Genomic DNA, 144179 nt, shown 5'->3' with positions numbered 1-144179 from the left:
GGGTGAAGCCATTTATTGTCAAACTACTGTGTTTTCTCTTTTTAAATCATAATGACCACCCAAAACATCCAAATGACCCTGATCAAAAGTTCTCATACCCTGGTGATTTTGGCCTGATAACATGCACAGAAGTTGACACAAATGGGTTTGAATGGCTATTAAAGGTAACTACCTGACCTTTTTGCTTGTAATCAGTGTGTGCATAAAAGCTGAGTGAGTTTCTGGGATCCAGACAGACTCTTGTATCTTTCATCCAGCCACTGACATTTCTGGATTGAGAGTCATGGGGAAAGCAAAAGAATTGTCAATGGATCTATGGGAAAAGGTAGTTGAACTGTATAAAACAGGAAAGGGATACAAAAAGATTCCAGGAATTGATAATGCCAGTCAGCAGCATTCAAACTGTGATTAACAAATGGACTCTCTGAAAACTAGTGGTGTGGCTGTTTCAAGTTGCACAATAAGGAGGCACTTGAAGAAAAATGGGCTGCATGGTCAAATCACCAGAAGAAAGCCATTACTGCACAAATGCCACAAAGTATCTCACCTACAATACACAAAACAGCACAGAGACAAGCCTCAAAACTTCTGGAACAAAGTATTTTGGAGTGATGAGACCAAAATTTAACTTTTTGGCCACATCCATAAATGCTACATTTGGAGAGAGGTCAACAAGGCCTATGATGAAAGGAACACCATTCCTACTGTAAAGCACAGAGGTGGATCGCTAATGTTTTGGGGATGTGTGCACTACAAAGGCACAGGAAATTTGGTCAAAGTTGAAGGAAAGATGAATGCAGCACGTTATCAGCAAATACTGAAGGCAAATTTGCAGTCACCAGCCTGGAAGCTGAGCATGGGACATACTTGGACGTACCAACATGACAACGATCCAAAACACAAGGCCAAGTTGACCTGTCATTGGCTACAGCAGAACAAAGTGAAGGTTCTGGAGTGGCCATCTCAGTCTCCTGAACTCAATATAATTGAGCCACTCTGGGGAGATCTCAAGCACGCAGTTCATGCTAGACAGCCCAGGAATTTACATGCACTGGAGGTTTTTTGCCAAGAAGAGTTGGCAGCTTTACCATCTGAGAAAATAAAGAACCTCATCCGCAACTACCGCAAAAGACTTCAAACTGTCATTAATGTTAGAGGGGGACAATTAAGAAATGGGGTATGTGATCTTTTGATCAGGGTCATTTGGATGTTTTGTGTTGTTATTATGATTTAACCCCTTAACAACAAATGACCGATTTATCCATCATTTGACGCCTCCCCTGTTTGGTGCAGGCTCTGGCGGTGAGCCCCCACCTTTTTCGGCACATGTCAGCTACATGTCATCGCCTGCATAACCGATCAGGTTATGGCAGCTTCTAGTCTCCCATGGAGACTATTGAAGCATGCCAAATGTAATAAAAAAAGTTTTTAAAAATATTTTAAAAAGTATAAAAGTTCAAATCACCCCCCTTTCACCCCATTCAAAATAAAACAATTAAAAAAACCGAACATACGCATATTTGGTATCGCCGCATTCAGAATCACCTTATCCATCAATAAAAAAAGGATTAACCTGATCACTAAATGGCGTAGCGAGTAAAAAAGTCAAAACACCAGAATTACGATTTTTTTTTGGTCGCCGCAACAATACATTAAAATGCAATAACGGGTGATCAAAAGATCGTATCTGCACCAAGATTGTACCATTAAAAGTGTCAGCTCGGCGCGCAAAAATTAAGCCATCGCCCCACCCAAGATCTGGAAAAATGGAGATGCTACGGGTATCGGAAAATGGCACAATTTGTTTTTTTTTTTTTTTAACAAAGTTTGAATTTTTTTTCACCACTTAGATAAAAAGGAACCTAGAAATGTTTGGTGTCTATGAACTTATAATGACCTGGAAAATCAGTTTTAGCATTTAATGAACCTAGAAAAAAAGCTAAATTTTTTTTGCAATTTCACAGCGCTTTGAATTTTTTTCCTGTTTTCCAGGACAAGGTATGTTAAAATCAATGATGTTGTTCAAAAGTACAACTCGTCCCGCAAAAAACAAGCCCTCACATAGCCATATTGACGGAAAAATAAAGTTATGGTTCTGGGAAGAAGGGGAGCAAAAAATGAAAACAAAAAAACAAAAATACCTCCGGTCATGAAGGGGCCAAAAAGAGAAAACATAGTAGTTTGACAATAAATGGCTTCACTCAACCACTATCCATGAGTGGAGAAAAAGCTTTGGTGTTATCGCACATCAGAGGAGAGAGAAATAGGGTCCCTCGGTCCCCCGATGCTTCTGTTGTCTGTGCAGCTCCCCGTGATGCCCACGGGCCACTGGCATCTTCTTCCGGGAGAAAATGGCGGGTGCATGCGCAGTACGCCTGCCAAGATCTGCCAGCCGGCATCCGGCAACAGAAGGAAATTTTTCTTATTGGTTCATTTTTATCACAATCAAAATAAAAAAATAGTAAATAAAACCCCTTTTTATCACCACCTTAGGTAAAAATAATGAAAAGCTAGGGTTAGGGTTGGGCTAAAGCTAGGGTTAGGGTTGGGCTTGGGTTAGGGTTGTGGTTAGGGTTGGGATTAGGGTGAGGGATGTGTTGGGGTTAGGGTTGGGCTTGGGTTAGGGTTGGGATTAGGGTGAGGGGTGTGTTGTTAGGGTTGGAGTTAGAAATGGGGGTTTCCACTGTTAAGGTATATCAGGGGGTCTACAAACGCGACATGGCGCCACCACTGATTCCAGCCAATTTTGCGTTCAAAAAGTCAAACGGTGCTCCCTTCCTTCTGAGTCCTGCCTTGCGCCCACACAGTGGCTTTCCCCTACATATGGGGTATTGGCATTCTGAGGAGAAATTGCTCAACAAATTTTGGGGTCCATTTTCTCCCGATACCCTTGTGAAACTAAAAAAAAAATTGGTTCCAAAGTAATTTTTTTGTGAAAAAAGTAAAATGTTCATTTTTTCCTTCCACATTTCTTTAGTTCTCATGAAGCACCTGAAGGGTTAATAAGCTTCTTGAATGTCGTTTTGCGCACATTGAGGGGTGCAGTTTTTAGAATGCTGTCACTTTTGGGTATTTTCTGTTATATTGACCCCCAAACTCACTTCAAATGTGAGGTGGTCCATAAAAAAAAGGTTTTGTAAATTTTGTTGGAAAAATGGGAAATCCCTGGTCAATTTTTAACCCTTATAACGTCCTAACAAAAAAAAAATAGTTTTCAAAGATGTGCTGATGTAAAGTAGACATGTGGGAAATGTTATTTATTAACTATTTTGTGTGAAATAAAAGTACCCCCCATAAAAATTAAACATTTTCGCCATTTCCATTTTTTTCATAAATAAACTCAAATCATATCAAAGAAATTTTACCACTAGCATGAAGTACACAATGTCACAAAAAACATTCTCAGAATCAGTGGGATTCATTAGGCTATGGCACACGTTTGCGGATTTTGCTGTGGATTTGACGCTGCATATCTGCAGCAGTTTTCCATGCATTGTACAGTACCAGGTAAACGTATGGAAAACAAAATCTGCACTACACATGCTGCGGAAAAAAATGCGCGGAAACGCAGCTGTGTTTTTTTCCGCAGCATGTCAATTCTTTGTGCGGATTCCGCAGCGGTTTACATCTGCTCCTCAATAGGAATCCACAGGCGTAAAACCGCAGGTGGAATCCGCACAAAAACCACAGTAAATCTGCAGGTAATCCACAGTAATTTTACCAAAAAGTCCAACGCATATATGAGATTAAGGCACTTCATAACTCACATTTTTAACCTTTTTCGATACCAATAAGGATCGAAACACAGAAGAGATCCTATTAAAAATTGATTTTATTTAGATTAAATTTAAAAATAGTACAAACAAAGCAGAGTATATCACAATAAGGGATATCACCAAGATTAGGATAATCACAGAACAAATGTAACCCAAACAATGGATATGAGCACTAAAATATATATAAATATACAACCAGTATAACAATATTCAAAGGAATTCAAACAAGTAATAATCAATTAATTAATTTGTTGGAGCAAGTATTATCTCATCATGCTCTACCTAAAAAAACTGGTCTAGCACATGCTAACAAAACCAATGATCATTTCTACAGGTTGGCACAAGATGTAATTCAATATTATCCAGTTTTATTGCACTTAATGTCCACGGCATCAGTCAAACCACACTGAAATTTGGTGATGTGCACAAAAGGGGATTGCTATGGTAATCACTACACCTGATAATCTATATGCAGCCACATGCCAAGTCTACCTCTGAATCGGGTTGTGCATAAGGCTAAAGAAAAGAGGTGAAACAATCAAGGAAGAGCTAATACTCTATACACTATCCTGATAATATGCCCCATACCGACATTTTGCCATGTTGATTCTCTCAACCAAAATAACTAAGGGGGCCCCCGGAAGAAGCTGGCGGCGAAACGCGCGTCGGGGTGAAGGGATATCGCCACGACAGGACCAGAGACGGGAAACACTAAGCCCACAGGTATTGGCATCCAACACAAGCACTTTATTTTTGCACGGCACCTTATATTATGACTGAGGGTACCGGACCTTAGTTATTTTGGTTGAGAGAATCAACAACCATTCCGCAATGTGTGCACATAGCCTTAAAGCGTTCCAGAGTTATAACCACATAAATTGGCTCTGTCACTAAGGGGTTAAACCTGTTTAACGGATAGACAGAACACAGCAAAACCTGTCACTTGTACAGTAGAGATAGTAAACTGATTTCTGTCTGCTGAAGAAGCTTGACAAAGAAGTTTACATTTCACAGACCGATTGTATTCAACCATGGTACAATATTTTCCACATCTCTACACTGGGATTTTTCCTGAAGAAATAGAAGTAATGATTATCTGTAGTTGAAAACATTTTCCACTGTAATAAGTTTCATAATCACTAGTAAATACGGTGAAAAAAAACAGTAATAACGTACTAACTTTATCAGTCCACAAGATGGAGCTATGCGCTCACACAGAGAGGCGATGGGTCTTCTAGGCCTGATCCTCGGCCCCCTGGCCGTCTAGTGCACTTCACCAACAGACAGCTATTTGTATCAAGCTAGTATGAACATGACATCACTCAGTTACATGATTAGCATTTTGTCACTGGACATACAATTGCAATAAAAAATATTTCACCCCTATTACAAATTAGGGCAGGTTTCTAAGCAAAATTTACAATTTTTCTTCTGTTTGTAATAAACTAGTGATACAAGAACAATTTAAATCTCTGAACACAACTAATATAACAAGTGGTTTCTCCTAATTCATCACAAAATTCCACTTACTGACTACTTCAGTCTCAGAATTCTTCACCGCTTCATGCAGTAGCCTGACTACCAGGAGGCAGTAGCCCAAGGCCCACTCACTCAGTGGGGCTCACACGAGGTGACCACCACTCTGAACTAATAGTTAAACTGTGTGATAGAGCAATAAGCCATGTTCTCCCTGCTCTGTTACTGTCAGTTCTGCGGGCCAAAAGTAGCTTTAAGCCTGTGGCCTACAGAACGGCAGGAGCATGTACAGCACATCAGAGTACCAGTGTATGCAGCACGATGACATAACACCCCGTCTGCACTGGGGCGCTGATTGTGCTAGGGGACATCATACTATGTAGGGGATGTGTGTATATGTATTTTTATTTTTTATTATTATTATTATTATTTTCTGAAGCACTATTGCTTTTTGTGGAGAACTCGGGGCATTATTTGTTTATGTGGAGGGGCTCATGGGTATGAGACATTTCAATGGAACAAATGGAGGAGAAAATCCAGCTTCCAAAAATATCAAAATTTATTGAAGATAAAATCCAAGATCCAAAAACATGGTTCACAGGAGAAGAAGTGGCAGCATGCTACATGTTTCGAACACTAAGTTCTTTTTCAAAGCTGCTCACCATGCACCAGAATGAGGTTTAAATAACAGCTGTGACTCATCACAGTGAATCAATCCACCACCTGATGCAACAGTGAATATATACAATAAAAACGCAATAATATCACAAAAAACAAAACACAGAAAAAATGTATAATGTACACATATAAAAAACATAATATGATTGAGCAATGTAAATCTCTCAGTAATGAAACATAATTTCCTTGCGAGCATTTAAACCCATGGGATAGCAAGTGTTAAGGCAAAACATCCAATAAGCTTCACGCGTCATTAGCCGTCTTTTCAGATCTCCTCCTCTGGGTGTCATTCCAAGCTTCTCAATACCAACAACCCGAAGGAATGCAGTGTTTCTTTGGTGACTGGTGATAAAATGCTTAGAGGCATAAGAAACAGAGCGATTATTATTAGTGAGAACAATAATATCAGTAATATGTTCAGAGATACGTGTCTTTAACATGCGAGTAGTGCAGCCTATGTAGCTTAATTTACATTTAATGCATGTTATCATATAAACTACATTCTTGCTATTACAATTAATAAATTGCTGGATTTTATGTTCTTGTTTATCACTGCTATCAGAAAAAGAATGCGTAACAGCAGAGTGGGCACATGTGCGACATATGGAAGCGCCGCAATGATAAAAACCTCTATGATGTAGCCATGTGTGGGAGATTTTACTAGATTTAAATAGGCTGGGTGAGAGAATGTCAGACAAAGTAGTGGCTTTTTTTGCAATCACCTGACAGCCAGAAGACAAAATTTCGGAGAGGATCTCATCCTCGTATAAAATGGGAATGTTTTTCAAAATAAGAGACTTTATGTCGTTGTACTGAGGGCTATATTTAATAGAGCAAAAAGTTTTTTGATTTTGATATAATTTATTCTCCTTATTTTTTGGTAACAGCATATCGCTGCGTTTTTTTTGTTGTACTATGTTTTTAGCTCTATCAAGAGACCACTTAGAATAGCCTCTTTTATCCAATTTTCTACAACACAGGTCGGTCTCTTGCTTTAAGATACTAGTATCATTACAATTCCTAGTTATTCTGGTGAGCTCTCCCACTGGTATGGACTTTATTGTATGTCCAGGGTGGCTACTGGACGCATGTAAGATGCTGTTGCCAGATAATGGTTTATGAAATGTAGAGGTAGTAATAACATGGCCCACAGTGCTACACAATGTCAAGTCCAAAAAAGAAATCACATGTGGATTATGACTGCATGTAAAGCGAAGATTGAAATCATTAGAATTAAGATGGATGAGAAGCTCTGGTATGGCAGATACATCGCCACTCCATATGATGGACACATGGCTACATCATAGAGGTTTTTATCATTGCGGCGCTTCCATATGTCGCACATGTGCCCACTCTGCTGTTACGCATTCTTTTTCTGATAGCAGTGATAAACAAGAACATAAAATCCAGCAATTTATTAATTGTAATAGCAAGAATGTAGTTTATATGATAACATGCATTAAATGTAAATTAAGCTACATAGGCTGCACTACTCGCATGTTAAAGACACGTATCTCTGAACATATTACTGATATTATTGTTCTCACTAATAATAATCGCTCTGTGTCTTATGCCTCTAAGCATTTTATCACCAGTCACCAAAGAAACACTGCATTCCTTCGGGTTGTTGGTATTGAGAAGCTTGGAATGACACCCAGAGGAGGAGATCTGAAAAGACGGCTAATGACGCGTGAAGCTTATTGGATGTTTTGCCTTAACACTTGCTATCCCATGGGTTTAAATGCTCGCAAGGAAATTATGTTTCATTACTGAGAGATTTACATTGCTCAATCATATTATATGTTTTTTATATGTGTACATTATACATTTTTTCTGTGTTTTGTTTTTTGTGATATTATTGCGTTTTTATTGTATATATTCACTGTTGCATCAGGTGGTGGATTGATTCACTGTGATGAGTCACAGCTGTTATTTAAACCTCATTCTGGTGCATGGTGAGCAGCTTTGAAAAAGAACTTAGTGTTCGAAACATGTAGCATGCTGCCATTTCTTCTCCTGTGAACCATGTTTTTGGATCTTGGATTTTATCTTCAATAAATTTTGATATTTTTGGAAGCTGGATTTTCTCCTCCATTTGTTCCATTGCCTTACATGAAGACTGCACGTTATCCGGGCTTCCCCACAACAAATGCCTAGTAGGTGAGCTGGTTTTGTCACTTTTTTTTTTTTTCACTTTTGTATGAGACATTTCCTTTGTATTTTAGGAAAGAAGGTAGACACGGGAACACTGTCTCTTTAAGAACTTCCTTTGGTTTATTACAGGCAGCATAAACCAATGTGTAGTAAAACAAACAGGGCACTCTGGGCAAAACAGGAAAGCAAAACAAAATGGTAGCACAAAGCACAGCCCTTCTGAGAGCGGGGTTCCTCCCATTCACCGTTAGCAGAACACACATGGTTCAGGTTGGTTCCAGCACAACCACGTCTCTGGAGTGTTCCTCTCTAGACACTGAACACCGACTGCCTCTGGAGGCCAGTTACTTAAGCCCCACACCCTGGGGTGGAAAAAAAAGGTGGACAACCTCCCACTCGCTCTATGGATGTCCACTAAAACCCAGCCCATTAAACAAATTAGGTGTTAACCCCTTGCAGCACTTAGTGGGCTGGAGGAAAATCTCTGTGTCTTACATCACTGACGCCATTAAGTGCAATGAAACATATCTCCTCTCCAGCACTTTACCGGTGACTTTGTCATATCTGCTTTTTTACAATCTTACCACAGATTTTCAATGATGATTAGACTGTGAGGGCCATTGTAAAACCTTCATTGTAGAAGCCATCCTCTTTTCAACTTCAGCTTTTTTACAAATGATGTTATGTTTGCATCAAATTTGTTGAAATTTCATTGAATCCATTTTTCACTCTGCCTGTGAAATGTTCCCGTGCCATTGGCTGCAACACTGCCCAAAGCATGATTGATCCACCCCCATACTTAGTGTTGATGAGATGTTCTTTCCCTGAAATTCTGTGTCCTTTTTTCTCCACAAATACCTTTGATCATTGTGGCCAAAGAGTTCTGTTTTAACAACATCGGTCCACAAGACTTGTTTCCAAAACAAATGTTCTTTGGCTTATTTCTGATGCTAAATTTTATGGTGAAGACACAGGAGAGGCTTTCCGATGACTCCTCCATGAAGGCCATATTTGTGTAAGTGTCTCTGAACAGTAGAACACTGTACCACAACTCCAGAGTCTACTAAATCTTTGTGAAGGTCTTTTGCAGTCAAGCAGGGGTTCAGATTTGCCAATCCTACTAGCATCTCTCACTGAATTTTGCTTGGTCTTCCAGACCTTATCTTGATCTCCACTGTTTCAGTTAACTGCCATTTCTTAATTACATTTCGAACTGAAGAAATGGCAATTTGAAAACACTTTGCTCTCTTCTTATAGCCCTTTTCTCCTTTATGGGACTCCACAATTTTCATTTTCAGAGTGCTAGGCAGCTGCTCCGAAGAACCCATGGCTGCTGCTTTTGGCACAAGGTTAGAGGAGGCTGGGTTTTAATAAAGCTGGGAAATTTGCATTACCTGGCCTTACCAAACAGTGATAGTGAACAAACCATAACCCTAACAGGCTAATTAAGGTCTGAAACCTTGGTGAAAGATAACTGAGCACACAAATCTCCAAGGGTGCACAACCTTTTGCATTGGCCCATTTTCCTTTTTTTGTAATTTTTAAAATGTAAAATATGACAATATATGTGAGTGAAAGCTCTCACACCTTGAGCCAGCTAAGCTCACAACAAAAGGCTTGCTTGCAAAAAAGATACCATGATGTTAAACTGCTTTGTTGAGTCAGCTATGATTTCACAATGAATATATGGACTTATCGTACATCCTGGTCACACACCGCTTGCATTTTAGAGATCTCTGGAACAGACCGAACACCTTCCAGGGTCTTGATCCATTCTAGCACCACAGGGTACTCACCAGGATATGTGTTGTGACACTGGTGTATATCCTATTGATATAGCATCTTTGCATTTTTGAGGTGTGTATGTCCTAGCAATAATGCATTTGCTGATTATAGGGAAGCATGTATTGCCTAATAGGAGATATGGTAATAGATATAGATATATGCTTCATTAATATGGCAGCTATTCACCACACCATTGGTATGCCCTACTACCACTGACATATCACAAGGCCTTCTATATTGGTTATTAGAACTTGGAATAGTTCTCAGTACCTGCATCCTATTACCAATGCTGGTTAATAACCAGAAAGATGTGGGATCTATATATTATATCTATATTATATCTATGTCCAAAGATATACTGATAGGGAATTTAGATTGTGAGCCCCATCGGGGACAGCGATGATAATGTCTGCAAAGCACTGCGGAATATGTTGGCGCTATATAAATAAATAGACTTATTATTATTACATGTCTGCGACACTATGAGGGAAACTAAGATATTCCATTAATGATATATGACATACCAAAGTACATTTTTATTGTCAGTGTCTGTAATTGTTGCACTTTGCACTTTTTTGTTGTTGGGTTCACAAATCTTGTATTTTAAACAATGTATGTAAAATTACATGTTATTTCGCTATATTGTACACATTATATTCTAAATACCATACCTTTGTGCTATAACCCTTTCCACGTCTCCCCCCAAACAGCCCCTTTCCAAGTCCCCCACCTTGCTGCCCTTCATATTCTGTGCCCCCTTTCACAATCCCCCCCTATTTGTCCCATAATGTCCTCCTTGATGTCCAAAATTGCCCAATATTGTCCCAACTTGTCCCATGATGTCCCAAATTCCCCATAATGTCCCAAATTGCAGCAGAATGTCCTCCATAATATCTCCATAATGTGCAACAATGCCCATATTGTTTCCCATAATGTCCCAAATTGCCCAATAATGTCTCAAATTGCTCCATGTCCTTATATAATGTCCCAATTTGGCCCATAATGTCCCAAATTGCTCCATAATGTCACCAATAATGTCCCAAATTGCCCCATGTCCCCCACAATGTTAGAAATTGCCCCATAATTTCCTGAATTGCTCTATAATGTTACCCATAATCACCCAAATTGCCCCATAATGTGTCAAATTGCTCCATAATGTCCCCAAACTGCCCTTAATATCTCAAATTTCCCAATAACATCCCCATAATGTCCTAACTTGACCCATAATTTCCCAAAATGCCACACTATGTGTCCTCGTAGTCACACCACCCTTCCCTCCCCCAACTCCTCATCTAAATTAACCAGACATGTAATCTTCAGCGTATCCATGGGGGCGCTTACCAGTGCCCGATGTCTCCTCTGCCTATGAGGCCCTGGCGTATGATGATGTGAGGTGTATGTTGAACTCATCACGCTACTGCACGTCGTGGCGGGGGCTGACGAGCACTTTCTCTGCCCCAGTCCCGGCGCTGCAGTGTTCAAATGTATTCGCTTCTGAAAGACGCGAATACACTTGAATATGGGAAGAAGGAGCGGCGTCTTCCGGACAGCCATGCGGGACCCACAACATCGGAAGAAGCTAACCATAAAAGGCAGCTCCCTGCAATTGCATAGCTCCTAAAGCACCCAAACAGCAGAAAACCCCCCACAGGTGACTTCATTTTGGGAACTATACCCCTCTAGGATTTTATTCAGGGGTATAGTGAGCATTTTGAACTCACAGGTACTACACAGAGTTTGATAACATTGAGTCGTCATGTTTTTTTTCACGAAAATGTTACTTTAGACCCAAATTTTTTACTTTTTCAAGAGGCAATATAAAAATCGGACAGCACAGTTTGCTATCCACTTTCTCCTGAGCATGGCAATGCCCCACATGTGGTCAAAAAGTTTTGTTTGGACACAGGGCAGGGGCAGGGCTTGGATGGGAAAAAGCATCAATTGGCATATGGAATGTAAATTTAATTGGAATAGAGTATGTCTCATTTGTAGAGCCCCTGTGGTACCAAAACAGCAGAAACCCTCACAAGTGACCCCATTTTGGAAACTAGACGTGACAAGGAATTCATCTAGGGGTATACTGAGCATTTTCAACCTACAGGTGGTTCATAAATCCTTATAACATTTAGATTTGACTTTTTTAATTTTTTTTAAAAAAAATAGTGTTTTAGCACCAAATTTATAATTTACACAAGGTTTAGTAGAATAAAATGGACTTTATAGTTTATGAGAATTTTACTGAACGTGGCAGTTCCCCATGTGTGGTTGTACACTTCTATTTGAGTACAAGGAAGGGATCAGATTGGAAGGAGCGCTACTTGTCTTTTGGAACGCAGATTCCATTTCAATAGATTGTAGGCTCCATTAGCCAAGCCCCTGAGGTGCCAAAACGGTAGAACCTCCTAACAAGTGACCCCATTTTGTAAACTAGACCCCTCAGGGAATTAATCTAGGGTGTAATGTAAACTTCACTGCATAAGGATTTTATCTGGGGGTGTAGTGGGTGTTTTGAACCCACAGGTGCCTGACAGAATCTTATAACATTGGGAAGTGAAAGTATAATATTTTAGTGGTAAAAATGTACATTTTGTATTTACTGCAAATTTGTCAGTTACACAAGGGTATCGGTAAAACTGGACCTCATAATTTATTTTGCGATTTCTCCAGAAAGCAGTTGTTAGGGGTCGAGTTCCCACGTCTGCACAGGGGGAATCTCGGGCCATCTCCGCTGCGGTCTCCCATTCTTCTCCTGCCGCAGTGGAGCCTGCTCAGCGGAGGCGTCAGTCCCAGCGTCTCGCTCAGTCTGACTCTGTACAGAGAGTTACTGCTGCTTTTCCTGCTTCTGCCATTGGAGTCAGTGCTGGGCAGCGGCGAGCAGACGCTTCTGGGACTAAGCCCTGCTTTTCTCATTCCGAGCATGCCCAGAGTAAGATCTCTCAGTGGAGATCGAGGGTCACATGATCAGATACTGCAGCTAAGGCCATTGGTCCTTCAGGAAGGCCCTGTAGGTGCTCATGCTCTGTGGCAGCCTCTCATTGGTCCTTCTAGGAAGGTCCTATACGTGCTGCAACTATTTAAGGCTCGCATGGCCGCACGGCCATGCGCTAGTATTGTTCTAAGTTATGTACTTTGCGCCAGTGTGGTCATGTATGATTGTGTTCAGGGACCCGGCTGAAATAAGCCCCTAGAATGCTGGCACCTCCGGCGAGGAGTTTGTGTGTGTGTGTATTCAGGGACCTGGCTGAGAAAAGCCCCTAGAACGCTGGCACCTCCGGCTAGGAGTTTTGTGTGCGTGCATGACCACTGACTGCTCTCGTTTGGGTAGTTAGCCTGTGCCACTGTGAAGTCTAACAGGGTGCAGTGCTTTGAGTTCACGGCTACTCTGTGAAGTAACAGAGTTAGCTCATACCACCATATTGTTCCGCCGTTTGCTAGCAGCAGGTTCGCCTGCACGGTGCACCCCGGGCTGCGAATGCATCTATTATATATAAAATCTCTATATTCATTTGGTGCGTTCCGCTAGCCCTAACATAATACTAGCGCCAGGGTCTGGCTAGTAAATGGCGGACATTCAGCAATCTTTGCGGTATTTCCAGCAGCTGGAGGGTAGGTTGGCGGCTCTCGAGAGCTCAACCTCAGCTGTGGATGTTACCGCAGTTGCTGTACAGGCTGCTAGCGTGGCTGCAGCAACCCTGTCCACTGCCACCCCTGTTCCGACATTATCTCGCCTTCCGCTGCCAGAGAAATTTTCTGGAGACAGCAAGTCCTCTAGGGGATTCGTGAGTCATTGCTCTATTCACCTCGAGCTCCTGGCTGCACGTTTTCCCACAGAGCGAGAAAAGGTGGGATTTATTGTTTCCCTCTTGTAGGACAGGGCGTTGGAGTGGGCTACACCGCTGTGGGAGCGTGGTGATCATGTGGTGCAGAGTGCTCCGCTGTTCCTGAGCGCTTTGAAACAGGTCTTTTTAGGACCTCGAGTCACCCATGACACGGCGCTCCAACTGCTGGCATTAACTCAGGGTGAGTCCTTGGTCAGCCAATTTGCCGTCCACTTCCGTACTTTAGCTTCTGAGCTGGAGTGGCTGGATAAAGCCCTTATCCCCATATTTTGGAAGGGGCTGGTTGGTCACGTTAAGGACGCTCTGGCCACTAGGGAGATTCCTGCCACACTGGAGGAGTTAATATCTGTCTCCACTCGTATTGACCTCCGTTTTAACGAGCGGAGGTTAGAGCGAGCTCAGTGTAGGCAGAGGTTTCGGCTGGCTCCCACCTTTGCCAAACCTCTGGAATCTCAGGTCCTGGTTCCTGAGTCACATGTGGCCATGGAAGTGTCACATGAGGGATCTAAGTCCCGGACCGCTTGTGCACACAAGGTCTGTCATGTTTGCCAGCAGTCAGGACATCTTGCCACCAGATGTCCCCAGCGGCTGAGGAAACGTCAGCGTCTAGTGGTAGTAGATGGAGGTACACTAGACACGGCGACGTTTGCCTCCAAATTGTCCTTTAAGGGGACAATAATTATTGGCTCATCCACCCACTCGGTAGAGCTCTGCGTGGATTCTGGGGCGGAGGGCAATTTTATGTCTTCAGCCTTCGCCCAACGTCATGCAATACCCCTGGTTATGCTAGCTCAACCAGTAACGGTACGAGTGGTGAATGGGTCGACACTGCCCTCACAGATAACACACCAAACCATCCCTCTTACTCTGTCCATGTCGCCATCCCATCAGGAGATTATATCTCTGCTCATCATTCCTGAAGGAACTGATGAGGTCCTGTTGGGGATACCATGGCTACGGTACCACTCTCCTCATATCGAGTGGTCCTCAGGCAGAATTTTGGGTTGGGGTGAATCTTGTGGGGGTAGGTGTCAGAGGGAGTGCGTTCAGGTTGATACAACAGAGATACCCGCAGATCTATCCTCTCTCCCCAAGCAATATTGGTCTTATGCAGACGTGTTCTCCAAAAAGGCGGCAGAGACCCTTCCGCCCCATCGCCCCTATGACTGTCCTATTGATCTCTTGCCTGGTGCTGAGCCTCCCTGGGGTCGAGTTTATCCGTTATCTCTCCCGGAGACGGAGGCCATGTCTCAGTACATTCAAGAGAATCTGGCAAGAGGGTTCATTAGGAAGTCAGTGTCACCTGCTGGGCTGGGTTCTTCTTCATGCAGAAGAAGAGTGGGGAACTGCGTCCATGCATAGACTATAGGGGTCTTAACGCCATCACCATTAAAAATAAGTATCCTTTGCCCTTGATATCTGAGCTCTTCGATAGGCTTCGGGGAGCAAGGGTGTTAACTAAACTAGATCTGTGGGGTGCTTACAACCTGATTCGCATCCGTGAGGGGGACGAATGGAAGACGGCTTTTAACACCAGGGATGGGCACTATGAATATCTAGTGATGCCCTTCGGGCTCTGTAATGCCCCAGCCGTTTTCCAAGACTTTGTGAACGAAATCTTCCGGGATATGCTCACCACCTCGGTCGTAGTCTATCTGGATGATATTCTCTTCTACTCTCCAGATATTGACTCTCACCGGAGACATGTTTGCAAAGTCTTCGACCTCCTTCGGGCAAACTCCCTCTATGCCAAGTTGGAGAAGTGTATGTTCAAGCAGGAGTCCTTACCTTTCCTGGGCTATATCATCCCTGCCCAGGGATTGGCTATGGATCCTGCCAAACTACAGGCTGTGATGGACTGGCAGGAAACCCATTCTCTTAAAGCGGTGCAGCGCTTTATGGGGTTCATTAATTATTATCGTCAGTTCATTCCGCACTTCTCAACTTTGGTAGCTCCCTTGGTTGCCCTCACCAAGAAGGGGGCAAATCCCAAATTGTGGTCTGAGGAGGTCTCCAAGGCCTTTAACTCCATAAAGACACACTTCGCTAGCGCTCCTATCCTACATCGCCCCGATGTAAATAAGCCATTTATCATGGAGGTGGATGCCTCATCTGTTGATGCTGGAGCAGTCCTCTTCCAAAAGGATGCTCAAGGTCGGAAGCATCCTTGCTTCTTCTTTTCAAAGACCTTCTCACCAGCAGAGAGGAACTATTCCATCGGGGACAGTGAGTTGCTAGCCATGAAGTTGGCCTTCTCAGAGTGTAGTTGTAGCGCCCCCACTGCCGCAGGGCCGAGGGGTACCCGGTACCGGGCCTCTGAGTCTCTGCTCTGGGGTTGTCACGGTGGCTAGACCCGGTCCGTGACCCTGCTGAGGGGCGTACAATAATAGATGTGGATGGTGGTGGAGGTGCGGTGCAGTAAATAACGAAGACACCAGGTTGCAGTCTCTTTACCTCTTTACTGAAGGCTTCTGAGTCCTCATTCCGGAATACGGTTAACAGGGCTGCGCAAGTCCGGCCGGTCCGATGGCACCTCCAGAGTTCCCTTTGCAGGTGGAAATCTGTGCCTACCTTCCTGCGCTTGTGTTGTGGTCCTCCCCTGCTGTGCTTACGGGATAGTACCCCACAACTGTTGTGTCTGTTTCTCATGTTCCCTCACAACTCGATTCTGATGTTCTCCCTCTACGTCCCCCTGATCTTACGGTTAAGACGCACCCGTGTGACGGGAGGCTCGGAGCTCTTCCAGGACTCTTGCGTCGCCCCACTCCTGTTGTTACCCCCCTGTGTCTTCCTGGGTCTGGGTGAGACAGCCCGCCTGTAACTGACTGTCCTGCCGTGGGTTTAAAGTTTGGCTTGGAGCACTATACTTCCTCGGCATTCCGGCCACCGGTTATGCGCCTCAATAGGATGTTGCCTCGTCTTACAGCACGACTCCTACTGGTATTCTCCTTGTTGCGTTGATCTCGTTTCTCACTCAGCACAATAAATCTCGCTTCTTATCCTTTCTTGGGGTACCGCCGCTATATCGTGCAGGCGCGGTCCCGTAACGTTCTCTCTGTTCGCTAGGCCTCTGTCAGGATCCCACCCCTGACAGGGACCCCTCTGAATCTTCCCCTACAACACCCTCTGCCACAAGGTGTTGCCTGGTTCCAACCCAGTCAGCTTTCTGTCTAACTTCCTGCCTAACCCCCAGTTTTACCAGACTGTGAGGAGTGGCCTAATAAATAGAACCCTTAGCTCCCCCTGGAGGCCAGACTGTGAAATGTACTGGTGTCTGTGATACCTGGTCAGATGAACTCCTTCAGTGCCATCAGACTTACCATAGCCCCCCTTAGCGGCGGAGCCACAGTACTGCAACGACCAGGACTCTGGGGCGCTGCAGAGACATCTCTTGGAGGGAGCTCGTTTTCCATTCCAAGTCTTCACAGACCATAAAAATTTGGTGTACCTGCAGACAGCCCAACGGTTAAATTCTCGCCAAGCCAGATGGTCCTTGTTCTTCTCCCGGTTTCATTTCACTCTCCATTTTCTTTCTGGGGAGAAGAACATTCGTGCCGATGCTCTCTCTCGCTCCGTTGTGTCATCTGTGGAGGAGGAAGAGGAGCCTCGGCTTATTGTCCCCACTGAGAGCCTGAGAACCGTGGCCCCGGTATCGCTAGAGTCTGTGCCTCCGGGCAAGACTTTTGTACCATCCAGTTTGCGACCGGAGGTTCTCTCTTGGGCACACTCGTCCAGGGTGGGTGGACATTTTGGTTCCAAAAGGACATCTGAGTTACTGGCGAGGACATACTGGTGGCCGCATATGGCTCGTGATGTCGCAGACTATGTTCGGGCGTGTGTCTCTTGCGCCAAGAACAAGTCCCCTCAGCAATGGCCAGCTGGGTTGCTTTATCCTCTGCCGGTGGTGGACAGGCCCGGGGAGATGGTCGGGATGGACTTTGTGGTGAGCTTACCCAAGTCTCGTAACTGCACCATTATCTGGGTGATCACCGATCATTTTTCCAAAATGGTTCATTTGGTGCCTCTTCCACGGCTGCCGTCTGCACGGGCTCTGGCAGCCTTGTTCATCAAGCATATCTTTCGTTTACACAGTATGCCAGACAAGATTGTCAGTGACCGGGGTCCCCAGTTTGCGTCTCGATTCTGGAGGGAGCTTTGTCGTCTACTCTGTATTGAGTTAAATCTCTCCTCGGCTTATCATCCCGAGACGAATGGGTTGGTTGAGAGGGTCAATCAGACTCTGGTCACTTATTTACGACAATTTGTTTCTGCCAGGCAGGATGACTGGGCATCCTTGTTACCGTGGGCTGAGTTTGCCCTTAACAACGCTGTAGCCGACTCCACCGGTCAGACTCCTTTCCTCCTTAATTACGGCCAACATCCGCGGGTTCCTGTGCCTATGCCCGTGTCCTCTGCTGATTCCAGGGTGGCAGACTGGGCAGTGGAGGCGCGAGACATTTGGGACCGCACTCAGGATGCTATCCAGGCCTCGAAGGAGAGAATGAGGTCCTCCGCCGATGCACATCGGCGCCCTGCCCCGACCTTTGCTCCTGGCGACTTAGTGTGGCTCTCCGCCCGTAACATCAGGCTGCATGTTGAGTCCACTAAGTTTGCACCTCGCTACTTAGGTCCCTTCAAGGTCCTCGAACAGGTTAACCCTGTGGTCTACCGTCTAGCCCTTCCTCCACGCCTAGGTATCACCGACACCTTTCATGTGTCCCTCCTTAAGCCCATATACATGTCCCGGTTTCCTGAGTCATCTGCCGGGACATCGGGTTCGTCTATGGACGATTATGAGGTGAACGCTATTTTGGGGTGCAAGGTGGTTCGTGGCAAAAAAATTTATTTGGTGGACTGGAAGGGTTACGCTCCTGAGGATAGGTCCTGGGAGCCTGCTGAGCACATTCATGCTCCACAGCTCATTGCTGCCTTCGAATGTAGCGAGGCCCAAGGAGGGGAGGGGCAATGTTAGGGGTCGAGTTCCCTCCTCTGCACAGTGGGAATCTCGGGCCATCTCCGCTGCGGTCTCCCATTCTTCTCCTGCCGCAGTGGAGCCTGCTCAGCGGAGACGTCGGTCCCAGCGTCTCGCTCAGTCTGACTCTGTACAGAGAGTTGCTGCTGCTTCTCCTGCTTCTGCCATTGGAGTCAGTGCTGGGCAGCGGCGAGCAGACGCTTCTGGGACTAAGTCCTGCTTTTCTCGTTCTGAGCATGCCCAGAGTAAGATCTCTCAGTGGAGATCGAGGGTCACATGATCAGACACTGCAGCTAAGGCCATTGGTCCTTCAGGAAGGCCCTGTAGGTGCTCATGCTCTGTGGCAGCCTCTCATTGGTCCTTCTAACTTAAGGTCCTGTACGTGCTGCAACTATTTAAGGCTCGCATGGCCGCACGGCCATGCGCTAGTATTGTTCTAAGTTATGTACTTTCCGCCAGTGTGGTCATGTATGATTGTGTTCAGGGACCCGGCTGAAATAAGCCCCTAGAATGCTGGCACCTCCGGCGAGGAGTTTGTGTGTGTGTGTGTATTCAGGGACCTGGCTGAGAAAAGCCCCTAGAACGCTGGCACCTCCGGCTAGGAGTTTTGTGTGCGTGCATGACCACTGACTGCTCTCGTTTGGGTAGTTAGCCTGTGCCACTGTGAAGTCTAACAGGGCGCAGTGCTTTGAGTTCACGGCTACTCTGTGAAGTAACAGAGTTAGCTCATACCGCCATATTGTTCCGCCGTTTGCTAGCAGCAGGTTCGCCTGCACGGTGCACCCCGGGCTGCGAACGCATCTATTATAATAAAATCTCTATATTCATTTGGTGCGTTCTGCTAGCCCTAACAGCAGTGATTCCCCATATGTCATCAGAAATTACTTTTATGCCGCATATTAGGGCTGTGAACGCAGGAGCGCTATTTGGAATTTGGAACACAGATTTTGCTATAATAGTTTGTAATCGACATTTGTGGATCCTCTAAGGTTCCAGAACAGCAGAAAAATCCCAAAAGTGACCCCATTGTAGAAATTGAACCTCTCAATGTATTCATCTACATCTGTAGTTACTATTTTGTAACATCATGCCAGGCTTTATTCTGTGAATTGTAAATTTACGAGTTTAGGGCCCATAGATTGTGCACCGTACAGTGTACAGCCCCCATACATTGCGCCCAGCTTTTGCTTCTGGCGACATGCACCCCGTAAATTGTTAATTGGGCTCTCCTTGCTACAATAATGCCAAACATGTGGCCACTTACTGTGGTTTGGGAACAGTGGGGCTCAGAGGGATAAGGATAAGGGAACCCAGATTTCATTGGGTTTTATTTGAGAGGGCGGGAGCCATGTCACTTTTCCAGAGCCTTTGTTCTCCCAGTAATGTGGAAACCGTATATATATTTTCAATGACAGATGATGGATCTGAATGGGGGCTGGTTTTATGGTTATTGGTAATGTTTTGGGGTACATAACATTTTTCGATCGCTTCCAGAATAAGGCTGGAATCACAATCTTGTGTTCTACACTGAAAACTTATGTTGGGGTTTCCATGTATAGCCCACAAAAATGTAATTCCGAACCCTGACAAACCCACTCACTACTCTGGAGTCATCAGATGACCTCAGGGTACCATAGCAATGATTGGCACCCGTGATTAAGATCCCTGGGATTCGATCCTGCCATAGGGTTTTTAAACTCCTTTTAAACCACTTAGATACCATTGTCAATCGCGACAGTGGTATTTAAGGGGCTAATTTTCCCCTATTGGCTCCAAAACTGGTAGGGGCCCATGTACAGCTGTCACCTGTGGGAATTTTGGCTGTAGGGCGACGCTATTCCCTTATTCATGATCGCCGTTGAGGGATTAAGGCCCATTAACGGTCGCCGTTTTAAGAGAAGAAAAGTGGACCCTATTTGTTTTTATTTACATAATGCCAGATATGTGTAAGATTGTTTGGAAGGTTTCAGACACAAACTGTTTTTACTCATTTGTAGGTTTAAAGGGGTATTCCCATCTCGAAGGTCCTATCCTAATATGTAGTAGGTGTAATAATAATAATAATAATAATAATAATAGCAAATACCTTCAATTAGAAATGTAATGTTTTACTTCTTATTTGCTATGTAGCTTTCCCCATGCAGGGCACTGCAATAGCTAAGGTATCCATGGTCCTAAAGTCATTTGCATTTTGTAGAACTGTTAAATAATTACAATTGTATAGTAAACTAGCTGTACTACCCGGCTTCGCCCGGGTTAATGACTGCTGTTAGCAAAATAGAATGTGATAACAAAAATTTATTCTGCACACAAAAACCACAAAACAAATAGATAGAAATGTAATTATTAAAAGGCAAAAACTAAGCTAATAGAAGCATTTCACAACATATATTAGCTTTGTTATACTGAGAATGTCGAATCAGAGCTCAGATTAATTAACTGTAGCAAAATAGAAGCTGAGCTGTGATTGGTTGCTATTGGCAGCCTGATAAATCCCCAGCCAACAGGAAGCCCACCCCCTGGCAGTATATATTAGCTCACACATACACATAATAGACTGGTCATGTGACTGACAGCTGCCGGATTCCTATATGGTACATTTGTTGCTCTTGTAGTTTGTCTGCTTATTAATCAGATTTTTATTTTTGAAGGACAATACCAGACTTGTGTGTGTTTTAGGGCGAGTTTCATGTGTCAAGTTGTGTGTGTTGAGTTGCGTGTGGCGACATGCATGTAGCGACTTTTGTGAGATGAGTTTTGTGTGGCGACATGCGTGTAGCAACATTTTGTGTGTCGAGTTGCATGTGACAGGTTAGTGTAGCAAGTTGTGTGCAGCAAGATTTGTGCATGGCGAGTTTTGCGCGTGGCGAGTTTTATGTGTGGTGCGTTTTGAGTATGTGCAAGTTTTGTGTGAGGCAACTTTTGCATGTGGTGCAACTTTTGTACATGTGGCAATTTTTCTGTGTGTGCAAGTTTTGCATGAGGTGAGTTTTGCACGTGTGGCGAGTTTTGCGTGAGCCTAGTTTTGCATATGGCGAGTTTTGCATGTAGCGAGTTTTGCGCGTGGCGAGTTTTGAGTGGTGACTTTTGTGTTTCGACTTTTATGTGGCGAGGTTGGTGTGTGTGTGTGGTGAAATGTGCGCTGAGGGTGGTATATGTGTTCAAGCACGTGGTAGTGTGTGGCGCATTTTGTGTTTGTGTTCATATCCCCGTGTGTGGTGAGTATCCCATGTCGGGGCCCCACCTTAGCAACTGTACGGTATATACTCTTTGGCGCCATCACTCTCATTCTTTAAGTCCCCATTGTTCACATCTGGCAGCTGTCAATTTTCCTCCAACACTTTTCCCTTCACTTTTTCCCCATTATGTAGATAGGTGCAAAATTGTTTGGTGAATTGGAACACGCGGGGTTAAAATTTCACCTCACAACATAGCCTATGACGCTCTCGGGGTCCAGACGTGTGACTGTGCAAAATTTTGTGGCTGTAGCTGCGGCGCTGCAGATGCCAATCCCGGACATACACACACACACACACACACACACATTCAGCTTTATATATTAGATTGGAGGGGTGAGAGATTTTGTTGGATTATAATCAGGGGTATGCATAAACAATTATACCAAACAGGCAATAATGACCATCATTTTCATATGTAAGATGAAACATAATAATGAAACAGAAACAGATGAGAAGGAAGTTTAAAACTGGGTGAGGAACTGTCAAACTCTGCTACAAAGGTGAGGTTGTGAAAGACAGTTTCATGTCACAGATCATACAGCATGGCAAAACTGAGCAAAGCAACAATACACAGTATAAACTGCATCAGAAAGGTCTCTCCCAGGCAAAGATTTCAAGGGGGGACTGTGGTTTCAAGATGTCTTGTTTAAAATCTTTTGAGCAAGCACCAAGATGTGTGTCATACGTTTGATATGGAAGTGTGGCACTCCTGCGTTCCGGCTGCCACAATGATATCGTCTCCCTAACCAGTGGTGGTATCATGTCTGAAGGTAAATGGAGCGCCCTACAAGGAGTAAACCACACATCCACACACAAGTCTGATCCCTGACCAGAAGGGGTAGCACAAGCCCCTAGTTTCTGGCTGGGGGAAGGAGTTCGAACAGAGTAGTGCAGTGTAGTGTGAGGAAGGGGGAAGAGAGAGCACATGTAGTTTCCAGGGGTTGGAGCTATGGAAAGCTCACCCTAGGATTACAAAGCGAACAGGGCAGCAGAGCCCTAGGCTACCTGGGATTACAAATCCTGGGAGAAGAATCTGGAGACCGAGGAAGTGCAGGTCCTCTGGCCACCTCTGCAGCACCAGAAGCACCACATTATATAGAGTTCAGAGCTGGAACCGAGAGTACTGCTTCCAAAGGGGTTCGCAGTGTATGCTGGCTGTAGCTGCTACAGGATACAAGCAGGGAGTACAAATCGGCTCATAAGCTGCTGAATCTCTAAACCTACAGGCACAGAACAGAAGGCTTATCCTACCCACTTAGTGGAGTGGACTCCATCTGCTTCCAGACCGGCCGGAGCTTGTACTTAGTGACCAGTACCCCTGGATTCAACCTGCATCCATCATCAGTAAAGGTAAAGACTGAATTCCTTTGCCTCCTTGCTTCTTTCTGCTGCACTGCTCACTACAACTCCCATTATTGCCCCAGAGACATGCTCCTGCTGAGGGAAGTGATCCATCTTGCTGCATTACCATCTATCCCCTGAGGACTCCACTTGCAGCGCTGGCCATCCCTGACCAGACACCTCAGCTGGCGTCACAATACAACCATAAACTGTTATCCCCTATAAATATTCCCTTTTCATTTGTCCGGTCAGGGCCACGGTGCTAGGCAATCGCCACTGTGACATCCCTGATAGACTGTCTGCCTGGCTACCGAGTACCCCGGCCGCGCGACCTCAGCAGAAGCAAGGCCAAGTGACTCATAAATGCATGAAAATATAGGAACTGGGGTGCTGAAAAATGGCAGCAGGTGCTCTGGACTAATGAGCCAAAATCTGAAATATTTGGCTGTAACTGAAGGCAGTTTGTCTCTGAAGGGCTGGAGACTGGTACAATAATGAATGTCGGCAGGTATCAGTGAAGCATGGTGGAGGTTCCTTGCAGGTTTCAGGCTGCATTTCAGCAAATGGAGTTGGGATTTGGCCAGGATATTTTGTGTCCTCAGTGCTGAGAAATTCAGACAGATACTTATACATTATGCAACACCATCAGGGAGGTGTCTGGCTCCAAATTTATTCTGTAACAAGACAAAAGCCCCAAACGTACATTCATGTCATTAAAAACTATACTGCATCCACAGAATATCCATAGTTAGTTCTCCAACATGTTTGGAACAACCTCCCTGCTGTGTTACTTCAAAAACTGTGTGCAAGTGTAAATAGAAAACTTGATGCCGTTTTGAAGGCAAAGGATGATCACACCAAATATTGATTTAATTTCAATTTCTCTTTTGTTCACTTAGTTTCATTTGTATTCATTAATAAAAAAAATAAACTATTAATACTTCTATTTTTTTAAAGCAGTCTTACTTTGCAGCATTCATTCCACAATTACCTAAACATTTGCACAGTACTGTCAGTCCATTCACGCTAAACTACTTTCATCAGATGTTACATTCAGCAAACTGAAAGGGGTTACGGTAGATGAGAGAAAAAGAGCTATGTCACCATCTAGTGGCTAATTAATAAAATGAACACCACTGAGGCTACCGCTTTTCTTGATACAGTAACAGAGGGTGGGATAGATAGATGGATGATAGATAAATGCAGCACAACAACTGTAAAGTAGAAAATACTTGTTGTTTTAATAGCCCATAATGGTGCCAATTTGGGCTTTTAAAACCATAACTTAAGTTTCTTCTACTTTGCAATTGTTTTCCCTCCATTATCTTTTTTGTATATTGGAGGAACCCTTTTTCGCCTGGGAGGCTTGGCACATCCAATTTTGCTGGTGCTGCTTTTCTGTTTCTTTTTCTAGATACATAGATGGATAGGTAGATAATTAGTGATTCAAGTGATATAAAGAGGGAAAATATTGTCTAACATCATTTTATTCTTTAGGAAATTCCTCACAACGCCATGTTATTATTAAATCGAATAATAAGGATAAAATCGGGAAGTGACTAGAAGCTGATCTGTAGCTCCAAGCAGCAGAACACTGTTTTCGTCTGGCCACCACCTAAGTGATATAGTGCCTTAAAAAAGTATTCATACCCTGTGAACTATTCTATATTTTTTTCACTTTTCACCCACAAACATAAATGTATTTTATTGGGGTTATATGTGATATACCAACGCAAAGTAGCAATTTTTTTTTGAAATGTGTAAAGGAAACGATACATGGGTTTCGAATTAATTTAAAAATAAAAATGTGAAAATTGTGACTTGCAATTGTATTAAGCCCCTTGAGTCAGTATGTTGGAGGACCACCTTTCGTTTCAATTACAGTGGGAAGTCTTTTGGGGTCTGTCTCTACCGGCTTTGCACATTTGACATTTTTATCCATTCTTCCTTGCAAACTAGCTGTAGCTCAGCGAGATTCGATGGAGACGTCTGTGAACAGAAATGTCGATGACATTTCGGTCTGCACTGTGACTGGCCCATTCACACACATGAATATGCTTTGATCTAAACCATCGATTGTAGCTCTTGCAGTATGTTCAGGGTCGTCGTTCTGCTGGAACGTGCACCTGTGACCCCAGTCTCAAGTCTTTTGCAGCCTCTAACAGTTTTTTCCCAGGATTTCCCTTTATTTAGCTCCATCCATCTTCCCATCCACTCTGACCATCATCCCTGTCCTTGCTGAAGAAAAGCCTCCCCAAAATGTGGGCAGAGGGGGGAATTTGCCCACTCACCTTTGGGGATACTGGCACGCTATGGGGCCTGTGAATCAGGGGGAGTCCGGTGCTTGCACCGCTCCTCATTCCACACTGCTCCGGTCTCTTCTGCGTCTTCTGACTCTGTGACGTCTCAGGACAGAGGGCATGATGATGTCACTGCAGCTCACCCGGAGCAGTGCAGAGTCAGAAGACGCTGAGGAGACCGGAGCAGCGTGGAATGAGGAGCGGTGACTATTTGATTCTTTATTTTTTTATGTATGGAGTACTGTATGGGACCATTACATACTGTATGGAGCATTATATGGGGCCATTATACTGTATGGAGCATTATATGGGGCCCATTATTCTTTATAGCACACTATATGGGGTCCAATATACTGTATGAAGTATTATATGAGGCGCATTATAATGTATGGATCAATATATGGGGCCATTATTCCATATGGAGCAATATATGGGGCTCATTATTCTTTACAGAGCACTATATGGGGTCTAATATACTGTATGAAGTATTACATTTTGCCGTAGGATGTAAGTCCGCAAGGACAGGGTCCTCTCTAGTGATGAGCGAGTGTACTCGTTGGTCGGGTTTTCCCGAACACGCTCGGGTGACCTCCGAGTATTTATGACTGCTCGGAGATTTAGTTTTCATCGGGGCAGCTGAATGATTTACAGCTATTAGCCAGGCTGAGTACATGTGGGGGTTGCCTGGTTGCTAGGGAATCCCCACATGTAATCAAGCTGGCTATTTAATAGCTGTAAATCATTCCGCTGCCAGGATGAAAATTAAATCTCCGAGCAGTCATAAATACTCGGAGGTCACCTCATCATGCTCGGGAAAATCCAACCAACGAGTACACTCGCTCATCACTAGTCCTCTCCCCTCTGTACCAGTCTGTCATTGTAAATTCGTTTGCTGTAAACGATATCTATAACTCTGTATGTAACCCGTTTCTCATGTACAGCACCATGAAATGAATGGTGATATATAACTAAATAATATATGGGGCAATTAGATAATGTATGGAGCATTACATGGGGCCTTTATATACTGTATGGAGCATTATGTAGGGCCCATTTTATACTGTATGGAGCATCATATGGGGCCAATGTATTGCATGGAGCAATATATGGGGCCCATAAGAGTGTACGCAACAACATGTGTTGCCCAGAATACTGTATGGAGGACTATGTGTCATATGCTTCCCGTTGTTTACCACTACCATTTCCCCTGATGAACCCCATTTGAACTGACAATAGGGGGGAATTGCATGAGGATGGGGTACCTGTTCCCTTGAGAAAAGTGTAGCTCTTTATTATGGGCATGGTTTTACGTATGCACCTATGCTTAATATAGATCCACTGTGCCTCTAGGGTCATGCATATACACTGCTCAAAAAATAAAGGGAACACTTAAACAACAGAATATAACTCCAAGTAAATCAAACTTCTGTGAAATCAAACTGTCCACTTAGGAAGCAACAGTTTGACAATCAATTTCACATGCTGTTGTGCAAATGGAATAGACAACAGATGGAAATTATTGGCAATTATCAAGACACACTCAATAAAGGAGTGGTTCTGTAGGTGGGGACCACAGACCACATCTCAGTACCAATGCTTTCTGGCTGATGTTTTGGTCACTTTTGCATATTGGTTGTGCTTTCACACTCGTGGTAGCATGAGATGAACTCTACAACCCACACAAGTGGCTCAGGTAGTGCAGCTCATCCAGGATGGCACATCAATGCGAGCTGTGGCAAGGTTTGCTGTGTCTGTCAGCGTAGTGTCGAGGCTGGAGGCGCTACCAGGAGACAGGCCAGTACACCAGAAATGGAGGTGGCTGTAGGAGGGCAACAACCCAGCAGCAGGACCGTTAACTCAGCCTTTGTGCAAGGAGGAACAGGAGGAGCACTGCCAGAGCCCTGCATAATGACCTCCAGCAGGCCACAAATGTGCATGTGTCTGCACAAGCGGTTAGAAACCGACTCCATGAGGATGGTCTGAGTGCCCGCCGTCCACAGATGGGGGTTGTGCTCACAGCCCAACACCATGCGGGACACTTGGCATTTGCCACAGAACACCAGGATTGGCAAATTCACCACTGGCGCCATGTGCTCTTCACAGATGAAAGCAGGTTCACACTGAGCACATGTGACAGACGTGACAGAGTCTGGAGACGCCGTGGAGAGCGATCTGCTGCCTGCAACATCCTTCAGCATGACCGGTTTGGCAGTAGATCAGTAATGGTGTGGGTGGCATTTCCTTAGAGGGCCGCACAGCCCTCCATGTGCTCACCAGAGGCAGCCTGACTGCCATTAGGTACCGAGATGAGATCCTCAGACTCCTTTGGAGACCATATGCTGGTGTGGTTGGTCCTGGGTTCCTCCTAATGCAGGACAATGCCAGACCTCATGTGGCTGGAGTGTGTCAGCAGTTCTTGCAAGATGAAGGCATTGAAGCTATGGACTGGCCCACCCGGTTCCCCAGACCTGAATCCAATTGAACCCATCTGGGACATCATGTCTTGCACCATCCAGCAACGTCACGTTGCACCACAGACTGTCCAGGAGTTGGCGGATGCTTTAGTCCAGGTCTGGGAGGAGATCCCTCAGGAGACCATTCGTTGCCTCATCAGCAGCCTGCCCAGGTGTTGTAGGGAGATCATACAGGCACGTGGAGGCCATACACACTAATGAGCATCATGTCCTTGTTTTGAGGCATTTCCACTGAAGTTGGATCAGCCTGTAACTTCATTTTCCACTTTGATTTTGAGCATCATTCCAACTCCAGACCTCCATGGGATATTAGTTGTGATTTACGTTGATCATTTTTAGGTTTTATTGTTCTCAACACATTCCACTATGTAATGAATAAAGATTTACAACTGGAATATTTCATTCAGTGATATCTAGGATGTGGGATTTTAGTGTTCCCTTTATTTTTTTGAGCAGTGTATATACTATGCCATTTATGTTGTTTTTTGCATGACCATAACTGCCTCTAAAACCTTTCTCCATTTGATAGATAGGTTTTGTGCTGTCTCCATATACAACCTTTTTTATCTTTGGCTTGGGACATTACTCTAGCCATCACTTCTCTACATCACATTGAGATAGCTATCATTTTATGTAAAGGCGTATGAAACATATCTCTATGAGAGTTTATCTTCCTCTTGAAACATTGAGCCATATCCCTGCACGGCTCTTGCTGACTGGGCACACAGCATTACATATCTATAACATGCACTTTAAGTAGGTATTGGTGGTGGCTTTTTTAGGGAGTCCTTTGTGAGGGTCAGGGTGAGTCAGTTGACGGGGCGGGGGCGCCGTTTTGCTATTAAGGTGCCAACCTCCGCTGATAGGAAGGAATATATAGGGTAACACACAATCTATCTTCCCTGACCCTTCCTAGCGCCAAACCCTACGTGCTATTTTTGTCTTTTGTATACCAGTGTATATTCCCTCTGGGATAACCCGTATCAGGCCCTTTATAACTCCTTTTTATTGGTTAAGAGTAATTTTATGGTAGTTTTTTTTATATACATACTAATAAAAGTTATTTTTTTAAGGGGTTGCTTTTCCATTCTGTTTTCTTCCTTAGGACTATATAGTGCCATTATACTGTATGGAGGACTATGTGGTGTCCATAATACGGTATTGAGGACTATGTGGAGCCCATAATACTGCATGGAGGACTATACTGTCCGGTCTGTGTGACTGCAGACTTTTGAATCCCCCAGGAGACACACTGTACGCTGTGAAGATTCTCTGGTTTTTGAGCGATTGTAGAATTTTCAATAGGTATCACTCATGTAATGTAAGAAGTGAAATCTTTGGCATTGTATTATACCTAAATTACTTATCTGCGCATCATGAATCATGGTATGTGTTAAGAGGCCCACTGAGACTCTTTCGCCCGGGGCCTATGAAAACCTGGAGCTGGCCCTGCTTGGGCTATTTTGTTTTTATAACCTAACCTTGTTTTAAGGAAATTGGAAAAAATCTGCCACTTTTATGGGAATAGAAAATATAAAACCAATTATATATATATATATATATATATATATATATATATATATATAAAAAAACACCTTGTAAAATCATCCAGCACCATGGAGAGGAAAGCAATTCTGACACATTTTGAGCACAATATGTGCTTAGTCATAGCATAGCTGGCATTTCCTAGATCACACATATAAGAGACCAATTAAAAACAACCATGATACCTCTCCTGGTAATGTGATTTTATAAGTTTTTTGATTTTTTTTAATAAAAGGTGGTTTTATTTTTAATCCACATAAGATAGATAGGTTTTCACCTAGTTCCTTACTGTGAGCGATGTCGTACCAGATCTGTTCACCTGCACCCTGGATGAGCTGGCTGATCCTCCTGCTTTGCTACTAGTCTTCGGTTACCTTGCTCCAGAGTGGAAAACAATGATGGACACCAGACACAATAATCTACGTATTACAAATCCATGCACTTTATAATTAAATGTAGATTAAGTATGTGAAGGAGCAGAATCTGATTCTAGAGATCGCCTCACATGAGTGGCCTTCATTTTTGATGACGGGTCAGATACTACACATGACATCCTAAATGTCAAAATGACCATGGCTGAATTAGAGAAATTGAGGGTACAGGAGCTCGAGACAAGCTGGGATTTAATAATGTTAATAAATACATGGAGCGCAACATGATCCCAGAAGTCGGAGAATTTGCAATTTCCCATCTATTTATTCTGATGGATTAAAAATAAAGTGGGAAGAATTCCTGTCTGAATGCGCACTTAAACTAATATAGCTAATTATTACACATGAGGAACTCTAACTGGTGGAGTGGTAATCTAAAATCAAAAGATATCCATGCCACCATCAGATAACAATACTGTTCTTAAAGATTTGGACTCAAAGATCTGAAATAATTTAACTAAGATGGAAGCATCCATCACATAAGTTAAACTATCTGAATTTATGTGGGACCTGCGAGACTTTAAGACGGACATGGTATATACTTGTTCCAAATCTACCAACCACAGACCCAAACCTATTTTGAAAAAAGCACGTAAACAGCATAAACGCAATGTACCATGAGTCAGTTTTCTCAGAATTAGATTCTTTGGATACTGCTATTTCTACATCTGTAGGCAGTGATGTCTCAAAAGTTTTTTTTAGATCAATCCAAGGCAGCCAAAACAAACAAAGAAAAAAATCAACGAACATCAGCACTGCAAGACGACAAGGAAGGAAACACAAAAAGCGCACATCGATATCCGAACCGAACTTACAAATAGATAATTAACAAGTGTGCAATTTATCAACAAAAATATTATCCCACCCATAACTGGATGTTTTAAGTAAAGGATTGTCATTTTCTCCTTCTCGCAAATTTGATTTATTTTGTACCATTTTATAGGTCAATAAATTTGCAAGGACTTTGTGAAAAAAACATTTTCACGTTGATGACATAACATGTAATCAAATAAAAGACACCAGGATCAAGGTTTCTAACACGCAAGGTAATCAGAATTTTTTTGTTTCTTGAACAGATCATTTTGCCATCTTTCCAGAATAATTATACGAACAAACATGACAGGGGGAAAATTTATCGCTCTAACTTTTGCACCTACAAACTCTGACTTCGATCTTGTTAGTTCTCATCCAACGTGTTTGGATCAGTTCCAGGAACATCTGGTGGCTCTTGTTTCTCATAATCAAACACATAGGAAAGGCATACAGAATCTTAGTATAAGTGAAACTAAGGGCTTTAAAGGCAAATGGCTGACATCGCATTCCGACAAGCGGATAAAGGAGTTCAGTGATTATATTAAAGAAATTTACAGACAACAGAATATTAAGATGTTAGAGGATAATTCTACCTATGCCACTGTAAAATCTGACCCTACATCTTTATATAAAAATGATTTATCCAGGCTAATTCAAGATGGTTGCTCTTTGGAAAACATGAATCAAATAGAAATGGAATCTGCTATATAATCATCTATTTCTGTCTATTTGTCTGTAACGGAAATTCCACGTCGCTGATTGGTCGCCACATAGTTCACTCACGTTTACTGAACAAGTTCTGTCAGTCACAGTGCCACGTAGTTCAGTCACGTTTACTGAACAAGTTCTGTCAGTCACAGTGCCACGTAGCTCAGTCACGTTTACTGAACAAGTTCTGTCAGTCACAGTGCCACGTAGTTCAGTCACGTTTACTGAACAAGTTCTGTCAGTCACAGTGCCACGTAGCTCAGTCACGTTTACTGAACACGTTCAGTCAGTCAGTGTGGTTTACAAAAATATTTTGGGTTGATATTGCTAACAAATAGTGTCGCTGTACTTTCGTCCGATGATGTATTTAAATACAGTTAGATATTCTTGTAATGATTTATATAATTTGATGATCTGTTTAATAATTTCATTCAGTTGTATTAAGTTCTATGAGCAATAAAATTTAACAACAATGTATATATTTTACCCTGAAAATCCTGTGTACACTATGTTCCAAATTATTATGCAAATGACGTTTTTCTCAGATTTTCCTAAATGGTCGGTGTAAATGACAGTCTAATAAAAGTCATCACCCGTTAGAGTATACATTGAATTTTATTGAAGAAACCTCCCAATTATAACAGTATAATCTCCAAAATGAATAAAAACTCAAAATGCACTGTTCCAAATTATTAGGCACAGTAGAATTTCTAAACATTTGATATGTTTTAAAGAAATTAAAATGCTCATTTGTTGAATTTGCAGCATAAGGCGGTCACATTCACTGAACAAAAAGCTATTTAACTCCAAAACATCCTAACAGGCCAAGTTACATGTTAACATAGGAACCTTCTTTGATATCACCTTCACAATTCTTGCATCCATTGAACTTGTGAGTTTTTGGAGAGCTTCTGCTTGTATTTCTTTGCATGAAGTCAGAATAGCCTCTCTGAGCTGCTGTTTTGATGTGAACTGCCTCCCACCCTCATAGATCTTTTGCTTGATGATACTCCAAAGGTTCTCTATAGGGTTGAGGTCAGGGGAAGATGGTAGCCACACCATGAGTTTATCTCCTTTTATACCCATAGCAGCCAATGACTCAGAGGTATTCTTCGCCGCATGAGATGGTGAATTGTCATGCATGAAGATGATGTAGCTCCTGAAGGCACATTTCTGCTTTTTATACCATGGAAGAAAGTTGTCAGTCAGAAACTCTATATACTTTGCAGAGGTCATTTTCACACTTTTAGGAACCTTAAAGGGCCCTACTAGCTGTTTCCCCATGATTCTGGCCCAAAACATGACTCCTCCACCTCCTTGCTGACGTTGCAGCCTTGTTAGGACATGGCCATCCACTACTCCATCCATCTGGACCATCCAGGGTTGCTCGACACTCATCAGTAAACAAGACTGTTTGAAAATTAGTCTTCATGTATGTCTGGGCCCATTGCAACCATTTCTGCTTGTAAACACTCTTTAGGGGTGGTCGAATAGTAGGTTTATGCACCACAGCAAGCCTTTGAAGGATCCTACACCTTGAGATTTGAGGGACTCCAGAGGCACCAGCAGCTTCAAATAACTGTTTGCTGCGTTGTAATGGTATTTTGGCAGCTGCTCTCTTAATCCAATGAATTTGTCTAGAAGAAACCTTCCTCATTATGCCTTTATCTGCATGAACTGTCTGCGCTCTGTTTCAGTCACAAATCTCTTCACAGTATGATGATCACTCTTAAGTTTTCGTGAAATAGCTAATATTTTCATGCCTTGTCCAAGGCCTTGCACTATTTAACACTTTTCAGCAGCAGATTCTTTTTATTCTCCATATTGTTTGAAACCTGTGGCCTGCTTAATAATGTGGAACATCATTTTTAAGTAGTTTTCCTTTAATTTGAATCAACTGGAAAAATAATTACCACGTGTTTAAGATTGATTTCAGTGATCTATTGAGCCCTGAGACACAATACCATCCACAAGTTTATTTGAAAAGCGAAACAATTAAATCTTTATGACACTTAAATGCAATTTGCATAATAAATTGGAACACAGTGTATTCATTGAATTTTTCTTAAATCTTCATAAATAAACTACATACATATTCTAGAATACCCGATGCGTTAGAATCGGGCCACTATCTAGTATATTATAAATGAACATCCAAAAATGGCCATATTTTATTCCTTCCCCAAAGCGGGTCCCGCCCTCATTTTGCCCACTGTTGCTGTGATTGGGTCATTAAATGAAAACCTTTTGGAATGGGCCTGCAGCAACCTTTAATTGGTCTTGTAGCACGCCATCTAAAGGATACAAAAGGATACCGCACATGTTGTTTTAGCCTTTTTATGACTTACAGTGGGAAAATAATAATTGTTAGATTACAGCAGAGGTAGTATCACTGTATACCTCTATACCCCATGACTTGGCTTTGGTACTACTAAAGTGGTTCTTAAACATGTACAGTGATTATGCTCAAGATTTACAAGAGTCTCTTATATCAGTACTGCATTATCTATTAACGCATAGTTTTTTCTCATTTGACTAGGTTATGTTCTTGCAAAAGACCAGTGTTTCTATGGGGGCCAAGTTCTCCCCTTCTATCTCCAATATTTATATGGCTTGGTATATGGGAATTTCAATATCTCCATAATGCTGATTTGGAGTTCATGTCCCAGATTGTCTGGTATGGTCATTATATCGATGATCTGTTCATCATTTGGAGCGGAGGTATGGTGGCCATACCAGACCTGATAGATCAGTTTAATTCTGTTTTAACTTGTCATTCACATATACCTGTTATGGGTCCACAGTCGATTTCTTAGATCTTAATCTGAGAAGTGATTTGTCATTAAATAAAATTGTTACCAATCCTTATCGAGAGTCCACAGACAGGAGCAGATTTTATCTAGCAACATCCTGTCACCCAAAACATTTAATAAAAAAACATACCTGTAGGGGAATTTAATCAAATTAAGCAAAATTGTTCTAATAATACCGAGTATAAAAAATTAGAGACACATCTAACTCAAAAGAGGCTACCCAAGATGGTTCATTAGTTGTGCTAAAAACAGTTTTTCATAAAACCGCAATTCATTGTTAGAACACCGCAACAAAGAAAATATTATTGATCAGGAAGTTTTTTTTCCAATATCATATAGTAACAAGTTTTCCTCTACATGTACTATAATATGTAAATTTTTGCCTGTTTTATACCAAGATCCTCACATGTAAAGTGCCATGGAATAAATTGTGCTATAATAATAAATACCGTAATAATAATTTACAAATTTTACAACATGCTTTCAGATGTATTTCTTGCAAGGCCATAACCACGCGCAATGTTCTAACACCCAGCATATTTTCAGAAAATTCCTTGAGAATTTCTACATGGCTACAGAAGGATTCCTAGAAATGTGCGCGCAAGATCTGCACCTGTTGTTCAGTAATGCAGAATTCCACATCATTGTTTTCCAATAATAAAAACTGTAATAAGTCAATACAATAACACTTTCACTATATATTTGGCATCCTGCAACATTTGCAGGTTTCAATATATAGGGTAAACTACTGGACCTCTTAAAATCAGAACTAGATGTGATTTATCAGATATTGGCAGTAAGGCACAGAACATATCTGCAATTTCTTTTTATTCATTTTACAATGGTTCATAATTCTCATCCCTCCATGTTGGGGATTGAAAGAGTAACTCTCTCCCCCCCCCAATTTGAGGCGGTGACCATTGTCACAAATTGTTTAGTAGGGAGGCATACTGGATTTTTACAATGAACACCAGAGTTACTGTAGGGTTAAGGCTGTGTGCACACATCGTGTTTTTTTTCGCTATAAAACCGCAAAAAAAACGCTCACATTAAGCATCCTATTTAATAGAATGCAATCCGCATTTTTTGTGCACATGCTGCATTGTTTTCCTGAGCGGAAACACATTTCAGAAAAAAACGCAGCATGTTCATTAATTTGCAGAATCGCGGGGATTCCGCACACATAGGAATGCATTGATTCGCTTACTTCCCGCATGGGGCTATGCCCACCATGCGGGAAGTAAGCGGATCATGTGCAGTTGGTACCCAGGAGGGAGGAGAGGAGACTTTCCTCCACGGACTGGGCACCATATACTTGTTAAAAAAAAAAAAAAAAAAAGAATTAAAATAAAAAATAGTGATATACTCACCTTCTGATGGCCCCTGGAGTCCTCCCGCCTCTCAGTGGTGCACGCGGCGGCTTCCGTTCCCAGGGATGCTTTGTGTGAAGGACCTGCGATGACGTCGCGGTCACGTGACGTCATCGCAGGTCCTGCACACAAAGCATCTATAGGAACAGAAGCCGTCGCATTCATCGCTGAGGAGATCGGGGGCCTTCGGAAGGTGAGAATAGCCATTTTTTTTTTTTTTTTTTAAATTATTTTTAACATTAGATCTTTTTACTATTGATGCTGTATAGGCAGCATCAATAGTAAAAAGTTGGTCACACTTGTCAAACACTTTATTTGACAAGTGTGACCAACCTATCAATCAGTTTTCCAAGCGATGCTACAGATCGCTTGGAAAACGCTAGCATTCTGCAAGCTAATTATGCTTGCAAAACGTTAGTGTTTAGCAGGAATATGCATGCCAATTCCGCATGCGATATACCCATGGCAGGAGTTGCAGAATTGCCGCAGAAATTTCCGCGGCAATTCTGCGATGTGTGCACTTAGCCTAAACAAGATGTATTCTTGAATTATTAGATAGGATGTTTTTCCATTGTTGTATTTTTTGCTTTTGATGTTATGTTTATATATCCCAATTGATTCTCTGATTCTATAAGGGTATGTTTCCACGTTCAGGAAACGCTGCGTGTTTGACGCTGCACAGAGCCGCAGCGTCCAGATGTTACAGCACGTAACACGCACCCGGCGGCCCTGCGATTCCGGACATGCAGCGCATCTTTTAAGATCGCAGCATGTCCGTTTACCTTGCGGCGACGCTGCGCTGCTGCAAGATAAAACACAGGGCCCTATGTGTGGGTTGCGATGATGCCGGATGTGTGCAATGAACACATCCGGCATCATCGCGTCACAGAAGGGGGCGGAGCGGGTTTGCCGCTCCATCCAAACCGTCGGCCATCCTGAAGGTGGACACGTACCTTCAATGTTCTTACTGCGTTGTTAAAAATACATATGTCTATGGGTGCGTGTCCACAGTTCGGATTGTCGGCGCTTTGGACGGAGCGGAAAACCCGCACCGCCCCCTTCTATACGCACAGTGATTCCAGATGTGTTCATTGCACACATCCGGAATTGCCGCACCCCATACATAGGACCGTTATTTACCTTGCGGCGATGGAGCGTCGCTGCAAGGTAAACAAACATGCTGCGATCTAAAAAGACGCGCCACATGTCCGTAAACGCAGGGCCGCCGGATGCGTGTTGGCACGCATAGTGGAGAGGGAATTTCATAAAATCCCCTCCACTATGCAGTAACATCTAGACGCTGCGGGTTGTATGCAGCGTTCAATCCACAGCTAATCCGGCCAGTGGACACATACCCTTAATTTGCTCTGTGCTTCTAAGTATTCTCACCTGCGTCTCTTTTCCCCATTTCTCTTACTGAGGTATCATGGTAGTTTTTAATTGGTCTGTTACATGTATAGATGTGTGATCTAGGAAATGATAGCTAGGCTATGATGAGATGCATATATTGCGCTCAAAACACCTCAGAATTGCTTTATTCTCCATGGGCAGGAAATTTGTGTTTTGTTTTGTTTGTTTTTTAACGAATAGGTGCTTTTATTTTCTATCCACATCAGAGTCCCATGTTTTCCCCATTTCATTAAATTAGGATTAAGTTATAAAAAATATAGCCCACGCTCTGAGCATCTCACAGAGCAATGTTGAATCCTTCATCCCCAAAAATGGAAGGTACAAAATCAGGCTTATGTCCAATTTTACTAAGGTGGAACATAAGTAAAAATCTTCCGAATAAGATCCAGCCCCACAAGGGGGTGGACAGGTGGCTTCTCAACTGATAGAAACCATTGTATGTGTCTCATACATGGGGATATGGGATGTTCTGTTGCTGCCACCGCCCAGTGTTTGGGTACAGGATCCTTCGTCCAAGACATACATTCAATAGTAGAATCTATGGTATTGTGGTATGCAGGAGATATGCAAAAGACGCTCGATCAACAAGCGAGATTCCAAAATTGTAGAACAGATGGATAAAAATTCTTTAAGTTGCTGAAATTACCTTTATTTAAAAATGTTAGTTACCGTATATACTCGAGTATAAGCCGACCCCCCTAATTTTGCAACAAAAAAACTGGAAAACGTATTGACTCGAGTATAAGCCTAGGGTGGAAAATGCAGCAGCTACCGGTAAATGTCAAAAATAAAAATAGATACCAATAAAAGTAAAATTAATTGAGTCATCAGTAGGTTTTTTGTGTTTTTGAATATCCATATTGAGTCAGGAGCCCCATATAATGCTCCATACAGTTCATGATGGGCCCCATAAGATGCTCCATACAAAATACGCCCTATATAAAATGCTCCATAAAATTTAGGATGGGCCCTATAAGATGCTCCATATTAAAATATGCCCCATATAATGCTGCATAAATGCTGATTATGGCCCCATAAGATGCTCCATACGGATATTTGGCCCATATAGTGCTGCACAAATGCTGATTATGGCCCCATAAGATGCTCCATATAACAATGTGCCACATATAATGCTCCATACAGTGCATTATGGCCCCATAAGATGCTCCATATAACAATGTGCCCCATATAATGCTCCATACAGTTCATTATGGCCCAATAGATGCTCCATACAACAATGTGCCACATATATTGCTGCTGCAATTAAAAAAAAATAAATAAAAAAAAATGACATACTCACCTCTCGTCGCAGCCCGCTGCTCCTCAGCATCTCATCTCTCCGCACTGACTGTTCAGGCAGAGGGCGGCGCGCACACTAATACGTCATCGCGCCCTCTGACCTGAACAGTCTCTGCAGAGGATGCGGAAGACGGAGCAGCAGTGGAACGAGGAAAGGTGAATATGAAATACTCACCAGCTCCCGGCGTGGTCCCTGGCAGCTTCTCCCGGACAGATGGTCTCCGGGCGCGACAGCTTCTTCCTCTGTTCAGCGGTTACTGGTACCGCTCATTACAGGAATGAATATGCGGCTCCACCCCTATGGGAGTGGAGTCCATATTCATTACTTTAATGAGCGGTACCACGTGCTGGAGACCATGGGACACGCAGGGACAGCACCAGGAGCAGGTGAGTATGTGACAGTCGTCGCTCCCCCACACCCACCGACCATGACTCGAATATAAGCCGAGAGGGGCACTTTCAGCCCATTTTTTGGGGCTGAAAATCTCGGCTTACACGGTAGGTGTTTCGGGGAGCAGGTCCTCTTCATCAGACTGAACATAGAGTGTACGAGCCATGTATAAAGTCCTGTGCAGCCAGAAAAGTAGCCTATATTACTACAGAAATGTAATCCAGAGCCCAACTGGATCAGATTATTAGCGGTGGAAAAGGGCAACTAAAAGATGTGCCAAATTCATTGAGTCTTGATAAATTGGGCCTCAGTCTTAAAAGGCAGCATGTATCAGACACTAGCTGCTTGATCTCTGCCAGGAATGTTTAACTCTTGAAATGCTGCAGCTGGAGTTGAATGGAAGACTAGTTGGACAGGCAAGTCTTCAGCGGCTTCTCCCCACCTGCTTACCTGGAGTGACAAGTCTCTTCCTGTACGTGGATAAGGAGACCTGTGAATCAACGACAGTGGGCGGGGAGAAGGAGGCTTTTAAATTATGTTTTTCTTTGAAACAAGCAGAATTTCAAAAGTTGAACATATGTGGCTGAAATCATACAGCCAATGTCTGATACATGCTGCTTGCTCCACAGACTGCATCTATCTGCTTACTACAGGTTCCCTACAAGGAAAGTATTTAGACACAATGGGAAAGATTTACAATTTAAGACAAAACTAACCAAAAGAAGACAAAACAAATCAGTTGAGCACCTTAGCTACTTCGCTCTTTTATTGCCACTACCACCAACACACCATTTACAGATCACCCAATATTTTCTAGACACTTTTCAAGGGAAAAGCAAAAAAAAAAAAAAAAGTCTAAAATACAGATAGAATTGAACCAGGCAATGTACCCTACTTTTCTAATGTAATTTGTGCTACAAATCAGTAGTAAACAGGCTCATGCATACAGACAGTCCATGTGCAAGGATGCAGTCCCCATGGGTTTTTATGTAAAGGGCAGGATCAGTCTTTCTTTTCCATTGGAATGCCTCAGACATCCAGGCGTCCAATTCAACCTTAGTGAATGTCTTTAAAGAGCAGGCAAACGGATTCTACACAAGCAGGAAAAATGATTGGGCCATCGGTAAGCAGCATTTCCTTTTGTTCATATTATAGTCCCATTTATTCCATGGTGCTTTACATGTGAAAAGAGGTATACATAACTGAAAACATGTACAATAATCCAGAAAAATACAAGTCACCTACTGGTACAGGAGGCGAGAGGACCCTGCCCACGAGGGCTCACAGTCTGCAGGGGATGGGTGAGGATATAGCACCAGCATATAACACAGCGCAGTCCTCAGAGGAAAACACACACACACACACACACACTACTGGACTACTAGCCCCCAGGCTACAACAGGACAACAGTGCCAGCAACCGATTGAACAGGGAGCCAACAGCTTTTATCCTGACTCCACTGCAGTTTTCTGGATTGCAGTTCCCAAAATGAAAAAAAATATAAAAAATTGGAATCACAGACTATTCTTATGGATTATCAAACAGTAGTGTCAGGCACACAAACTTTTATCAGGGTGAAAGGCAGGCAAGTTACAGCGCTGCAGGATGCAATTATAATTGAAGTGCAAGGCTATGTTTACACACAGGGTTTTAGGTTTTTTTTTTTTGATGGATTTTCTTTTTCTGCAAAGCAGCTGCATTTAACACACCATCAAAAGCTATGAGATTTCAGAACTGTCATGCACACTAATTTGTACTAACTGAATTTGAGAAATGCAGCTTTCTTTAAAATTTACTGCATTTCAATATAAGCATTTTTGCACCACTTTTTCACCAATGAGAGTACGAAAATGCTGCAAAAACGCAACAAACAGGTCTTTCTGCATTTTTGGTGAATAAAACTGACTATTAAACATGTACTGACCACAAATCACATGTAATGCAAAATAACAGCAAAAAAAATAAATAAATGACCGAAAAAAAAAAAAAAAAAAAAAATGCAAGTGAACATAGCCTTAAGAATCATTGATGAACTTTCCCTAGTTACAAGTCACCATACTCACACAAAGGTTTTCTAATCTTTACAATGCGGTGCTCTTAGGCCGGGTTCACATTAGCGTATGTGTGCGCAGCGTATACCTGTGTACCGATCCGCATGCGTCTTGCGTACATATATTTAATATTGTGTACGCAGGGACGTGCGTTTGCATGCGTCGTTTCGCGGTGAACGCAACATGTTGCATTTTTGAGGTGTCAATTATGCGCAGGCATGTGCATGCAGATGAGTGCACCAGGACAACGCATTCCTGTCTATGGGAACGCATTGGTACACAAGGACATGTGTACGCATGCGTTAGATACGTATGAGTACTTCAGACTGTGCATGTCCAGAGAAGGAGGTCACCACCTCCACCATGCGCATAAACAATGCAAACGCATGAAAAAAAAGGCGTTTAAACGCATGCACACACAGTGGTTTTTTTTGCCTCATGCATAAGATGATGCAGAGTAAAACCGCAGCATAAGCATGCATTTTGGCATGCGTTTGTGCATGCAGATGATACGCTGCGCAGATACGCTAATGTGAGCTTAGCCTTACTGCTGATACAATGGCATACATTAACTTAGAGTTGATCCATTGTGCACATCACTTCAATTCAACATGAAAAATAATGTCAAATACTAAAACCCATTCTACATGGCAGACAGACATAATCATACTTAATTACTTTGTTCTCTTGAGCGGCTGTAACAGCTGCCTCTCCGTGCAGTCGACTTTCCAGTAGATCTTGGAATCATGTCCATTCATCCATAGGAGCATGAAGGAAGAGGAGCACGATTCAGTGAGGGGGTCTGGGTTATAGATCCCTTTCCAAGATTTTTGGAGAATTCTGCAATATTACTCTTCTCTTTGGAGAAGGTTAGTTGGCACAAGAAAGCCAAGTAGTAAATGTTCGTTTGGCATCAGCTATGTCCAGAAATGTTGTACGATGGTGAAGTGCGATTCATCGCTGCAGAGGACATTCTCACCGTTTGCCAGGATAGAGTCAACCTCCCGTGTAACCGCTGCTCACCATGCAAAAGCTCACATAAAACTTCACCAATTAGTTTTGAGATGATGTTGTTACTTTAAATAAACTGTTGGAAACTACATGGGCAACAACATTAATAACATCCTAAATTTAGACTGCATGAAACTAGATGACGAAAGCAGAAATTGTGCCAAATTCCTCACAGTGGCGCAATAGCTTGCAACAAAACAAAGGTGCACATGATCGCTAAATCTGGTGCCTCGTGATTTGACATCAATTTACACATCTAAAGCCACCCCTAAACATAAACTTTTACAGCTCTTTTATACCAACAGCAGCTCTGCTCATGCAGCTTTTTCTTCTACTTTTTCCACAGTGGTAACAGTAGTTCCTATGGCCAATGCCTACAGTTCTAATCTCTCCACTTACTTATAGGGGTTGTTAACTACTAGGACAACCCTTTCTCATGGTCCACACTTGGCCACAATCAAAAAAGCCTCACCTCCCATACTGGCACCATTCCTGTGGTGTTGGCACGTGACGCTGGCACCCAATCGGCACTGGTGTCACTTTCCCCGCCTTCAGACAAATTGAACATGAAGAAGAAGTCGTCCGGCCCGTGGTTGCTTTCGGACCTTCTTCTCCATGTTCAATTCGACAGAGGGCGGGGACAGAGACGCCAGCACTAGGCACTGGGGTCACAACTGCATGGGAGCCCTGGGAGAATGAGAGCCGACACCACGGGAACGGCGCCAGCACAGGAGGAGAGTATAGGCTTTTTTATTTGATCGAGGCCAAGTATGCGGTATAACAAGGAGTAGTGAACAACTTTTTTAAGGAGATTCTACAGTCGTTCACTTCTGCATTGGGAGGTGAGCAGCTCCGACGAAGAAGCATTTACACAAGTACCTGGAGATGAGCACAGTTGACAGAAATCGTACACCTCTCCCATTCACTGAAACTAGTGATGAGCAAATGTGCTCAGATAAGGTGTTACTTTATTAGCGCATGAACGTGCTTGGATATCTTTGGCGTGCTCGAATACTACGAGTCCCTGTGGCTACTTATCTTGCAACATACAGGAAATCCCTCCATGTGTTGCAGCTGTCCAACAGCAGTGAGACATGCACCCGCCGCGACCCGAACATAGTAATCGAGCCCACGAAAGATCCTCTATTAGTACTCAAACATGCTCGGATAACACCTTATCTGAGCAGGTTCGCTCATCATTAATTAGATCAGTGATGATGGTGCCTGTAAGGCACAATAATAATTAATGGCGCTATATAAGCAAGTAAAATAAAAATCAGGCACATGCACGTTAGCCGCTGATCAAGTGAATGGCGATGCAAAAGTAAACAGCAATGCAGGACCCTTATAAAAGGAGTTTTTCATTTTATGTAGTCCCTCTTTTTAGGTTTATTGTGGTATATACTGATATAAGGAAAGCATTGGAACCATACAGAACTATGTTACCTATTTTTAATTTAACTTATTTTTTTCCTTGTTTTACGGTGCCTGATTTTTAGCAGAACTTTTAGATTTCCCCATTTTTTATTTAATCATTTCTACATATTCAGACCAGAGGACTGCCAATTAACCCAGATTTCAGCAAGAACTGAAACTCGAATCACTATAAACTCTGAACAGTGTAGAGGTAGGGATTTTTCCCACTATACAAGGTGAGTAGCCTACCCCCATCAGAACATTCCAGAAGTGGAGAGGTCTACTATAGCTCTCTATAGGTTTTAGCCTTGCCCTGTGTTGGTTGATTGATGTCTCTACCCACAGGGTGTGATTAGGGCTCTTATTCTGAGGACTTTAAATCAAGTTGGGCTGTGGTCAGGTACTAGGGACAAGAAAGACTTTTTGTGGGGGTTAATTCTAAATCTGCCCCAGAGGGCCACCTATAGAATATAATTCACAACCTGAATACATCTGCTGGGTTATAGGAATGGGAGAAGCTGAAATGTCATTACTAGAACCATCATCTCTGCTACTCACACACAGACAGATATCTTGGGAATATTTCAGCATTATTACCTATAATAATTATAGAAAAAAGTCACCACATAAATACAGCCGTAAATAAAATCTGACAAACATCTGTAGCCAAGTATACAAGCGTCGTTCAGCATGTAAATCACACATGACGACGTTGTCCACTGTGCTTTAATTGCACGTTATAACTTCTCATACAAAAAAATAAATCTTGTAAAGAGCAAATAAAATAGAATAAAATGCAATAAAAAGGCAATTGGTCCTTCAGTACGGTAGCTGATCCAGAGATGCCAGGATTTGCTTTCTCTCGTCGGCAGAGGGCATTGCAGGGCGCACACCATCTCCTCTTCTTTTAATCATAATTGTGTGCTGTAATAAAAGAGGTCAAAGATTAATGCTCCTACCATGTATAACCGGACTATAGATAATCCAACATCATCGAGGTCCCTGTGTGTCAGATAGTGTGAACAGGCCATTAAATGAAAGCTGCATAACTTGTAGATGGTCAGTGTTTGTTCAGGAGGAGAAAGCAGCCCCTGTAAATGGGTCTCTGGGCTGCCCTCACATGCCTGTAATAAGGGTGAAACTAAAGGCCCCGTCTCACATAGCGAGATCGCTAGCGAGATCGCTGCTGAGTCACAAGTTTTGTGACGCAACAGCGACCTCCATAGCGATCTCGCTATGTGTGACACGTACCAGCGATCAGGCCCCTGCTGCGAGATCGCTGGTCGTGTCGGAATGGCCTGGACCTTTTTTTGGTCGTTGAGGCCCCGCTGACATTGCTGAATCGGTGTGTGTGACACCGATCCAGCGATGTCTTCACTGGTAACCAGGGTAAACATCGGGTTACTAAGCGCAGGGCCGCGCTTAGTAACCCGATGTTTACCCTGGTTACCAGCGTAAATGTAAAAAAAAACAAACACTACATACTCGCCTTCTGATGTCCGTCAGGTCCCTTGCCGTCTGCTTCCTGCTCTCACTGACTGCCGGCCGTACAGTGAGAAGTGAGAGCACAGCAGTGACGTCACCGCTGCGCTCTCAGTGTACGGCGGCTCAGTCAGAGCAGGAAGCAGACGGCAAGGGACCTGGACACCGAAAGGCGAGTATGTAGTGTTTGTTTTTTTTGGTAACCAGGGTAAACATCGGGTTACTAAGCGCGGCCCTGCGCTTAGTAACCCGATGTTTACCCTGGTTACCGGGTGCTGCAGGGGGACTTCGGCATCGTTGAAGACAGTTTCAACGATGCCGAAGTCGTTCCCCTGATCGTTGGTCGCTGGGGAGAGCGGTCTGTGTGACAGCTCCCCAGCGACCACACAGCGACTTACCAACGATCACGGCCAGGTAGTATCGCTGGTCGTGATCGTTGGTAAATCGCTTAGTGAGACGGGGCCTAGGGTCCATATTACAGTCATAATACCCAGGTTTCCTGCTGTTTTACTAAACCAGTAGGATCAGCAAATATTCATATTATTTCAGTTAGGTTTGGCTATGTGCAAACGTTGCAGATTTTATTACAGATCTACAGGGGAGATCGTCGTGGGACACTCGTTATTAAATGGATTACATTGGAACAGTGAGAATTTGTGTTGGTTTATTATTTTATTTTTCTGGCAGTAGATCGAGGGCGTCGCAGGAATTAGGAAAACAATAAAGATGGGAAACTGTAGTGTTTTATTTCATTAAAATAAATTATTCTGGCTGTGTCTTTATTTAACTTGTAACCACTATAGGATTAGTAATGGCTTGGTGTCTTATTGACAACTCTCCATTACTAAGCCGGGCTTGATGTCATCTTACAATACAAAGGTGACATCAACCCCCACAACTATTACCCCACTTGCCACTGCAACAGGGCAAGTGCGAAGAGAGGCTAAGTGCCGGAATTCGCGCATCTTAGGCCGGGGTCACACTAGAGAGGAATACGGACGTATGAGGGGCGCAAAAAAAAAAAAAAAAAAAAAAAAACATTGCACACTGACCAATGTTTCTCTATGGGGCAGCTCCTATTTGCCGTATAATTTCTCCGTCGTATTTTACAGGCTGAGAAAACTGCAGCATGCTGCGTTTTTCAGCATATTGCGCAAAAAAATCTGCCAACGAAAGTCTATGGGGGCGAGAAAAATACGGATTACACACGGACCATGCGTGTGACTTGCGAGAAATACGCACTGGTGTTCTATAGAAAAGCCGGCAATTCAGTGCGGTGTACAGTAAAATCACACTGACAGGTTAGAATAGATAAAATAAATGTGTACACATAAGATAGATACAAAAGAAGAGGCAGCACTCCATTTCTTCAGTGAAAAAAAAAAAAAAAAAAAAAAAAAAGGCTTGAGAGGCTCAGATGGAGCCGAAACGTCGCCCAGACAAGTGGGTTGATTAAATCTTCCACATTTTTCACTGAAGAAATTGAGTGCTGCCTCTTCTTTTGAATCTATATATACTTGGTGCAATCGTTGGACTGGTTGCCTGGGGACTTGCACCCGAAGATAAGTAAAAGTGTTGTGATGTTCCGAGTGATTTTATATATATATATATATATATATATATATATATATATATATATATATATATATATATATATATATATATATATATATATATATATATATATATATATATATATCACTCGGAACATCACAACACTTTTACTTACCTTCGGGTGCAAGAATATATATATATATATATATATATATATATATATATATATATATATATATATATATATATATATATATATATATATATATATATATATATATATATATATATATATATACATACACACACACATATACACACATATATATACATACACACACTCACTGGCCACTTTATTAGGTACACCTGTCCAACTTCTTGTTAACACTTAATTTCTAATCAGCCAATCACATGGCGGCAACTCAGTGCATTTAGGCATGTAGACATGGTCAAGACAATCTCCTGCAGTTCAAACCGAGCATCAGTATGGGGAAGAAAGGTGATTTGAGTGCCTTTGAACGTGGCATGGTTGTTGGTGCCAGAAGGGCTGGTCTGAGTATTTCAGAAACTGCTGATCTACTGGGATTTTCACGCACAACCATCTCTAGGGTTTACAGAGAATGGTCCGAAAAAGAAAAAAAATCCAGTGAGCGGCAGTTCTGTGGGCGGAAATGCCTTGTTGATGCCAGAGGTCAGAGGAGAATGGGCAGACTGGTTCGAGCTGATAGAAAGGCAACAGTGACTCAAATCGCCACCCGTTACAACCAAGGTAGGCCTAAGAGCATCTCTGAACGCACAGTGCGTCGAACTTTGAGGCAGATGGGCTACAGCAGCAGAAGACCACACCGGGTACCACTCCTTTCAGCTAAGAACAGGAAACTGAGGCTACAATTTGCACAAGCTCATCGAAAATGACAGTAGAAGATTGGAAAAACGTTGCTTGGTCTGATGAGTCTCGATTTCTGCTGCGACATTCGGATAGTAGGGTCAGAATTTGGCGTAAACAACATGAAAGCATGGATCCATCCTGCCTTGTATCAACGGTTCAGGCTGGTGGTGGTGATGTGCAGCCGACAAATCTGCGGCAACTGTGTGATGCCATCATGTCAATATGGACCAAAATCTCTGAGGAATGCTTCCAGCACCTTGTTGAATCTATGCCACGAAGAATTGAGGCAGCTCTGAAGGCAAAAGGGGGTCCAACCCGTTACTAGCATGGTGTACCTAATAAAGTGGCCAGTGAGTGTGTATATATATATATATATATATATATATATATATATATATATATATATATATATATATATATATATATATATATATATATATATATATATATATATATATATATATATATATATATATACATACACACATATATACACACACACACACACATATACATATACACACAGAACAGAGCAAAAAATTTGGACACACGCACCTCATTTAAAGATTTTTCTGTATTTTCATGACTATGAAAATTGTAAATTCACACTGAAGGCATCAAAACTATGAATTAACACATGTGGAATTCTATACTTAACAAAAAAGTGTAAAACAACTGAAAATATGTCTTATATTCTAGGCTCTTCAAAGTAGCCACCTTTTGCTTTGATGACTGCTTTGCACACTCTTGGCATTCTCTTGATGAGCTTCAAGAGGTAGTCACCGGAAATGGTCTTCCAACAATCTTGAAGGAGTTCCCAGAGATGCTTAGCACTTGTTGGCCCTTTTGCCTTCACTCTGCGGTCCAACTCACCAAAAACCATCTTGATTGGGTTCAGGTCTGGTGACTGTGGAGGCCAGGTCATCTGGCGTAGCACCCCATCACTCTCCTTCTTGGTCAAATAGCCCTTACACAGTCTGGAGGTGTGTTTGGTGTCATTGTCCTGTTGAAAAATAAATTATGGTCCAACTAAACGCAAACTGGATGGAATAGCATGCCGCTGCAAGATGCTGTGGTAGCCATGCTGGTTCAGTATGCCTTCAATTTTGAATAAATCCCCAACAGTGTCACCAGCAAAGCACCCCCACACCATCACACCTCCTCCTGCATGCTTCACGGTGGGAACCAGGCATGTAGAGTCCATCCGTTCACCTTTTCTGCGTCACACAAAGACACGGTGGTTGGAACCAAAGATCTTAAATTTGGACTCATCAGATCAAAGCACAGATTTCCACTGGTCTAATGTCCATTCCTTGTGTTCTTTAGCCCAAACAAGTCTCTTCTGCTTGTTGCCTGTCCTTAGCAGTGGTTTCCTGGCAGCTATTTTACCATGAAGGCCTGCTGCACAAAGTCTCCTCTTAACAGTTGTTGTAGAGATGTGTCTGCTGCTAGAACTCTGTGGCATTGACCTGGTCTCTAATCTAAGGAAAAAATAAATAAATAAATAAAAATAATTGCATCCTCGCGTTGAATACGGATCACTGTTCAGGAACTTTTCTGCGTATTACGCCTGTAAAAAATGGACCGTATTTCCCTATGCTAAGTGTGACGCCGGCCTTAGAGATGCACCATTTCTGGGGCGGCTGAGAGCTGGTGTTTGTAGCTAAGGGTGTCGAAGGGGGGCAATATCCATGGACCCTTCCTAGGCTATGAATATCAGCCCACAGCTGTCTGCATTACCTTTTCTGATTGATTAATTAATTATAGGGGGACCGCATGTCATTTTTTAGGGTCCCCCTATTTTAATAACCAGTAAAGGCTAAAAATATACAGCGGTGAGCTGTTTATAGCCTGGGAAGGGGTAATATCCATGGAGCTTCCCAGGCTATGAATATCGGCCCCAGTCACTGGCTTTCCCTCTCTAGTTTAGCAAACTAAACAGATATTGCATTTAAGGCCGGGGTCACACTTGCAAGAAACTTGCATGAGTCTCGCACCTCAATACCTGGCACTGCCGCCGGCACTCGGGACCGGAGTGTGCGGCTGCATTTATTTCTATGCAGCTGAACGCTCCGGTCCGAGTGCCGTCGGCAATGCCAGGTATTGAGGTGCGAGACATTATACATACATACATACATATACACATATACATACATAGCATCGTGATTACTCGCTAATCCCGCCCCCTGCACAGTATCTCCGCCCCATCACCACACAATGATGCCCCCACCCCATTATTACACATACTCCCGCCCCACCACATTTCCACACACAATCCGCCCCCCCATCACCACACACAATCCCGCCCCCCCATCACCACACACAATCCCGCCCCCCACAAATCCCCCCCCCCCCCATCACCACACAATCCCGCCCACCACCACATTACCACACAATCCGGCCCCCCCACATTACCACACATAATCCCACCCCCCCCCACCCCCAACACATCACCACACTATTGTTATTAACTTCATTTTAAGTTAATTTACCACCTGCGTAAGCGCTATTGAATGTTGTCATTATTTACGTTAGTTTAATCACCAGCAGCGTTAATTAGATAGCAATGAGCGTGCCGAGCGTTAGCTGGCTGGAAACATCTAAATATAATAAATATATATAGATATATAGATAATACTCCCGCAGTGTGTCATCGGACTTTGTGCTCTCACTTTACGGCACTACAGCTGCGTTGGAATTTTCTCACGCAGCGGTGCTGCAAGTTACCGGACGAACTCCGGTGACCTCTAGGCGGCGGAGTGATACAGTTCCGGAGGATCACCTCCTGTCACTGTACACCGGAGCTCCTGTAGAGCGGTCTCATCTCCCAATATGACAGCTCTACATGGGAGATAGTCGTGGGACACTTGTTATTAAATGGATTGCATCGGAACAGGGAGTATACTGTTGGTTTATTATTTCATTTTATTATTTTTTTTGCAGACGATCGAGGGCCTCGGGGATTAGCTGTATGGTGAGTATGTACTGTATGTTTTTGTTTTTTTGTTTTTTTACACTTGAACACAGTAGCCGGATGATGCGACTACTATCCCATCATCGGCTAATGCCGTCACTGTCCTGTGTAACAGCAGACATAGCCGGATGGGACTAGTAGTTCCATCGGACAATGCCTGCCTACACACACACACACACACACACACCCCCACCCACAGACATCTCCCCACATACACTCTTCCACCTGCCTTTCTGCAGCGTTTTTCGCACGCAACTCCACAGCAAAACCGCCAATCTTTTTACACCTGCGGTTTTGACTGACTCAATGGAAGTCAATGGGTGCAGAAACACTGCAGATCCACAAAAAGAATTGGCATGCTGCAGAAAATAAAAAAGCTTCAAATCCACGGGGATTTTCCACAGCACGTGCACACCAATTCTGGATTTCCCATTGACTAACATTGGTTGTGCACTACACTGCAGATTTGATGTAATTCCGCACTTCCAGGAATACTACGGATCCGCATCAAAATACGCAACACGTGCACATAGCCTTACTCTTCCCCTACCCCAGAGTGACAAAGGGACAGTTATTTATCCAAGTGAACCTAAAGGGGTATTCCCATCTCCAAGATGCTATCCCAATATGTAGTAGGTGTAATAATAATAATATTGGCAAATACCTCCAATTAGGTAGTATAGTTCTTCTAATTCACTATGTCACTTACCCCCCCTTACCAAATAGCTGCATCGGGAACCCGGATACCTGAAGCGCTCCCGATAATCAGCTGTTTGGCGCAGCAGCTGTATGTGTGGTGGCTGTGTGACAGTCACAACAAACAGGCTGTCCATGCATGCGTTGTGACTGTCACACAGCCATGGCACATGCAGCTGCGGCGCCGAACAGCTGACTATCGGGAGCTCTCCAGGTATCCGGGCTACTGATGCAGCTATTCGGATAAGCTCTTATCGAAGTTATTCAATCATCCCTAGTCATAACCATGGATACCTAAGCTACTGCAATGCACTGCACATGGGGTAAGTGACATAGTGAATTAGAAGAACTAGACTACATTTCTAATTGGAGGCATTTGATAATATTACTATTACAGGATGTTGGAGATGGGAATACCCCTTTAATGATCAAGTAAGAAATTCCATCTTGGGTTTCATTCCCATATGTGAAAGAATGGACCAAGTTCCAGTCAGTTATTGCCACCACTTAAAAAAAAAAAAAAAAAAAAATTGATGGGAGACTTCAAGCTTCTCCTAGCAAATACTTCTAATTAGATGGCACAATAATGCCAAGATGCCTGCAGTGTGTTGTCCAAGTTTTTCACAGACCCTTAGATTCGCATTGACAAGCACGGTATTAGGATTGCCTGGTTTTATCTAGGAAATCCTGAGCAATAGCATCAGAGAAGTCTCCTGCAACTGAGGCAATTAAGGCTACGTTCACATTAGCGTTGTGCGGCGCAGCGTCGGGCACAGCCGCGGCGACGCATGCGTCATGCGCCCCTATATTTAACATGGGGGGCACATGGACATGCGTCATTTTGGCGCAACTGTCAGGGCGCAGAGGACGCTGCATGATGCAGTTTTTTCTGCGCCAAAAATCATGCAAAAAATGAACGCATGCGTCACAAAACGCTGCGTTGTGCATGCATTGCGTCGCCGACGCTGCGCCGCACAACGCAAATGTGAACGTAGCCTAAGAGCACATTTTACCTGCACACCCAAAAGTGTGTTTAAAGGCTACGTTCCCATAATGACCATTTGGTGTGTATTTGATGTTGTAGATTTTCTGCACCATTTCTTCATCCATTATGTAAACTAGGTTACATGTGTTTTTTTTAGTGCATTTTTGTCTCTCATTGATATGTCATGATTTAAACAAAGCTGCTTTGTGTTTGATACTTCCTAATATTTGACTTCATCAAAACGTTAATGATATAGTCTTGTGCGGATTACAGGCATTTTTCATGTGTTTCTGTGGCAGATATGCACTAAAAACAGGGGTGCTTCTTTTAAAATCAGAATTACGGATCTAATGTAAGTCTATGGAGAAAATCTGCAGATAAACTCATCTTACCCGCAAGAGAAAAGTGACATGTTGCAGATTTGAAACCCGCACCGCAGGCCAGTTTACACGGAGTAAAATAAAAGCACATTGGGCAGGAGATTTCTATAAATCCCATCCACTTTGCTGGGACTGCAAGATGCTGCGTTTTTGGCGCACTGTCAAAAACTCATCGTGGGTACACGGCCTAAAGCAGATTCATCACTGAACTTCACAATACCATCTGTACATTATTAATAGATCTTAGACCCATTTCCACATGGCTGGATAGTGCTTTGTGAAAGTTTGTGATCAAACTGCATTCATCCAGACTGACAGACACCAGAAGTTGTCAACGTCTCTGCTGCTGCTGAAATCTCACACTGATCAGTAAAGGCAGCAGCCATCAGCCAGGCTCGGGCCAATAAATGAAGGGTGTACCTGACCCCCATTAAATAAAATGGTGGTGGTTACATATAAAAAAGGTGACCCAAAAGACAACTAGCCTCACAAATACACAACAACCTCCACCGACATGTTTTGGCGTTTCTATGGCTGCATGCACATTGTGTTTGGGCTACACATCGGTAGGTTTGTGTGGCTTCCATCTGAAGCTCTGAAAACTAGGACTCGGGTGTAACCTCCGATGGGGCCATTGACTTTAATGAGGCAGACAAGACCACAAAGGGACTCCATCTGCCTCTCTAAAGTCAATAGCCCCATCAGGGGTTACACCCAAATCCTGTTTTTGCAGTGCATCAGATGGAAGCCACAATGAAGCCACTGCAGAAATACAGCAAGACAGACAAGTGCTACAAAAATGGTTATATATTTAAAAAAAAAAAAAAAAAGCTAACCCCCAACTAAAGTATACAGTACACATTTTTTGTCTTAAAGCCTTTAAAATCACTCTATTATTTACACACCACAGGACATCTTTATTCCTATTTACATGATATAATATACATTTTATATTACTTTTAAAACATCTGAACTTACCCAAAACTTCCTGCACTGTTTGTATCGGTGAAAATATAAAGCACACATTTCTCTTTGGTAGCCGTTTTGATCCATGCACTTTGATGACGCATTGCTTTCCTGTAAAAGATTGGAGAGACTTTCATTATCCGTAAGGTAACTTTAATTCAGGTACAAAACCATTCAGTAAATGGACTTGTCTGCTCTCGTTTCCATTACTATCTTAGGTCTGTATTTTCATTACGGCTTTAAATAAAGCAAAAATTCCTCTAAAAAGACCACCGATAATCAGACGCGTGTTATCAAGCATTAAAAGGGGTACTCTAGCTCCGCTCACTTTCGCCTCAAAACAGGACACGAGTGCAGCCAGTGACGTCACATCAAGTTATACTCGACTGGCAGGTATCACGTACTTGCCCCTTTATTATTCTAGGACAAGTACATAATACCTGCCAAGTATCAGTAGATGTGCCATCAATGACCCTGCTTATCTATCAACATCGAATTGAGCAAAGCCAGGATACCCTTCTAAGGAGGAGAGCAGAAAAGACATCAGGGGGTAAAAAAGGTGATTATGTTAATTGTTGGAGCGATATAGATAATTTACTACTATTAGAGTCGCAGAAGTATAAACATTTTAAGACGAAGATCTCAACCAACCTGCAAACATGGATTGATATCACTAGCTCTCATGTTTCTTTCTGAAGACATCTTGTTCAAGAACTAAAACAAAGTAAAAAAAAAAAAAAATATATATATATATATATATATATATATATATATATATATATATATATATAATAATCTCAAAATCACATTAGCATCTATAAGTTTAAGCGCTTTAGAATTGGTACTTCTGAATAAAAAATAAGAAAAAAAAAAACACCAAAGTTAAAGCATGAAAACTGTAAATATAAAAATTTCTAAATGAGTAATTTTTTTTCCTTTAAACAAACACCTCTAATTAAAATAAGAAGTCTACACCTCAATCATATCTTTAGGTTTTTATTTCATGGCCATTAACAATTTAATTATGTAAAGTGTAACCGTTTTAAATTTTTACTTCATAAACCAATAGTACACCTGAAAATAAGCAAATTTGTAATATACATATCCGAAAAATCTACTTCTTTCTCTGCTAAAATGGGTCATTATTAAAATTCTCTATTCTGAGATTAAGGGCTCATTTCCACTGGCGAGGAAAACGGACGAGTGCAATCCGATAAAAAAAAAATCGGATTGCACTCGGACCAATGTTATTCAATAGGTGTCTTTTCATTTGCGATTTTTTTCTCAGCCGAAATCGGACTGAGAAAAAAAATCGCAGCATGCTGCGATTTGCTGCGAGTCTCGGACGAGACTCGCCAATGCAAGTCAATGGGTGCAAGAAAAAAAAAAAAAAAAAAAAAAAAAAAAAAAAAAAAAAAAAAAATCGCACAGCACTCGCACCATGCGAGTTCTGTCCGATTTTTACGCACCGGTGTCCTTTGAAAAGCAGGTAATTCAGTGCGGTGTACAGTAAAATCACACTGACAGGTTAGAATAGAGTAGATATATACACATAGAATAGGTATAATATATATATATATATATCAGTGAGACACCTATATATGTATATTTATATTTAATGCAGCGCAAGATAGCATTAAAGCAGCTAATTCAATTACCGGCTTTTCATTTCTCCTTCCCAAACCCGACAGGATATGAGATATGGTTTACATACAGTAAACCATCTCATATCCCCCTTTTTTTTTGCATATTCCACACTACTAATGTTAGTAGTGTGTATGTGCAAAATTTCGGCTCTGTAGCTATTAAATTTAAGGGTTAACTCGCGGAAAAAATTGGCTTGGGCTCCCGCGCAATTTTCTCCGCCAGAGTAGTAAAGCCAGTGACTGAGGGCAGATATTAATAGCCAGGAGAGGGTCCATGGTTATTGGCCCCCCCGTGGCTACAAACATCTGCCCCCAGCCACCCCAGAAAAGGCACATCTGGAAGATGCGCCTATTCTGGCACTTAGCCACTCTCTTCCCACTCCCGAGTAGCGGTGGGATATGGTGTAATGAAGGGTTAATGCCACCTTGCTATTGTAAGGTGACATTAAGCCAGATTAATAATGGACAGGCGTCAATTATGTAACCTATCCATTATTAATCCAATTGTATGAAAGGGTTAAAAAAAGACACACGATTAAAAAGTATTTTAATGAAATAAACACACAGGTTGTTTTAATATTTTATTGCTCTCTCAATCCATGTAATGACCCTCGCTTGGAAAAATAATAAACCAACAATATACATACCTTCAGATGACCTGTCACGTCCCACGAGGTAATCCATCTGAAGGGGTTAAAATATTTTACAAGCAGGAGCCCTGCTATAATGCAGCTGTGCTCGTGCTTGTAAGCCCCGGGGAATGAAGGAAATGTAGGTCAATGACCTATAGTTACCTTCAGTCGCGGTGATGCGCCCCCTGGTGGATGTCCTCATGAACAGCAGCCTGGGAACTTTTTCCCACGCTCGAGGTCATATGAGGACAACCAGCAGGGGGCGCATCACCGCGAATGAAGGTAACTATAGGTCATTGACCTACATGGGGCTTACAAGCACGAGAACAGCTGCATTATAGCAGGGCTCCTGCTTGTAAAATATTTTAACCCCTTCAGATGGATTACCTCGTGGGACGTGACAGTTCATCAGAGAGGGTATGTATATTGTTGGTTTATTATTTTTCCAAGCGAGGGTCATCACATGGATTGAGAGAGCAATAAAATATTAAAACAACCTGTGTGTTTATTTCATTAAAATACTTTTTAATCATGTGTGTGTTTTTTTAACCCTTTCATACAATTGGATTAATAATGGATAGGTGACATAATTGATGCCTGTCCATTATTAGTCTGGCTTAATGTCACCTTACAATAGCAAGGTGGCATTAACCCTTCATTACCCCATATCCCACCGCTACAGGGAGTGGGAAGAGAGTGGCCAAGTGCCAGAATAGGCGCATCTTCCAGATGTGCCTTTTCTGGGGTGGTTGGGGGCAGATGTTTGTAGCCAGGGGGGGCCAATAACCATGGACCCTCTCTAGGCTATTAATATCTGCCCTCAGTCACTGGCTTTACCACTCTGGCGGAGAAAATTGCGCGGGAGCCCACGCCAATTTTTTCCACCATTTAACCCTTTAATTTCATAGCTAGAGCCCCCAAATTTGACACACAGACACTTGTTACATTAGTGAAGAGGAATATGTAATAAAAGACGGGATATGAGATGGTTTACTGTATGTAAACCATGTCTCATATCCTGTCGGGTTTGTGAAGGAGAAGGAAAAAGCCGGCAATTGAATTAGCGGCTTTTATGCTATCTTGCGCTGCATTAAAAATAAATATACATATATAGGTCTCACTGACATGTATATATGTATATATACACATTCTATGTGTATATATCTTCTCTATTCTAACCTGTCAGTGTGATTTTACTGTACACAGCGCTGATTTGCCAGCTTTTCAAAGGACACCGGTGCGTAAAAATCGGACAGCAATACGGATGTCAGACGGATGTTGCGATTTAAAAAAAAAAAAAAAAAAAAAAAAAAAAAAAAAAAAAAAAATCGCATGACACTCGCATGATTTTCCTCCGTTTTTTCGGTCCGTTAATCGGACTGTTTTGTCTCTCGCATGTGGAAATGAGCCCAAAATCTGTATTCAGTGAAGACACTTTCCAATTACTGAGCTAGGAGATGGCAGTTGCTATGGATTCAATTCTATAGATGGGAGGAGCTAAAGGCAGAGATCCGCCCTCCTCCCAGCTAGATAGGAGATGGCGGCTGCTACTGATAGATTCTTATCTCACTAATGGGAAGATTTTATCTCGGAACAGAGAATTTTGATAATGATCACTTTTGGAAGAGAAAGAAGCAGATTTTTCTGATATTACAAATTTGCTTATTTTCCACATGTACTATTGATTTATGAAGTAAAAAGTAAAAAGAGACAGGCTTTAAATCAGGACTGGACAGCCCTTTAAAATAAAACATGGGCTTCAGAAAAATGGTCAAGTTTTGTTTTGGTATTACAGGACAACAGTTCCATCAAAATCTGTTATGAAAGGCATCCGTCATATTGCAAAGAAACAAGAGGCCAGTAATTACCCCTCATTTCTATGGAATTACGCAGTATAACCGCCTAATAGTTGAAATAATCACTTTGTTTCAGAATGTGGATTGGAACAATTTGGGTCTTCAAAACATTCTGTGGACGATAAACATGTGATCCAAATCAGGGGGAACAAATACCTGCAAATATCAGAAGTCCATTCTTCTTTTAGGGGACCAATAAATACAACAACAAAATATTCCAAAATGTAGGTACCAGAAATGTCTATTAAAGGGTATATGGACTTAAAGCAAAAAAAAGACAGTAATAGGTAAAAAAATAAAAATAAAAAATAACAAAAAGGATCTACAAGTCAGAACCTATAGCTAATGATTGCCTGCTACGTATTTTCGTCAGTTACTGCTGCTTGGCTGCTTTTTAGCTGTTATATTAGCCCAGATCTGTGACTACTCTTTACCTACAGGTAGTCTTAGACACGCCTCCTGTCTCATTGGTTCAGGCTATGCCTCCTCTGATTGGCTGCTGCGTATAACACAAGTTTATTACACTTCACTATGGAAGTCAAGTGCACGGAAAGCAGAAATGTCATTATAGCAAGAGCAGAGTGGTTATAAGTTACAGCTTACTCATCATCCACTAGTGGGGAAAAGATCGACCATTAACCACCAAACGCATATACTGAGGGATAGACGGTGAGCCTTAGTAAGGAGAAGTCTGGAGGGTCGCTTCAATGAGGAATTTTAAGATCAATAGTTGCCTCAAATGACATTTCCTATAAGGAGAGGCTTAAGACTGTTTCCGAGGACCTCACTTGAATAGGGGATGTCCAACAAAATGCAACAGTTGCACACAGGCAGCAACATATGTAAAATAATGAAATGCATGCTCAGCGATTCCCTCCCGGCCATTCCAGCGCAGTGTCCCCAATACTTTCTGCTCATCATTTATTGATATTGTCTTTCACAGACCATATACCCTACATGACGCCTGCAGCCAATCAATGGCCTCGGTGGTATACAGCACAAGACTGTTGAGGTCACGCAGGTATACAGGTCACGACGAGCAGCCAATGTGAACGAGGACAAACCGGGAGTATCAGGGAAGCAGGACTGGAACGCAGAGCATACTGTATATTATTTCAGGATTTTACATTCATAGCTGCCCATGTGCAGCGTTTACCTTATATAGGGCAGCCCCATTAACACAACAACAAAAACCATACGGTAGGAATGTGGTTCTTATAGGACAGAGGTATTCTGCCTGCAGTAACAACCAGTGTAGAAGGACCCCAATGACCGCAGTGCGACCATACAAATATTAATTCCTGTCAATGTATGAATAAACATATGCATATTATAACCTACATAAAGCTCACTTTGAATAAAATATCTCTAGAATAAAAGGAAAAAGGCAATATAAAAATATGTAATGTTTTAAACTATTAAATCAGATTGGTAGCCTGGCAGTGCAGAAGGTTAGTGTATACAGTGGGTATAAAATGTCTACACACCCCTGTGAAAATGTATTTTTATTTATTTTACTCACTTCTATAGCACCATTAATTCCACAATGCTTTAAAGACTTCCCTGTCCCCATTGGCGCTCACAATCTACATTCCCTATCAGTATGTATTTGGAGGAAACAGGAGAACCCGGAGGAAACCCACACAAACACAGGGAGAACATACAATATGCAGATGTTGTCCTTGGTGGGATTTAACCCAGGGCAATGTTAGGATATTGTCATGTAAAGCGCTTCAGAAATGTGCACATTAATGTCACCCATAATCTGTACACATTCACTGAGAAAAATCATTTTGAAGACGGGGGGCAGGAGGAACAAAAATAACAAAACTAAAATTTATCGTCAACACCCTCTTATAGCTGGGGATAAGGTTGTTCAGAATTGAAACCCAAGTTAAATAGTAGTTAGTATACAGCTGCCATCATTCATAGTAATTCGGATTAACCCCATATAAAGTTTTGCTCCTCTAGGAGGATTTCTGCCATTTTCTTAGTTGCAGGAATTTCACCTTTTAGCACGACAATGACCTTAATCATACCTCCAAATCAACAAAAGAATGGTTTGGCCAAAGAAGATCAAGGTTATGGAATGAGAGAGCCAAAGAGCCCACACCTGAATAAAACTGAAAAACTGTTGGTAACCTGAAGATGGCGCTGTACCGAGGAGATAGCCTCGCAATCTGATATTTGGAGCTACTGCAAGGACGAGTGGGCAAAGACTGACGATTCTAGATGTGCCATGATGACAGCATTCACAATTTCTGGGGAGTTTGTAATAAATTCAAACGGTATTCAACACAATTACCTTAAGGATATGCATATTTATGGAAACAAAATGTTTGTTATTTTTCTATTTACACCCGAAAAGATTTCAGTTTATTTTTCAACTGAATTAGGCTACTTTCACACTAGCGTCGTTCGGCCTCCGTCGCTATGCGTCGTTTTGCAGAAAAAACGCATCCTGCAAAAGTGCTTGCAGGATGCGTTTTTTCTCCATTGACTTGCATTAGCGACGCATTGCAACGGATTGCCACACGTCGCATCCGTCGTGTTTTGGTGGACCGTCGGCACAAAAAAACGCTACATGTAACGTTTTTATGTGCGACTTGTCCGCCATTTCCTCCGCCCCCTCCTCCCCGGACCTTCCAATGGGGCAGCGGATGCATTGAAAAACTGCATCCGCTGCCCCCGTTGTGCGGCGCTTTCAACGCTTTTCAACTAGCCTTAGTGACATAAATGGTGTGAAAAGTTCTGCCATGATTCTTTTGGGGTTTTGTTGGTTTTTTTTTACATGCCAAAGATCTGGAATTTTAACATGTGTGCAGACTTTCTATATCTACTGTAATGTGTTCCTGGAGCGCTACCAATGGATACCTGAACTGAAGATGGAGCAATATGGCCTGAAGCCTATGGAACATTAACATCCAAATTGCCATTAAAGGGTATCGGAAATAACACTTCAAATGTGGCTGCTCCCAACTAAAAACAATTTTATCTGACTCTGCCTGGACAGATGCAGCTAAACATTTAGGCTAGGCTTTGTGCACACGTTCCGGATTTTTTGTGTTTGTTTTTTTTTGCTATAAAAACGCAATAAAACCGCGGAAAAAAAACGCATCCATTAAGCACCCCATTAATAGAATGCAATACGCAATTTTTGTGCACATGTTGCGTTTTTTCCGGGAAAAAAAAAATGCATCTCGGTAAAAAACGCAGCATGTCCATTAATTTTGAAGATTTTTTGCGGATTTCCTGCTATTTAATGCATTGGGAAGCTCCGGAAAAAAAAACGAGAAAAATCCTCGCAAAAGACGCATGCGGATTTACTGCGGAAAAAGTCCGGTTTTGTTAAGAAAATTTCTGCAAAGAATCCTGACGTGTGCACATAGCCTTACCCTGCAGGAGGTGGCATTCAGAGACTCTGCCATCCTCGTAGGGAGTGTTATACAGGGCATCTTTTCATCCTGGCCTAAAAGGGGTTCTCTAATGGAAAACACACCTCAATAATGACAATATGCCCTAATATGACATACAAACATGGCATGAAGCATCCAATTTAACAGATACAAGCTAAAGCATAGGAAACATGGGATATAAAGAACAAAAAAAAAATGGATATACTCTTAAAAGAATCAGAAATATATAATTGGGAATTCTGGAGACCCCAGTACAAGGCGGCCCATTTCGAAGATTATTCTAGCCAAAAGTGACAACCAAAAACACAATACCTTTCTTCAAATTTGTATTTTAAAACATAGGAGGGAAAAAAGCCATATAACAACCACAACGTAAATAGCGAGCTTGATAAAATGATTAACTGTATATAAAGTACATATCAATTATTTACATTATGATCAACAATCAATGCGACATTAAACAGTAAGCGTCATTTACATTTTTACTTCTTTTTCAAGCAAGTTTATAATACAGTTTATCAGAGAAATCCACTTTCTCCTTCAGGACTGATCATTTAGTCTTAAAATTCTCAATTCACATCTAAAATCTGTATTCAGTGACAGATTGTACAATACTGGGACAGGAGACGACGGTTGGTGCTGATGAGATTCTATATTGCTGGGAGGAGCTCTGCCTCCAGCTACTCTCTCCCCCATATGCATCACTGAATACAGATATTTACCCATGAAATGAGAGTTTTGAAAATGAAGGATCAGCTCTGGAAAGGAAAGAAGATTTATCGGATAAGATATATTACAGTTTCTTTTTTCAGGTGTACTATTGATTTATGGAAATAGAGATTACAATGAAGTTCACACTTTAAGTCAACCACCACCAAGTCGAAGCAATTCATTGTCTAGTCTCATCTTTTAATATTATAAATCCAGTACGGTGATCTGGGCTGATTATTGTACAGAAAACCATTACATTGATGGCAATCTTAAAAAGGGGTGAACACAAATTAAAATATTTCAAGTATTTTAAGTAAACATTTGAGAAAGATTGGTTACTTTTTATTTAATTTTTATCCAGCAGGAAATTGAAATTTTATTATTAGGGTGATTTGTCGTCAGAAGACAATTACAGGATACGATATAGACAAATCATTTTACATAATTAACCCTTTAAAAATTGTATTTTATTAGAAATATAATTAGTTTTAACCAAACCTAGTCCCAAAGTGATTGAAGTACTATAAAAGAGTCAGATTTGTCATCAGTCCTGTAAAAAAAAAAAAAAAAAAAAAAACACACGGCTTCCATACCCTGCATTTTCCCAGTCTATTTGCCTGCCTCTAGGTGCATTGATATCAGAACGTAATCAGAGCACCGATGATGGCAGTGAAAGGGTCAGCACCTGGGTTCATACAGACGTCAGTGATTTTCTTGTACAAGACAGTTAGTCCTAGTTTGATCAGTGTTTTTTTTTGCCGTTTCATCAGTTTGGTCAATGTCAGTTTTTACCATCAGAGTTTGCTCAGAGTTGTGTCAGTTCTTCTCAGATGAGAAAAAGTTTCTCTCTGGTTTCTTATCTAGCATCCTGTGAAAAACAGGCATCACTTGGATGGCGTCAGGCTGTTCCATTTTGTTCACTGACCCATACACTTGCATGGCCGATTTTGATCCGACAGGGACATATGAACAGCTCCACTCACTATTATAGGTACGAGTCTCATCGGCGAGCCTCTTACTCAAAAAAAAAAAATAAAAATGCATGCCTGGATGAGCCCTAACTCTGGGGATATGCACAACGCTCAGAGGAACAGACAGGTGCCAACGAGGGATGAGTGAATAGCTTCGGATAAGTCTTACAGCGCTTACCGAATAGTTGCATTGGGAACCCGGATACCTGGAGTGCTCCCAAAAATCGAGGGTGAGCTAAGCCCACCGGCATCAGGGGCTTATCTACAGCATTCTGTAATGCTGTAGATAAGCCCCCGATGTATCCTGAAAGATGAGAAAAAGAGGTTAGATTATACTCACCCAGGGGCAGTCCCGGTCCGATGGGCATTGCGGTCCGGTCCGGCACCTCCTATCTTCTTCAGATGACGTCCTCTTCTGGTCTCCATGCTGCGGCTCCGGCGTACTTTGTCTGCCCTGTTGAGGGCACAGCAATGCACTACAGTGCGCAGGCGCCGGGCCTCTCTGACCTTTCCCGGCACCTGCGCACTGCAGTACTTTGCTCTGCCCTCAACAGGGCAAAGTACGCCGGAGCATGAAGACCAGAAGAGGACATCATCGTATGAAGATGGGAGGCCCGGACCAGACCACAATGCCCACCGGATCAGACCGCCCGCGTGAGTATAATCTAACCTCTTTTTCTCATCTTTTAGGATACATCGGGTGCTTATCTACAGCATTACAGAATGCTGTAGATAAGCCCCTGATGCCGATGGGGTTAGCTCACCCTCGATTTTAGGGGTGACAGGTTCCCTTTAAAGCTTTTTCAGAAACTACACTTTAGTAGCACAACTTCTTTCCTGTCAGGGTATGTGCACACGTTGCGGATTTTGCTGCGGATCCGCAGCGGTTTTGAGGCTGTGGATAAACAGCTGTTCTCCATGCGTTGTACAGTACCATGTAAACCTATGGAAAACAAAGTCCGCAGTGCACATGCTGCGGAAAAAAATGCACAGAAACGCTGAGTTGTTTATTCCACAGCATGTCAATTCTTTGTGCGGATTCCACAGCGGTTTACACCTGCTCCATAATAGGAATCCGCAGGTGTAAAACAGAAGGTGGAATACGCACGAAAAACGCATAAAGTCCACGGTAAATCCGCAGGTAAAACACAGAGCTTTTTACCTGTGGATTTCTCAAAACAGGTGTGGAAAAATCCACAGAGGTTCCATCTATGTGTGCACATACCCTCAAGAGATCAGGTTTTTCTGCAGAAAAAAAAAACAAAAAACACGTAGTGTGGACTTACCCTTAGTGAGGACTTACCCTTAAATTGTTAAACAGTGTAAATGAACATTTGTATGTAAAAACCCATCTAACTAAACAAAATGTGTGAATTCAGAGGCAACAGCAACTAACCCAGATATCTCACCCCCAGGTCACACATGTGGTTTGAGGCCAATCCTGGAGCCATGACCCAGATCTCAGCAGTCAGGATCATTTACATAGCTCTGAGGAGAATCACTCTTATTGACTCTTGCACAAGATACAGAAGTCATTTTGCAGAAATCAAATCCGATTTTAAATAAAGAATATGTTTATGAGACGGTCACTTCAGAATGAAACATGGCTCCAACATGGACTTACAGGCGACTTTTCATTAAGCCACAACTTCCTACATATCACAGGAGCTGTCTAAACAGCGATACCTTCCATACACCAGCTTCCCGATTATGGGCTTTGAGAAGAATATTGGAGTTAATGGTTTATCTTAAAGTCAACGGCTGTCCGGAAGACCATATAAGACACATGGACATCTTGGAGGACTAAAGGGGATCAGTGGGACTTTCCTTTATGACAAAAGGGAGCAGCTTTAGGCTATGTGAACACATTCAGGATTTTTTGCGTTTTTTCTCCTGCGGAAAAAATGCTAAAAAAAAAAATGCATACATAAGCATCCCATCATTTTTAATGCATTCCGCAATTTGTGTGCACATGCTGCTTTTTTTCCACGAAAAAACGCATCGCGGTAAAAAACGCAGCAAGTTCATTAATTTTTCCAGATTTTTCGCGTTTTTGCCGCTATTTATTGCATTGGGAAGCTCCGGAAAAAAAATAAATGCGAAAAATCTGCAAAAAACCCACGCGGATTTCCTGCAGAAAAAGTCCGGTTTTGTTCAGGAAAATTCTGCACACTTTAAGGCCGGTTTCACATGTCAGTGGCTCCGGTACGTGAGGTGAGTTTCCTCACGTACCGGAGCCACTGACACACGTAGATACATTGAAATCAATGCATCTGTGCAGATGTCATTGATTTTTTGTGGACCGTGCCTCCGTGTGCCAAACACGGAGACATGTCAGTGTTCGTGGGAGCGCACGGATTACACGGACCCATTAAAGTCAATGGGTCTGTGTAAAACACGTACCGCACACGGACGTTGTCCGTGTGCAGTCCGTGTGCCGTGCAGGAGACAGCGCTACAGTAAGCGCTGTCCCCCCCACGTGGTGCTGAAGCCGCCATTCATATCTTCTCTGCAGCAGCGTTTAACTGTAGAGAAGATATGAATAATCCTTTTTTTTTTTTTTTTTTTTTTTTTTTGGTTTCTCGTGTTTAACATAAAGATCCCTGTCACAACCCCCCTCCCACCCCCTGTGCGCCCGCCCGCTGTTATTAAAATACTCACCCGCCTCCCTCGCAGTGTCCTGTCCTGGCCGCAGCTTCTCCTGTATGCGGTCACGTGGGGCCGCCCATTACAGAAATGAATATGCGGCTCCACCCCTATGGGAGGTGGAGCCGCATATTCATGACTGTAATCGGCGGCCCCACGTGACCGCTCATACAGTAGAAGGTGCGGCCAGGACAGGACACTGCGATGGAGGCGGGTGAGTATTTTAATAACAGCGGGCGGGCGCACAGGGGGTGGGGACAGGGATCTTTATGTTAAACACCAGAAACAAAAGAAAAAAAAAAAGGATTATTCATATCTTCTCTACAGCAAACGCTTCTGCAGAGAAGATATGAATGGCGGCTTCAGCACCACGTGGGGGGGACAGCGCTTATCTCTAGCGCTGTCTCCTGCACGGTGCGTGTGGTACCCAGTCGGCACACGGGCAGCACATGTGTGCCGCACGTGTGCCACAGAAACGCACGGGCACACGGATAACTCCGGTACCGATTTTTCCGGTACCGGAATTATCTGGACGTGTGAGACTGGCCTAAGGCTATGTGCACACGTTCAGGAAAGCATCTCTTCCACTTGTCCCCCTGATATCAGCTGATCCTGGAAGAGCAGCAGAATTACTAGAGTTACACCTTAAGCGTCATTGAGACTGATTTTTTTTTTTTTTTTTTTAAAGCTTCTACCTATTAAACGAGATTGTCCATCACTGTTCTCCCCTCCTCCCCCTATAAAATAGTAACACTTATACTTAACTCTGGCGCCATTGCGGTGGTGTCGACATTCGCTCTGCCGGGGCTCATAAGACGTTATGTCCGTTACTCGTCAGCAACATGCCCGCTGTCTTGGGGTCATACTTTATTCCGAACTTTCATTCACCCCCCACATCTGATCACTGGCTCGCTCTTGTCATCTGCACCTCAAAAACATTTCTAGAATTCGATTCTTACCGTTTCTCTTATTCATTCTCGTCTGAACTCTTGTAACTCTCTACTAATCGGTCTCCCTCTTACCAAACTCTCCCCTCTCCAATCTGTCCTCAATGCTGCAGCCAGGATCATATTCCTCGTCAATCGTTACACAGATGCCTCTACCTTGTGCCAGTAATTACACTTGTTACCCATCCACTCCAGAATCCAGTACAAAACTATTAGGCTAGGTTCCCATTGCGTTAATGGGATAGCGCTAACGGACAGCGTTGCACGGCGAAATTAACGCCGTGCACAGCGTCCGTTAGCGCTCCCATTGCCGGCAATGTTAGAGCGCATTGCTAGCGCGTGTCATTTTCGGCACGCGCTAGCGATGTGCCGGTCTTTTGTAGCGCGCCTCGGACGCTGCTTGCAGCGTCCGCGGCGCGCCAGAGGTCCGTTCCCCGCTCTCGCAGATCGGGGATCTGCGAGAGTGGGGACGTTAACGCGACCCCTGAACGCGGCCCCGAAAAAGACATTGCGTTAGCGCAATCCGCTAGCGCTCGCGCTAAACGGATTGCACTAACGCAATCTGAACCTAGCCTTACCCTCATCCACAAAGCACTTCATGGCTCAGCACCACCCTACATCTCCTCCCTGGTCTCAGCCTACCACCCTACCTGTGCTCTCCATTCTGCTAATCACGTGAGGTAAGCATCCTCAATAATTAGAACCTCCCACTCCTGTCTACAAGACTTTTCACGTGCTTGGCCAATTCTTTGGAATGCACTACCCAGGTTAATACGATTAATCCCCAATCCACAGTTTTAAGCGTGCCCTAAAAACGCATTTGTTCAGACTGGCCTACCGCCTCAACGCATTAACCCAACTATCCCTGTGTTGCACATTCAAAATGTTTATCATAACCACGTTCCTCGCATCATGTTCTCACATGCTTTATGCATTTAATAGCCCTCTGTGTCTGTACACAGGCCAATAACCGATTCATGCAGCTTTACATGAACACCCGATCCCTACACTATGGCTGGTGCAAACAATGAAAGCAATTGTTACCATCCAACTCTCATGTCTCCCCTTTTTCCTCATAGATTGTAAGCTTGCGAGCAGGGTCCTCATTCCTCTTGGTATCTATTTTGATCTATGTGCTCGTTGTTATGCTGTAATGTCTATTGTCTGTACAAGTCCCCTCTAAAATATAAAGGACTGCCGAATATGTTGGACCTCTAGAAATAAATTATTTTTATTATTATGTGACGCGGCCAGTCAGCGCTGGGTTCACTCTCCTTTAGACAAATCAGACATCTGTAGAAAGTGAGTGCAGCTATAGAGCCCACTTGTTCCGGCTGTCAGTTACAACCAAAGGAAAGAAGAGTGAAGCCTCCGCTGATTGACTGCAAGTGCCAAGAACGCTCAAATTGCACAGACAAATTGCACAATGGAGGGGAGCAGAGGGGTAAGTCTTTTACTAAGGGGAAACAGTGATTGAGAAGGTGTTGGACAGCACCATTATATAGTATAAATTGATAGATAGCCCATGAGAGCATGCCACACGTGAACAGATGACTTAAATTGGCAAGTGCTATGGCTGGACAAAACTGATAATGTACCGTATGTGAAAAAATTACATCTGAAAGACAAGACACTTTTTAGTGCGTCAAGCGCTTCTCTTTTGCATGCATCAAGTACTTTTTTTTTTTTTTTGAGGTACATAGTAAATGTGAAAAATTAAAATAATTAGATAGCTCAGGATAAACGTTCAGTTCTGGGTGGCTGTAACTAGACAAATAATCAGTTTTATAATTTGTCTGAAACACCTGGTCTTCAGTCAAGGAGGCCGGCGTTTCCCCCCTGCTTTAGACGCCACACAGCTGTCACAAACATCTTCTTGGCGCCGCGCGCCGCCTCCTCCTCACCGCTATTTTCAAAATAGCCGGCGCTTTTCCCCTGCCTGGTGCAGGCACAGTGAGCGCTGCCTGTCTTTCCTCATATGCTGCCGAGCTGACTGCGCCTGCGCGGCCGCCCTGCTTGTGAATCCCAGCCCCGCAGTGACTTATGATTTATTCACATTGCGGGGCTGGGATTCACAGGCAGGGCGGCCGCGCAGGCGCAGTCAGCTGGGCTGCATATGAGGAAAGACGGGCAGCGCTCACTGCGCCTGCACCAGGCAGGGGAAAAGAGCGCCGGCTATTTTGAAAACAGCGGTGAGGAGGAGGCGGTGCCCGGCGCCAAGAAGATGTGAGTGACGGCTGTGTGGCGTCTAAAGCAGGGGGGAAACACCGGCCTCCTTGACTGAAGACCAGGTATTTCAGACAAATTATAAAACTGATTATTTCTCTAGTTACAGCACCCAGAACTAAAAGAGACACCTTGTCAGAATGCAGCATTACTGCTGCACAAGGTGCCTCTTTTAGTTTGAAACGACTGGGGGGGGTGGGGGGGGGGGTTGGTGTGACAGGTTCCCTTTAAAGCCGCAATGCTCCTCTGGGAAATATGCAAATTGTCCTTCAGAGAGGAAGCAGACTAGAACTCTAGTGCCACCTATTGGAAGTAGCAATCCTAACAGTCAATGTCGAGCCTTTAACGAGCCTTGTGACATGACTTAGGATAACATACCAACTGTAAGAGTACACTCACAAAGTGTAGATTCCCTCATGTGTGAGCATAAGTTCGATTATGTAAATGACTCCGCTCAAACTCTGATAAGCGTGTCATCTTGGGGCGATCAAGATTTCACCATCTTGTCCATTGTGTGTGCCCGTGGCAATCGGATGGCACTCAGGTGTCATCCAAGTGGCTGCAGTTTGAGGTTTTTCACGCACCGATAGACTTGTCTGGGTGTGCATGATCTGATTTGCGTGGCAACTTGCAGCATGCTGCTATTTCTTTCTCATGCCGAAGCACCATGAGAAAAGACAAAATGCAGATCAGCACTGCCCCACAGTATAAGATTGGGCGAGCGATATCAGAGGGAACATCGGACAGCACTTGGCCTTGTTTTGCCCTCATGTGAATGAGACCTAAAGGGTAATTAAAGGGAATCTGTCACCCCAAAAATGGCCTATAAACTGCAGCCACCGCTATCAGAGGCTTATCTACAGCATTCTGTAATGCTGTAGATAAGCCCCCGCTGTAACCTGAAAGATAAGAAAATGAGGTTATGTTATACTCACTCAGGGGCGGTCCCGCTGTGGTCTGGTGCGATGGGCATCACGGTCCGGCGCCTCCCATCTTCAAAAGAGGTCATCCTCTTCTTGTCGCGGCTCCTGCGCAGGCGTACTTTGTCTTTCCTGTTGAGGGCAGAGCAAAGTACTGCAGTGCGCAGGCGCCGGGAAAGGTCAGAGGCGCCTGCGCATTGCAGTGCTTTCCTCTGCCCTCAACAGGAAAGACAAAGTACGCCTGCGCCAGAGCCGCAGCGTGAAGACAAGAGGACGTCATCGTATGAAGATGGGAGGCGCCGGACGCCTATCGGACCGGACAGCAGCGGGAACGCCCCTAGGTGAGTATAATCTAACATGTTTTTCTTATCTTTCAGGATATATTGGGGGCTTATCTACAGCATTACAGAATGCTGTAGAAAAGCACCTGATGCTGGTGGCCACAATCTATAGGCCATTTTTGGGGTGACAGATTCCCTTTAAGCTCTGCTCACTTCCATATCATGACAGGCCTGAGTGATCACTTGGTGCCACATATCTACCACTGTCACAGGGTAATGAATAGCATTCACCTCACCAGTCAGCAATTTCGTCAGGTGATAAATGTAGGGAGGGTGACGGTACTGTGCGTATAGAGAACACCATGTATACATTCTCTACTGTGGGCCCGCAGGGGCAACGCTGCATGGACCCCCACAGTACAATAAAGTCCGCAGCTCAAACAAAACGCAACGTCTGATGATCCCGGACAACACAGCACGGTGCAAGATCTGCTCCACCCTCGTGGTGCCAGGACTCGCACATGGTGCAGACGCCCAATACTGAGGGGTCCTCCGACAGGCACTAGACGCCCAATACTGAGGGGTCCTCCGACGGGCACCAGACGCCCAATACTGAGGGGTCCTCCGACGGGCACTAGACGCCCAATACTGAGGGGTCCTCCGATGGGCACTAGACGCCCAATAATGAGGGGTCCTCCGACGGGCACTAGACGCCCAACACTGAGGGGTCCTCCGACGGGCACTAGACGCCCAACACTGAGGGGTCCCCCGACGTGCACAAGATGCCCAATACTGAGGGGTTCTCCGACGCGCACAAGACGCCCAATAATGAGGGGTCCTCCGACGGGCACTAGACGCCCAATAATGAGGGGTCCTCCGACGGGCACTAGACGCCCAATAATGAGGGGTCCTCCGACGGGCACTAGACGCCCAACACTGAGGGGTCCTCCGACGGGCACTAGACGCCCAACACTGAGGAGTCCACAAAGGTGGCAAAAAGATGGACGATTGGGACAAATATCAGCTGACACCAAGAGAAAAACTAAAGTGTCCAGAAGTGATGAAGAGCAGAACTGACCATAATGTGCTGACCGCACACGCGCCACCGGCCCCCGTGTGCACAGCGCTGAGCAGTCCTAGCCAGTGTGTGGGGCAGAAGACGCCCTGCAGCCACGTCCCAGCATGAAGCCTCCTGTCAGCGCAGCCGGGACACAGCCATGTGCAGCTCCAGGAGTCATGACCCTGACACAGGCGGCAAGGGCAGCGCTGACTGAAGGAGACATGTGCAGCAGGCAGCACACATGGCCTGGCTGGGCGTTATTGTGTGGGGCGGAGGAGCGTCCGCACTCACCTCCCAGCGGGGTCCCAGCAGCCCCGGGTGGCCGTGAGACCGGTGACCAGACCGCCGGCCGGGAAGGTGACAACTACACCCTCCAACAAGCCGCACAACTCCAATTCGAAATACGTCAACTTTAAGCCTCGCAACCCATTAAGTAGTAGGACATACTAACCTGCTGGATAAGCTCCGCCCATGAAGCATTGACATCTCGGATAGCCTATCAACTATCAGTAATTTTAACCTGACAGCTATCGCACCCAATTAAATAAGTAACCGCCTCTTCCAGGTCTCCGCCTCAGCACCGCCTCAAAACAGATCTCACATATGACCGACGTCCATTACAGCCAATCACAGGCAGATACGGTGCCGTACTGCAAAGCGGATTGGTGGAGGCTCTGATGGCATCAAGTAGAGGGGCGTGACCTGGAGGGAGAAAGAGGCGGGGATAGCGGTGGGCGCGTCTCCCGCGGCAAGTTGGGCTGCATCGCAGCGCATACACTACAATGGCTGCTGGAGAGAGGGGAAAGCAAACAATTTCCAGGCCCGCAGCGTCCAGGCAAAAATATGGGAAAAAAATTATTAAAAAATCGGAAAGGCACCTAAACCCCGGAAATCGACCGCAGGAAGGATGTTAAGGCTCCCGCGGTGAGTTTGCGGGGGGTTTGGGCTGACGCCGCCGCCTCTGAAGCCGAGAAATCAGGGTTATTTAAATTATGGGAAAGGGGGGACGAGAAGGGGAGGAGGAGGGGGGGAAGAGAGAGGAGGAAAAAGTTCGTGCAGCCCCCTCCTCTGCCCGGGGTGCACGGGGAGCAGAGTCCCGGGGAGACGGAGCCCAGGAAAAGCCCGAGGCTGGAGCGCAATGATTGGGGGCAGCGCTGCAGAAGGGGCTCATTTGTTATGACTTCTGCTGGTTCCGGGGCTCCCGGCACTTATGGAGTTAATTGCGAGGAGTTCTGAAAACTTTGACAACAAAAAAAAAACAACAAAAGTTTTGCTGGAAGTTTTTAGTTTTTTATTTCTTTCACTTAATAGTGTGACAGGAGCGGGGAGAGGAGGGGACGGAGCAGAGCGGGCAAAAATCCGGCCGAAATTCCGCACAAATCGCCCGGGCACCCCCGAGCCCCCAAACCTCCCACGGAGACTCCCCGGGGGCTTCACCCTCACCCGGTGCCGTGCACAGCCGCGTCCCCGGGGGTCCTCTCCTCTCTCCCCGGGAGGGGGGTGTAGGGAGCTCGGGAAAGCTGTCTGCCCCCTCCTCTTTATTAGGGGGGGCGCTGATTTCTCCAGATACCCCCAAAACCCTTTGAAAGTGGCCTTGTGCCTGGATCCTGGCAGGGAGAGGGGGATGGAGGACGGGTTACTGGGACAGCTTGTTGTCAGGATCATAAACAACCAAAATGGAGGGAGAATACGGGCAGAAACCAAATAAAAATCCTAAAAAATAGTCAAAACCGTCCAATTGGTTCCTGCAGGGTCTTTTTGTGAATGGATCGTGCTCCGGAGTGACCCCCTGCAGGTTACCAGTCACTGGAGGCTGCTGGTTTTTTTATAAAAATATTTTTTGCTTTTTTTTTTTTTTTTTTTTCCTAGCCTTGTGCAGAGTTTCTAGAAGCCTCAGACCTGAGAGCAGAGTTTCTGTTTCGGCTTTTCCTGCTGATTTGTGCTTCATTCTGGGGATCTCTGTTGGCTTTTAATTTTTTATTTTTTTTATTATTATTATTTTAATACTCTGGTCTTCTCTGATTGGGCAAGGTCCAGGCATAAGGGCAGTAATTAATGAATGTGTTTTTAAGCATTTTTTTTGGAGGTGATGTAAGTTATCTCCCTTGTCACTTTTCTACAGCCTAAAAAAAAACAACTTATCTTTGCACAGCAAGCTCTGGCCTCCCCCACCCCCTGCTGCTGCTGCTGCTGCTGCTGCTGCTGTGTACACTCAGCCATTGCATTGCTGGGCTGCAGCCTGGAGGGCTGAGCTGGGGAAAGTGGCATCTTCAGGTGTCTCTGCCCTGCTGCATCCACCTGCTGCTTGTTCAGTGTCTGCAGATAGAGCTGTATAGTAGGTTGCCTGGATGATGTGCTGCCGCCGCCGCCTTATAGACCTGTGTGATCCCAGGCATCCAGTATACAGTGTTATGCCCTATTGTTACATATCTTATTTTTTGTGTGTGTTGCATTAACCAGCGATGCTTTGCAAACTGTTTTGGGTTCATTTACTGGTGCGATGCTCAGTTCTTAAAAAGATCACAACTAATTTCTGTGTTTTTGGTAGGAATCTACGGCCTCCCATGTTTTACTGAAAAGCATGTAAAACTGGTCAGATGTGCTGCTTATAATATTTCAAAGTAAAAATGCTGAAATCTGACCGTGTAGCGCTTAAGAGCCATGTCATTGTTTAGCAATGCTCCCCCGGAGACCTTAATGACGAATGTGTTGTACTGTCTCTTTAAACGGCTCATAAGCCTTCATACCGATAGTAATGACACTTGGTGAAATGTGTATTATTGATTCTGACATTTAATTAGAAATCTAATATTTCAGTGGACGTTCTAAAAAGGTTTCCTGAATGTATTGTTTGTTTATTATTTGTTGTTTACAACATTCTTCATGTTTGATACCTAAAGGGTCTCATTAATATGATCAATGTCTAGTAAAATTTACAGCTGAACGTTACCAATTCCATTCATTAAAGTATATAACTTGCATCCTGGTCTGCTGAATCCCGGTCACCTATATGGGGAGGAACCTGTCAGCAGTGTTCCTTGGTGATGTAACAATGTTGCAGAGCTCTTTTTCAGCCTTTGTGTGTTGTAATGTGGACAATTTCTGTCTGTGCTTTGTATTGACTGAGTGACATGTTTTAACGCTCCATGTGAAGTTGGGCCTGTTCCAATCCCTTTAATTGCCACCATTTATTGGTGACCTGCATTACAGGCACCATGACTAAATGGCGATCGTATGTACAGGCGGGAATCATTGCATTGTTTTGGAAATTGATTAAAGAAAAAAATATATATATTTTGTTAAAGAATATTGTTGCCCTATCTGATCAATAAAATGATTGCTGTATTGTAATTATCTTATGTTAATTATGTTGTATTTTTAGATGTTTATCCACCAATTGGGGGTTCCTAAATCCAGTTCTTATATATAGTAAAATTATAATAGACCCGTAGAAAATAACTTGACTTTTTGAGTCTATTACAATACAAACCCCATTGAGAGATGCCCTGTAGATTTGGATAAAACACTAGATTTAGCCTAACAATTTATTTGCTTTATTATAGTCAGTTTTATGTCGAATTCAAGATGTTTTGTGCTGACATTTTTACAATTTGTCCACGGTTTAAATCAATATTATCAGTATCCTGAATCAGAGCTCTTGTTACATATTCTACAAATAATTTAATAAAGTATATCATCCTCAGCTTTGTAATCTTTATTCTAATTGAAAGAAGAGAAATGTTGAATTTTAATCTTTTAATACCAAATTTACCTTTTTAAAAGGTCCCATTAATTAATGCTGAAACTATTGGAGGGTGATGAATTGTCTTAAGCATTTCCAGTATGAAATAGAGACTAGAGAATAAAGAAATGTTTACTAATATTTCTGTTTTCTTTATTATTGAACCAAATGAATATTTAATATCAAAGCAATGTAAACTTGTTGAATAAACGAAGACATTGTATTTTCTAGAAAGAATAGACATGGGATCTATGGTGTTACTGAGCTATAGTGTTTGCCTTCTACTCTTGGGTATTGCTATTGCTCGGGATATGAGGAACCTGTTTTTAGATCTGAGCTCAGACCTGATTGGTGGCGGTTGGTGGACTTCAGATGAGAATTAGCAGCTTTCCTTTACCAATCAGATAGTGGTGTGAGTTTGGTAATGTGACACTGCTGCAACTTGGTAGAACAAGGAGAGTTCATGAGCCACTGGAAGGGCATTCAGCATCATTGTATTCATGGAAAGTTGCCTTTCAGTCATGCAGCAAGGACTGGAAACCAGATCTGAGCAGCATGTGATGCTTGTAACTGTCCCTTATTGTATTTTGCGTTACATGTTTTAATTTGGTAATTTTTTTTATTTTTATACCAGTAAATGTAGCCGTCTCCTTCTATACGCTATCATTATTCTGTGGTAAAGCAGCAATCATCTCATTATTGAGGCATATAATATATTCTTGTAAAGGAGACTAGTTGATCATTTTATTGCCCTGTAAAATCGCTCTGTGGCTTGTGCAGCATTGATCGTTCATTATGAAGTCCTATACATTTCATGTCTATTTATCTGTGGTCCTGTTTATTTAAAAATCTGATATCTAATGTAAAAAAAAATCATATTTATACTTTATGAAGTGAATTACATGTAGATAAAACCTTTTTTAAAACTCTGCTTCCTTTATCTGGATATTTATTAGATTTACATAATCTTTTTCTTATGAATACGTTGCACCAGCGTTTACTGTAAGTTGTTCTTTTTGTTTGTTTTTGTTTGCTATTATCTCTGCATCACTAGTTGTAGTGATCATGATTGTATGCTATACTATTTAAGTTATTGCAGGTGGAAGTGATAAGATAAATAAAAACCTAAAGTCCAAGTATGGCTCTCTAGACAGGACACAACTGAGCCTATATTTGTGTTCAGATAACAGATTTGTAAATATTTACAGTTGTATTGAACCTTTTTATAAGGAAAACTTGTTTCCCCTCCTAAAGTTAAAGGGTTTTATAGTATTCAGGTGCACTGGATGGGAGGGCTGATACAGTGCACATATTAAGTATTCCCCAGACAGGGAAAACAAACACAATGTGGAGCCTTTTAAAGCTTATAAAGGTGTAGTAGACGATGTGTCTATGTGCAATGCTGAAAATGATTTCCTCTGGCAGAAACAAGCATCTTCACTATAATTTAGGTCTAAAAATACAATATATGCAAGTGAAAAAGTCTGTTCCGAAACATATTAAAGAATAGAAGTTTATCCGGGGCGGCTTCTTTATTGATGACGTTTTCTATCAAATAATTTGGGATTTATGGTGTTTTATCAAACCTCTTTACAATGGGCGCTTAGATCTCGAAAGAGAACATAGTAAAGGAAGTGGTTTCACATAAGGTTCCTGAAAGTTTTCATATGGTGCCCATAATATTCCTTTATAATGTATATGCCTCTGTAGTGGTAACTCAGTGTTGAGAAATAGTTGCGCTCTAAATCCACAAAGTGCAGAATTTCTCTAGTTCTATAAGAAGCTTAGAACAGTGCATGATTCTGCTCATATAGAAATACATTTTTATGCACAAAGTAAGGCAAAAAATGAATTTGTTGAGCAGTGAGTTATAACAAATGTGACTATTCGGTAGTTAACACTTTAATTTGATTTTATTTCTATTGAAGAGTATATAACTAAAACTTCCCAACTTTCATATATGTTAATAAACTGGAACTGATGTAGTATAGTATCTAAAAAAACAAACAAAAAAAACCAGGAGATTTTAGTGGTTATCCGCCTATGAATCACTGACTCGAATACTAAGAAATGTATCAATTTAGTGTTTGAATGATTAGCAAATGGATGAAGATTAACGATAGTATAAATGCATTGATGAGACAGTGTGAATAATTGTCTAGAGTCACACCAAATTGTAGTCTGTAGAGAAGGGTCACATCACTTTTTGCTTTTATTTAAAACACTTTTTTGTATTTTTTTTTTCTCATTACAGCCTTTTTTAATACATTTTTTTTAGAATATTTGCATATGCTACTTATAGTCACCCCATGAAAAATTCTTGTAGTCCTCTGAAAATACAGTTTTAGACACTTTCTGCAATTATTTATATGTCTTACAAGGAGGTCTACTTTATTATCTTTGTTTTCCCTCCTGTGTTGCAGAAGATCCAGACATTGATTTACTATTGAGAGGTGGTTAAGGGTGCAATAGCCATAGAATGTTTAGGAACCTCTATGGGGACAAAGCTAATTCAACAGATGCTATTTCAGTGAGGTTTGATTTATACAATCTGTTTATTTTCTCAACTACGACCGTTAGAAATATTTTAATATCTAAGGGATACATGATGTTTCCTCTTTACTTCCAATCTGTTACAGATTGCAGTATTGTCACTAATTACAATTTGCACTAGTATCCGCATCTTAGCACCTGCACTTCTGTACTGCTGTACGGCAATGAGGGCTGTAATTTTCTGCAATTTACCTATAAACTTTACTGAAAGTAAATGAAAGTCTATGAAAAACATTTATTGCTCAGGACTCTTCTCAGGGTGGGCTCATCATTTAGTGACTCTTTAGTTAGTCTTTTCTTTTGTGTTTTTTTTTATTTTTATTAGGGCCAAGGGAGGTTTTACTGATTTGTTAAGTATCCATTGATTTCTTTACTGCTCTTCAGGTTTAGGAAGCAAGATTTGAGAAATTATCAGATAACAAAATTTGCTGTTGAGACTGAATATTGTCCGTACAGAATTTAGTTATGAAAGCATAAGGTTATATTTTGATTTAGGAATTAAGCGTTGGGAGTTTTATAGTTCTTTTGCAATCCGTTACTGTTTTTTGACAATTTTACAAGTGTATAAGCATAAGATTAAGGAGCTGTTGACATTTGAAAGTATTAATACATTAGTATTCGCAATAGGACATCTATATTTCTGCATAGCAAATAAGCAAGCATGTGAAACAATTTGAATAACTGCAGATATTCCGTATTCTTCATCATGGCTGCAATTACTACATTACAGAATTGCAGCTCTTGCTATAAGTAGTCATGTCTGTCAGAGGGAAACCCATGCAATGCTCTAAGTAAATGCTGATTGGTCAGGTTTCCTATGGTTCTGTAAAACGGTTTCCTCATGTATAATCCATTTATTTTATAAGTTAAACCTTTACCTTATTTAGAAAGAAGTTTTACATCCTGAACATATAATATATACGTGTGTGTGTGTGTGTGTGTGTGTGTGTGTGTATATATATATATATATATATATATATATATATATATATATATATATATATGTGTGTGTATATATACACACACACACACACACACACACACACACACACACACACACACACACACACACACACACACACACACACACTTTAGTAGATTTTTATCAATAAATGTTAGACTCCTAACATCCTTTCTCTCCCTACTCTACCAGCTGTTTAGAGCAGGACTGATTACATACATTAAGAAGCCAATATTCTTAGAAAATAGTTTGTCTATTTAGTAGCCAATCAGTTCGATTGATATGGAATTTGCTCCTAACTTTCAGGCCTTTTGCTGAAACTGGTGAATCCTAACCGTTTAGGCTTTTGCTGTGTATGAATTGCCTAACAGCCACTGCCATTTTGCCCATTGCAGAACATTGTATCAGCCAGAGAAGGCTCACTTGTCCTCAAGTGTGTCAGGATAGGCTTCACCCATGATGCAATGCAGTTCTCACTTCATATGAGAGAGTCCCTCCGACTAGTTGTCCCATCAAAGCCTGTATAAAAACAGAAGCAGGAAATGCAGCTGACAATTGGTAGTGAATCTGGATAGTGAGAAGATGACAAAAGAAAGCCATAAAACATAAAATTGTACAGATGGTGTGTTCGATAGCAGAATAGTGAAGATTAGTGTGTGAGGAACAGGCTGTTGGTTACCACCAGGTATTTCCACATATCCATATAGTATGAGGTTGATATTAATAAGGCTGTGTTTGTGTTAAAGAGCTTGAAAGTGGTTACATAAAGTCCTAGTAGACCTCAGTGTTACTGTCTTTTGGGGCAGTCGAAGGCTTGGAAGTATTTAAAACAAATTCTTAAGAGTCCTAAAGTTTGTAGTATTTTGTCAACCTCTTGTTTAGGACATAAAAGATGCTATGATCTAAACTTTTTAGGCTCAGAAACAAGGGCTCTTGGCTGTCTTTTAGTATAGAAAATGTTCAGCACAGCCTAAAAGGGGAGGTGCATAGATATAGGTTCCCAAACCTTAATACATGAAGAAGTTACAGCTAGCACACTCCAATAGATGTCATGCAAAAGGGGTTGTTTTAATATACATACAGTAGTCACAAACGTTTCGGTCTGCAAAGGACCTTCATCAGTGTGCTAAATGGAGCGAAAATGGTACATATAGTAGTAAAACCCCGGTAGTAATTAATTAATTTGCATCAAGCACGAAAATACAGTGAGTATACTGTATACTCTCGTGCTTGATGCAAATTAATTAATTACTACCAGGGTTTTACTACTATACGTACCATTTTCGCTCCATTTAGCACACTGATGAAGGTCCTTTGCAGACCGAGACGTTTGTGACTTGGCTGTCTTTTGACTTTTAGTATTTTGAACCACTTTTTTCAGTTGACTTAAGGCAAAGCAGATAACAAACACAATGTAGGATACATATTCAATGGAGAAAGAGTGTTAGACATTATAACAATTTAGCCATTTCTGCCCTCACGGTAACTGACCTTCATACTGTCACTCTACTACCTGATAAAATAGGATAATGCTCTAAAATATATCTGCTGGTAATAGAAGTCGGTTAATTTGTTCTCTGTTGGGAACTCAATGGTTTAGTTGATATTGTGTTGTCTTTCTACAAAGATGCCGTGTGCCACCCAAAACGGATCACGTTTGGGTTATCGCCCAGTTTTTCCTAGATGACCTAGAAACTTGCATTATTTTGGAATGTGATGGCTCATTAACACTTTTCTCTGTAGTTTTTAGAAGGTAATGATTCTTAATTCTGGTAAAACTATTCAGTAATCTGATCATTCAGAGTTAAAGATGGCGGCTAGGAACACAGGTTGTCAGGACTGTGAACATGAATTTCTGCTGTAACCCAGGTTTAATATGTTCAGTTCTAGATCAGCAGTCCAGATATCTGGTTAGCGTCCAGTTCTAGGTAGACGTCTGTGAGATGCTAAAGCTTTATCTTAGGGTACCGTCACACAGGGGCATTTTCATCGCTACGACGGCACGATTCGTGTCGTTCTAGCGATATCGTTACGATATCGCTATGTCTGACACGCTACTGCGATCAGGGACCCTGCTGAGAATCGTACGTCGTAGCAGATCGTTTGAAACTTTCTTTCGTCGCTGGATCTCCCGCTGTCATCGCTGGATCGTTGTGTTTGACAGCGATCCAGCGATGCGTTCGCTGGTAACCAGGGTAAACATCGGGTTACTAAGCGCAGGGCCGCGCTTAGTAACCCGATGTTTACCGTGGTTACCAGCGTAAAAGTAAAAAAAAACAAACCGTACATACTCACCATCTGATGTCCGTCAGGTCCCTTGCCGTCTGCTTCCTGCTCTGACTGAGTGCCGCCGTACAGTGAGAGCAGAGCGCAGCGGTGACGTCACCGCTGCACTCTGCTCTCACTGTACGCTGCACTCTGCTCTCACTGTACGGCGGCACTCAGTCAGAGCGGGAAGCAGACGGCAAGGGACCTGACGGACATCAGATGGTGAGTATGTACGGTTTGTTTTTTTTTTACTTTTACGCTGGTAACCACGGTAAACATCGGGTTACTAAGCGCGGCCCTGCGCTTAGTAACCCGATGTTTACCCTGGTTACCAGCGAACCTCGGCATCGTTGGTCGCTGGAGAGCGGTCTGTGTGACAGCTCCCCAGCGACCACACAACGACTTACCAACGATCACGGCCAGGTCGTATCGCAGGTCGTGATCGTTGGTAAATCGTATAGTGAGACGGTACCCTAACAGTGTATAACACATTCGAAGCTGCATTGTCAGATGCTGACTAGAGATGATCACACAGTGACATGTAAAAGTTTGGGCACCACTGCTCAAAATTAGTTATATTTTCATCTTTTACATTTAAAAATTACAAAAAAGGAAAATGAGCCGCTGCAAAAGTTTGGTCACCCTGCATGGTTAGTACCTAACCCAAAGGTTTGAACTGGGATATAAACTGGTGTGCATGCAGTGTGTAAGCAGACGTTCACACTGAACAGGAAAAAAAAGGACAAGGCTAATGATTGAAAACCCTGCAGTAAATTACTAGATAGCATAGTGCATGAAAATAATATAGGGTACTTGATTAACGTGTTTTTTTGATTAAAAAAAAAATGCAAAAGCCATCACTTCACAGTGATCCTAATTGGGACAGTCCTATCTCTAATATTAAAAACCTTACCGTTTGTGAAGTCACATGCATGTGGATAAGGGCTGAGAAGGACTGGGCCCAACTAGTGGACACACAACCATGGGAGACCACGTTAATATAATGTCCAGCTCAAAGAAAAGGCAGGCCACACCTTTATATGCACATGGTGCAAACAAATTGAAAAAAAATATATGAACTGGGATATAATCTGGTGTGCATGCAGCGTGTACCTAGTTGCACCCCCTTTTGAAAGTATTACAGCTTGTAAACACTTTTTGTAGCCAGTCAAGTGTCTTTACATTTTTGTTTAAGGGATTTTCATCCAGTCTTCCTTGGAAAGTTATTCCAGTTCTGTGATATTCCTGGGTCATCTTGCTTGCACTGCTATTTTGAGGTCTAGCCACAGATTTTCAATGATTTTCAGATCATGGGACTGCGAGGTCCATTGCAAAACATTCAGCTTGCGCCTTTTGAGGTAGTCTATTGTAGATTTTTACTTGTCTAGGTTCATTATCCATTTGGAGAAGCCATCCTCTTTTGAACTTCAGCTTTTTTACAGATGGTGTTATGTTTGCATCAAGAATTTGTTGACATTTAATTGAATACATTCTTCCTTCTATCTGTTCAATGTTCCCATTACCATTGACTGCAACACAACTCCAAAGCAAAACTTATCCACCCCCATGCTTAATGGTTGGCGAGATGTTCTTTTCCAGAAATTGTGTGCCCTATTTTCACAACACATACCTTTTTGATTTTTTTTATTGTGGCCAAAGATTTCTATTATAACCTCATTGGTCCACAGGACTGGTTTCCAAAATGCGTCAGGCTTGTTTAGATGTTCTTTGGCATACCTCTGCCGCTGAATTTTATGGCGAGGATCAGGAGCGGTTTTCTTCTGATGACTCTTCCATTAAGGCCATATTTGTGCAGGTGTCTCTGAGCAGTAGAACAATGTACCACAACTCTATAGAGTTTGCTAAATCTTTCTGAAGGTCTTTTGCAGTGAAACAGCAGGGTTTGTGATGTTCTTCTCTAGCAATCCTACGAGCAGCTTCTGCTGAAATTTTGCTTGGTCTAAAAGACCTCATCTTGTACTCCACTGTTCCTGTTAACTGCCATTTCTTATTTACATTTCGAACTAAGGAAAGGGCAACTTGAAAACACTTTGCTATCTTCTTATAGCCCTCTCTTGCTTTGTAGATCTCCACCATTTTCAGAGTGCTAGGCAGCTGTTTAGATGAACCCATGGTGGCTATTTTTTGGCACAAGGTTAGAGGAGGCTGGGTTTTTCTAAAACTGGGATATTTGCATCACCTGGCCTTTCCTAACGGTGACTGTGAACAGTCTAATTAAGGTCTGAAACATTGGTCAAAGTTATCTGAGCACACAAATCTCCAAGGGTGCCCAAACTCTTGCATCTGTCCATTTACCTTTTTGTAATTTTTAAAATAAAAAAAGATGACATGTATATCTTTGCGCCTAAAATACAAAGGAAATCTTTAACTTTAGGCCTTTTAGAGATCATTTCATCTTCAACTTGCTTAACTGTTCACAATGACCGTAATCTTGACCAAGGGTGTCCTAACTTTTTCATGCCACTGGATATTAGAAAATGTTAGTGTTTGCTATTTAATACACTTATTGAAATTAGAATGCATTTACGCATAGTTATCTTTGTCATGCCTCATTTCGCTTCTAACTCAATTTGATTAATTATACAAAAATGCTCATCAGTTTTAGATGAAAAAAGAATTATTTTTTAAATGTGTTTATAAATGATTTTAGCATAAATAAAGCTTCAGTGGTGATTTAAAAAAGATAAAATAATTGAAATTGAGCAAAATTAAAAATCGCCGTTCACTCGCAAGTTTTACATTTAGGCTAGATCTCCTTTTAATCTTGTTGATCTGGATGCTAATTTGAATAAAGGGTATAATTATTCATACGTGATTTCTAGCTTTTCTATACAGTGGTTATTCTACTTGTGCATCAAGTCTTCCCACTTTTATAGTATGCCATCTAAAAAACGTGATTATATGATTGTTCATCAGCACCCCACCTGTTTAAAAGTGGCACCAGAGGTATCTGGCAGCTTCTCACCCTTCCTCTTCCATGAAGGTTAATATCCTCGTTTTGCTGAACGTGTTAATGGAGTGAGAGGTGATTTGAGTAAGGGAATTTGTAGCCAAAAAAACTTACGTCTGGCAATTACTTCTAATGTATATGTTTTACTTAAGTGTTAAAAAATGTCAATTACAAATTATAATGCTATAAAAATAAATTTTTTTACACATATCCAGGCTCATGGACATAGAATTGTTGGGTTAAGCTGTGGTTTACTTGTGACTTTTTTGCGTTACTTATCACACTGTTTGTGATCACCATCTACAGCAGATTAGGATAGAGGGGATTATTAATTTTTCGTTATGGTACGGTAATTCATTTATCTAACTTCAGTTTCAAGGGAATCTGTCATCAGAAAATGCTTTATTGTTTAAAACAAATTTTCGTGTTTTTTAAGTTTTTTTTTTTATTTAAATTTGGCAGTGTTGTGTGTTTTTTGTTTTCTCTTCTCATATCCCATCTTTTAAAAAAAAATAAAAAAATAAAAAAAAGTAGAACGTTCAGGGTATGTGCACACGCTGCGGATCCGCAGCGGATCAGCAGCTGCGGGTCCGCAGCAGTTTCCCATGCGTTTACAGTATAATGTAAACCTATGGGAAACGAAAAAAACAAGCGGAAACGCAGCGGTTTACATTCCGCAGCATGTCAACTCTTTGTGCGGATTTCGCTGCGGGTTTACACCTGCTCCAATAGAAAACTGCAGGTGTAAACCCGCAGCGGAATCCGCAATAGAAACCGCAGGAAAAACCGCAAATCCACTGCGGAAAATTCCGCAATGAAACCCGCAGCGTGTGCACATGGCCTCACACTTTCCATTGAGGCTTTTTTATACTAACTTGCTGTTCCTTTAGGAAATCTACATGTATATTAGCAGCAATGAAAAGACATTGGCCATTCTTTTTTATATTGAAGAATCTAATGAGCATTTGTAAAGGTCATTGTGAAGAGAGGGGGAAGGAGGTGAGCTGTGACATAGCTCAGGATGCACCAAACACAATAGTTTATCAGCTGTATATAGATGTTTTACAAGTCATTGTAATCCTGCCTCTTCTGATAAGGAAACTGCTGTAAACTTCTTGAAAGGACAAGAAGTGCAAGTTTTAAAATTTTTATATATGCAGTTGTGTGACAGTTAGTCCCCTCCCTGATTTCTTAATCTCTTGCATGTTTCACACTTTAATGTTTAAGATCACTAAATATCTATATATATATATAATTGTCTAAGGGTACTTCCGTCTGTCCTTCTGTCTGTCACCGTTATTCGTTCGCTGATTGGTCTCGGCAGCTGCCTTTCATGGCTGCCGCGACCAATCAGCGACGCGCACAGTCCAGAAAAAAATGGCCGCTTACTCCCCGCACTCACTGCTGGCGCCCGCATACACCGCTCACACAGGGTTAATGCCGGCGGTAACGGACCGCGTTATGCCGCGGGTAACGCACTCCGTTACCGCTGCTTTTAACCCTGTGTGTCCCCAACTTTGTACTATTGACGCTGCCTATGCGGCATCAATAGTACAAAATGTAATGTTAAAAATAATAAATAAAAAAAAAAAAACCTGCTATACTCACCCTCCGCCGCCTTTCTCGCTCCTCGCCACGCTCCCCGGACCGCTCCATTACAAGCGTCAGCTTGCGGTCCGGTCCCGTCCCAGGGCTGGTGTGCGGCAAGGACCTGCCGTGACGTCACGGTCATGTGACCGCGACGTCTTCATAGGTCCTGCTCCCACCAGCCCTGGCACTTGCAATGGAACTCGGCTTCAGGAAAATGGCCGCCGCGATCTCGATCTGCGCACGCGCAGCATCCAGCGGCCATTTTCCTGAAGCCGACCACTACCATCTGCACAGGATCCCAGGAAGAGAAGAGGCAGGACGCAGAGGAGTAGCGACAAGAATGGTGAGTATGATACACTACAAGGGGCCCTCGGATCGTTAGGTGAGTATGTTTATTTTTTATTTTTTGGCCCTATACGTGCCTCGGTAATATACTACGTCACTGGGCAATATCCTACGTGGCTCTGCTGTATACTACAAGGCTGGGCAATATACTACGTGGCTGGGCAATATACTACGTGGCTGGGCAATATACTACGTGGCTGGGCAATATACTACGTGGCTGGGCAATATACTACGTGGCTGGGCAATATACTACGTGGCTGGGCAATATACTACGTGGCTGGGCAATATACTACGTGGCTGGGCAATATACTACGTGGCTGGGCAATATACTACGTGGCTGGGCAATATACTACAAGGCTGGGCAATATACTACAAGGCTGGGCAATATACTATGTGGCTCTGTGCAATATACTACGTAGCTGCGCAATATCCTACGTCGCTGGGCAATATACTACGTCGCTGGGCAATATACTACGTCGCTGGGCAATATACTACGTCGCTGGGCAATATACTACGTGACTGGGCAATATACTACGTAAATGGGCAATATACTACATGGACATGCATACTCTAGAATACCCGATGCGTTAGAATCGGGCCACCATCTAGTATTTAAATATTAGGCAAAGATAATGCAAGCAAACACAAAATACAGTTTTTAAATTTAAGGTCCTTATTATTTACCCCTTCATGACCCAGCCTATTTTGACCTTAATGACCTGGTCGTTTTTTGCAATTCTGACCACTGTCCCTTTATGAGGTAATAACTCTGGAACGCTTCAACGGATCCTAGCGATTCTGAGATTGTTTTTTCATGACATATTGTGCTTCATGTTAGTGGTAAATTTAGGTCGATAATTTTTGCGTTTATTTGTGAAAAAAATGGAAATTTGGCAAAAATTTAGAAAATTTCGCAATTTTCAAATTTTGAATTTTTATTCTGTTAAACGAGAGAGTTATTATGTGACACAAAATAGTTAATAAATAACATTTCCCACATGTTTACTTTACATCAGCACAATTTTGGAAACAAAATTTATTTTTGCTAGGAGGTTATAAGGGTTAAAATTTGACCAGCAATTTCTCATTTTTACAACGAAATTTACAAAACTATTTTTTTTAGGGACCACCTCACATTTGAAGTCAGTTAGAGGGGTCTATATGGCTAAAAATACCCAAAATTGACACCATTCTAAAACCTGCACCCCACAAGGTACTCAAAACCACATTCAAGAAGTTTATTAACTCTTCAGGTGCTTCACAGCTGCAGAAGCAACATGGAAGGAAAAAATGAACATGTAACTTTTTAGTCGCAAAAATGATCTTTTAGCAACAATTTTTTTATTTTCCCAAGGGTAAAAGGAGAAACTGGACCCCAAAAGTTATTGTACAATTTGTCCTGAGTACGCCGATACCCCATATGTGGGGGGGAACCACTGTTTTGGTGCACGACAGGGCTCGGAAGGGAAGGAGCACCATTTGAATTTTTCAATGAAAAATTAAATTGTTTCCAATCTTCAGCGGACACCATGTTGCGTTTGGAGAGAACCTGTGTGCCTAAACATTGGAGCTCCCCCACAAGTGACCCCATTTTGGAAACTAAACCCCCCAAGGATCTTATCTAGATGCATAGTGAGCACTTTGAACCCCCAGGTGCTTAACAAATTGATCCGTAAAAATGAAAAAGTACTTTTTTTTCACAAAAAATTTCTTTTAGCCTCAATTTTTTCATTTTCACATGGGCAACAGGATAAAATGGATTCTAAAATGTGTTGGGCAATTTATCCTGAGTACACCAATACCTCATATGTGGTCACAAACCACTGTTTGTGCACACGGCAAGGCTCGGAAGGGAAGGAGCGCCATTTGACTTTTGAATGAAAAATTAGCTCCAATCGTTAGCGGACACCATGTTGCGTTTGGAGAGCCCCTGTGTGCCTAAACAATGGAGATCCCTCACAAATGACCCCATTTTGGAAACTAGACCCCCCAAGGAACTTATCTAGATGCATAGTGAGCACTTTGAACCCGAGAGGGGTTCACAAATTGATCCGTAAAAATGAAAAAGTACTTTTTTTTCACAAAAAATTCTTTTAGCCTCAATTTGTTCATTTCCACATGGGCAACAGGGTAAAAGGGATCCTAAAAGTTATTGGGCAATTTCTCCTGAGTACACTGATACCTCACATGTGGGGGTAAACCACTGCTTGGGCGCACAGCAGGGCTCGGAAGGGAAGGAGCGCCATTTGACTTTTTGAATGAAAAATTAGCTCCAATCGTTAGCGGACACCATGTCGCGTTTGGGAGCCCCTGTGTGCCTAAACATTGGAGCTCCCCCACAAATGACCCCATTTTGGAAACTAAACCCCCAAGGAGCTTATCTAGATGCATAGTGAGCACTTTGAACCCCCAAGTGCTTCACAGAAGTTTATAACGCAGAGCCGTGCAAATAAAAAATCATTTTTCTTTCCTCAAAAATTTTTTTAGCAAGCAATTTTTTATTTTCACAAAAGTAACAGGAGAAATTGGACGCAATAAGTTATTGTCCAGTTTGACCTGAGTACGCTGATACCCCATATGTGGGGGGGAACCACTGTTTGGGCACACATCGGGGCTCAGAAGGGAAGTAGTGACGTTTTGGAATGCAGACTTTGATAGAATGGTCTGCGGGCATCATGTTACGTTTGCAGAGCCCCTGATGTGCCTAAACAGTAGAAACCCCCCACAAGTGACCCCAGTTTGGAAACGAGACCCCCCAAGGAACTTATCCGGATGTGTGGTGAGCACTTTGATCCCCCAAGTGCTTCACAGAAATTTATAACGCAGAGCCGTGAAAATTTTTTTATTTTCCCAAGGGTAACAGGAGAAATTAGACCCCCAAAGTTGTTGTGCAATTTTTCCTGAGTACGGCGATAACCCATATGTTTGGGTAAACCACTGTTTGGGCGCATGTTGGGGCTCGGAAGGGAGGGAGCACCATTTGACTTTTTGAACGCAAGATTGGCTGAAAATCAATGGTGGCGCCATGTCGCGTTTGGAGACCCCTGATGTGCCTAAACAGTGGAAACACCTCAATTCTAACTCAAACAATAACCCCAACACACCCCTAACCATAACCCTAACCCCAACACACCCCGAACCCTAATTCCAGCCCTAACCCTAATTTCAACCCTAATCCTAAGGCTATCTGCCCATGTTGCAGATTCGTGTGAGGATTTTTCCGCACAGTTTTTGAAAAATCCGCACGTAAAACGCACTGCGTGATTTAAAACTGATTTCCAGTGTTTTTTGTGCGGATTTCACCTGCGGATTCCTATTGAGGAACAGGTGTAAAACAACGCAGCGTTTCCGCGTGGTATTTTCCGCACCATGGGCACAGCGGATTTGGTTTTCCATAGGTTTACATGGTACTGTAAACGTGATGGAAAACTGCTACGAATCCGCAGCGGCCAATCTGCTGCGGATCCGCAGCCAAATCCGCACAGTGTACACATAGCCTAATTCTAACCCTAACCCTAGCCCTAACCATAAGGCTACTTTCACACTAGCGTCGGCCCGACGTACCGACGCACGTTATGAAATAAATGCACAACGGGAGCAGCGGATGCAGTTTTTCAACGCATCCGCTGCCCCATTGTAATGTCCGGGGAGGAGGGGGCGGAGTTTCGGCCGCGCATGCGCGGTCGAAAATGGCAGACACGATGCACAAAAAAGTTACATGTAACTTTTTTTTGTGCCGACAGTCCGCCAAAACACGATGCAACCATCGCACGACGGTTGCGACATGTGGCACTCCGTCGCAATGCGTCGCTAGTGCAATTCTATGGAGAAAAAACGCATCCTGCGGGCAGCTTTGCAGGATGCGTTTTTTCTCCAAAACGACGCATTGCGACGACTGTCACACAATGCTAGTGTGAAAGTAGCCTAACCCTAACCCTAGCCCTAGTTCTAACCCTAACCCTAGTGGAAAAATAAAAGTAAATATTTTTTCTTTATTTTATTATTGTCCCTACCTATGGGGGTGATAAAGGGGGGGGTTTATTTATTTATTTTTTTATTTTGATCGCTGTGATAGGTTCTATCACAGCGATCAAAATGTACCTGGAACGAATCTGCCGGTCGGCAGATTTGGCGGGCGCACTGCGCATGCACCCGCCATTTTGGAAGATGGCGGCACCCATGGAGCAGACGGACGGACACCGGGAGGGACACCGGAGGTCGGTAAGTATGAGGGGGGGATCGGACAGCGGGGGGGCAGATCAGACTGCGGGGAGAGCGGACAGGAGGACGGGGGAGCAGAGGACAGCAGATGACAGGACGGAGGACGGTGGGGACGAGAATGGTGGCGGGGGGCAGATCGCGATCTCCAGCCATGGCTGATGCTGTTGCAGCATCGGCCATGGCTAGATTGTAATATTTCACCAATCGCTCTGATTGAAAGTGAAACGTCACTTTCAACAGCCAATCAGAGCAATCGTAGCCACGGGGGCGAAGCCACCCCCCTGGGCTCAAGTACCACTCCCCCTGTCCTTGCAGGTCAGGTGAAATTAGTTAACCCTTTCACCCGGCCTGCAGGAGCGCCATCCGACCATGACGCATATGCTGCGTCACAGGTCGGATTGGCACAGGTTTTCATGACGCATACGCTGCGTCAAAGGTCGGGAAGGGGTTAAGGGAAAAAGAAATCCAAACCTACAGGGCCCTGTGTGAAAAAGCGTTTACCCCCTAAACCTAATAACTGGTTGGGTGATCCTGAGCAACTACAATGAAGCATTTGCGATAAATGGCAATAAGCCTTTAACAACGCTCTGAAGGAAATTTGGCCCACTCATCTTTGCATAATTGTTGTAATTCAGCCCCATTGGAGGGTTTCCGAGCATGAACTACCTTTTGAAGGTCATGCCACAGCATCTCATTCGGATTAATGTCTGGAGTTTGACTAGGCCACTCCAAAGTCTTAATTTTGTTTGTTTTTTTTAAGCCATTCCGAGGTGGACTTGCCGATGTTTTTTGGATCATTGTCCTGCTGCGTAACCCATGTATGCTTCAGCTTGAGGTCACAAACAGCCAGACCTTGTCCTTCAGGATTTTTTGGTAGCCAGCAGAATTCATGGTTCCATTTACCACAGCAAGTTTTCCACGAACCTAAAGCAGCCCCAGACCATCACACTACCACCACCATATTTTACTGTTGGTGTGATTCTCCTTTTCTGAAATGCTGTGATACTTCTATGCCAGATGTAATGGGACATTTATTTTCCAAAAAGTTCTAGTTCTGTCTCGTCAGTCCACAGAGTATTCTCCTAAAAGTCTTGGGGGTCATCAAGATGTTTTCTGGAAAAACTGAGACAAGCCATTGTGTTTTTGTTTTTTTGGTTTTTTTTTTTGCTCAGCAGTGGTTTTCATCGTGTAACCCTGCCATGCAGGCCATTTTGTCGAGTCTCTTAACTGAGGCAAGTGAGGCCTGCAGTTCTTTGGATGTTGTGGGGTCGTTTGTAACCTCTTGGATGAGTTGTCGCTACGCTCTTGGGGTAATTTTGGTTGGCTAGCCACTTTTGGGAAGATTCACCACTGTTCCATGTTTTCGCCATTTGTGGATAATGGTTCGCTGGAGTCCCAAAGCTTTAGAAATTGCTTTATAACCTTTTCTAGACTGATAGATCTCAATTACTTTGTTTCTCATCTGTTCCAGAATTTCTTTGGATCACGGCATGATGTCTAGCTTTCTGAGGATCTTTCAGTCTAGTCACTTTGTTAGGCAGGTCCTATTTAAGTGATTTCTTGATTGAAAACAGGTGTGGCAGTAATTAAGCCTGCGTGTAGCTAGGAAATTTGATCTCCACTTCCCAAAGATGTGATAAACCACAATTAATTTGTTTTAAGGGGGACGCAATCACTTTTTCATACAGGGCCTTGTAGGTTTGGATTTATTTTTCTCTGAATAATAAAAGACCTCCCTTTTAAAAACTGCATTTTGTAATTACTTGTGTTATCTTTGTCTAATATTTAATTTTGTTTAGTGATCTGAAACATTTTGTAAAGCCTTTGGGAGGAGAGCGCCCTAGAGTGGACCCTCACGGCCGTGGTACCAAACCTCCCCTGGGTGAGCTGAACCTAGTGATCCAACCCCTATACAGGGATCGCCAGGCTCAAACCCAGGGGTCACAAATACCACTGCTGGTACCGAGAAGGTGGCTATTAGGGGCAAGGATTAAGAAGGCACAGAGAGTAGCAGCTTGCAGATTCATGACGAGTCACTGGGTGCAGGGTAACCAGGTGTTCAGGCAAGCGAGGGATAGGTCCTGGGGCTACTGGAGTTAAGCTGGGTTTGCGGAGCAGGACCCAGGAGCATTGGGAAATGCTTAGGCGGCAGGCAGCGTCCTATGATGGCCAAGGGGCGTGCATGAGCTCCGAGAACCAAGAGGCAGAACAGGAAGAGCTGCAGTGGGAGAGATATGGCGAAGTCTCCGACTTGCAGCATGCAGGGATGCCAGAGGCTCAAGACAGAGCAGGGTGAGAGGTGAAAGGCTGAGGGGCAGCAGGAGAGGACCTAACTGTACCCCCTCCCTTACAGCCCCTCTTCCTAAGACCGGAAAGGAACCTCCCCAGAACACGAGGTGCATTGGTGTTCTCCAGCGGTTCCCAAGATCTCTCCTCCGGACCAAAGCCCTTCCAGTCTATTAAGAAGAAAGTTTTCCCTCTAACCTTCATGGCAATCACATCGCTTACCTCAAAGACGTTTTCGGTGCTGATAGGCTGGGAAGCAGTACAAGGAGAAGAATGAACAATTAAGTACCACGGGTATAAGGAGGGATACATGAAAGGCATTAGGAATCCAGAGCGAGGCAGACAACTTCAATTTGTAGTCAACGTCATTAATCCATCCCAAGATGTCGAAGGGACCAATGTAATGTAGACCTTACTTGTAGGATGGAATATTCAGCCTAATGTATTTGGACGAAAGACGGACTTTATCGCCAGGGAGGTAAGGAGGTGAGTCCAAACGTCTTTTATCAGCATGTCTCTTCATCCTACTGGAAGATCCCTTTTGTTCTCCCGTATCTTAGAAAACTCCAAGGACAGAGTGTCGGCTGCCGGAATGCCCTAGTCCGGGGAAACCGGAAGAGGCATACCAGAATCTTGTCTGAAGACAATGAGAAAAGGAGACTTAGTAGGAAACTCACTAGAGTGATTATTATACGCAAAATCTGCCCAAGGGAGAAGACTGACCCAGTCGTCTTGATGAGCGTTAGCAAAGTGTCGAAGATAGGAAGTTAAGGTCTAGTTAATTCGCTCCACTTGATGATATGCAGAGAAGTCCAAGGTTACGTCCATTAGCTTGCAGAGCGCCCTCCAGAACCGGGAAGTGAATTGAACTCCCCTGTCTGATACGATGTGTTGAGGAAATCTGTGGAGTCTGAAAATGTGATTGATGAAAATCTTCACCAACTCCGGAGCGGATGGCAAACCACGCAAAGGAACAAAGTGAGCCATCTTGGAAAAGCTATCTGACCACCAAAATATCCGTACAATCGGAGGAACAGGGATATATATGTTCCGATGGAACCAGGAGGGGAAGCAGATGTGCTGATGGCAATTGACTGGGTTTCTTGTTCCTAGCGCAGGATGGGCAAAAAGCAACAAACTCTTTAATATTTTGGGGAAAAGAAGGCCACCAATAGTAACGGGAGACAACAGAGTGTGTCTTCTTCAGCCCAGCAGGACCGGCAAATTTAGATGAATATCCCCATAGCAGAACCTTCCCTCTGTCGTCCTCTGCCAGAAACGTCTTACCAGGCGGAAATCTAGCCAGGCTTAAGGGAGCCGCAGTGATAATCTTGGATAGATCGATAATGTGTGATGGCTCTTCCTCATCGGATGGCTGGAAGGACCTCTACAGAGCATCAACCTTGACGTTCTTACTCCCCTGCTGGAAGTGGAGCTCAAAGTCAAAATGGGCAAAGAATAGAGATCGCCTGGCCTGCCAGGGATTGAGCCTTTGAGCGGATTGGAGATAGGCCCGGTTTTTATGGTCGGTGAAGACTACAAAAGGATGTACGGCTCCCTCGAGAAGATACCACCATTCTTCCAAAGCCAATTTTATGACCAACAACTTACGGTCTCCGATTTAATAATTGCGTTCAGGTGCAGAAAATGCTTCGGAGAAGAATCCGCAGGTGACTTAGGGTACTGTCACACTCTGCAACTTTCCAACGATCACGACCAGCGATACGACCTGGCCGTAATCGTTGGAAAGTCGTTGTGTGGTCGCTGGGGAGCTGTCACACAGACCGCTCTCCAGCGACCAACGATGCCGAGGTCCCGGGTAACCAGGGTAAACATCGGGCTACTAAGCGCAGGGCCGCACTTAGTAACCCGATGTTTACCGTGGTTACCAGCGTAAAAGTAAAAAAAAAAAAAACCGTACATACTCACATTCCGGTGTCCTTCAGGTCCCTTGCCGTCTGCTTCCCGCTCTGACTGAGTGCCGACGTAAAGTGAAAGCAGATCACAGCGGTGACGTCACCGCTGTGCTCTGCTCCGGCCGGCAGTCAGTCAGAGCGGGAAGCAGACGGCAAGGGACCTGAAGGACACCGGAATGTGAGTATGTACGGTTTGTTTTTTTTTACTTTTACGCTGGTAACCACGGTAAACATCGGGTTACTAAGCGCGGCCCTGCGCTTAGTAACCCGATGTTTACCCTGGTTACAAGCGAACGCATCGCTGGATCGCTGTCACACACAACGATCCAGCGATGTCAGCGGGAGATCCAGCGACGAAAGAAAGTTCCAAACGATCTGCTACGACGTACGATTCTCAGCAGGGTCCCTGATCGCTGCTGCGTGTCAGACACAGCGATATCGTATGGATATCGCTGGAACGTCACGGATCGTACCGTCGTAGCGACCAAAGTGCCACTGTGTGACAGTACCCTTAACGTCCTCAAGAGGACTTCTGGGAGAGCACAGCATCGGTTCCCATGGAAGAGATGTCTACCTAGAGAATGAATTGTCTATTAGCCTCTGGTTGATGTAGCGCAGGAGCTGCTGCAAAGGATCTCTTCAGGGTCAGAAAGGCATCCTCAGCGTCCGGAGACCAGACATTTGGATTAGCTCCCTTTCAGATAAGTGCCGAGATAGGCATGGTCAACGAGGAAAAATGAGGAATGAACTGCCTGTAATTTGCAAAACCAAGGAACCATTGGATGGCCCTATTCCCGAGAGGTCGCGGCCAGTTGAGGATGGCGGACACTTTCTCTGGGTCCATCCTTAAGCCAGTCTGCGATAACATTCCCCAGAAATGGTAAGGATGTTTGTTCAAAAACACACTTCTCGAATTTGGGGTACAGACAATTCTAATAATAATATAATAATAATTTTGTATAGCACCAACATATTCCGCAGCGCTTTACAAATTATAGAGGGGATTTGTACAGACAATAGACATTACAGCATAACCATAATCGCAGTTCAAAACGGATACCAAGAGGAGTGAGGGACCTGCTCCCAAGCTTACAAACTATGAGGAAAAAAGGGAGACACGAGAGGTGGATGGTAACGATTGCTTTCGTTGTTTGGACCAGACATAGTGTAAGAATCGGGTGTTCATGTAAAGCTGCATGATCCAGTTAACAGCCTAAATATGTAACAGTACAGACACAGAGGGCTAATTAACTGCATAAAGTGTATGAGAACATGATGCGAGGAACCTGATTATGGTTTAAGTTTTTTGAATGGGCCACACAGGGATAGTTAGGTTAATGCGTTGAGGTGGTAGGCCAGTCTGAACAAATGCGTTTTTAGGGCACGCTTGAAACTGGGGATTGGGGATTAATCGTATTAAACTGGGTAGTGCATTCCAAAGAATTGGCAAAGCACGTGAAAAGTCTTGGAGATGGAAGTGGGAGGTTCTGATTATTGAGGATGTTAACCTCAGGTCATTAGCAGAATGGAGAGCACGGGTAGGGTGGTAGACTGAGACCAGGGAGGATATGTAGGGTGGTGCTGAGCCATGGAGTGCTTTGTGGATGAGGGTAATAGTTTTGTACTGGATTCTGGAGTGGATGGGTAACCAGTGTAATGACTGGCACAAGGTAGAGGCATCGGTATAACGATTGGTGAGGGATATGATCCTGGCTGCAGCATTGAGGACAGATTGTAAAGGGGAGAGTTTGGTAAGAGGGAGGCCGATTAGTAGAGAGTTACAATAGTCCAGAAGAGAATGAATGAGTGAAACAGTTAGGGGTTTTTCAGAGTCGAAAGTAAGAAAAGGGCAAATTCTAGAAATGTTTTTGAGATGCAAATAAGAGATTCTCATTCAATCACTGCAATACTTGACGAACATTCCTTCTATGGGACGGTAGATCTGGAGAGAAGACGAGGATGTTGTCCAGGTACACCACAACACAGGAGTATAAGAGGTCCCGGAAAATGTAATTGACGAATTCCTAAAATACCACGGGAACATTGCAGAGGCCAAAGGGCATGACCAAATATTCGTAATGCCCATCCCGCATGTTGAAGGCGGTCTTCCATTCATCCCCGGACCGAATGCAGATCAGGTTGTAAGCCCCACGAAGATCTAATTTAGTGAAGATCCATGCCTCCCTTAAACGATCAAAGAACTCCAGGATAAGCGGTAGAGGGTACTGGTTCTTGATAGTAATACGATTCAAGCCTCTGTAATCTATACAGGGACAAAGAGAGCCGTCCTTCTTTTTGACAAAGAAAAAACTTGCGTCTGCAGGGGAGGAAGATGTCCGGATAAACCCCCTGGCCAGATTCTCGTGAATATATTCAGACATAGCTTGAGTCTCAGCAGGGGATAAAGGATAGATTGTTCCTCTGGGGGCATGGAACCAGGAATTAGCTCTATTGAACATTCATATAGCCAATGAGGTGAAAGATTCCCTGCCTCCTTCTTGTTAAACACATCTGCATAAGACCAATAGGCAGATGGTAGCCCAGAGAGAGCAGAAGAAGGCTGTGGAGAACATGGAGGTCGGACAGCCTGAAGACACTGTTCATGGCAGAGCTGTCCCCATCGAAGCACGTCACCTGAGCGCCAAGTGAGAATGGGTTCATGGGTCCTTAGCCCAAGCAGACCGAGAAGGAGGGCATGTCAGAGATTGTGCAGGACATAGAAGGCTATCCTCTCCCGATGCAAAGCTCAAACCTGCAACTTCACCTCTTCAGTAACCATCGTGATGGTCTGCTACAACGGTTTTCCATCCACCGATGCAATCAGACGTGGATGCTCCAGAGAGATGATAGGAATCCAATACTAATTATCCTCTTCAAGCTTCATGAAGTTTCTGAATCCACAGAAGCCACCTCAAATTATTATCTCTGACAAAGGATCACCTGTTAGGACAAGGTAAGGGGTAGAGTGGAATCATACACACCTAGGGAAGCCTCTCTTACCTGTCCTAGGTGGAGGAGTTTCCCGGCCTCTCTGGACAGTAGCGGAGCAGATGAGATGCACTTCCGCAATAAAAGCACAAGCCCTGTGCAAGTCTCTCCGGCGCTGTTCTGCCAATTTGAGCCGATCTACTTGCATTAGTTCAGGTACAGTAGCAGAGGTAGATACTGTAGGTCGCAGGCTAACCGGCCTGTGAAGGGAAGCGGAAGGTCGAATGGATATCCTCTCCCGGGCCGACTCGCTGGAGCGCTCCTGGAAATGCAGGCCAATGCATGTGGCAAGGGAGATTAGGTTTTCAAGAGTAGTAGGAGTATCCCGACTGGCGAGTTCATCTTTAATTTGGCCCAACAGACCACGTCAGAAGGCCCCGACCAGTGCCTCGTCATTCCATCCCAACTCGGAGGACAAGGTGCAGAAGCATATAGCATATTGCCCGACATTGAGAGTCCTTTGATGGAGATTGAAGATAGTTTGTTACGGAGGCAACCCGGCCTGGCTCGTTGAAAACTCTACGAAAAGTCCAGAAAGGTCAGCAGCTGAGACTATAGGATCATCTCGCTTCCAGAGAGGATTAACCCAAGCCAAGTGGGAGACCACGAAAGCCACTTTAGCCCGGTCGGTGGGATATTGCAGAGGTAACAGTTCAAAGTGAAGGCGACACTGGTTAAGGAAGCCTCTGCAAATCTTGGGGTCACCACCATACCTTTGCAAGGCAAGGTTATACAGACGATCATCCACCGAAGCCATATAACTCAGCATGCGGGACTATGTATATCGCTGCTGAGTGAGTTCCCTGCTGTAGACTTGCAAGCTCCGTTGCGTTTACCGGATCAACGGCCTGCAGCGAAGTCAGTCGAGATTCCATAGACTGCATGAAAGTCATAATGCGGTTTTGGTTCTCGCGCAGGTAAGCCAGCTCTTCATGAGCAGAGAACGAAGCATCGGCGGAGTCCATGGCCTGATTATTCTGTAACGCTTTTTGGAGGAGAGCGCCCTGTAGTGGATCCTCAGGGCCGTAGTACCGAACCTCCCCTGGGGATCATCAGGGGCAAGCCCATGGGTCCCAAATACCACGATTGCCGGTACCGAGAGGGTGTCTCATAGGGGCAAGGATTAGAAAGGCACGGAGGGTAGAAGCACTCAGATTCATGATGAGCCACTGGGCGCAGGGTAACCAGGTATTCAGGCAAGTGAGGGATAGGTCCTATGGCTACTGGAGTTGAGCTGGGCTCGCGGAGCAGGACCCGGGAGACACCAGAAATGCTTAGGCGGCAGGCAGCGCTGAGGAACAGACAAAGACAATGCAGAGATTAGGTGAGTACATAAACTAAAGTACAGGGGAGTACACGGGGGACCTGAGTATCAGCAAACTAGAACAATAATCGGTCACCTCCCCAGAAGAGGCTGCCTGAAATACCCTGTACCTCACAGCTGTTGGCTGTAAAGTACTTCAAGGTTAGGACATACCAGCTATTTAAATCACAGGAAGAGAGCGCGGCCACGTCCCAAGATGGCCAAGGGGTGTGCGCGAGCTCCGAGAACCAAGAGGCAGGACAGGAAGAGCTGCAGAGAGAGGTATGGCGAAGTCTCTGACTTGTAGCACGCAGAGATGCCTGAGGCACAGTAGGCAGAGCAGGGTGAGAGGTGAAAGGCCGAGGCGCAGTAGCAGAGGACCGAACACATTTAAGTGACAAGCATGCAAAAGAATAGGAAATCAGGAAGGGGGCAAACACTTTTTCACGCAATTATGTGGGTGATATCTATAGATATATAATGTAATATGTATGTGTACACAATTCTCACGAAAACTTAGGGATATTTGGCTTTCGGATGAAATTTCCAGATTATCCTTAAAATTCACTCTAACCTTTTCAGGTGAACTTAATGTGACCATCTCTAAACTTTTGAATACACATGTCCAACTGTTCAATGTTTTAGTACTTTATGCACCACTTCCTGATTTCTAACATGGAACTTAATGGCAAATGTCACAACAGCTGTTTAATTCATGAATCGCCCAATAAATTTTGGGGTTCAATTAGAATTGGTATTTAATCAGTCCTACTCATCAGGCTGTTCACATTTTGACATCATGAGACCAAGACGACACCTAACGATCAACAGCACCTCACTTCAAGCAGGATGTTGTGAGATGGAGTCACAGAAAGGCAAAGAAGTGGACGTCCTTTGGTCACATCCAACACTGATGACCACTTCATTGTGAACAATGCCCTTCGGAACCTGGTGATGAATGCCACATAACTCTAGGCACATTTAAGGGAGGTGAGTGGCACCCAAGTGTCACATCAGATCATTCAAATCCTTTCGCATCAACGTGGTCTGCGTGCTGGACCACCTGCAAGGGTACCTGACCACACCACCATCATCTTTCATGGGCCAGGAAGCATCTATGCTGGGCGAAGGACCAGTGGGCTTCAGTGCTGTTAACTAATGAAAGTCGATTCAGCCTGAGCAGAAATGATAGCCACCAACGATGTTGGAGACATCAAGAAGAGCACTATGTGTCAGCCACTGTTTTCTCTTACTCCCATGACGGCACCACAGAGAGAGGGATCCGCCCTCAGGGACAGGAAACCCACAGGTTAAAAAGGCAGGACCTCTCCTCCACCTCAGTTCGGTTTCCTGTCCCTGACGGGGAATCCACAGTTACCTGACGTCGCGGAATACCGGGGACCCTCTGGCCGAATTCAGGCAGCGGGGGGCCCTGGCGCGGTCGTAGGTGGAGGTTCTCCCTGAAGGCACAATCCGGGGTCGGCGGGCCTTGTATGAATGTGCAGGGAAGAGGCAGTGAAGAGGACACCAGTCTGCATCTTTCCTTCAGCAGCAGCAGCAGCCGGTAATAGGTAGCGGCGGCTACCTGGTATGTTACCGCCGGCTTAGGGCCCTGGGAGGAGGTGGCGGTGGTCACCAGCAGGAAGCGCCAAACAGGAGACAGCAGCGGCGGCTGCTGCAAGGCTTCCGTCCCTCCTGGGAGCCGACAGGAGCACGTGCGCATGGGGATGGAGAAGAAGAGCGCTATGGGCGAAGCCGCTGATCAACAAATTTCACAATGTGTGAAAAAAAAAAAAAGCTAGCAGAAGAAACGCCCGCAGCAGCGCCATCACCCGCAGCGGAGACCGCAACAGCAGGGCGAACCTGTGCAACGCCACAACTCGGGATCCTTACGCAGCAGAGGCTCCAGCGGATCCGGGAGAAAATCAACGGTTCAAATGGAGGAGGCTTCCCCAAACACCAGAACCTGTATCTCTCCCACATTAGGAGGGTAAGTGACCTCCGTGAATGTATATATTCCAAATAGGGATTCATTGTGGAAAGGCACATCGAAAATCAAACATAAAGTGTGCCCACTTTGCTCCACAAACTTACCCGCTACCTGGGTAAAGAAACTCTATGCGACATGCATAGAGAACACCATAAGTGAAGAAACCCCAAGATTCACTTCTGATCTTAAGTACTTAATTAAGTCTCAAGTGAAAGATGCGCTGAAAAGCGCAAAGAACCGTAAAAAGAAACGCAAGGCCAGACATAAATCCCCGGAGTCTAGCGTTAATTATAGTTCAGATAGCTCTACGTCCCCCTCATCATCCTCTGCATCCTCAGAGAGCGAACAAAACTGTTTTCCTATAGAGGAAACTGATGTTCTAGTCAAAATGGTTACAACATCCATGGGACTGGCGGACACTCACTCTAAAAAACGGTACAAGACCTTATGTTTGGCGGACTAGAACAAAGGAAACGCAGGGCGTTTCCGTTAAACGAAAGAATTCAGGCCCTAATAAAAAAGGAGTGGTAAAGGCCAGATAAAAAAGTCCTGTTAACACATAAGAGAAAATACCCATTTGACCAAAATTAGATGTCGCAATTACGAAGGCCTCTAAAAAAAAATAAAAAAATTTTTGCATTGCCCTTTGAAGGCATAGGAACTCTCAAAGACCCTATGGATAAGAAGTACGACATCTTCTTAAAAAGGCTCCTGGGAAGCAGATAGGGGGGTTAAACCCCGGGATAGCTGCTACATGTACGGCCAGAGCATGACTAGATCACCTGGAGACCCAATTAAAAGATAAGACTTCAAGAGAATCTATATTAGACTCTGTCAGTAATGAGGGGAGCCGCGGCATGTATAGCGGACGCCTCCTTAAATTCAGTGAGACTGACAGCAAGATCAGCCTCATTCTCAAACGCAGCAAAAAGAGCGCTTTGACTGAAGTGCTGGCCAGGTGATCTACAAACTAAGGCCAAGCTATGCTCCATACCATGTCAGGGCGAATTTTTATTTGGGCACCCTGGATGATAATCTTGAAAAAGCTGTGGACAAGAGAAGAAAAAAAAAAAAAAGCCTTCCCAGGTTTTCCCAATCAGTCTTATAGACGACCCTTTTGAGGTAGAGGATGGGAGGATAAGAAATTTAAAGGCAGAGGCTTCATGTTTAACAAACAGGATAATAAGAAGCTGCCCCAATGAAGGTGCGCCTCAGGTAGGAGGGAGACTGACATACTTTCTATAAGCCTGGGGGAGAAAAAAAAAAAAATCAGTAAGCACGTGAACTTTAAACATAATCAAGACGGGTCTGAAGTTGAATTTCCATACAATGCCACATCATCAAATTGTCGCAACACCACAGAGGAAATCAGAGATCAAACAGCTGGCCATTCAAAAGGAAGTCTACAGTCTCCTTTTAAAGAACGTCCTACAGGAGGTCCCACAGCAGGAGGAGACAACAGGTTTCTACTCCCCTCTTTTTCTACGGACAAAGCCAGATGGAACTTTCAGGACAATAAAAAACCTGAAGAACTTAAACAAATACCTTATGATAGACAGCTTCAAGATGGAAGCAATAAAATCATGTGTCAGAACCCTTCATCCATCTTGGTTTATGACTGTAATAGACCTAAAAGACGCATACTACCATGTGCCGATCCATCCGGATCACCGAAAATATCTCAGAGTGGCGGTTAGTGATGCAAGGGGAACTGAGGCATTATCAATTCAAAGCTCTCCCCTTTGGTCTTGCCATAGCCCCGAGGGTGTTTACAAAATTAATGGCAGAAGTGATGGCTCACATAAGGGAACAAGATGGGTTAATTGTTCCTTATCTGGACGACCTCCTAGTGATGGGCAGATCCTCTCTCCATTGCAGTCAGCAGTTGGACAAAGTGAGGATAGCCCTATCAAATCTGGGTTGGTTATTGAACCTAGAGATATCCAAAATTATCCCAACACAAGTACAGCAGTACTTAGGGATAATAATAGACTCAACAAAACGAGAGTCGTCTCAGAGTTAAAAATTTCCAACATGACACAACTAGTGGAGCACTTAAGACATTCTCCAGTCATTTCTTTAAGGAAAGCAATGTCCATATTAGGATCGATGACAGCTTGCATTCCAGCGGTCCAGTGGGCTCAGCATCATTCCAGAGATCTCCAGTGGGAAATCACGCCTAGAAGGAGATTTAGAAAAACGCTTGAAAATCTCCTCGCAAACAATGACTTCCCTAGCCTGGTGGATAGACTCGACCAATCTCACCAGGGGGGTTCCATGGATATGGCCGGTCTCAGTAACCCTCACCACGGATGCAATTCCATGGGGTTGGGGAGCTCGCTTAAAAGATCAAATTGCCCAGGGCCCATGGTTAGAAGGGGAAAAGCTCTTCACTTCAAACATGAAAGAGCTTTTGGCAGTAAATACGCGCTAGACCATTTCTTAGTTTCCCTCCGTTCCCATCACGTAAGGGTACTGACAGACAACAGGATGGTAGTGGCGTATTTGAATCACCAGGGGGTACGAGGTCCCAATCCCTGATGGAAGTGACGAAATCCATTCTGTTACAAGCAGAATTCAACCTATCCTCCCTAACAGCCCTTCATATCAAAGGGACAGAAAATCAGACAGCAGATTTCTTAGCAGAACACAGCTAAAGCAGGGGGAATAGGAATTAAACCAGCAAATATTCAACCACATAGTGGACCCTTGGGGGACCCCGGATATAGGTCTATTCGAGAACAGTCAAAACCGGAAAACAGAGACCTTCTGTCCAATAGATCCACGGGGGAATCCAGTGACCCTAGATGCCTTTCTAATTCCCTGGAATTTCCAAATAGCATACGCCTTTCCCCCGATAGCATTAATTCCATTAGTCCTGAGGAAAATCCAGGACGACAGAGCAAAGATGATCATGATTGCCCCGTTTTGGCCAAAAAGAACGCGGTTCCCATGGTTACTCCTAATGTCGGTAACAGACCCTTGGGTCCTCCCAGATATCCCGAATCTTCTGCGCCAGGGGCCAATAAACCATCCACAAGTAAAAAACTTGCATATGGCAGCCTGGAATTTGAGAGGGAACTTTTGACCAGGAAAGGGTTTTCTCCAAATTTAGTCTGAACTCTGTTAACCAGTAGGAATCCAGTAACTACCAGAGCGTATGGCAAAGTCTGGAAAAGATTCCTCTCTAATTCAGGTATCAGCTTATCGGGAGAGACCCCAGTTGAGGAAATACTAGAATTCCTCCAAAAAGGATTAGAGAAAGGCTTGGCAACGAGCACCCTAAAAGTTCAAGTCGCAGCATTGGGCGCCCTTTATAACTGTGACTTGGAAGGGAACCACTGGATTAAAAGGTTTGTTAAAGCTTTAACTAGATATAGGCCAGTCGAACATCATACTACGCCTCCCTGGGATCTGAACCTAGTACCTTCTGCACTAACCAAAGCGCCTTTTGAACCCTTATCACAGGCTTCCTTAAAAATAGTTTCCCTGAAAACCTCCCTACTGGTAGCACTAACCTCGGCTTGCAGGATCAGTGACTTACAGGCTCTATCAGCTTATCCGCCTCTAACCCAAATAAAAAAGGACCGCGTAGTCCTTAGAACTGATCCATCCTGCCTTCCTAAAGTGGCATCACGCTTCCATAGATCCCAGGAGATATCCTTACCATGCTTTTGTCCAAACCCCAAAAATAAAAAGGGAAAAAACCTTGCACACACTAGATGTGAAGAGATGTCTCACCCAATATATATCAGCCACGAGGGAGTGTAGGAAAGGAAGGTCTCTGTTTGTCTATTTTCAGGGGCCAAACAAAGGACACAAAGCATCAAAAGCCACGTTGGCAAGATGGATAAGGGACGCCATTGCCTGTCATACGCCTCATCCAAGGAAGCCATTCCAGAAGGAATTAAGGCTCATTCAACCAGATCGGTGGCGACCTCTTGGGCAGAGCGAGCTGGAGCATCACTTGACCAGATATGTAGAGCAGCCACTTGGTCCTCTTCCTCTACTTTCTTTAAGCACTACCAGCTTGACCTATCTTCCTCTTCAGACTTAACCTTCGGGAGAAGGGTTCTGGAGGCAGTAATCCCACCCTAAAACTCACATCCTATGAAATTCTCTCTGTGGTGCCGTCATGGGAGTAAGAGAATATCGTAGTTACTCACCGATAACGGTATTTCTCTGATTCCATGACGTCACCCGTATATTCCCTCCCTTCACATATGGGTGTGCACACTACTAGTTAGCCGTTAATGCTTAGCCACGCGGTGCGGAAAAGGAAAAAATTTTTTTTTAATAATAATATAATGATAAACGATGACTTGAAAGACTTACTGTGTGTGTAAATAACTACTTAAGTTACAGCTGAAGTCCTGTCAAGGCTCTATAAAACAAACTGAGGTGGAGGAGAGGTACTGCCTTTTTAACCTGTGGGTTTCCTGTCCCTGAGGGCGGATCCCTCTCTCTGTGGTGCCGTCATGGGATCAGAGAAATACCGTTATCGGTGAGTAACTACGATATTCACCAGGCAAGCCTTTGATACCTTTCGTGAAGAAATCCGCTTTGTTGTTCTTCTGTAATTACCATTTGAAGTTTTCTGCTAATTAGATTTCAGTGCACAGGCATTGGAGTGTGCGCTGATGATTCTCTTTCCGTGTTACAGCACATTTGCAGCTATGTCTTTACATTACAAAATCATTCAGACATGATTTCTTTAACCCCTTAGTGACCGATCCAAGTTTGATCTTAATGACATGCCAAATTTTTGAAAATGTGACCGGTGTCATTTTTGTGGTGATAATTCTGTAACTCTTTTAATGGATCCCAGTGATTTTGAGTTTGTTTTTTGTGACATATTGTACTTAATGATAATAGTAACATTTGTTCGATATGACTTGTGATTATTTGTGAAAATATCAGAAATTTGGCTGAAATTTTCACAATTTTCAAACTTTTAAGTCTTGTGCCCTTAAACCAGAGAGTTGCATCACATAACCTAGTTAATAACATTTCCTACATGTCTACTTTACATCCAAATCATTTTTTAAACATGCTTATTTTTTTTTTGTTAGGAAATTGAAGGGTTAAAAGTTTATCAACAACTTCTAATTTTTCCAACAAAATTTGCAAAGCCATTATTTTAAGGATCATACCACATTTGAAGTGATTTTTGGCGGGTCTGTATGACAGAAAATACTCAGTAGTGACACCTTTCTAAAAACTGCACCCATAGAGGTAATCTAAACCACTTTCAAGAAGTTTATTAACCCTTCAGGTGCTTCACAGGAACTAAAGCAATGTGGAAGGAAAACATGAACATTTTTACTATTTTTTTCACAAAAATTTAAATTTTCCCCAAAATTTTTTATTTTCACAATGCTAACAGAAGAAAACGGACCCCTATTTTTTTTTATTTCTTTTTTATTTGCAATTTCTCCTGAGTATACAGATATCCAATATGTGGGGAAAAACCATTGTTTGGGCGCATGGCAGAGCTCGGAAGGGAAGGAGCACCGTTTTTACTTTTTGAGCATAAAAATGGCTGTAATGGAAAGCAGATGCCATGTCTCATTTGGAGAGCCCCTGATGTGCTTAAACAGTGGAAACACCCCAAAATTTACCCCATTTTGGACACTAGAAACGTATCTAGGTGTGTGGTGAGCACCTTGAGCCCTCAGATGCTTCACAGAAGTTTATAATGTAGAGCTGTGAAAATAAAAAAAATCACAATTTTTGAACCAAAATGTACTTTCAGCTTCAATTTTGATATTTTTCACAAGGGTAACAGGAGAAAGTGGACCCAAAAACTTGTTGTGCAATTTTTTCTAAGGATTCTGATACCCCATATGTGGGGTAAAACTACTGTTTGGATGCAAGGAAGGGCTCGTAAAGGAAGTAGTGACGTTTTGGAATGCATACTTTGATGGAATGGTCTGCTGGTGTCATACTGCATTTTTAGAGCCCTTGATGTGTCTAAAGTGGAAATGCCCCACAAGTGACCCCATTTGGAAAACTACACTCCTCAAGGACTTTAGCCAGTGGTATAGTGAGCATTTTGAACCCACAGATACTAGACAGAATTTGATAACATTAGGTCGTCCTATGGAAAGGTTTTATTTTTTTTTTCACAAAAATGTATTTGCCCCAAATTTGTAATTTTCACAATAGAGAATAGGTGAAAATGGACCCCATAATTTGTTCCGCAATTTCTTCCAAACGAGATGATACCCCATATGTGGTCAAAAACTTCTGTTTGGGCTAGGAAACAGCACTTTTTGTCTGGAATAGATTGTGTATGCCATGTTGCATTTGGAGAGCCTCTGACATACGAAAACCGCAGAAACCCACCCACAAGTAACCCCCATCTAGATATTTGTCTAGGGGTGTACTGAGCGTTTTAACCTGCAGGTGATTCACAAAACTTTATAACTTTTAAACGTCCGAACATACAAAAAAAATTCCCACAAAAATTCTGTTTTAGCACCAAATGTTATAATTTACACTTCTGGTAATGGGAGAAATCGGGCCCCACAATTTTTTTTTTTTATGCAATTTCTCCTGAATGTGACAGTACCCCATATGTGGTTGAACACTACTGAACACCTGGCAGGGATCGGATGTGTTGGAGCCCTACTTGACTTTTAGAATGCAGATTCAGTTTGAATAGATTGTGCTCCGTTAGCCGAGCCCCTGCGGTATCAGAACAGCAGAAACCGCACCAGGTGACCCCATATTGGAAACTTCACAGTCTAAGGAATTCATCTAGAGGTGTAATAAGTATTTTGAACCCATAGATGCCTCACAGAATTTTAGAACATTGAGACGTGGAAATATGACATTTTAGTCGTAAAAATGTAATTTTTGTATTTGCAGCAAACTGTCAGGTACACAAGGGATAATAGGTGAAATTTGACCCCATAATTTATTTTGCAATTTCTCCCGAATGCGGTAATGGACTGAGAAAGAGGGAGCACTATTTGGCTTTTGGAGGACAGATTTTCTAAAATAGTTTGTGGGTGACATTTACAGACCCCCGAAGGTGCCAGAACAGTAGAAAAAAAAACCAAAAGTGACCCCATTGTAGAAATTGCAACTCTCAATGAATTCATCTAGAACTGCAGTGACTATTTTGTAACAACTGCGCTATGCTTTATTTTGGAGAGTTGTAAATATGTGTAATAATGGTAGGCCGGGAAGTATTAGCAGAAACCCAGAGTTTCCTAGGCCTTGTCTGGTAGCATCTGGGATCTCTCCCATAGAACTTATCGAGTCATCTTGTCCTTCCTGAGATTGAAAAATGTATCCTCCATATACTTTAAGGAAGAGACCTAGGGAGTGGCGTTCTATTGGATCTTCTGACTGTGTATAGATTCGGTTAATCAAAACAGTAATTTATTGGTCTATATTTGATACTAGCTTAAGAGCCTGGCATTGCCCAGGCATAGTAACTAACTGTGGTTAGTTATAGCACCTCACACCTCTCATTTTACCCTCAGTATATGCCTATATGTCATCTGCCATGAATTTAGTATATACCTGTATGTCATCTCCTCCTGTATATAGTATATACCTGTATGTCATTTCCCCTGTATATAGTATATATCTGTGTGTCACCTCCTGCATATAGTGTATACCTGTATGTCATCTATCCTGTATATAGCATATACCTGTACGTCATCTCCCTTGTATATAGTATATACCTGTATGTAATTTCCCCTGTATATAGTATATACCTGTATGTCATCTCCCCTGTATATAGTATATACCTGTATGTCACCTCCTGTATATAGTATATACCTGTATGTCATCTTTTCCTATCGCCACAACAGCACCCTTACGAGAGGGAATCCGCCCACCATCTGGACAGGAACCTACAGGATTTAAAGGGGCGGTCCCCCTCACCACTCCAGTTTAGGTTCCTGTCCGGATGGCAGGCGCCTGTAGACTTACCCAGGTCCACCAGGCCTCTGCGCGATATCCACGAGAACGGCAGAATCGGGGACTCTGGAAGCAGCATCGGGGGTGTTCTTTTTCAGACCCCTCCTCGTCTGGCCGTACGGTATGCGATCCCAGGGGTCGGGCAGTGCCGCCCTGGGTCGCGTGAGCGCGGTGCCGGCTCGGCGTTCTTCATGCTGATGACCTGGAAGTGGAAGGTAGGACTTCCGGGGGATGCTGGGGGAGGAGGCGCGGCTGCCGGTATTAAGCAGCGGAGGCTGCAAGACAATGTGCGGCAGACATGTCCTCGGTTGCGGACACAGCACCTTCAGGTGGAGGTGCCTGACCAGCGCAAGAAGAGTGACAGCAGCCACTTCAGAAGCAGCAGCAGCGTGGTACGGGGGCAGCAGCATGCAGGTGCCTCAACGTCACGTATGGATTCTCCTCCTCAGAGACCGGTACTGCCCAGTTCAGCCTTGGTGAGTTTTATCAAAAAACACCTAGTAGCTGATATGGTCTGTTTGTTCTTGTGCTTTGTTTTAGGCCAAGAAGACAGCTAAATCTAAGCATAAGCAATGTGCTTTATGTGCAGTTCTTTTGCCTGATAGCTATCAAAAAAGGCTCTGCCAAACTTGTATTTGTCAGACCTTAGAAGAAGAGGCTCCCCTTCGTGCATCAGACCTCAGGGCAGTCATAAGGGAGGAAATTAATTGTTCCCTTAAAGGCAGTCGGCATGAGAGATCCAGGGAGGTATCATCAGGATCGAGCCCGTCTTTGCAAGAAGGTGAATGTTCATGTTCCTCATCACCATCCTCTTCGGATGAAGAGGGGGAGACCTTGTTTTTCAGTGGATGGAATGGACGTGTTGGTTAAAGCAGTTCGCACAACCATGGGGGTTGTAGAGAACAAGGAGCCAAGGTCAACCCAAGATATAATGTTTGCAGGGTTGTGCCAAAAGAACCGTAGATCATTTCCAGTAGTAGATACGGTGAAGGACCTTATTAAGCGAGAATGGGATAAGCAGGATAAGGGTTTCCTACCATCGTCAGCAAAGAGAAGGTACCCTTTTGATGATAAAGTCCTTACGGAATGGGTAAAGGTTCCTAAAGTGGATGCGGCTGTGGCTTCCACATCTAAATCAGGCACCTTACCACTGGAGGATGTAGGTCTTCTGAAAGATCCTTCGGATAGAAAAGCAGACATGTTCCTTAAGAAAGTTTGGGAAGCATCGTCGGGGGCATTTAAACCTGCACTTGCCGGTACCTGCACTGCCAGATCGGTTATGGTCTGGGTAGCCCAGCTGGAGGAGCAGCTAAAAACTAAAGTACCTCATGACAAATTGCTGGATTCACTATCCCAGATTCGGGAATGTGTGGCGTATTTGGCGGATGCCTCGGTGGACTCCCTGAAACTTGCAGCCAGATCAGCAGGACTCTTAAATGCTGCCCGGCGAGCTTTATGGCTTAAGACCTGGAAAGGGGATGCGCAGGCTAGAGCTAAACTGTGTACTATTCCGTGTAGGGGTGAGTACTTATTTGGCCCGGTATTAGATGACATCCTGGCTAAGGCTGAGGATAGGAAGAAAGGTTTTCCTAAAGTATTCAATCCTACCTTTAGGAATACCTTCAAGAAATGCTTCCCATACCGGAGACCCTACTCAACCCGAAATTGGGAGCCGATGGAGCCGAAGAAAAGAAGTTCAGACTTTAATACCTCATCATCTTCCTCAAGACGTAGGCGAAATTACCGTTAAATCACATCTTCCAGTAGGGGGTAGATTAAGACATTTCTATACTCAGTGGGCCAGAATAACTTCCAGTAATTGGATTCTGGGTATAGTTAGGTCAGGATTGAAATTAGAGTTCCGGGAAAGACCTTCCGATTACTATGTATTGACTGCTCCTGGTTCCTTAGACCAACAGAAGGCCCTGGAAAAAGAGGTTCAGATGTTGAGACAGAAGGAAGTTATTGTAGAGGTTCCAAAAGATCAGGAGGGGGAAGGGTTCTATTCCCCTTTATTTTTAATCTCCAAACCTGATGGTTCCTTTCGAACCAACATAAATTTACGAAAGCTGAACAAATTTCTACAATACCATGCCTTTAAGATGGAATCAATTAAAACGGCGACTAAACTTCTTTTTCCCAGGTGTTATATGACAGTCCTGGATTTAAGAGATGCATACTACCATCTGCCCATTCACAAAGATCACCAACGGTTCCTCAGAATGGCGGTGCGCTTAAACGATCAGGTCAGGCACTTTCAGTTTACGGCAATGCCATTTGGATTATCTATGGCACCAAGGGTGTTTACTAAGATCATTGCGGAAGTAATGGCCTATATCAGAGAACAGGATACATTAGTTATACCCTACTTGGATGACTTCCTAGTTGTGGGTAGTTCGTTTGTCCAGTGTAAAAGTCGCCTAAACTGTATAATATCTTCCCTACAGGACCTAGGTTGGCTGGTCAACCTAGAGAAGTCAAAACTAGAGCCATCAACGAATCAGACTTTCCTGGGTATTCTGCTAAATTCAGAGAATCAGCTATGTTTTCTTCCAGAAGAAAAGAAGCAGGAGATTATACACAAAGTCAGGACTGTGATAAAAAAACCAGATCTGACCTTGAGAGACGCAATGTCCCTGTTGGGGTCATTAATATCTTGCATACCGGCCGTTCAGTGGGCTCAATTCCACACTCGGATATTGCAAGCCCAAGTCCTGGATACAGAAAGGAGTCTTCAAGGTCACCTAAGCGGAAGACTCAGGCTGTCCACCACCACTCTGAACAGTCTAAAATGGTGGCTAAATACTGTATGTAACATTTGGCAAAAGGGGTACATTGGGAAATGGTACCAGACAACACGGTCACAACCGATGCCAGTCCAATAGGTTGGGGAGCTCACATAGGAGATGTTTGGACTCAAGGGCAATGGTCTCTCTTAGAAACCCAAGAGTCCTCAAATTGGAAGGAGCTTACGGCAGTAAAAAATACCCTGCTCAGATGGCTACCGTTCCTGCGGGACTCGCATGTAAGGGTCCAGTCGGACAACACGACAGTGGTAGCATATCTCAACCATCAGGGAGGGACAATGTCAAAGTCTCTGATGAACACCACCACAGACATATTCGACATAGCCGAAGCTCATTTTCGCTCTTTCAGCGGTTCACATACGAGGAGAACACAACACAGAGGCAGATTACCTCAGCCGTCATTCTCTGCGTCAGGGGGAATGGGTTCTAAATCGGCTAGTATTCAAACAGATAGTGGGTCTGTGGGGGTTACCCGTTATAGATCTGTTTGCTACGAGGGAAAACAGACAGACCAGGAAATTTGCATCCCTTCGGGTAGCGGACAAACCTTGTGTAGTGGACTCCCTTCAGATTCATTGGGATTTCCCTCTAGCATATGCATTTCCCCCAATATGTCTGATCCCTCTAGTTCTCAGGAAGATCAGGAAGGAGGGGGCGAGAGTAATCCTAATTGCCCCCTTCTGGCTCAGGAGGGCATGGTTCTCCTTACTCAGGGCAATGTCAGTGACCGACCCCTGGGTGTTACCCGTGAGTCCGGAACTTCTTTCTCAGGGTCCATTTCGTTATCCCAATGTGGAATCTCTGCATTTGACGGCATGGAATTTGAGAGGGAATTATTAAAAAGGAGGGGATTTTCTGACGCTTTGATAGCTACCCTTTTAAGTAGCCGGAAAGAAGTCACTACTAAAATTTACTGTAAGATCTGGAAAAAATTCCTTGCCTTTTATCAACAGCCTTTTGCGGCAAAATACCAATTCCGGCTATTCTGGAGTTCTTACAGAAGGGCCGAAAATTGGGTTTGGCGGTAAATACCCTTAGAGTTCAGGTATCAGCCCTGGGGGCATTATATAACAGCAATGTGGCGGGAAATAGATGGGTATCTAGATTCATTAAAGCTACTGAACGTAGTAACCCGGTTCATATTGTTAGATTGCCGCCATGGGATCTAAATTTAGTTTTGGATGCTTTAACAGAACCCCCCTTTGAGCCATTAGATTCTGTCTCCATTAAAAATTTAACTTTAAAAACGGCTCTTCTAGTGGCCTTGACTTCTGCTAGAAGAGTGAGTGATATGCAAGCATTGTCGGTAGACCATCTACCTTCTCCATCTCCTTATCTAATGGTCTTTCAGGATAGGATAGTTTTGAAACCGGATCCAGCATATCTGCCAAAGGTAGCTTCTAAATTCCACAGAAGTCAGGAAATATATTTACCATCATTTTGTGATAATCCAGTTTCAGCAGAAGAGCAGAAATGTCATATGCTAGATGTTAGTACAGTATTAAAATATTTGCGCAAAACAGAACCTTGGAGGCAGAGTAGGGCTCTGTTTGTTTCCTTTCAGAACCCAAGGAAGGGGGCGAGTGTTACAAAGGGTTCTATTGCCAGATGGATCAGAGATGCAATATGTCTTGCCTATACTGCCAAAGGTCAAATTCCACCAGAAGGCATCAGGGCCCACTCCACTCGAGCCATGGCCTCATCCTGGGCGGAGAAAACGGACGTCTCCATAGACGTGATATGTAAGGCGGCAACGTGGTCATCTCCTTCCACCTTTTATAATCATTACCGTCTTGATCTATCATGTAAAGCCAACTTAGAGTTTGGCCGTTCAGTACTTAGTGCTGTAGTCCCTCCCAGGTGATTAGTCTTTGAAAGTCTCTCGTAAGGGTGCTGTCGTGGTGATAGGAAAACCGGTTTTTACTTACCGGTAATAGGATTTTACAGAGTCCACGACAGCACCCGCACATTCTCCCCCCGTAGTTAATCACTGGATTCCTGCACTCTATTGGAAGGTGTGCCTTTAGTTGTCACTCTTTAGAGGTGATGGTATTTAGTAATGTTTAAGTATATATGATTGTGTACTAACTCAATGGCGGTGTCCCTTATACTCTGAAACACAAACTGAAGTGGTGAGGGGGACCGCCCCTTTAAATCCTGTAGGTTCCTGTCCAGATGGTGGGCGGATCCCCTCTCTCGTAAGGGTGCTGTCGTGGACTCTGTAAAATCCTATTACCGGTAAGTAAAAACTGGTATCCTGTATATAGCATATACCTGTACGTCATCTCCCCTGTATATAGTATATACCTGTATGTCATCTGTATATAGCATATACCTGTATGTCATCTCCTGTATATACCTGTTCGTCATCTCTCCTGTATATTGTATATATCTGCATGTCATCTTCTCATGTATATAGTATATACCTGTATGTCACCTCCTGTATATAGTATATACCTGTATGTCATTTCCCCTGTATAGTATATACCTGTATATCATCTGTATATACCTGTTCGTCATCTCCCCTGTATATAGTATATACCGGTATGTCACCTCCTCCTGTATATAATAGCTGTATATAATCTTCTGTATATAGTATATACGTGTATGTCGTCTCCCCTGTATATAGTATATACCTGTATATCATCTCCCCTGAGTATAGTATATATGTGTATGTCATCTCCTCCTGTCTGTCAATTTGCCTCCAACACTTTTCCTTTCACTTTTTCCCCATTATGTAGATAGGGGCAAAATTGTTTGGGGAATTGGAACGCGCGGGGTTAAAATTTCGCCTCACAACATAGCCTATGATGCTCTCGGGGTCCAGACGTGTGACTGTGCAAAATTTTGTGGCTGCAGCTGCGACGGTGCAGATGACAATCCCGGACACACACACACACACACACACACACACACACACACACACACACACACACACACACACACACACACACACACACACACACACTATTAGATTGTTGTGCACTGAAGGTTTCCTTTAGGTGTTTATTATTCATTATTAACCCTATATTTTAAGGATTATATGTACACCCTTGTTAGTCCCTTTATAGCTATTTATACTTACAAAAAAATTGGAAATATGCCAGTTTGGTGCATATACATTGTGCTCCCACATACTGTAGAGCCCTCATATTGTAGCGCTTCCATATATTGTGCCCAGCTTGTGCTTCTGGAGATGCGCACCCTGTAATCTCTCCCCGCAACAATAATGCTAAATGTGGCCACTTACAGTGGCATAGGCACAGTGGAAGTCAGGAAGAGGGAGGCATTCGGATGTGGGAGCGCAGAATTCACTGGATTTTATTTGAGGGGGAAGGAGCCATATTGCTTTTCAAGAATCTTTTCTCAACCAGTAATGTGGGAACCCCCTAAGTTTAAAAAGACGGACGGTTTTGTGCTGGTTGAATTAGAATTTTTATCTGTAACATTTTGGGTTCCATAATATTTCTCGATCGCTTCCCGTATAATATTCTTTCACTTAAGTAGCGGGCACTTGATCCCCTGGCCGCTGCAGGAAGCCGGCGGCTGCGCGACTGGTGTGCCTGCTATTGAAGCAAAATGAATATTCACTGCGAGCTCAGTGAATATTCATAACTCTTTAGTAGCTGGCACACGTAATCACCCCACCGCTGCAGCTGCTGGCATCGGAACAAGACGCTGCGAGGGAGCGCAGGGACAGTAAGTAGGGTGTTTTGGGGTTTTTTTTAAACCTTTTTCTGCTGGGTGCACTGCATACAGGTATAGGGATGAGGAGCCATGAATACCAGGATAGGGATGAGCAGCTATGCATACCAGGATAAGGATGAAGAGCCATGCATACCAGTATACGGATGAAGAGCCATGCATACCAGGATAGGGATGAGCAGCAATGCATACCAGGATAGGGATGAGCAGCAATGCATACCAGGATAGGGATGAAGAGCCATGCATACCAGGATAGAGATGAGCAGCAATGCATACCAGGATAGGGATGAGGAGCCATGCATACCACGATAGGGATGAGCAGCAATGCATACCAGGATAAAGATGAGGAGGCCCTTGAATACCATAATGGGGATGAGGAGGCCATGCATACCAGGATAGGGATGAGGAGGCCATGCATACCAGGATAGGGATGAGGAGGCCAGGCATACCAGGATAGGGATGAGCAGCAATGCATAACAGGGTAGGGATGAGCAGCAATGCATACCAGGATAGGGATGAGCAGCCATGCATACCAGGATAGGGATGAGCAGCCATGCATACCAGGATAGGGATGAGGAGCCATGCATACCAGGATAGGGATGAGGAGCAATACATACCAGGATAGGGATGAAGAGCCATGCATACCAGGATAGGGATGAGGAGCCATGCATATTTAGAATTATTTTTATGGATCTGTGATGATTTCAGTTTTATGCATTAGAAGCAACCGGAAAGCCACTTTGACAAAGGCTAAATTTTATGGCTAAATTGTATTGTTTATTGATTATCTCCAACATGTTAGGTCTTGTATTTGTGTTCCTATTAGTGCTTAGTAGCTACCAAAAGTGGTCCAAAGATGGAAAACCAGTGAGCTGACAACAGATTGATGGGCTCCAAGGTTTTTTTTGTTTGTTTTTTGTTTTTTTATTGTTGTTGTTCCAATTGAGGTGTGAAGACCAAGCGTATCTGGTCTGATCCCTACTGAAGAGCAAATAGTTGAAAAAGTTAATACTGGCTATTACAGAAAAATGTCAGAACACTCTGTTTGCTGTTTATGTGGTTGTGTAACTGCTGACTGGTCAAAAGACCTATGCTAACATGTGCCTACCAATTCCAATGGCTATCAAACTGGACCATAGAATAATAAAAGGAGGTAGCCTAGTTTGATAAATCACACTCTTTTTTTTTTTTTTTTTTAAGTAATGGATGGCCAATTGTGGATGTTATTTAGGGAGGAAAAGATTTTACAATGATGCACAATGGGATAATGATAAGCCTGCAAAGACAGTGTGATGACCTGGGCTGTGTTCCATTAGAATTCATTGGATCCAATCAATGACATGGATTATACTTTAATATGTACCACCTATCAAATGGTTGCAAACATGGTACACCTTTACATGTCAATGGTATTTCCTAATGTTAATGGTTTCTTCCTTTAGGAATATGTCCCCTGACATACTGCAGAAATTATTTGGAATAGTTTGAACATGACAGAGGTCAAGGTATTGATTGATCTGCACTGGAAATTGTCCAGATCTCAGTTGGATCACTCATCTGTGGGATGTGCTGGGAAACCAATCCAATATATGGAGGTCCAACCTGGCAATTTGTAGGACTTGGATTATGTGAAAATAACAAAATGTGCTTCACTCACCTGCTATCGCCTACTTCATGGATCTAGTGCAGGCCACTCTGAGGTCTGCACCGATACTGGAAGTGATATCACCTGACATAGAAGAGCTGCGGCCTTCTTCTTATGATGCACTATTTAACTTTTCTAGAAAAAGTATATATATTGGCCAGGATCTCAACTATATTATCGTATGCCTATCCTTAAAATTATAACCTTTATTATTGAACCTGAAAAGTTGGTTCACACCACAAAAAAACGGACCAAAATTATACAAACAAAACACTGTGCTCACATACAAACACTTAATAAAAATGGGGAATACTAGGCATCCCTAGTGAGCGCTGGACTCACACCTGCCTGTCTGCGGGGGTTGGCACCCTAAAGGGAAACGTTGTGGCGCCCCCGCTCCTCGGCGGCTGCTCCTAGAGGCCCTATGCAGCCCTATATCCGCTACGGAACACCCACTACCCGCAGCCTAGGAAACCACTGTAGGCTATACAGAGATCCACCTACACTAAGGGAGTTCTAGATCCCCACAATTAAAATCAAAAGAACACAGAGGGCAAAGAACAGTATAGATAATTGGCGTGTTGGCAAGGGAGTTATCTTTATACACAGTTCTACACCGATTATATCTATTTCTTATGGGAAAATCTGTTATGATCTATCTCCCAATGCTTAGGATATGCAGGTATACTCCCATAAGTGGATAACATAATACAATCACTTAGCTGCCATGATTTGCCAGTTGCCCATAACCACACAGCCTCCTGAGGAGCCCAAATGGGGCGAAACGCGTAGAGGCGCTGTGTGGTTATGGGCAACTGGCAAATCATGGCAGCTAAGTGATTGTATTATGTTATCCACTTATGGGAGTATACCTGCATATCCTAAGCATTGGGAGATAGATCATAACAGATTTTCCCATAAGAAATAGATATAATCGGTGTAGAACTGTGTATAAAGATAACTCCCTTGCCAACACGCCAATTATCTATACTGTTCTTTGCCCTCTGTGTTCTTTTGATTTTAATTGTGGGGATCTAGAACTCCCTTAGTGTAGGTGGATCTCTGTATAGCCTACAGTGGTTTCCTAGGCTGCGGGTAGTGGGTGTTCCGTAGCGGATATAGGGCTGCATAGGGCCTCTAGGAGCAGCCGCCGAGGAGCGGGGGCGCCACAACGTTTCCCTTTAGGGTGCCAACCCCCGCAGACAGGCAGGTGTGAGTCCAGCGCTCACTAGGGATGCCTAGTATTCCCCATTTTTATTAAGTGTTTGTATGTGAGCACAGTGTTTTGTTTGTATAATTTTGGTCCGTTTTTTTGTGGTGTGAACCAACTTTTCAGGTTCAATAATAAAGGTTATAATTTTAAGGATAGGCGCACTATTTAACTTTACCTCTGCAGTCACAGTGGTCCTGTGAAAGGTGAACAATAATTTGTCACTTCTGATGCTGGTACCAACCACGAAGCGGCCTGTCGCAACCAAGGCTGTGGAGTCGGTAAGCCAAACCTCCGACCCAGACTCCTCAAACTCCATGACTCTGACTCCACCAAGATGGGCTCCGACTTAGACTCCATGACTCTGACTCCACAGCCCTGGCGGCAACCCAAGACAGAAAAGTGACGACTGCAGACAAAGTCTCGTGACCCCCGGATGACACAGCTACACAGCTGCATTTGATTTGTTTTTATTTTGCATGGGGCTCTTAAGTGTTCAGTAAGGTATCACCTGCGAACAGGATGATTTTAGAGGTCTTTAGGAGCTGTATTATAGGATTGAGCTCTGTATAGCAAAGTTTTGTGTAAAAAAACATAAATATATACAGCTGAACCAGAAGTTTACATACACTATATAAAATGACACATATGCATGTTTTTCTCAATATCTGACATGAAATCAGAATAACCCTTTCCCGTTTTAGGCCAATTAGGGTTACCATAATAATATTTGCCAGTTGCCAGAATAATGAGAGAGAGAGAATATTTTAAGGCATTTTTATTACTTACAGCAAAATCAAAAGTTTACATACAATTTAATTAGTATTTGGTACCATTGCCCATAAACTAAATGACTTGGGTCAAATGTTTGGGATATCCTTCCACAAGCTTCTCTGGTTTCATTCAAGTATGTGTGTGTTTTAATATTTTACCAAAGTTTTCTAAGAAATATTCTGTGTTGATGGGTTTGCCAATGTGAAACATAAATTTGGGTATACTTGATCACTGTTGCTCCGGCACTGACTCTCTGCTGCTGATCATGGTCTTAAAAGTGAACCTGTCACAAGCAAACCCGCTATTAACCTGCAGATATGGGCTTAATACTAGTAATGCTATTAACCTAGGGCCGGCTGCCAGTCAGGGCCAGGTGCTGTATACTCAGAGTGGTGACTGAACCAGAGCCGCTCCTGTATCTGAAACGGAATGCTGCCAGGAGTAATAGTTAATTTTCTCCTTGCAGCGTTCAGCTATGTGCGGAGCCTGGACAGATTAATAGCTTTTTTTTGCTGGGGACGGGTTCCATTTTAACAGGCTGCTGTATTCAGGACATGACTTCAGTGCATGTAACAGACTAAGGCTAGTGTCACACTTGCAACTGCAATGCGACAATCTTGCACCTCAATACCTGGCACTCGGGACCGGAGTGTGCGGCTGCATGCATTTATATGCAGCTGACCGCCCCGGTCCGAACCGCCGGTGGCAGTTCCGAGTATTGGGGTGAGAGACTCACACGAGTTTCTCGCATTGCAGTTGCAAGTGTGACACCGGCCTAATAACTAGACTCAGTGGTGATGCAGAAGTAGTTGTTGTGAGACCACTGAACTCTGTGATTAGCTGCACCAGTCACCTGTACTGTTGTCTTGATGTCACCGGTGCAAACTGTCAACTAAGACCAGCGGCAGCAGTGGATGCATTTATTTTTTTCACTTCTACAAGCCTATGACAGCAGTTTGTAAATTGCTTACATGTGGTCACACGACCGCCTGCTCACACCAGCATTAACAAGGCATGCATATCGTACACAGTCACGAATCAGCAGGCACATAGTGACTGCAGACTTGTTCCAAGCACAAATATCTTGCCCTTTGTGCATTATCACTACACACATACTTAAAGAAGAAATGAAAAAAAGTAATTTGCCAAGTAATTACTTTTCCTTTTAAATTTATTTGTCTATGATTAAAGAAAAAAAAGTCATTACAAATAGAGTGATCTATTTCAAGTGTTTATTTCTGTTAAAGTTGATGATTATCACTTACAGCCAATGAAAACCCAAAAGTTATTATCTCAGTAAATTAGAATAATTAACAAAAAAACACCTGCAAAGGCTTCCTAAGCATTTAAAAGGGTCCCTTAGTATGTTTCAGTAGGCTCCACAATCATGGGGAAGACTGCTGACTTGACAGATGTCCAGAAGGCAGTCATTGACACACTCTACAACGAGGCTAAGCCACAAAAGGCCATTGCTAAAGAAGCTGGCTGTTCACAGAGTGCTGTATCCAACCATATTAACGGAAAGTTGAGTGGAAGGAAAAAAGTGTGGTAGGAAAAGTTGCACAAGTAACTGGGATAACCGCAGCCTTGAAAGGATTGTTAGGCCATGTGCACACGTTCAGTATTTTTCGCAGTTTTTTCGGTTTTTTTCGCTATAAAAACGTGATAAAAAAGCTAACATATGCCTCCCATTATTTTCAGTGTATTCCGCATGTTTTGTGCAAATGTAGCCTTTTTTTCCGCGAAAAAATCGCATCGCGGAAAAAAAAGCAACATGTTCATTAAAATGCGGAATTGCGGGGATTCCGCACACCTAGGAGTGTATTGATCTGCTTAGTTCCCGCACGGGGCTGTGCCCACCATGCGGGAAGTAAGCAGATTATGTGCGGTTGGTACCCAGGGTGGAGGAGAGGAGACTCTCCTCCACGGACTGGGCACCATATAATTGGTCCAAAAAAAAGAATTAAAATAAAAAATAGTCATATACTCACCTTCGATGGCCTCCGGAGTCTTCCCGCCTCTCCGCTGCATGCTGCCGCTTCGGTTTCTATAGCTGGTGTGCGGTGAAGGACCTGCGATGACGTCACGGTCTTGTGATTGGTCGAGACCGGTCATGTGACCGCTCACGTGACCGCAACGTCATGGAAGGTCCTGAACCACACCGGCATCTATAGGAACGGACGCCTGCAGGCGAGTATAAACATTTTTTTTATTATTTTTAAACATTCTATCTTTTACTATAGATGCTGCATAGGCAGCATCTATAGTAAAAAGATGGTCACACTTGTCAAACGCTATGTTTGACAAGTGTGACCAACCTGTCAGTCAGTTTTCCAAGCGATGCTACAGATCCCTTGGAAAACTTTAGCATTCTGCAAGCTAATTACGCTTGCAGGATGCTAAAAAAAGTGAAAAAAATGGAAAAAAAACGCAAAAAAAAAAAAAAAATGCGGATTTCTTGCAGAAAATTTCCGGTTTTCTTCATGAAATTTCTGCAAGAAATCCGGACGTGTGCACATACCCTGAAGAGAAAGCCATTCAAAACTTTGGGGGAGATTCACAAGGAGTCGACTGCTGCTGGAGTCATTGCTTCAAGAGCCTCCACGCACAGACGTATCCAGGATATGGGCTACACGTGTCTCATTCCTTGTGTCAAGCCACTCATGACCAATAGACATTGCCAGAAGCGTCTTACCTGGGCCAAGGAGAAAAAGAACTAGACTGTTGCTCAGTGGTCCAAGGTGTTGATTTCATATGAAAGTAAATTTTGCATTTCATTTGGAAATCAAGAGGCCACAATCCAAGATGCTGGAGGTCTAGTGTGAAGTTTTCACAACCAGTGATGGTTTGGGGGAGCCATGTCATCTGCTGGTTGTAGGTCCACTGTTTTATCAAGACCAAAGTCAGCGCAGCTGTCTACCAGTACATTTTAGAGCACGTCATGCTTCCCTCTGCTGACAAGCTTTTTGAAGATGGAAATTTCATTCTCCTGCAGTACTTGGCACCTGTCCACACTGCCAAAAGTACCAATACCTGGTTTACCAGTATCACTGTACTTGATTGGCCAGCAAACTCGCCTGACCTTAACGCCATAGAGAATCTATGGGGTGTTGTCAAGAGGAAGATGAGACACCAGACCCAACAATGCAGATGAGCTGAAGGCTATCAAAGCAACCTGGGCTTCCATTACACCTCAGCAGTGTCACAGCTGATCTCCATGCCATGCCGCATTGATGCAAGAGGAGCCCTGACCAAGTATTGAGTGCATTTGCTGAACATACATTTCAGTAGGCCAACATTTCAGATTTTAAAGTAATTTTTCAAGCTGGTGTTATAAGGTATTCTAATTTACTGAGATAATGACGTTTGGGTTTTCATTGCTTAATAAGCAATAATCATAAACAGAAACAAATACTAGAAATAGATCACTGACTCTATAAAATGAGTTTCACGTTTTGTATTGAAGAACTGAAATAAATTAACTTTTTGATGATATTCTAATTTTGTGAGAAGCACCTGTACGTATGTGTGTGTGTGTGTGTGTGTGTGTGTGTGTGTGTGTGTGTGTGTGTGTGTGTGTGTTAGTTTTAATGGCCCTTAAGACCCCACTGATCCACTTGCAATTAAAAGGGCACCGTTATGTCCAAAAAGTTCTAAAGATTTAAAAATTGCTGCCTTTATAAAATGGATGGCGTAGAAATGCAAAAACAGACATATGTTTTTTGTTTATTTCTAGAGAAACAGACAATTTTACATTCTCTCATCTTAGCCAGCCCATTGCAGAGACTTTTCCAGTAGTGTGATGGCTTGGGTTGGATTACCTGCCTGTGAACTGGCTGGTAGCTTGGGCTGCTGCCTGGTAGTAAAGATATGTTTAGTGATTACTAGTTCTATGTCTATGGTGTAAAGGCCTATAGTAGGTTATTGCAGAAAGGATGGCATCTTGAGATCTAATACTGTATCTTATTAGCCATTCAGCTTGTGTAATGGCGTTTATAGTCGTGTATGGGGGCACAGATTGACATACAGCCTCCTGAATAAATCCTCCATGTGGGTTACATGGTTTCTGGCTCCTAGGTTTTATGAGCAGGGTCCATGGTCTGGTTTTAAAAATTTTTTTTTTTAATTTTTGTTTTTCACTAAAGACCTGGTTTCTTCAATTTTTGCAAAACTGTTGCGAAATGTGAGATGGCTAGCTCGAGCTAAACTCTTAATAGCAAAGTAGTGCTGAACAATTACCCTGGAAGGGCATTGTAAGAATTACAAACACAGTACAATTTCTAAGTTCTGGTATTTCCAGACATTTTAACATATGCACATACTTGACTATGTGCTAACTATAGGGTTGTTGTAAACATGGCCGCGCATGACAGATGAGCAGTGTTTGTCAACCTGCAGTTAAATTGACTCTGATTTTGTGCTTCTCTGCCTTAGAGACAATTCTGCTCATGTCATAAAGTTCTTTGCACCCAACATTTCCGTTGGCACACATTTTTAAATGCTATTGAAGCATTTGAGCTGATTTTACTGAAAATCCAAGTTGAAATCTTCATGTATTAACATGCACATTTTTGTGCTGGGAATTTGATGGATTGGACCCTTTGTATTGCAGATTTGCAACATAATAGGCATGATGCCAATTGAAAGTCTGCAGCATACCCTCAAAGCAACAGTGGAAAAAGCCACTGCATTTTTAAAACCTTTTATATTCTAACATTGTGCTATAAATGAGTGTAACTTCATGAAGAAAAACCCTCAACGTTCCCAAGTCCATAACAACATTATAACTCTGCCTATTGCATGGAAAGAATTAAGGATCGATTTTATCTTAAGACTGGTCTTACATATAGCATTGTGCCTTATTGTTGTTTTCCTTTTTTAGACGTAATTAAAAAAAACTTGCAAAATGGGGTAAACAGCAATACCATCAGGATTAGTATTGAATGATGAAGGATCTGCCTGTATTTCTCAGCAATGGGGACACTGAGAACTGGAACGCATTGGGAACCATAGACACAATGGTCAGCCAAGGAGGCTTAAAGTTGGAGATAAGACATGTGTTCATGCTTAATTCCCTCCCTTCAAAATTGGAAGGTGTCCCGCAGTACCATCAGCTCAGGACTGGCTATTGGAGATCTATTGTTATGAGAAGCATAACTAGAAGTGGTCTGCATGGGAGAATTGTGGCCAAAAGCCATACCTGTGACATGGAAGCAAGGCCAAGCGACCTATATGTGCATGAAAACGTAGGAACTGGGGTGCAGAAAAATGGTAGCATGTTCTATAAACTGTTGAGTCAAAAAGGTACTTATTTCGTTGTAACATAAGGCAATTTGCAGTAGGGCACAATAATGGTACAATAATGTCTCTGCAGGCAAAAGTTGAGCATGATGGAGGTTTCTTGAAAGTTTGGGGACTTCATTTCAGCACATGGAGATTTGGTTAGTATTGATGGTGCCCTCAATGTTAAGAAATACAGGCAGATCCTTATCCATCATGCAATACCATTGGGGAGCTATCTGGCTCCAAATTTATACCGCAACAGTATAGCGACCTCATTAAGAATTAAGGACTAGGGTTAGGGGTGTGTCGGGTAGGGGTGTGGTTAGGGTTGGAATTAGGGTTAGGGGTATGTTGGGATTAGGGTTAAGGGTGTGTTGCTGTTAGGGGTGTGGTTAGGGTTGGGATTGGGGTTAGGGATGTGTTGGGGTTAGCGTTGGAGTTAGAATTGGGAGGTTTCCACTGTTTGGAGAGCCCATGATGTACCTAAACGCGATATGGCGTCCGATCTCAATTCCAGCCAATTCTGTGTTGAAAAAGTAAAACAGTGCTCCTTCCCTTCCGAGCTCTGCCGTGCGCCCAAACAATGGTTTAACCCCCCCACACACACACACACACATATGAGGTATCAGCGTACTCAGAACAAGTTGGAAAACAACTTCTGTGGTCTAATTTCTCCAGTTACCCTTGTGAAAATAACAAATTGGGGGCTAAAAAATCATTTTTGTGGGGAAAAGATTTTTTATTTTTACAGCTCTGCATTATAAACTTTAGTGAAACACTTGGGGGTTCAACACATCTAGATAAGTTCATTGGGTCTAGTTTCCAAAATGGGGTCACTTGTGGGGGTTTACACTGTTTAGGCACATCAGTGGCTCTGCAAACGCAACGTGACGCCCGCAGACCATTCCATCAAAGTCTGCATTCCAAAACGGCGCTCTTTCCCTTCCGAACTCTGCCATGCGCCCATATGGTGGTTCCTCCCCACATATAGGGTATCAGCGTACTCAGGACAAATTGCACAACAACTTTGGGGGTCCAATTTCTCCGGATACCCTTGGGAAAATAAAATATTGTGGTCTAAAAGATCATTTTTGTGGAAAAAAAAAGGATTTTTTTATTTTCACGGCTCTACATTATAAACTTTAGTGAAACAATTGGTTCAAAGTGCTCACCACACAACTTGAGAAGTTCCTTGGGTGGTCTAGTTTCCAAAATGGTGTCACTTGTTGGGGATTTCCACTGTTTAGGCACATCAGAGGCTCTCCAAACTTGACATGGTGTCCAAACGCAATTACAGCCAATTCTACATTGAAAAAGTCAAACGGCGCTCCTTCCCTTCCGAGCTCTGCCATGCGCCCAGACAGTGGTTTACCCCCACATATGGGATATAGGCGTATTCAGGAGAAACAACAAATTTTGTGGTTCATTTTCTTTTTTTACATTTGTGAAAATAAAAAACTGGTTTTGAAGTAAAATGTTAAATGTTCATTTTTTCCTTCCACATTGCTTCAGTTCCTGTGAAGCATGTAAAGGGTTAATTAACTTCTTGAATGTGGTTTTGAGCACCTTGAGGGGTGCAGTTTTTAGAATGATGTCACTTTGGGGTATTTTCTGTCATGTACACCCCTCAAAGTGACTTCAGCTGTGATGTGGTCCCTAAAAAAAATGGTGGTGTAAAAATGAGAAATCACTAGTCAAATTTTAACCCTTATAACTTCCTAACAAAAAAAAATTTGTCTCCAAAATTGTGCTGATCTAAAGTAGACATGTGGGAAATGTTATTTATTGACTATTTTGTGTGACATGTCTCTCTGATTTAAGGGCATAAAAATTACAAATTTGAAAATTGTAAAATTTTAAATTTTTTTGCCATATTTCCATTTTTTTTTCATAAATAAACGCAAGTCATATCGAATAAATTTTACCACTAAGATGAAGTACAATATGTCACGAAAAAAACTGTCTCAGAATCAGCGGGATCTATTAAAGCGTTCCAGAGTTATAACCTCATAAAGTGACAGTGGTCAGAATTGTAAAAATTGGCTCTGTCACTAAGGGGTTAAGATTAGTGCATAATTTGAAAGCTAAATTGGAGATTGTCAATCCATTAATTTTAAAACGCCAATCAGGTGTGAGTGGACGGACCTGGTTTATTCATAGAACAGGACCGTGTCAAATTTTGTTTGCGACAACACATGTTCCTGAAAATGTATGATGGCACAAACAAGGAAGATTTTTGAGGAACTCAGAAGATTTGTTGATGCTCATCAGGCTGGAAAAGGCTGCAAAATGTTCTCTAAAAGAGTTTGTACTTCACCCACCCAAAGTCATAATGTGTATAAATGGAGCATATTCAAGTCTTGTATTACACTTCACAGGAGCGGTCAATGGGCAAACATCACTCCAAAAGCAAGGAATAGAAAAGTCCATGAGGTCACAAAGGAACCCAGGGAAACCTCTAAACAACTAAAGGCTTCTCAAACCTTAGTCAGTGTTAATATTCATGAGTAGAGATGAGCGAACATCGTTGGCTCCCTCCTTATTCGGCAAGCTATAGCGCTTACCGAAGAAGCTGCAGTGGGAACTCGGCTACCTGGAGCGCTGCCGATAATCAGCCGTTTGGCGCTGCAGCTGTATGTGTCGCGGCTACGTGACAGTCACAACACACAGGCTGTCCATGCATGTGTTGTGACTGTCACACAGCCGCGACACAGGCAGCTGAAAGATACAAGATGCTGAAACCAAAGGTTCACATTTTTACCACTAACAGATGTGATATTGGATAATTTTCCTCAATTTATGGCGAAGTCCTAATAATTTTAACTTGTTTTCTTTATCTACTTTTAGGACTTGTGTTAAAATGTTTTAGGTCAAATTTGTGCATTTTTTCACTGTTGAAAACATTTTTTATATTCTCCTGAACTAATGCAGTTAAGTGCCTCCAGCTATTTTTGTTAACCTTTTCTACGTCCTGAAAATGTTTTTCACTTTGTAGGTTTTTCCTCATTCTTGGGAATAAGAAGTCGTCACAGGGGGCTAGGCCAGGTGAGTAGGAAGGCTGACCCTGGTGTTTTGGTGTTTTTGACACGTCATCATCACAGGGGATGAATCTTGGTGTTACTCCTATGATCCTGAAACAAAACAGCAGTCCAGCCAGTGGACGACCACTTCATTGCCCAAACCAAAAAAGCTCATCAAGTGAAAGCAAACTTGAAGTCCATGATAGTTTGTTTCTTCAACATCAAATTAGTTGTTCACTTTGAATTTGTTCCTTGGAGAACCACAGTGAACCAACCTTACTATCTGCAAGTGCTGAAGCGATTGCATGAGGCAGGGAGAAAAAAAAACGACCTGAATTGTGGTGGTCTGAGGACTGGCTTCTTTATCATGACAATGCATATGCCCATGTAGTGTTGAAAATCAACCAGTTTTTGGCAAATTAGGCTACTTTCACACTAGCGTCGGGAACAACCCGTCGCTGCGCATCGGGCCGACGTTCCCGACGCTAGTGTGGTCTCCGCCGCACAACGGGGGCAGCGGATGCATATTTCCCACGCATCCGCTGCCCCATTGTGATGTGCGGGGAAGTGCGGGGAGGTGGGGGCGGAGTTCCGACTGCGCATGCGCGGTCGGAAAAAGCGGACCGTCGGGAGCAAAAAACGTTACATGTAACGTTTTTTTCTCCCGACGGACCGCTACCATACGCCCAAACGCCGCCAAACGCATTCACCGTTTGGAAATGCGTCGCAAATGCGTCGCTAATGTTACTCTATGACGAAACAACGTATCCAGCAAAAACTTTTGCTGGATGCGGCGTTTCGCAAAAACGACGCATTTGCGACGTATTGCAGTTAACGCTAGTGTGAAACTAGCCTAAGTGACTGACAACGGTTTCTGACCCTCCTAACTCTCTTGACCGAGCCCCCTGCAATCATTTCTTATTCCCAAGAATGAAGAGAAACCTAAAGGGGAAGCGTTTTCAGGACGTAGAAGAGGTTAAGAAAAATAGCTGGAGGCACTTAACAACATTAGCTCAGAACAATATATATATATATAAAAAATGTAAACGTGAATAAACAAAAATAGACAATTCATGTTTTTTGGGGACCCTGTGTGAGTGTGTGTGTCTGTATAAATGATGCACGCAGTATTTTACAGGTGCTAATGAAAATAATTACTTTAAATTGATTTTTAGTTATCTGATCATAGCTTTTGAAGCTTGTAAAAATTGTATGTCCCTGCACAAGGCTAAAAAGAATTCAGGTGGGTATTTTGTTGGTTTCTTTTGATGACCAATGTGCTTTTACGATCATTTAATGACCTCATTGTGACAGAGCTTTAAGTGGCCCTTTTCTGTTTTAACATCCTTTTTTATGTGGTTGGAAGGTGACTATTAGCAATACGCATTCTGCATTTTGTAAAGTTTTGCTTTTAATGAATATTTTTCTTTGCAAAATATAAAATGTTCTTATTGTCCTTTTACAGATCTAAGAAAATGGAAACTTCTACCGTATGGTCTCCTCCAAGAAGTGCTAGTGGGACAGGTTAAAACCAGTAACAAGCTAAAGCGAATCCAGGTGTGAATGCATCGGAATTTATCCAAATACAAAATTTTTAAGTATGATTTTTATTTCTCTTAATAGGATAGTATTCAATAACCAATGTACTCAACCAAATGTGACAGACAACATGAAGCTAATTTCTCTCATGACATCCAAAAATCAGCCAGTTTAAAGTGAATCTGAAACTCACCTCTCCGAATGTTTGTTTTACTAAATACTGCCATTAGAACACTGTGTTATGCTGTTCCTATAATGTCTTGAAAATGTGTGGATATATTGACCATGGGGTGGTACTAGACATGAGCGGATCTGCCGAGATTCAAATTTGGTGAATTGCGCAGAATTTAATCCGAATTCCAATTTACAGTCAACTTATTCTATTCGAATTGACTGTCCCATATTATACTTTAAGGTCTCGATAGACCCCACAACAGAATAATCATAAGATATAGAAAAATCAACAGCTAATACCTCATGGCTCACCTCTCCGACCACCCTTGCTGCTTTTTGTCCCTCTTATGGTCCTTGGGACCTCTTCTCACGTGCTGAAACCTCTTCCTACTGGGACTTCTGGCTGTGACCAGGTCCTGGGATCCCTGCACATGCTTGTTAAGTCGTGATGACATGTATACACAGATGTCAGTGAAGAGGTTTGTGGAATCGGCACACAGCAGTGGTAAGAAGTGCTGAGGGCCATATGTAGCTGGGTGGCCATAGATGTGAGCGGTGAGGTGAGTATTCGTTGTTTTTGTTTATTTTTTTGTTAACCTTTTGTCTGCCATTTGTGGTTCAGCAAAATGGCGGCTAGCAAATGAGAATAAATCCATATTCTTGACAATACGGATTTTTGTAGAATTCAAGTATAAATGAAGTTCACTTGAAAAAATAAGGCCAACTCTAGGTGGTATCAATTTTAGTATGTCCTTCCCTACTTACTTGACAGTATCCAATTGGTGCTGACAGTGGCAGACTGTGTAGATGAATACCCCTTCTGCCAGGATGAATTAAAACATCCATTAGCCAGTATATTCCCAAAATTTTAACAGAGGAACTGCACAATACAGAGTTACGAAAAAAGACTTTTAGAAGTGTTACCTAATGAGAAGTGTCGACTTTTCTTCATTACAGGTTTTATTCAGGTTTTTTCATGCAGTTTTTAAAGCCAAAATTAAGTGTTTAACTTTAACTGGAAGAAAGTGTAGAAGACAGATCCTCCTTTCGATCACACTCCTATTTTTGGCTGGAAAAAACTTCATCAAGAAGCTTGAAAAAATAAAATCTGCTCCTGTACAGGTACCATAAGGGTATGTGCACATGGCATCTTTAAGGGAATCTGCCTGAAAATGCGTTGCAAAAGAACCCTAGAAAATGTACATAATGCACAGCAATATCTTATATAATTTCTTTTATCTACTTCAAGGTTTACAAACCCTGAAGTCGTTAAAAGAAGTGACCTGCTCATTTTTGGGGCGTCTTCCGCTAGGAGATAAACAACCGATGTACTTACAGTTACCGTCGTTATATTTTTTTAGTTCATAAATCAATGGTACACATGAAAATAAGCAACTTTGTATTATCAGAGATACCCGCTTTTTATCTCTGCCAAAATTGATCAGTCATTATCCAAATCCTCATTTCGGAGGTAAAATCTGTATTGAGTGAAGACATCCTAATACATCCTGTCCCATTACTGAGATAGGAGATGTTATCCTAACTAGCTAGGAGGAAGGAGATGCTCTGCCTCTAGCTCCTCTAGAATTGTATCCTGCCATCTCCTATCTCAGTAATGGGATAAGCTGTCTTCACTCAATACAGATTTTACCTCAGAATTGAGGATTTTGATAATGACTGATCAATTTTGGTAGGGAAAGAAGCAAATTTCTCTAAGATATATTACAGGGGTGGGGAACCTCAGGCCCCAGGGCCATTTACGGCCCTCTATGACCTTTTATCAGGCCCCGGAGCAGATTCTCGGGGACCACATTCTTGGGCAGGGAGGTGTATTTTGATTACAAACAGCTCATTAATTTCTTGCACACACGCAGTGTTCACTACTGAACATTGAAGGGCATGCAATGAAAGATTACGTCATGACACCAGTGCCAGAGTCAGGATGTACTTTGTGGGCCGAAAAAAAGATTCCACACCCCTGATTTATTTCAAAGTTGCTTATTTTCATGTGTACTATTGATTTATTAAATCAAAAATAAAACTGCGGTTACTTTTTAACAGAACAGAGGGAAAGGCACTGGTGGCAGAGGTGCCGCAAGAACAACAAGAAAACCGCTACATGAACATGACTGCCAGCTTTTCCCTGAAGCGGCTTTGCTTGGGGAAAACTTTTTGGCTGCCCCACCATGTGCGCATACCCTAATAGATTACCTATCATAGACTTTTTCATTTCTAGATCATGGTAATTTTATTTGCATCAGGTCTTTTCATTTTGCTTCTGCTTTATTTATTTTTATTGCATCCAATGTTGTCTAGTGCATAAGTAGTATATGGCTTCTAAAAATAAAATGCAATAAATTAAAATAGTAGGATAATTCACATGTCCGTGGCATCTTTATATGTAGTTGGGTGCCCGTACAAGCCGTAAAAGTGTGATGGACAGCTGTACAATTTGTGCAGGGAAAAACTGCTGTAGAGTCCACTGCCAACCACGTATTCTGCTTCTTTTTCCCACACAGCACACCACCACTACATGTTCATGTGTCCTTTATCTGTTTACATCATGTTGCTGTGGTCTTTACACTTTGACCTTTTTTGACATGTCATAGATTTTTATTGGTAGATTACTTCACAGTCCTTTAAACTTTTGTACTTCCGCTGATTCACAAAACTGTATAGCTCTGACTCATGAGAATTTTATAATCTATGGATTTAACACCCTAAACAAAGCTCTGTTAATTTTTAATGGAAATTTTTTTAACATGTTTTCAAAGGCCTCTAGTAAATGAGTGGTTGTGGATTGGTTTCTAGGCATCAAAAGCTGGCCATAAATGTTAGATTACTATCAGCCATACCCACTGATTTTGGCTTGTCCATCCAACCATCTGATGTGTAGAAGATTTTCCGCAGATGACAAATGTCAGGGGAGAAAATCTAACATTTGGATTTCAACATTCTAAGTCCTTTTATTCTCAATGGAGACAAGCTACTGCCAGGAGACTCTGCCAGCGGCTTACTGGCCCCCCCACCCCCCACCAATCACATGCTTGCCAGACTTATTCCACCAGTGTGTGGTGGTTAGAAAGAATAGCTGTCAAACAAGCAAGCTTTTGCCAACCTAAGTGCTATTGCTTTTTTATCTAGATTTAAAGTGATCCAACATCATATATTGCACTTTTTCTATGTGTTTTTAACCATATATTTTAATCTAACTTAACATATAAGATAGTAAAATACCTGTTAAATTATTCCCATGTGAGATGAGATCCAGCCATAGTCTACAGGGCTCTTTTACAATGGGCAACTTGTGGCACTAAACGACCACTGGTCAGCTACAGGTTTACTGATTGTCAGTCATTTAGTTGACTTTTTAGACAGACCAACGACTCTTCCAATGGGTATAAAATGATCAGTAATAGACTGTTCTGTGTACTGGCTTTCATTGTTCTCGCAAGCATGGTTTATATACCAAACAATTATTGTTAGGCAGGCTCAAAAATTATTTCACCCTACTAAGGAGCTTTTTGCTCATTTATCAGGTGGTTGCCAGCCAGTTTACAATGGCCATTTACCCTAGGAACACTCATTTACTATAATCGGCTAGTGTAAACTCACCTTGAGTCAATGGTTTTTCCACATTGAAATAAACGTACACATTTATGGCAGAATCCAAAGAAATACAGTACAGACCAAAAGTTTGGAGACACCTTCTCATTTAAAGATTTTTCTGTATTTTCATGACTATGAAAATTGTACATTCACACTGAAGGCATCAAAACTATGAATTAACACGTGTGGAATTATATACTTAACAAGAGTGTGAAACAACTGAAATTATGTCTTATATTCTAGGTTCTTCAAAGTAGCCACCTTTTGCTTTGATGACTGCTTTGCACACTCTTGGCATTCTCTTGAAGAGCTTCAAGAGGTAGTCACCGGGAATGGTCTTCCAACAATCTTGAAGGAGTTCCCAGAGATGCTAAGCACTTGTTGGCCCTTTTGCCTTCACTCTGCGGTCCAGCTCACCCCAAACCATCTCGATTGGGTTCAGGTCTGGTGACTGTGGAGGCCAGGTCATCTGGCGTAGCACCCCATCACTCTCCTTCTTGGTCAGATAGCCCTAACACAGCCTGGAGGTGTGTTTGGGGACCTTTTCCTGTTGAAAAATAAATGATGGTCCAACTAAATGCAAACTGGATGGAATAGCATGCCGCTGCAAGATGCTGTGGTAGCCATGCTGGTTCAGTATGCCTTCAATTTTGAATAAATCCACAACAGTGTCACCAGCAAAGCACCCCCACACCATCACACCTCCTCCTGCATGCTTCACGGTGGGAACCAGGCATGTAGAGTCCATCCGTTCACCTTTTCTGCGTCGCACAAAGACACGGTGGTTGAAACCAAAGATCTCAAATTTGGACTCATCAGACCAAAGCACAGATTTCCACTGGTCTAATGTCCATTCCTTGTGTTCTTTAGCCCAAACAAGTCTCTTCTGCTTGTTGCCTGTCCTTAGCAGTGGTTTCCTAGCAGCTATTTTACCATGAAGGCCTGCTGCACAAAGTCTCCTCTTAACAGTTGTTGTAGAGATGTGTCTGCTGCTAGAACTCTGTGTGGCATTGACCTGGTCTCTAATCTGAGCTGATGTTAACTTGCGATTTCTGAGGCTGGTGACTCTGATAAACTTATCTTCAGAAGCAGAGGTGACTCTTGGTCTTCCTTTCCTTGGGCAGTCCTCATGTGAGCCAGTTTCTTTGTAGCGCTTGATGGTTTTTGCGACTGCACTTGGGGACACTTTCAAAGTTTTCCCAATTTTTCGGACTGACTGACCTTCATTTCTTACAGTAATGATGGCCACTCGTTTTTCTTTATTTGGCTGCTTTTTTCTTGCCATAATACAAATTCTAACAGTCTATTCTGGTGTATCCACCAGACTTCTGCACAACACAACTGATGGTCCCAACCCCATTTATAAGGCAAGAAATCCCACTTATTAAACCTGACAGGGCACACCTGTGAAGTGAAAACCATTTCCGGTGACTACCTCTTGAAGCTCATCAAGAGAATGCCAAGAGTGCGCAAAGCAGTCATCAAAGCAAAAGGTGGCTACTTTGAAGAACCTAGAATATAAGGCATACTGTATCTTTCCGACTAGAAGACGCACTCCCCCCCCCCCCCCCGAAAAAGGGGGGAAAATGGGAGGTGCGCCTTATAGTTGGAATACAGGCTTACCGGCAGTGGTGCGGCGGCGGCAGAGGTGCGGGGATGAGGAGGCGCAGTGAGCGGTATGGCGTGAGCGGGGTCCCTTCCACAGGTGAGGTGACGCAGCAGCCCGGGAAGCAGCAGAGCCGGGTGAATCATGGCGTTATCAATGGTGGCGGCCATATTCCTGAGGCCGCGCATGTGCAGATGGAGTGCTCTGCTTCCCGAGGATTCAGGAAAATGGCTGCGGGAGGCCGCGCGTGCGCAGATGGAGATCGCGGCGGCCATTTTCCTGAAGCCGAGTCCGCAGATTTAGATCTCGGCTTCAGGAAAATGGCCGCCGCGATCTGCATCTGCGCACGCGCGGCCTCCCGCGGCCATTTTCCTGAAGCCCGGGAAGCAGAGCACTCCATCTGTGCACGCGTGGCCTCAGGAAGATGGCCGCCGCTACAGAGAAACTGGTAATTAACCCGGCTCTGCTGCTCAAATTGGATACTGGGCCGCTGCATCACCTCACCTGTGGAAGGGACCCTGCTCACGCCATACCGCTCATTATCCCCGCACCTCTGCCGTCGCCACACCACTGCTGCAACCCCCCATGGACACCAGGCCGTGGCGTCGCCCACCTAAGCAGGAAGGGACTCAGCTCAGGTGCACGCCGTACCGCATTACCCCACCTCTGCCGACACCATGCCTCCTGTGACCCTGCTCTGCCACCGCCAGCCCTCAGGTAAGATACTGTAAATTCGGACAATAAGACGGACCCCCATCTTATAAAAAATCTTTTTTTCTGCTATTTTGACCCCAAATTTGGGGTGCGTCTTATGGTCCGGTGCATTTTGTAGTCCGAAAAATATGGTAATTTCAGTTGTTTCACACCTTTTTGTTAAGTATATAATTCCACATGTGTTAATTCATAGTTTTTATGCCTTCAGTGTGAATGTACAATTTTCATAGTCATGAAAATACAGAAAAATCTTTAAATGGGAAGGTGTGTCCAAACTTTTGGTCTGTACTGTAGGTGGTGGATGGATTAGGGTTTGGTCGATGCCTAGATCGATACTACTGAGCTTTAGCTATTTTGCCATGTGTAATGCCTTGGGAGAACTAGAAATACGGTATATGGTATTGTATTACAAGTCTATATATTTATAACCGTTAGTATTACAGAACTTTTGTAATATCTTAAACATGAATACATTTCTAGACATTGATTGGAACCAAATATTTTCTTTTATGTGTGTGCAAGTTTTTCTTTTTTTATTGGTTTCTTTATTTTATTTTTTTTATAATGCTTACAGCAGCATTTCTTAGCTTACAGCTCCATTATATCATAGTTATTTTGTATCATTTTTTCTTTTTTCAGTCCCAATTTGTTTTATTTTTCGACCACATGGAACTTGCGAAGCCACCAAAAACGCTGTCACTTAGTGGAGTTGGGCAATTGCCAGTTGTCCAACAAGAAGGCCTGGTTTAGACTGCGATGGCCACGGTCATTCCCGGTGATTTGTCAGAAGTAAGAGATACCCAGAAAATCCCGTCAGGGAAGCGTAAACGTGGTGAAACAAAACCAAGAAAAAACTTCCCTTGCCAACTGTGTGACAAGGCATTTAACAGTGTTGAAAAATTAAAAGTCCATTCATACACTCACACAGGAGAGAGGCCCTACAAGTGCACGCAACAAGACTGCACCAAGGCCTTTGTTTCTAAATACAAATTATTAAGGTATACATTCTTATTTATCTTTCTGCTTACATTAAAGATTAAAGTGTTGGCAACTCCTTGTACCTCTGAACTCTATCTCATTCAGGTGTCCTTTATGCATATTCTAGAATGAAGTGCTTGTAATTAAAGTGGTTGTCCGGCCTTAGGCTACAAGTCTACAATCAGTCTATGTAACTGCAGACTTGTGAATCCTCACAGCACGCGTACTGTGCGCTATAAGGATTCTCTGGTGCTAGGAGTGTCGGTCATCTGATTGTAAGTATGCAATTTGCATACCTCCAGCCACATTCTGACTAGCCTCGCTCAATACATTTGCATTGACCAAGGTCATGCCCATCCAGTTGGCTTGTGACCAGATGAATGAAAATCACATACTTGTGGTCACATGACTGCCGCACTCAACAGTAAAGAATCCTTACAGCGTGCAGTGCACACGCTGTGAGGATTCAGAAGTCTGCAGTTACACAGTCTAAGGCCGGACTACCCCTTTAACTCATGTGCCTAGTCATCTGTAGTGATGAGCAAACATTCTCGGATAATGTGTTATCCTGTTTAAGCCATCCACCCCCCCATATGTTGCAGTCGTCTAACAGCCGCTTTGATATTATACTTGGATAACACGAAAGCATGCTCAGATAACACGTTAACCGAGCACGTTCGCTCATCACTAGTCATCTGCCTACCCTCATGGTTGTCGTTTAGAGTTTAGTGCTAGCGGGCTTACTTTCTCTTTGGTATTGAAGGTCCAAACGCCCCTCTGCTGAATAAGAAGACATGTAAGTATTATAAAATAGTACATGCTATGGTGGGTTGAGAAATCAGAGCCTAAATATTATGGCTCAACTATCTTCAGTATAAGTGAGTTTGTTGAAGCGAACCTCCCTACATTTCTCATGTATAATCACTCTGCCTGGTGCCCTCCATTTTCCTCCTAATGGCTCCCCAACTGAAACTACTGGGATAGCGAGCCTTGGTAGGTCCAAACTGTGCCTCCACAGTATTTGAAATACAGGGGAGACAAGGTTCAGACTTACCGCTGCATTCCCCATGCCATTCCAACTTCCATCTTGGATGTAGGAAGACCAGAATGTCCATCTCGGAGAAGGAGACAATAAGAGAAACGGAGCACTAGGTAATGACTGAAAAATGTACTGTCATTTTTAATGCCAGGATGGAGGGGCACATTAAGTTTCATATAGAGTGAAGTGAACTGTGCTTAAAGGGGTTGTGCGAAACTAAATTTTAGTTTTTTTGTAAATCTCTCTATTGGCATAATCTAATCTTTTTTTCCAGCATACTTTTAATTTAAAAAAAAAAAAAATTCCTTCACTTCTTTCTCTAACTGCTTTATTTTATTATTTTTTTTAAACAACATCTTTTGCCATGACACTTTGTTTGAGAATCCCAGCACATGCTAGAATACTCAAATGTGTTGTCATCAGAGGCTGACATCACTTTCACAGCCCTTTCCCTTAAACGAAGCATCATCAGTGATGTCTGTTTCAGGAGCTGGGCAAGTCCCTGCTCTACTGAGCGTGCGTCGGTTGTTTGTTCTGACGAATGCTCAGTAGGATCTGGTCACTGTGCACTGTTCTTTTCAGTGCACAGTGACAGTGCACTCTCACCTGCTCTGATCAGAGTTGATGAGTCTGCAACAGAGCGTACTGTCTTTGCACATTGTAAGAAGGGAACAATTGAGCAGAAGCCAGCGCCACCCCCACAAGAGAGATTTAGAATTAAAAATAAAATTTTTAGTTTTGTACCACCCTGTTAACACGTGACCTGAGGAGAAAAGTACTGTGTCGGGATGTTTAGCAGCGTACGAACCTGGTACAACTTTAAAACACAATATCAGAAGGAGTCAGTGTTTGGAGGGGGAAACCCAATACTTTTGGCACTATGACATTATTATTTTTATAATTTATTTATTTATTTTTTTTAGCATTGCCCAGTATTTTGAATTTGTTTGCAGCCTTTACAGCTGTACATTTGAATTTTAAATGTTAATAGATTCAGATTTTATCAAGAAAGAATGCTAATACTATACTAATGCTATAGGTTTTGAAGAATGTAAATTTAATCTACAGAACTACATGGACAAATGAAGATGCACTAGTCTAGCGGGATTCCTTTCTACCAGACTATTCTGGTCTTTGGCATGATTGACAGTCTGCATGCAATTTTTGGCAGGATAGGAACATTATGCTGGCTGGCAGTCATGTTTAGGAAGCCGTGATTAGATGATCAGAGGCAGGATTAGGACGTCTACATTTGCAAATGTATGCTTCATGTTAAAATTATGTTTCTCAACAAAGCACATTATTTCAATACAGAAATCTGCACCCATACTTCCATAATAGGTTCCCTTTAAAAAGTTTGTCATACAGATTTGTTTTTCTATTTCTTTTTATTAGATGTTTATGTGTTTTTCTCTGTATTTAAAGGCATATGGCTACACATTCTCCAGAGAAAACCCACAAGTGTAATTATTGTGAGAAAATGTTTCACCGGAAAGATCACCTAAAGAATCACCTTCATACTCATGATCCCAACAAAGAAGCATTTAAGTGTGAAGAATGTGGGAAGAACTACAACACAAAGCTGGGGTTTAAACGTCACTTGGCCTTGCACGCTGCTACAAGTGGAGACCTCACGTGTAAAGTATGTCTGCAGACTTTTGAAAGCACAGTGGTGCTGCTAGAGCACCTGAAAACCCATGCAGGCAAATCTTCCAGTGGTGTTAAGGAGAAAAAACACCAATGCGAGCATTGTGATCGTCGCTTTTACACCCGCAAAGATGTCCGCAGACACATGGTAGTGCACACTGGGAGAAAAGACTTCCTATGTCAGTATTGTGCACAGAGGTTTGGGCGTAAGGATCATCTAACCCGTCATATGAAGAAAAGTCACAATCAAGAACTGCTGAAAGTGAAAACAGAACCTATGGATCTGTTAGATCATTTCACCTGCAGTGTTCCTATAAAAGATGAGCTGCTTCCCGTGATGTCCTTATCTTCCAGTGAGCTGACTTCAAAGCCATTTACAAACAGTTTGCAGTTGAACCTCTATAACACACAAATTCAGTCCATGCAGAGTTCTGCAGCAACACACCAAATGGTCGCTCCACCAATGTCTTTAGGCATGCCATGCCCTTTAGATATGGATCCTGTCCATCCTTCTCACCAGCTTGCTCTGAAGTACCCACTCAATTCTACCTCATACGCAGTTTCAATGCCCGATAAGGAACAACCATTGAAAGTGGAGATTGAAAGTTACCTTATGGAATTGCAAAGTGGCATGACGCCCTCTTCCCAGGTGTCTCCGTCATCATCTAAGTTAGGTTTGGATCAAGTAGGGCCGTTAGATGATGGTGGTGATGGAGTATCCCTCTCTAAAAGTTCTGTATCGATTAGCGAACCCCTCAACACCTCTTCATTGGACTTTAATCAGCTGTTTAATTTCATACCAGCCAATGGTCCACCTTACAGTGCGCCTGTATCCATTGGGAGTTTAGGAATGGGATACTCACAAGAGGAGGCCAGTTCTTCAATGGCCCAGCTGCCCCCACAAGCACAGGATCCTCAAGACCCGAGCAATAATATATGTTTTGGTTCTTTACACTCACTATCCTCTGCTTTTGCAAGCAACTTAAATACAACCACGACATTGCCACGATTTCATCAAGCTTTCCAGTAGAACTAAATTCAATGGATTGCAATTGTTTTTTTGTTTTTTTATATATATTAGTGCCAACGAAGCGGCTTTTGAAACACCTCTCATAGTCTACTCATTAACAATCTCGTTAAGCCAGTACATTGTCTTAATTGTTTACTTTGGTATTAGATGCCTTACTATATGTGGTCGTATTTTATTCTGCCAGCTGTGTTATTAATTTTTGTTTTTGCCTGTAGAAATAGATCTTTTTGGTTCAACTTCCTAGCAGTGAAATTCCAACGTGAAGAAGAATCTGTGACCGAAAATTCAATGGTTTTATGAAAACATCTACTATAATATCAGCGGTGATGAATCAAATCCATCTCCTTTTACAACTGGCAAAATTTAAGGGATGATATGCACCTGGTCGGCAAGCAGCTTCAGTATTATGCAATACAATTGTTTGTAAAATGTTGGTTGCACTTTTGCATGAAACAGATTTAGGAATTTAATTCTTCGGCAAAAATGTTTCTTCACGCCCCTCGTTTGGCATTTAAATTGTCGTGTGCCTTGTTTTTTTATTTTAAATTAATTTTTTTTCTTTTTTTTTTTTTTAAGTACCAATTTTTACCCGAAGATTGTATGAAAATTGCCTCAACCTGTAGTATTTGACTACTACATATGTGCCTTCAATAAGCCAGTGTCCTTTTTACCTATATATGTTTTATTCTATGCGACTATCCTTTTGATTGGTCCTATACTGCCATTCATCAGATATACGCTGCCAGCACTTGCAAAAATATATATATATATATACTTTTTCTCATTACCAAGATTTCAAATCAGGACTCGATGGAGTTGCGTAAAAGCATATTGCTTACACCACTTTGCTTGGTAACTGTTATATCATGCCCCATCAACATGCTCCGCTATCTGTTAGGCATTAGGAAGAAAAACAGAGTCTATAGCCGAAGAGTTACATGGTTAATATATATAAATATATATATGAAAAATAAATTAGATATAATAATGCATACCAGATGAAATGTGGCAGGGCATAAATATAAACGTTATGGAAATTTTAAAGATTTCCATTTTATTTTCTTAGTAAGACGTTTTAGCTATATTTTTCCTGTAACTGTAAATATTCAGTGTATGTCTAACAGTATTTTCTTTTAAAGGCATTATATAGTAGGAATAGTATTTTTAAAATGCAAATAGCTTTTTGTGTTTTCAGAGTTTTAAAGCAAAAATTAAAAAAGTAAAAAAAGATAAAAATAAGAAATCTGTGCTTAAGAATTGCGCACACACAGCTCTGATTTAAGACTTCATCCTATAGTTTCTATGAAACAAAATAATGGCCTTCATTGAGCATGTAGTGTTCAACGTTGCCTCTTTTCCTTCTTTTTTTTTTTTTTTTTTTCTTCTCAAAGTAAAAATAAGATATAGAAGGGAATATCTGAAATATTTGTTAACCATTTTGCAGGAAGGTTATTTTATTTTTTTTTACTTGTGGTAATACGTGCTCATATTGCCTACTGCTCGTACTTTAATTTCTGCATAGTACACATTGTGATACGTTTTGTATTTTTGTTTGAAATTAATAATTGTAGGTTTTTGTGTTTTTATTTTTTGTACACAAGATGGTTTAGATTATAACAAATATTTCCCAGTTTCAGACTTTTCATTCCCATTTATTTGTATCCAGATTAATTAGTCAGATCTCATTAAATTCTACCTTTTATGTGGGCTAAATTAAAAATGTTGCCACTTGTCTGCTTCATGGCCTTTTTATATTGGATTTTTGGGGGACAAAAAAAAAAAAGTGCCATATTTATATAGTAATAGTATACTATGTTTCAGTTACTATGTGGATATAGAATTTTTTTATGTATTTGTATGTATATATATATTATATATATAAAAGTTGCACCAATGCCCTTAATGGAATAAATAGCCAAATTCTTGCGTTTTTATTCAAATATTTTTTTTTTTATCTTTCAAAAATTTTTATTTCATTCAGAACAAAAAAAGACAATATGTTGAACCTTTTTAATAGGTCATCATGGCTTGAGGTGGGCTATGTAACAGTTGTCTTACCCTAAATGAAAAATATATAACCAATTGATTTCTTAATGCCTTAATAATTAGCCCCACTCTGCATCATATCCGTATTTTATTTTCGAATACCTTTTTTCTTTTTTTCTTCTACTTATGCCTCTTATGTAGTGGACATGCATTCTAATACTTATAGGATCACTGGATGAGTCCGTTACAGAAAGGGTTACTCACGGTATTTTCTTCTGTGCTATTCTGTAGGTTTGTTGCATAGCCAAGCTCTAATTTGTGGATTACAATGATTTAATTAATTTAGCCAGTACTTTTTTTTTTTTTTGCATCATCATATGCTGACTGATACATGAGCCAGAGCTGTTATACATTGAGGATATGAATGTTAAGAAGACCTAATTTCGGAATCATTTACTAGTTAGCTTAATGTGTGTCATAGGCCAATATTTTGTAAAAATAATAATAAAAAAAAAAAAATTTAAGCTTGGTTGACCTCTATGTTACACATATTTTAAGATATAGCACTTTTTGGGAAAATTTTAAAAAAGCTAAAAACAATGAAACTTATTTTTTTTTTTCTTGAAAAAAATTAGGGTAATGCTTTTTATTATAGACTCTTTCTTAATAATGTGTTCAATTTCCATTTAGATGAAAAGTATGTAGGACTTTTAGTAGTAATAATGCTTTGTGTACAAAAATGATAAACCCTAGTTTTGAACAGGTACAACTTTATTTACAGTGTTTGCTTATCAGTTTGCTATATTGCACAAACCAATGTCTCTATCTTTGTGTTGTGTTTTTATATATATATATATATATATATATATATGTATATATATATATATATATATATATATATATATATATATATATATATATAGTTTTGCTGCCAGAGATACTTGTGGAGTATTGCAGAATTTCTCAATGGATACTCATCACACAACTGTTATCGCGATTTTCGGTGGTTACGGATAACTATTATACATTTCAAGACACCCTGCCTTCTTCAGTACAGTTACAGCAGGCATGCACAAGCAATTAAAGAATGCAGGCATGTTTTGGATCACTCTTCAGATTGCACGTTGCCGCCTAGTTGCTGCTGTACTACAGTCTTAACTGGGCTTTCCTTCCCCCCCCCCCCCCAATACAATTGTATAGACCACTCGATCTTTAGTAGAAAATTAGTGGTCCTTTTTGGAGAAACCTTTGCAGATAAAAAGGCAACATAAAACCTTCACACAGTGAAAGGCTGAGATTTGCCCATTTTTTGCAATATACACTTGCACATCTATCAGTACACTCATCACAAAATCTCAATAAATTCCGCTATTGAATGCTATATCTAGCTGTACTATGTAAGTTCTCTCATCGCCGAGACATTGGGGGGAGACTTGACTTCTTAAAGAAATGAGTCAGCAGGTTTTTGCTATTTAGTCTGAAAGCAACATAAAATAGAGCAAGAACACGATTCCAACGATGTGTCACTTATTAGGCTGTGTAATGTAGTTTTAAAACAGTGTTTTACCAGTAGATTATTATCACTAGAGGACTAGGTCTCATGTGCAGACCAGTCAAGCTAATCTGCAAAACCACGCCCCACCACTGATTGGCTGCTTGCTGACAAGTCAGTGTACACAGGAAGCTGCTAGTCAGGGGTGTGAGCTGGGTTATACACAGCCCAGAAGTCTTAGCTTTGCTACGTCTACATCAGATAATACAGGGATTCTATTAAAGCTGCACCAAACAGTCCAGTAATTGACACATCGCTGGTATCAGGCCCTCGGTCTCTACATTATGCTGCTCTTGGATTCCACAGCAAAAACCTGCTGACAGATTCCCTTAAAACATTTGAAAGCTTCCTTGTGCAAAAGAAGCTTCTGATCAACCCAAGCGATATTTCCCCAATATCTTTACTATGTGTAGCATTACATGGAGTATATATAGGAAAAAAACACAGATGCTATTGCATTCTTTTGTTTTAAAGTATCCCACATTACCCATGCCCCCACTACAAAAGGAACACTTTATTATACGTACACAACTGTTATCTGTCATAAAAAAGCTCATTTATCAAGCTGGCTCCATACATCACTTCCCCATAAACATAAATGTTTGTATTAGAAAGGCATTTATTAAAAAAATGGGCGATAAGCTGCTGTCAGACAACTTTGTCCATATCTCCCATTAAAAAAAAAAATAGGCATGTTAAAACTCATCATTTTTATCCCTTTTTACCCACCAATTGTAACTGTCAGGGAAGAGCCATGCTGACCTCACACCCATTAGATTTTAGGAGGCAACTACCGATATTATTCTAGGGGCAGGGGAAATGCACACTATTTGCTGGCCATTCCACAATCAGCACATTGTTGGCTAATGGTAGGGGTTGTCTTAGGCTTCTTCCACACTTGCGTCGCTACGCGGCCGTCGCTAAGCGTCGGCGTGACGTACCAACGGACGTTGTAATAATTCGGCACAACGTGGGCAGCGGATGCAGTTTTCACGCATCCGCTGCCCATTCTAAAGTCCCGGGGAGGAGGGGGCAGGGTTCTTACCGCGCATGCGCGGTAGGAAATGGCGGATGCGACGTACGAAAAAACATTCCCTTGAACGTTTTTTCACGACGGCAGTCCGCCAAAACACGACGCATCCAGCGCACGACGGACGCGACGTATGGCCATACATCACAATCCGTCAGCAATACAAGTCTATGAGAAAAAAATGCATCCTGCTGGCACATTTGCAGGATGTGTTTTTTTCCCAAAACGACGCATTGCGACGGAGGCCAAACGATGCAAGTGTGAAAGTAGCCTTAACCATACAATCCTTTTAAAAAGACTTTCGGCACAGGGTGACTGTTAAAACCAAGTACAGGTACTCGATGCACCCTTGGTGTGGCCAAACATCTAAGTGCACCTTCCCAACTACTTGTTTTCCCCCTATCTCTGCCATTCTTCTATGAAGCCAAAGCTGTCAATCAAAGAAGAGTTAGGGGGTGATGTTCCCTTAAAGGGACTCTGTCAGCACAGAAGGACTGTTGAAAGCCAGTACCGGCGCTCGGTGCACCATGGCGTGGCCAAACCATTTTCCCTTTTATCTCCACCATCTCATTTTCTTTGACAGTTCTGGCTTCCCTGACGCAGATAAGTGCAGAGATAGATGGAAAACCAGCGGACGGGAAAGTGTATTTAAAGGTTTGGCCCTGCCATGATGCACTTAGATTGAGCAGTCATTCTGTGCCGACAAGGCCCTTTTTAGTTTAAATCTTCCATATGTACATAAGCATTTGAGTTGACCAAATTTACGCTCAAAAATAGCAGTCTACTATCCTCTAGTTTTACCCTTTTGTATGCACTTATTTTAGCATGAAATATTAAAAATATAAAATATTAACAGTACCTAAGTAACTGCACAGCAGTTCTCTCTTTATAAAGGATGTAACCTGTTAAAAATACCTGCCATCATGTATTTATAAACCATGTTTTCATCACTTAAGAATGAAACACCACTTTACCTCAAAACACAAGTTCCAACGTATTCTTCTTTTTTTTGTTTAAGTACGATTTCCACCTATGTGAATTATTTCACATCACACTAGGATCTAATGGACAAGTACCACCATATGTTAATGGACTGGTTCTAAATTAGGTTTTTACCAGTTCAATAAATTGCTTGTCAATTATTCTTCAGACCTATTGACCTGTTATTGATCGGGCAAACCTCATTGAACAAATGGTGGTCTTTAAAAGGCTGCCATTTCGTCTTGCCT

General features: G+C 42.8%; 2 protein-coding genes across 5 annotated transcripts; one reads left to right on the top strand and one right to left on the bottom strand.

Moving 5' to 3' along the window:
* Nucleotides 1–40507: 40507 nt before the first annotated feature.
* Nucleotides 40508–71120, bottom strand: CHCHD7 (coiled-coil-helix-coiled-coil-helix domain containing 7). 2 transcript variants are annotated; one of them, XM_077270518.1, is made up of 4 exons: nucleotides 70822–70954; nucleotides 53870–53932; nucleotides 53231–53329; nucleotides 40508–44216 (listed from the first exon to the last, which is right to left on the bottom strand). In XM_077270518.1, exons 2-4 carry the CDS (start codon nucleotides 53918–53920, stop codon nucleotides 44112–44114), a joined length of 255 nt encoding a protein of 84 aa, XP_077126633.1. In that variant the 5' UTR covers nucleotides 53921–53932; nucleotides 70822–70954; the 3' UTR covers nucleotides 40508–44111. The 2 variants fall into 2 exon arrangements, with proteins under 2 accessions (XP_077126633.1, XP_077126634.1); XM_077270519.1 differs by lacking the exon at nucleotides 70822–70954 and adding an exon at nucleotides 70982–71120 and having other exon boundaries at nucleotides 44001–44216.
* Nucleotides 71121–71288: 168 nt separating this feature from the next.
* Nucleotides 71289–138649, top strand: PLAG1 (PLAG1 zinc finger). Of its 3 annotated transcripts, none has more exons than XM_077270515.1 (4): nucleotides 71289–71454; nucleotides 127512–127603; nucleotides 134328–134686; nucleotides 137131–138649. In XM_077270515.1, exons 3-4 carry the CDS (start codon nucleotides 134445–134447, stop codon nucleotides 138380–138382), a joined length of 1494 nt encoding a protein of 497 aa, XP_077126630.1. In that variant the 5' UTR covers nucleotides 71289–71454; nucleotides 127512–127603; nucleotides 134328–134444; the 3' UTR covers nucleotides 138383–138649. The 3 variants fall into 3 exon arrangements, with proteins under 3 accessions (XP_077126630.1, XP_077126631.1, XP_077126632.1); XM_077270516.1 differs by having other exon boundaries at nucleotides 127512–127644; XM_077270517.1 differs by lacking the exons at nucleotides 71289–71454; nucleotides 127512–127603 and having other exon boundaries at nucleotides 133841–134686.
* The last annotated feature ends 5530 nt before the right edge of the window (nucleotides 138650–144179 follow it).

Source organism: Ranitomeya variabilis, chromosome 6 (assembly GCF_051348905.1).
Source record: "Ranitomeya variabilis isolate aRanVar5 chromosome 6, aRanVar5.hap1, whole genome shotgun sequence".
Classification (NCBI taxonomy): domain Eukaryota; kingdom Metazoa; phylum Chordata; class Amphibia; order Anura; family Dendrobatidae; genus Ranitomeya; species Ranitomeya variabilis.
Note: the sequence above shows the minus strand (reverse complement) of the source record. Positions and strands in the feature narration are given on the sequence as shown.

What these genes read in the sequence shown, in the direction of transcription:
- CHCHD7 (XM_077270519.1), bottom strand. Translation starts at nt 53,920, where the DNA reads ATGTCTTCAGAAAGAAACATGAGAGCTAGTGATATCAATCCATGTTTG. An exon ending in ATATCAATCCATGTTTGCAG is followed by an intron (nt 53,330 to 53,869) that starts GTTGGTTGAGAT and finishes AATCTTTTACAG; the next exon opens with GAAAGCAATGCGTCATCAAA. An exon ending in AACAGTGCAGGAAGTTTTGG is followed by an intron (nt 44,217 to 53,230) that starts GTAAGTTCAGAT and finishes CTTTTATTACAG; the next exon opens with CACACAATTATGATTAAAAG.
- PLAG1 (XM_077270515.1), top strand. Translation starts at nt 134,445, where the DNA reads ATGGCCACGGTCATTCCCGGTGATTTGTCAGAAGTAAGAGATACCCAG. An exon ending in TCTAAATACAAATTATTAAG is followed by an intron (nt 134,687 to 137,130) that starts GTATACATTCTT and finishes CTGTATTTAAAG; the next exon opens with GCATATGGCTACACATTCTC.